Source organism: Bufo gargarizans, unplaced genomic scaffold, assembly GCF_014858855.1.
Source record: "Bufo gargarizans isolate SCDJY-AF-19 unplaced genomic scaffold, ASM1485885v1 original_scaffold_1345_pilon, whole genome shotgun sequence".
Taxonomy (NCBI): domain Eukaryota; kingdom Metazoa; phylum Chordata; class Amphibia; order Anura; family Bufonidae; genus Bufo; species Bufo gargarizans.
The window spans coordinates 66,070-175,204 of record NW_025334318.1 but is presented as its reverse complement, the minus strand read 5'-3'; the positions used below and the strand labels follow the sequence as shown (position 1 = coordinate 175,204).

The 109,135-nt window shown below is 44.5% G+C and overlaps 2 protein-coding genes across 6 annotated transcripts; one reads left to right on the top strand and one right to left on the bottom strand.

The window, feature by feature from the left end:
* Window positions 1–3,789: 3,789 nt before the first annotated feature.
* KCTD10 (potassium channel tetramerization domain containing 10) lies at window positions 3,790–16,490 on the bottom strand. Of its 3 annotated transcripts, XM_044273933.1 has the most exons (8): window positions 16,337–16,394; window positions 14,801–14,948; window positions 13,160–13,373; window positions 8,655–8,824; window positions 6,997–7,083; window positions 6,729–6,781; window positions 5,379–5,574; window positions 3,790–4,764 (listed from the first exon to the last, which is right to left on the bottom strand). In XM_044273933.1, exons 2-8 carry the CDS (start codon window positions 14,897–14,899, stop codon window positions 4,546–4,548), a joined length of 1,038 nt encoding a protein of 345 aa, XP_044129868.1. In that variant the 5' UTR covers window positions 14,900–14,948; window positions 16,337–16,394; the 3' UTR covers window positions 3,790–4,545. The 3 variants fall into 3 exon arrangements, with proteins under 3 accessions (XP_044129868.1, XP_044129870.1, XP_044129871.1); XM_044273935.1 differs by lacking the exon at window positions 14,801–14,948 and having other exon boundaries at window positions 16,337–16,490; XM_044273936.1 differs by lacking the exon at window positions 16,337–16,394 and having other exon boundaries at window positions 14,827–14,846.
* A 196-nt stretch (window positions 16,491–16,686) lies between these two features.
* UBE3B (ubiquitin protein ligase E3B) lies at window positions 16,687–70,649 on the top strand. Of its 3 annotated transcripts, none has more exons than XM_044273929.1 (28): window positions 16,687–16,778; window positions 19,679–19,753; window positions 31,313–31,481; window positions 33,900–34,020; window positions 36,076–36,135; window positions 37,400–37,504; window positions 37,592–37,688; window positions 39,924–40,009; window positions 42,440–42,522; window positions 43,807–43,912; window positions 44,714–44,834; window positions 45,385–45,562; window positions 45,842–46,011; window positions 46,117–46,284; window positions 46,606–46,777; window positions 46,990–47,108; window positions 47,400–47,514; window positions 48,169–48,268; window positions 50,041–50,160; window positions 51,889–52,065; window positions 52,140–52,250; window positions 52,325–52,462; window positions 52,967–53,032; window positions 54,284–54,342; window positions 60,913–61,095; window positions 67,135–67,246; window positions 69,135–69,227; window positions 69,488–70,649. In XM_044273929.1, exons 3-28 carry the CDS (start codon window positions 31,321–31,323, stop codon window positions 69,677–69,679), a joined length of 3,213 nt encoding a protein of 1,070 aa, XP_044129864.1. In that variant the 5' UTR covers window positions 16,687–16,778; window positions 19,679–19,753; window positions 31,313–31,320; the 3' UTR covers window positions 69,680–70,649. The 3 variants fall into 3 exon arrangements, with proteins under 3 accessions (XP_044129864.1, XP_044129865.1, XP_044129866.1); XM_044273930.1 differs by having other exon boundaries at window positions 31,291–31,481; XM_044273931.1 differs by lacking the exons at window positions 67,135–67,246; window positions 69,135–69,227; window positions 69,488–70,649 and adding an exon at window positions 61,283–61,424.
* The last annotated feature ends 38,486 nt before the right edge of the window (window positions 70,650–109,135 follow it).

Below are 109,135 nucleotides of genomic sequence, written 5' to 3'. Positions count from 1 at the left end.
AGGGACTACCAGAGGACCAGGTATATCAGAAGCTGTTAACATAACAGCGTCTAATATACCTTTCTGATGCGATTTTTTAAACATCTACAGCCTGCCAGCGAATGATCAGCGCTGGCAGGCTGTAGTTTAACTTCAGAGCTGCACGCCGCTGCGAAATCTCGGGTCTCACGAGATGACGCCAACAGCCGCCGCCGTCCTGACGCCTATCGGCGTTAGTGTGACGGGAAGTGGTTAAGGGTACTTTCACAGTAGTGTTTCTTTTCCGGCACAGAGTTCAGTCAAAAGGGCTCAAGGCTGGAAAAGAACTGATCAGGTATATCCCCATGCATTCTGAATGGAGAGTAATCCGTTCAGGATGCATAAGGATGCTATGGTTTTATCTCCGGTGAAAAAAAAAAAAAACCGAAGACTTGCCTGAATGCCGGCATTTTCCCCCCATAGGATTGTATTATGCCAGATCCCGCATTCAAAATACCGGAATGCCAGATCTGTCCTTCTGGTCTGCACATGCACAGACCGGTAAAAATGTGAAAAAGATACAAGACGGATCCGTCTGTCCGCATGACAAGCGGAGAGACGGATCTGTTTTTGCAATGCATTTGTGAGACAGATCCAGATCGGCGGATCCGGCAGGCAGTTCCGATGATGGAACTGCCTGCCGGATCACACTGCCGCAAGTGTGAAAGTAGCCCAAGGTCCTACTGAGAACGCTCTCTTTCTCTAGGAGGTATCTATTTGCATATTATTTTCCCATGGAGCATTGCCACTAAGTCTCTATACACTGCTGTTCTCCATAAAGAGAGCCAGTACCATAGGGAGCCCACTTCTAAAACGTGGCACTGGTGAGATTGGTTCTCTCCCTCTGGGGGACACTTCTTTGCATATTATTTTCCCATGGATCATTACCACTAAGCTCCATACACAGCCAGTGCCTCCCCTACTCCTTGCCTTTCATACAAGTTTTGGTCTTTTGGTTTTGCCACTTATCCATAATAACATTAGCTTTACTAGTAAAAGTGAACTAGACAGGTGTCTGTACCAAGAGGGTTTCATCCAACATGAAGCTAAATACTGGCATGTGCCACCACTGTGGAACTACAGCTGCCAGCAGTTCAACCACTGGTCTAGTCATAAACAGCATGTCACTCACTAGTTGATCAGAACAGAATTGTACCGTACCAGGGCTTTAAAGGGCATCTGTCAGCAGATTTGTACCTATGACACTGGCTGACCTGTTACATGTGCACTTAGCAGCTGAAAGCATCTGTGTTGGTCCCATGGTCATATGTGCCCGCATTACTGAGAAAAATGATGTTTTTAATATACGCAAATTAGCCTCTAGGGTCAACGGGGGCGTGACCATTACATCTAGAGTCTCATCACTCTCTCCCCAACTGCTGCGCCCTCTCCACTCTCACTAACCAGGCAGTGTATATGTGATCACACCTGGCCCTGTCAAAGTGCAGAGGACACACCAGTTGCAGAGAGAGCAGTGCCTCTAGGAGTAATGGCAACACCCCCGTTGCTCCTAGAGGCTCATTTGCATACATAAAAGCATTGTTTTTCTCAGCAATGCGGGCACATATGAACATGGGACCAACACAGATGCCTTCAGCTGCCAAGCGCACATGTAACAGGTCAGCCAGTGTCATAGGTAGAAATCTGCTGTCAGATGCACTTTAAGCTCACCATACACATATATAGATCAGCATCCTCTATTATGAAGGGAAACAGAGCTTAAAGGATAACTGTCACACTTAGAGCCCAATTTCAATTTTCATATACAGGTCCTTCTCAAAAAATTAGCATATTGTGATAAAGTTCATTATTTTCTGTAATGTACTGATAAACATTAGACTTTCATATATTTTAGATTCATTACACACCAACTGAAGTAGTTCAAGCCTTTTATTGTTTTAATATTGATGATTTTGGCATACAGCTCATGAAAACCCAAATTTCCTATCTAAAAAAATTAGCATATTTCATCCGTCCAATTTACCAGTGGTTTCGGCACTGTGAGCAGGTGCCAGGTCGTGCTGAAAAATGAAATCTTCATCTCCATAAAGCTTTTCAGCAGATGGAAGCATGAAGTGCTCCAAAATCTCCTGATAGCTAGCTGCATTGACCCTGCCCTTGATAAAACACAGTGGACCAACACCAGCAGCTGACATGGCACCCCAGACCATCACTGACTGTAGGTACTTGACACTGGACTTCAGGCATTTTGGCATTTCCCTCTCCCCAGTCTTCCTCCAGACTCTGGCACCTTGATTTCCGAATGACATGCAACAGTCCAGTGCTGCTTCTCTGTAGCCCAGGTCAGGCGCTTCTGCCGCTGTTTCTGGTTCAAAAGTGGCTTGACCTGGGGAATGCGGCACCTGTAGCCCATTTCCTGCACACGCCTGTACACGGTGGCTCTGGATGTTTCTACTCCAGACTCAGTCCACTGCTTCCGCAGGTCCCCCAAGGTCTGGAATCGGTCCTTCTCCACAATCTTCCTCAGGGTCCGGTCACCTCTTCTCGTTGTGCAGCGTTTTCTGCCACACTTTTTCCTTCCCACAGACTTCCCACTGAGGTGCCTTGATACAGCACTCTGGGAACAGCCTATTCGTTCAGAAATTTCTTTCTGTGTCTTACCCTCTTGCTTGAGAGTGTCAATGATGGCCTTCTGGACAGCAGTCAGGTCGGCAGTCTTACCCATGATTGCGGTTTTGAGTAATGAACCAGGCTGGGAGTTTTTAAAAGCCTCAGGAATCTTTTGCAGGTGTTTAGAGTTAATTAGTTGATTCAGATGATTAGGTTAATAGCTCGTTTAGAGAACCTTTTCATGATATGCTAGTTTTTTGAGATAGGAATTTTGGGTTTTCATGAGCTGTATGCCAAAATCATCAATATTAAAACAATAAAAGGCTTGAACTACTTCAGTTGGTGTGTAATGAATCTAAAATATATGAAAGTCTAATGTTTATCAGTACATTACAGAAAATAATGAACTTTATCACAATATGCTAATTTTTTGAGAAGGACCTGTATGTAGTTACTAATAACATGATATTCCAGAATCAGTTACTATTAGACTGACTTACCCCATATTTAATAAGATTCAGCCCTTAGCAACCAGTCTGCATAAAACTGCAATTTCACTATTCAGTTAAGATGGCCGCCACTGCCCTCACCCTGAGGCTAATCCCGCCTGCCCTCACTAGCCAGTAACAATAGCCCCCCAGAAGTGTCAGTAACCAGAGCCCTCCCCCTAAAGGGTTAATCTCCTGCAGCACAAAGGGGTCCTCTTACCACATGTTGCTTTCATTTATACACTGAGCAGACGGCAGATCTCCCTTCCCTGGTCTGCGCTGCTTCAACTCTGCATTGTCCCAGTCTGCTGAGTGAGGGAGCGTCTGCCAAGTGCAGGGACAGGGAGAAGTGCACACAGCCCAGGCACTGTTATCAGCTGCTGAGGAGGACCTGGCTTTAATCATTTAGTAATCTGACCTTGCACGTGTGCTTCTGCGTCCTCCGTCCTTCAGCACATAGACGGACCATGCCTAGCAACCCTATTTTAAGCACAGGTAAAAGCAGGCAGTACAGGGAACAAAACTGGAATTAAGGGGTATTGAATACACAGTGAAAAGTTGAAATGGGGCCACCCAGGAGATATTAATCACCACAATCCAATACTCCAAAAAATAATATGACAGTTATACTTTAAGGCAATTGTAAATGTACAAGGATTCTGTCATCATTCATGAAATGCCCATCCCAACAAATGAATAATGAAAACAAAAATTCAAAAGCGTCCATATTTGTGTTTATTGGGGATCAGGGACAATATAAATTATTTTATACATATAAGAGACTAATTCTATGTAAAACAAAGAAAAATATATAGAATATTAATCCGGACATAAAAAATACTTGAAGGTGCAATGCTTGTCTGGGTGGTAAGAATAATTCTCCATCTGGATCCTGTACAGCGGTAAAGGTTTATAAAGGAAATAAAGTTAAAATGTCCTACAGACAGTTATGCAGCAATAGTAGCTGAATGCAAACCAATGAATACAAGTTACCTCCAACATTTCCAATGGAACCAAGTACACTGAGTGGAAGTTCAGACTGTTTCTCTTGGTCTACATACAGTATACAGTCAATGTGTCCCACACAATATCAAGCAAAGCATTAAGGCAATATATTTTGTCCGTTTGGACACAAATTCACCTTCACTTCCCACATCTGTTACATCCTATGACGGCACTCCGCTGGCAAGTTTACATTTGTACAACCAGCAGCTGCTTTGGGGCTAGGGAAATCCATACACACAATAAAAAAAGAAATTCACTCAAGTTTAGGTCCCTGTCCCTTCAAAGTGATATAAATAAGTATCAGAAAGTGTAACACAAGAGGCTGGACCCAAACTCACAGAAATGTGTCACTTACAACCAGCTGAACCGTTAAAAACCATCCTTTTCCCATGTGGAATGGGATAAACCACAGGAGACAGGACTGTTTTGTGGACGGAGAAATCATAGGCAAGGTGGACAAGTCCTACTGGTGAAGATGAGCTCTGTCATCCGGCCGTTTGATGTGAATCCGTCTTACTCTTTCGATGCGATCCGGCTCATCATCCCCATCAAGGTGATGAGAGCGCCCGGCTGCCCCTCCCGTGGCCTCCAGGAGAGCATTGTCTGGTCCTCGTCCATCCTGGGCCTCGTACAGTAAAATGTTAAGAGTCTCTTCATAGATTCTTGCCTCTGGAAACTCAACCTAAATGAACAAATACAGCGAGCGTGGTCAGGCCAGTATATACAACGTATTGACATCTACACTGCAGGACAAGAGATCTCAGTATGGTATTTGAAAAGCAGTCTCATGCAAAGTTGTTTGCAAGTCCAAAACTGCAAGACGGGTCAGTAAAATGAAGCCTAATCCAACATAGTGGATACGTTCATTTAAAGAGGACCAGCCGCCTGTCCTGACAGGTGTAGTTTTAGTAAATAATCTTATTCCACCTAGAATAATTCTGTTGCCTTTTTTTTTTTTCTTCAGAATTGTGCCACTCCTATTATTGCGAGTGCCAGACTGTGTAGGGACATATCCCCTTGCCAAGAGCAAGAACACCCAACTGTGAATTTATTAACAATTTTCTAGAAGGAATAAAAGAGGGATGGCACAACAAGCATTATAGCAATATATGCTCCAGGATTACTATTGCATGGGGAATTCAAGCATTCACCAAAACAGACATGTCAGCAGTGGTCACTGGTCCTATAAAAGAAAAGCTGTAAATGTTCCTCAGATGGTGGTTGCACTACTTTTCTACACCACCCTGTGCATTTACTTATTGCCTACAGTCGCTGATGCTTAACAAATCCACCTACCTTAGTTTGCTTCTTCTCTGTGGCATACACAATGGATGTACAACACACCTCTGCAATTTTTCGGCCCTGACCATAGAATGACCAGCAGCAGATTTCATCCCCAATCACGTCTTTGATGAACAAGACCCTTCCATTAAACCTCAATGACAACTTGTCAAACAGCTCAATATTCTTCAGCATGTTGTCATCGGAGTTACTGCAAATAAATGAAGACAAAATTACCAATGCTGCCTCAGGTAAAGAACAGAACAGAGCAAGTCTGGCTCTCTTTAGGGTTCACTTGAATGGGTCCGCAATCTGGCGGTTCCGCCCAAAAAAATAGAACATATCCTATCTTTTTGCAGAACGGAAGTACGGGACGAAACCCCACGGAAGCACTCCGTAGTGCTTCCGTTGGTTCGTTACGCACCATTCTGCATCTCCGGATTCGGACCCATTGAAGTGAATGGGTCCGCATCCGTGATGCTGAATGCCCACAGAACAGCACCCGTGTATTGCGGATCCGCAAACGTGGTTCGCAATACGGCAACGGGGCTCATATGCCCGTGGGAAAGAGGCCTTACTGTGTAGAAGCTTGGGGGGAGGGGGGGTTTCAGCTTAGCCACATTACATTTGCCTAAAGGATCATTCACAAGACGTCCAGCTATTTTGCAGGTGCAAAAAAGATAGAGCGTGTCCAAATCTTGTCCGCAATTGTGGATAAAAATAGGCATTTCTAGCATAGTGCCAGCCATGAGTGGTCCTCAAATTGCAGAACGCAGACCGCAAAACACTACGGTAGTCTGAATGTAGCCTTAATCTGTGGCATTTAAACTGCAAAACCATGGCAAAAAGCAGAGAGTCAGCCTCCGATTTCTGCCACGTATTCCGTGGCAAAAATCAGATTTTTCTGACATTCCTTTACCTGGCTTTTCACAATCATGCAGAGTAAGAGGACTCCACTGAAGTGAATAAATGAGAATGCTCAAATATGGCCACCTCCACTGACCGCTAGAACCAAAGACAACTTGTACTAGAGCTGTTTTCCAGTTCTCTGAATGCAGCCAGCAGTGTAAAGCATGGAGAGTTTCAAAATATATAGGATATGTATATACTGTAATTACATGTATTCTTTTATTTAAAATAAATATATTTATGATTACTAAAATGTCAAAAAAGTTGTGTAGTGTATATTGTATATTAAAAGTTCTACTACAGACTAGAAGACAAAGCGTATCACGGCTAACAGTTTGAAAACATCCACTCTGTACACGGATGGCAGCATGCAGAGACCAAGCTGATGGAGCAACATTAGAAAATCGTGAAACTACTTCATTTGTCAAACTGTGCACATACATGGCGGTACCCTACCTGGTATAAGAATACTTGTTGTTGCTTCTGTTGTAAAGTAACTTGACTGCCGGCTGCAAGAAGGAAAATAATTGTCTCAGTGATATTACCAGCAAAATTCTGCTTAACAATGAAAAGTATCCACCGTGGCCGTATGCTGTAAAGGCCATACACTACTACACGCTAATGTCATTTCTGGCAGGGAACATAGGCTTCAACGTTATGCTGTACACTTTAGCAGACACTCTACATAAGCCAGTAATATAATAAATCCATGTGGGTTTCTGACCTTATTAGACGTAGCTATTAACTTCTGCTCCTCTTTGGACGACGTGATCACTGGGACTTTGCAGAAAGGTTCATATACATCTTTGTTCTGTTGAATGAAATCATATGAAGGGCGTTTATGCCTGTGGGATCACATAACTTTTCTTCCTTGATCAAGTAAGACTCAAATAGCGGTACAATAAGATACTGCCTGTGGAACAGGAAATAAAGCATACTGACATACCTGCCCAACGGTGGCCAAAAAAGAAACGCTTCTGTGCCCAGTCAGGTAAATGGGGCCTATGGATACATTTTATGCATGCAGCAAAAGTAGCCTTAGTCCCATTATGGCCCCAGCCCTTTCATATCACAGAGGGGTTCAGATGGCAGAGATATGGGGAGTTTCCTAAAAGTTACAGCTTCATTTTGCTAGAATAAAAAAATAAATAAATAAAAACTACCAGTGACTCACATTTGCTAATGTAAGTGCACCTAGATTGTGGTGTAAATTGAGCCAAAATGTGGTGCAACATGGCGCATCTAGCTTTAGAGAAATTATCTGTACCTACTCTGACAAGGGGGGGGGGGGGGGGGGAAACATTTTGCGCCACAATTTTGGCGTATAATTCTGTCTCAAACCAATAGCTGGTATAAAGTTAGACAAATATGTCTAGCCCTGCACAGGATTGATCATCCAGCCGCAGCCACTATGATAAATCACGTCAGGGCAGCTCTTGTATTCACTCCCTTAGCAGTGCAGGGGGAGGGGCAGCGATTGTTTTTATTGCATGTAAACAAAGGGCCAGAAAAGAACCAGGGAAATATATATGTTTTTTGCATAAAACTTGCTTAGCTCAGTTATATATCAGATTTTCAGTGCTATATTATTTTTTTTCATAACTCGGACAACCCCTTTAAAGGGAACCTGTCACCGGAATTTTGTGTATAGAGCTGAGGACATGGGTTGCTAGATGGCCGCTAGCACATCCGCAATACCCAGTCCCCATAGCTCTGTGTGCTTTTATTGTGTAAAAAAAAAAAACTATTTGATACATATACAAATTAACCTGAGATGTGTCCTGTACGTGAGAGGAGTCCAGTGTGAAGGAGCCCAGCACCGCATCCTTAGAATCTCCTCCTTGCTCCCTGTCGTCAGAAAGCCAGAGGGCCATAATCTCGTCATAGTGTTCCTTCCCTGTGCTGGCATCAGCCTCAGGGAAGGAACTGCGCATGCGCTAGCTCGCGCATCACGAGATTACGGCGCTATGGCTTTCTGACGTCAGAGAGCAAGGAGGAGATTCTGAGGATGTGGGGCGGTGCTGGGCTCCTTCATGCTGGACTCATCTCAGGAATAGGACATTTATCAGGTTAATTTGCATATGGATCGAATTGTTCCCCCACCCCACAATAAAAGCACATAGAGCTATGGGGACTGGGTATTGCGGATGTGCTAGCGGCCATCTAGCAACCCATGTACTCAGCTCTATACATCAAATCCCGGTGACAGGTTCCCTTAAAGCATCATTTGATAGCTTCTACCAAAGGGTTTGAAAATGCTTACTCATGCTTAGGAGACATTCCCCAAAAATCTCTTTAGGGTCTGAATCATTCATGTGCTTGAGCCCTATGTGCCAGCATTACTAGACAGCACACAACATGACACTTTCCACTAGATCTGACCTGAAGAGATGCTTGACATTCATCTGCCAGCCCTTGCACCAGGTAATACTTTGCTTCTGCCAACAGTTCTTCAATTTCCCTTCGTGTTTCTGGAAGTGGGACAGCTCCATCTCTCAGGTAATTTAATATGGTCCCAAAGTGCTTCCCGCATCGGTCTATTAGAATCCAACCTTAATAGAGCAAAAATGGTGATTAATTAGTAAGTACCGGGGATGTAAATCTCAGTGGAAATTACTAGGAGACAATCATGGCCATATACATGGACATCAAATGGCCCTCATAGTGCCCACCCCATTTAAATACTAGCCCTCTAGTAATAAATATATTTTATATATATATATATATATATATATATATTATATACACACACACACACACACACACACACACACACACACACTGATCCATAAAAAAGAAATATATACTCACCTCATCCGCTTGTGATGGAACACCCGCTCCACACTGGAGGCAGCAGGACCTGTGCTCTCAGCATGATGACATATCATGTAAGGTCAGGTTCTGATGCCTCCAGTGAGGAGCCAGTGTCCCCACCTGTGCAAGTGCATGAGTTTATATTTTTTTATTACACAGTTCCAGTCGGCCGTTAGACAGGTGCACTCCTGTCTAAACGGCTGTTAATAACGACGGCCACATTGATTACAATGGGGTCCATCTTGAATTGGCTCTAGAAATGGCTGTGTGACGCCGTTACTTAGGCTACTTTCACACTTGAGTTCGGCGTTCCGCTTGAAGGCTCTCAGAAGCGGCCCCGAACGCATCCGTACGGCCCCAATGCATTCTAAGTGGATGCGGATCCGCTCAGAATGCCTCAGCCTAGCCGTGCGGAGCCAAACGGATCCGTCCAGACTTACAATGTAAGTCAATGGGGACGGATCCGTTTGAAGATGACACAATATGGGTTCAATTTCAAACGGATCCGTCCCCCATTGACTTTCAATGTAAAGTCTGGACGGATCCGTCTGACTAACTTTCAGACTTAGAATTTTTTATGAAATATAATGCAGACGGATCCGTTCTGAATGGATCCCATCATCTGCATTATAGGAGCGGATCAGTCTGTGCAGACACCAGACGGATCCGCTCCGAACGCAAGTGTGAAAGTAGCCTTAAATGGCCATTTTTCAGCCTAAAGGTCTGTAACATACTAAATGCATACTACTTCCAAGACGTAGAGTAAAGATCTTCATCAGCGTCCAGTCCTTATAATGTAATAGACCTCCTGTCATGGTCCATATAAATGGCACACAACCCTCATGCAAAAATCCCAAGTGTGAACGTGTACATAATCTGCAATCTATTCTATTGTGAATGTGGCGTCCTGGAATAGCTACAGCAATTCTCTGCACAGATTCAAGGAGAGCGTGGACCACTGGGTAGCGTTGTTTCTTATGCGGTGTTGACTGGCTGCGCACTATGGATGGTCAGGGTTTACAAGCAGGAAAAATTCTGACAGTAAAGATTGCCAAACACATCAGAAGTGTATAGGCTGAACCTGCCAATATCGGACAACCCATCTACTGTGTATGGTTGCCTTACGATTCTCCCCTGGTGGCTGATGTAGGGGGAGATGAGGATAGAGCATGTTGGATGTTATCTGCCCGATCCTTTTGTCTGGCAGCGGCTTTCTCCCTTCTCCTAGGGATAATACGCAGGTACTAGGGTACAGCCATGCATTGTGTATATAATGCAAAATTTTTCATAGTAGAACTGGATATGTCAAATCTTCAGTGTTCACAGTAGCAGCAAGGTGGACAAGATTATAAACAAAAAAAGAAAAACCTCATCCACGTGCTGCAGAGATTTTTTCTGCAGTAGAATCTGGACATACCTTGAAATGCAGTGTGGATTTTACATCTGCAGCATGTTAATACCGCTGCAATGCAGAGGGTGAAATCCGTGCCATAGTCCACTGTAGAAACGTAACTAACTGGATCTGCTGTGGATCCACAGGACATTGTATGGCAGATTTTCAGCAAAAAATAAAAAATAAATAAGAAATGAATCACGTAGGGCCGTACTCCTAAACTTACTTTACATTTTATGTGGGTTTCTACCAAGCATTGGCTGATAAGCGTTTACTAGGCATTTCCGACCCATCAGCAGAGGACCTACAGCATGAAGGTTTCACACCTCAACTTATAAAGATACTCAATTATTTTAATACATGTTGCTGCCTTCCATGATATGGAATAAATGAGCTCTTAACGAAGCCCTAGACTCAGGATGATTTGTATTTTCTGGTAAGTCATATGGAAATAGTAAGATTTGCATATAATTACACGTGAGGAATTTAGAGGAGTCTTTAGGGAAAAGGAAGGCGCAAGAGGAAGAGAAATGTCAGAACAATGGTCACACCCAGGACCAAACCATAGTACAGCGACTCCATTAACACCACATGCTCTAGAATGAGGAGAGACTGTAAATGTCTAATTCCTCCAGAGATTACATCCACACTCAGCGGAGCCACTGGGGGTGTCAGGAGGAATAGCCATCAGCCAAACATTCTGCTCTAAAAGGCGTACGACCACCTCTGAACATCAAACAGCGGTCTGAGAAGCACAACTTAAGGGTCCATTCACACGTCCGCAAAATGGGTCCGCATCTGTTCCGCAATTTTGCGGAACGGGTGCAAACCCATTCATTTTCAATAGGGCCACAAAAGATGCGGACAGCACACCGCGTGCTGTCCGCATCCGCACTTCCGTTCCACTGCGCAAAAAAATAGCCATGGACAAGAAAAGGCATTTCTATTATAGTGCCGGCCATGTGCGGTACGCCATAGGCAGAACGCACATGGCCGGCGTCCGTGTTTTGTGAATCCGCAATTTGCAGCCCGCAAAACAGTTGTAGATGTGTAAATGGACCCTAAAGAGATTGTACCACAAAAAAATATTTTACATTTTTCAAACCAGCACCTGAAAATAAATACTTTTGCAATTGCTTATAATTAAAAATCTAGTACAGCCACCGAGTTATTCAATAAAATATATCTGTATAGCGCCACCTGCTGTTTGGTCTATCATATTTCTTGTCCACCTGAGATGGTTGCACGCGCTCAGAATAAATCTTCAACTGTTACAAGCCATACCTTAGTAGCGGAAAATGCAGATTCTAGACCTGTGAACATACTATGACAGTTTTTTTCACAAAAATGTGTTATTTTTTTCTGATTTTACACTGTACTCGACAATTTTGAACAGTACTTGGGAAAGTGACATGCTTACTTAGGCATGTACACCTATACCACATTTAGGAATTGTAAAAAATAAAATAAAAAAAGTGTTGTATTATTTAGGTTCATTTCTTCTAATTTTGAATAAAAATAAAAATAAAAAAGACAGTACTTTTTAAGAGGGTACAAAATGTAGTGTGAACAGGGCCTCAAAACTTGTTTAAAGAGGACCTTTCATGTTTTTTTTTTTTTATTCTAGATAATTACCCTTCCATTGCGGGGTACCCCCCCCCCCCCCCCCCAATAATGCTGCCATCCTGCCTGTCTTTTCAAATATCTCTCCTACGCCTCGCTGTGCCCCCCTGCAGTTTTCCCGCTCAGTATGTTAATACAGAGCATCGGTACAGGGAGGAGGATACCCCAGGGTTTCTCAATGGGCGCCTCCTTCTCCCTGGCTGTGCCGCGATCCAATCACAGCAGAGAGTGTCACAGCCAGGGAGAAAAAATAAAATAAAAAAAACTCACCTTCTCCCTGGCTGTGACATTCTTCGCTGTGATTGGATCGCAGCACAGCCAGGGAGAAGGAGGCGCCCATTGAGAAACCCTGGCGTCTCCCCCTCCCTGTAAGTGCCGCGGCCTTCTCACTGTTTACCGTAGGCCCAGTGAGGTCACGACTAGTATCAACTGGCCTGGGCGCGGCTAAGCTCCATTCAAGTGAACAGAGCTTGGCCCCGCCCACGCTAGTTGATTCTAGTCGTGACGTCAGTGGGCCGGCGGTAAACAGTGAGAAGGCCGCGGCGCTAATGGAGCACCGCTGCCGCCTTAAACAGCTGATCGGCGGGGGTCCCAGGTGTCGGACCCCCACCGATCAGATGCTGATGATCATCAGTTAAATGAAAGTGCAGAACCCCTTTAAATGGAATGGTGCATTCAGTGCCCTGGGACTGATGAAGACAGTACACCGCTCTTCAGTCAGTCCCATACAAATTGAATGGAGCAGTAATATGCCTATGCAGGACCACTGCCCCATTCATTCTTCTCTTTCTGTGATTGTGCTGTGAGGAGAAATCGGGGCTCAGGAACCCCAGTTCTAGTGATAGTTGGGTCTCCCCCAGCGATCATGCATTTATAATCTCTCCTGTGGATAAAGGTTTCTCATATGACAGTCCCTTCAAGAATAGTTCAAACAGGACAAACCATGCGAATAGAAGGGCTTCTAACCCCACCCCCAATAAAGATTCAGACCATGACAGGATAACCGATACATCAGTGTATACCATGACGGACTATATTAGATAAAAATGACTATTACCCTCACTATCTGTCAGCACTTCCATTCTCCCACTGAACATCGCTTTCAGCATGGTGTCCTGCTTGGTGAGGGTTTGCATGGTGGTGTAATACAGGGCACCCCCTACATTAAGCTTCACATATTTGGAACTGGTGCTGGCACACTTAAAAGAGGTGGTCCGGGTTGTAGCTGCAGGCACCACAGAGCTCACCACGCTCTCTCCTGACATTTCTTCCTGGAATAGAAACAAAAAGGAGAAGTGTGTGAATCAACAGCTACAAGACCATCTGTAATAACAGCTTCGTAACCAGAAGACAAAAAGTGACAGGTAAAGGTCTTCCTTCCTAGCACAGATATAATATACGGCCATTAATAAGAGTTCCTACATGGCAATTCTCAGTGGAGAAAAGGGGGCAAACTATGATGCTGGACTGCCACCAATGTATGGAAGGAAAGGCAGTGGACTAGGATCTGATGGACATTTCCAGATCCATAGAAGCCTGCAGACAGTTAGGCCTCTGCTACGTCAGGTGATCATCGGTTGATCGCTGTAGATCTTGACAATCAGCCGATTTTGCTGCCATGCAGACATTTCGCATGCGACGGCCTCCGCAGAAAACACGTAGTATGAGATGGAGGCCCATGGACAGCTCAAGTCCACCACAGCGGGAACTGCCCTCACAGAGCAGCCCTTACTCATCTATGACATCCATATCTAGTAGGACACATGGACAGAGGTTGTCTTCATGGGATAAGCCCTTTAATGGGCTTTTATGTAAAATATACAGGTGGTCCTAACTGGACAACCTCTGTAACAATGCCAGGACACATGAACTACGAGAACCTAGGAGGACCCTGACCACATACTGTATGGTCACCCATTATTGTATAATGAAGAATTCAGCCATTTTCTAACATATCCTCTGTAGGACAAATCTCTCCGCCCTCCTCTACATGTGTAGGTAAGCTGACAGACTGGATTACATGGTTTTCACTATAGACATTGAATGGTTCCATTAATTGGCAGCAGTGATCTTAAAAATGGTAAAAAAATTAAATAAATACCAACTTCACATCATACAATAATATGTATTCTCATAAACTGGAAAGATATGATGTCAGTAAAGCGGTTTTTCCATCACATACAAAAAGGGCATATCGCTAGGATATGCCCCCATTGTCTGATAGGTGCGGGTCCCACATCTGTGACCTGCACCTACAATGAGATCGGAGAGGGGAAATTAATGGAGGGGGCACTGCGCATCCACAGCAGCCCTCCATTCATTTCAATGGGGCTGTCGAAAATAGCAGAGCGCTGGCTTGGCTATTTCCATCTGTCCCATAGAAATGAATGGAAGCAGGGGCTGAACGTGTGCGCTGCGCTCCCATTCACTTGTATGGGAGCAGCGCTTGGTGGTGGACAGATCCCGGGAAACCCAGGCTCCGCCAGCCACAGGTTTCCCCGCTCCGTTCTCCTTGTAGGTGCGGGTCCCAGAAGTGGAACCCGCACCTATCAGACAATGGGGGCATATCCTATGCCCCCATTGTATGTAATGGGAATACCCCTTTAATGATAGGGGTATATATACACTACTGAAAAAAAAAGAAAAGAAAAAGGGCAGATCAGTCCTAGAACAAGGTAAAATAAAAAGCTTATTTTACAATATGGCAGTGCCGGAGGGGGTTACATGTAGAGATCCAAGATCCTTCCTTTTTGTCTGGCATCACTGTTGTCTTCTGTAGGACAGCACTGTTCTTCATCGTCTCTCTTACTGTTGATTGGGTGACGTTGAAGGGTTCACTATGCCTGCTAAACGAAGGCGTGCATCATTTGTACAGTTAAAGGACTTTGAAAAGGTCTCCAGAGTGGAACTTCCCCAAGCTGGATGGTTCATCTGTCAAATCTCAGAAAGAGATGGAGAAGTCTCCGCAGTGTATCGTTGGTGTCAGTGGTCAGAGGAGGCCACTTACACACATACAGTGGGTTCTGGACGGTCAAGACCAAGATCACCATATAAGAAGCGCTGCTGTATCTCACAGGATAGCCATGGCATCACTGCTTCTGTAGTGACCACCTGGACCAAAAGAAACCGTCTACTCGAAGCACAACTGTATTCACACACTCCACTACCTTATTTGGCACTGATGCTGGCAGACAGACCATTGGAGGTATGACTGGCAACCAATAGTGTTCAGTGATGAAAGCAGATTCAGCCTTGGCATTAATCTTGGCTGCATCATTGTTCGCAGGAGAGCACCTACTGTCATCTTACATAGTGTGCATACACACAGGACCAACAACAGGTGCCATGGTGTGGGCTGCCATTAGCTACCACGGCCTTTCCTATCTAGAGTTAGTGGAGGGAACATTGACCAGCCTTCGGTATCTTCGTGACATCATGAAACCAGTCCTCCTACAGCTTTTTTGACTCAGTTAAATGTAGTATTCTAACAAGATAACGCCCACACACACATGGCCCACGCTACACAAAGTGCTCTTCAGGGTATCCAGCTCCTTCACCAGATCTCTATCCCATGAAGAATGTCTGGGCCTGGATGGGGTGATGGATCCTCTCTGGCTGAACTACGGGTCCAAGATGAAAGAGCTTGTGGTGACATCCCACAGGAGGACATCCAGCATCTGTAGGACCATTGCCATGTCAGAGGGGCAGCCTGTATCACAGCAAGGGGCGATGCCACCCTGTTTTACTGTGACCTGCCTCATAAACCCTGCTGCAGAACCCAAAATAAAGGGAGCACCACCGTGGATGTGTGCTCACTGACCAAGCCCCACTGGCAGTTTATACAATGTCCCTCTCAGCTCAATCTCATTAGGTTTTCTACATGCTCCTTGCTCATTTTCCAGGCCTGTGTATTGCTTTACACTACGTATAAAGTAGCATAAAACGTACCTCACTACTAGCCACATAGACGACGAGCCAACACCCAGACTGTCTTATCGCCACTTACTGTGCAGCTGAACCCACACTATTGTTCTCTGGTATCGGAACATGCCCACCGTGATTTCTGACTAACCCTGGCACATCAGTATGGGCATAGACATGGCAATGCGCAGTCCTGTGCTCCCCCGATAGATGGTGTGCCAGTGTAAGAGGCGCTCGTGTATCGCCCACCACCGGGCACCTCGGGGGTCCGCCACCGCACTATATACAATAACAGACGAAATGCCATACTCACCATCAAACCCGATAGACTCCCCTAAGGCCACAAAACGGGAACCACCCAGCCCCAGCAGACACTTCCGCCTCTCACTGACGCATTTCCCTTCCCTGCGCCTCACAGCTTGAGCCATGTTCACCGTGGAAACCAAAACACGCCCCTCCCCCTCTTTTTATAGTTACACAAAATACCGGGGCAGCTCCGCCCGGTATCTGTGACCCGAGTCTCTTTATCAATATGGGGACCTGTGACAAGCTTCAGTCATGAGGTGGACTAGGAGCCCGGCTGCCCATATCAATGATGGCGGCACAATGCCCCACAAGGGCCTGCCAGCTTTGTACGCACTTCCGCCCTCAGTAAGTGCACAAGCAAAAACACTCCGACTGGAGCGGACTGGTTCCAGACTGCAGCCGGGAGTGGCTCTTATTTTGGGAGCCGAGAAGCTGGTTTGCCCATAAAGGTCAGACCCCCATCCCCCCTTACTTACCGTGTAGGGTACATAGCAGTCTGCAGGCTCCTATATAGCTGTATGTATCCCACTCTGTACATATGTATGCTGTCTATGTGGGGTAATAGAAATGGACTACTACTCCCGGGGGGTGACAGCTTACTGTAGATATCCAGAGGCAGTCTGACCATTCCATTAGCCCCCCCCCCCAAAACATTAGGCAGTAGCAGCCCATCTGGATTCAGCCCCAAGAAGATGGTCAGTAGGTACTAATGTTAGGGTGCCTTCACATGTGGCAGAAATCCTCAGTTTATCCCACAGTATAAACCGCAGTAATGCAGCAGATTATGTCGTGAGTTTTGATGGGGACCCACCATTTAATGGCTCTAACTAGCGAGTAGGCTCCTGCTGCAGCTCTGTGAGGGGTCCACGCGGTAACCGTGCTAAGCATGGACCTGTACATTCTTGTCACGGCCTTGAAAGCCACTTAACAAAAACCCTCGGACGCATGAACTGCGGCGCGGTCTCCTATTAAAAACAATGGGAGAATCTGTGCTAAACCGCACTCCCAAAATCCTCCATGGTAACCTACCCTTACTGTCTACATGCTTACACTGCTCAGTCTCCCTTCAGCAGACTTAAAGGTGTCCTGCCATATATATCCTATCCTGACTATAGGCTATCAATTTCTGATTGGCCGGGGTCCACCGCCTGCCGATCAGCTGTTTGAAGAGGAGGCGGCGCTCCATGCGAGCACTGCTTCTTGTTCATTACACGGGACGTCGTCTTGGAAGTGCAATGTAATACAAGTACCAGATCCACTCACTTAAATGGGGCCCTTACTTGTAATTAGTAGTGTTGGGGTGAACTTGTGTTTTAAGTTCATCGTCTAAAGTTCGGGTTATCGAAGAATCACGTTATGGATTCTAAATTCCGTTATGGTCCGTGGTAGCGGAATCCATAACGAGATTCTTCGATAACCCGAACTTTAGATGCCGAACTTAAAACTCAAGTTCGCTCAACACAAGTAATTCGATTACACCACCGCCGCCTCTCCACAGGAGACGAGGCGTAGCATAAAGACCAGGAAGCAGCGGTCGCATGGAGTATTTTTTATTTTCCCGTCTAAAAAAAAACCAGATCTCTGATGGAAATGGCTCAAATGGATGCTTATTGTGCATGACTGATGCACAGGATCTGTTTTTCTGTTCTGATGGATCAGAATGGAAAAACAACGGTGATGGGAACTCCCCCTGAGAGTGACATTTCTGTGGACCTCTGTACTGTTACATTGCGCTGATCTAATGGGCGCAGAAACTGTATGAGCTCCATCACCATCGAATGATCCATTGTCAGTAGTGATAGAACAAGGTACAGGAGGAGAGTGAGTCCTACCCATAAGAGCCTACAATCTACAGGGAAGTGGAAAGAGACAGAAGTAGTGTTGAGCGAACTTGTGGTTTCAAGTTCGGCGTACAAGGTTTGGGTTATTTAAGAATTCCGTTATAGATTCCACTTCCCGCGGACAATAACTTATGGTCCATGGTAGCGGAATCCATGATGGAATTCTTAGATAACCCGAACCTTGCACGCCGAACTTGAAACCACAAGTTCGCTCAACACTAGACAGAAATTGTAGCCAGTCACAGACCAGCATACACAAGAGACCGATATGAGCAGTTGTGAAATGAATGCATATCCAATGGAGAATGAAATGAGCAAAAAAAAATTGGACAAAATAAACGCATTAATTGCTGCAGCATTTCAGGGTAAGCCCGTTCTCTAATTTGAGGGACTGTGTCAGGAGTTCACGCTTCAGACAATGACAGGTTTTCTTTAATTAGCCCCTGCACATAAAAATATTAATATTGTAAAATGCTTGTATTTATTGAAAATTGGTGTGTCCCAAAATATTTGAACAGTATAGGCAGAGATTCAGTTGGTTTCAGTTGATCTGTGTTCCTGTGATTCTCCCCTGCTGCTGTAATGTAGCATTTATTTATTATATTATTTTCCTCACTTATATAGCGCTTACACATTTCGCTGCGCATTACAGATATTATCATTGCTTGCCATCCCCAACGGAGCTCATGTGTAGAGTTAGATAGAAGCAGGACAGCTATCCTCCTGCTGTTAATAGTCCTACAGATGCTGGTGTAGTCCTATGGGACTACTTCTGACTGATATGGGCTCATACACATTTTCTGCCCACTAACAACGAAGAAACAAGGCTCTGTAAGGGCTGTATTACATGAGTGTGTGCAGTCCGGAAATCATGCTCCGTGTGTGAGCGTGATCCTCTGTTCTGGGCTTGCAGGAGCACACTGCATTAGGCCTCATGCTTACGGCCGTTGTGTGCATTGTGGACCGCAATTTTCAGTCCCCAATCCACGGGTATAGTCCGTGCGGCGGCCGGGACGGATCAAGACCCATTCAACTTGAATGGGTCCATGATCCGTCCACACCGCAAGAACATGTGCCTCTGTCCCGCACCGCAGCTCCGGATTGCGGATCCGTTCAAGTGAATGGGTCCGCATCCGTGATGCGGGGAGCACAGGGCCGGTGCCCGCATATTGCACATATGCCGTGTGCATGAGGCCTTATACTGATTTATAATGCTGTGCGTCTCTGCATGACCTTACTTACTACAGGATCATACAGACATAAAGCTGTCAGTATGATTCCGTTACAGAAAGGTCCTGCAGAGGCACATAGCATTATCAATCATGATAAAGCCCTGCGATTCCTAAGTCCAGAATGCACGATCCCTCTTTTACACGGAGCGTGATTTCTGCGTGTGAAAGAGCCTTAAAAGTCAGATATGAACTTGTTATTTATATCTATGCAGGAGCTGTGCCAAGAAAACCCATCTAACATTCTGCCTTTTTATACCTGTCTGTTATCTGTCCTAGAGCTCGGATGGTGAGCAGTCACCAGCAGACATAATGTTGTACACAAGACAGGAATTCTCCTAGGAAGACAATAAGGTGAGCCTTGTTTTATACTTACTACGACATGGGGTTCACCTTTGCACTCAATAAGACAACCCTTTCATATGGCCGACTTGGGACCCTCTCTTTTAGGCCTCATGCACACGACTGTATGGTTCCTTTCAGACGAGCGAGTTCCATGCATTGGACTTGCAGCGTGAGTATGCAGCAGCTCCCGTCCTGACCTCCCAGCACTGACGGGGTTGCATGACATTATATTGATTTATGATGCTATGTAATCCTTAGGCCCCTTTCACACGTGAGGTTAACGCATTTCACCCGCACTGAATCCGGACCCATTTATTTATATGGGGCTGTGCACATGAGCAATGATTTTCACGCATCACTTGTGTGTTGTGTGAAAATCGCAGCATGCTCCTCTTTGTGCGTTTTCCACGCAACGCAGGCCCCATAGAAGTGAATGGGGCTGCGTGAAAATCGCAAGCATCCGCAAGCAAGTGAGGATGCAGTGCGATTTTCATGTACGGTTGCTAGGAGACGATTGGGTTGGGGACCCGATCATTATTATTTTCCCTTATAACATGGTTATAAGGGAAAATAATAGCATTCTTAATACAGAATGCATAGTACAATAGGGCTGGAGGGGTTAAAAAAAATAAAAAATAATTTAACTCACCTTAATTCACTTGCTGTGAATCTTTGCTGTGCACAGGAAAAGGACCTGTGGTGACGTCACTGCGGTCATCACATGTTCCGTCACATGATCCATCAAAGGTCATGGATCATGTGATGGGTCATGTGATGAGCGCAGTGACGTCATCAAAGGTCCTATTCCTCAAAGAAGAAGACAGAAGTGAAGCCGGGCTGCGCGAAGTGGATTAAGGTGAGTTAAATTATTATTCTAATATTTTTTTTTAACCCCTCCAGCACTATCGTACTATGCACTCTGTATTCAGAATGCTATTATTTTCCCTTATAACCATGTTATAAGGGAAAATAATACAATCTACAGAACACCGATCCCAAGCCCGAACTTCTGTGAAGAAGTTCGGGTTTGGGTACCAAACATGCACGATTTTTCTCACGCGAGTGCAAAACGCATTACAATGTACTGCACAGTACCCGCACATTTTCCCGCAACGCCCGTGTGAAACCAGCCTAACGCTGGGTTCACACCTAGGCGTTTCTCAAACGCGCGTTTCTATGCGCGTTTTTGTCGCGCGTTTCTAGTGAACGCGCGTTTGGGTGATTGACAGCAGTGTTGTCCAAAGAGTCTATGGCCCAAACGCGCGTCAAACGCGCCAAAAAAAGCTCCTGTACTTGTTTGAGCGTCGGGCGTTTTACAGCGCGATCGTACGCGCTGTAAAACGCCCAGGTGTGAACCCTTCCCATAGGGAATCATTGGTTCTTACCTGTTGTGCGTTTTACAGCGCGTAGGAACGCGCTGTAAAACGCTCATGTGTGAACCCAGCGTTAGAGTTCTGGAATGTGTTGGATAACACTGGCAGCATTATCTCAGTGTTATAAAATGCATTCCAGAACTCTAAGGCTACATGCACATAGAGTGGATAAAAATCGGATTTTTGTTATTTAAATCAGATTTTTTTATATACCGGTAAAATGTATTTTGAGGAAAATATATTACCATCCAAAGGTTATTCCATCATGAAATGCAGACTAGTTTTTTTAAATATGTAGAATAAGGCTGTATATGTTTAATAAATTCCATTAATCCATTCACAATGTCATGCTCTTCCAGAGGTTTTTGTAAGATTATTGGGCAGTTTCTCTGCCTACAAGATATTATCACAGATGCTTGGTTTACTTTTGCAGTTCTCAAAACTGAATTTGACTCAGCAGAGATCACATGCCTCTTCTTCACAGAAAAAAATGTCATAACATGAACAGAGTTGAGAAAAAGACCTCAATCCTAACTTCTACAAACCTACGAATGCAGAATCAAACTAATATGAAAAGTTGTTATTCTAAAAATCTAAAAATCTTCATCTACTTGCATCTCCCCCCCCCCCCCCCGATCATTGGTGGCAGCGGAGAGTTCCGATCGGACTCCCAGTTTAATCGCTGGGGCTCTCATCGGTAACCATGGCTGCAGTCCTGGTTGTCATGGTTACTTAGCATTATTAGAAGCATCATACTTACCTGCTGCGCTGTCTGTGACCGGCCGGGAGCTCCTCCTACTGGTAAGTGAAAGATCATTAAGCAATGCGCCGCACAGACCTGTCACTTACCAGTAGAAGTAGCTCCCGGCCGGTCACAGACAGCGCAGCAGGTAAGTATGATGCTTCTAATATTGCTAAGTAACCATGGCAACCAGGACTACAGTAGCATCCTGGTTGCCATGGTTACCGATCGGAGCCCCAGCGATTAAACTGGGACTCCGATCGGGACTCTCTGCTGCCACCAATGATCAGGGGGGGGGGAGGGGAGGCCGCACACTGGCCACCAATGAAATTAATACAGTGAAGGGAGGGGGGGCGGGGCGCACTGGCCACCAATGAAATTAATACAGTAGAGGGGGGCCGCACTGGCCACCAATGAAATTAAAACTGGGGAGGGAGGGGGGTCTGCCCCCTGCTGCCTGGCATTCCCTGTTCTTTTATATGGGGCTATTATACACACAATAAACCCCTCAAGTGCGGCATCTGAGGGGTTAATTGTGCGGATCACAGCCCCCTGTAAGAGATCGGGTGCTGCCAGGCAGCAGGGGGCAGTCATGTACACAGTTCGTAGTATGTTCTAACTTGAAGCGTCCCCATCACCATGGGAACGCCTCTGTGTTAGAATATACTGTCGGATATGAGTTTTCACGATGTAACTCAAATCCGATGGTATATTCTAACATAGAGGCGTTCCCATGGTGATGGGGACGCTTCAAGTTAAAATATACCATCGGATTGGAGAAAACTCCGATCCGATGGTATAATAGGGACTCCTGACTTTACATTGAAAGTTAATGTGGGACGAATCCGTTTGCAATTGCACCATATTGTGTCAACGTTAAATAGATCCGTCCCCATTGACTTGCATTGTAAGTCAGGACGGATCCGTTTGGCTCCGCACGGCCAGGCAGACACCAAAACTACTTTTTCCTTCATGTCCGTGGATCCTCCAAAAATCAAGGAAGACCCACGGAAGGAAAAACTGACACGGATCACGGAAATACGGAACCCGTTTTTGCGGACCGCAAAAAAAAAGGTCATGTGCATGAGGCCTAAGGGTTACATAGTATCATAAATCAATATAATGCTATGCAACCCAGTAAGAACTGGGAGGTCAGGACGGGAGCAGCTTCATGCTCACGCTGCGAGTCTGATGTGTGGAACTTGCTCGTCCGGGGTCCTTCATCGGGCTGTTCTTGGAACTGCCTGCTCCCGGTGACTGCATTTGATTTCAGACCGGCTTCCGGCACAGGCACAGGTAATGGCTTACCTGTGCATCGCCGGACGGGTGAGTCTACCTTACTAAAGATGGCAGCCCGCATGTGTTCGCTGGCGAACACTGCGAACTGACCATCACTGGTCTTCAATGATTGCTATTTAGCCATCACTGAATACTATGGGCAATCAAATGATTGGCAGTTATTGTCACTCAAGGTGACTTATAAAAAGTAAAAAAAAGGGACACTGACAGGCCCAATAAGCATATTTAGGTATATATATGACAGTACAGGTCTTCTTAAGTGTATTAAAATCATCTAAGTATCCCCCCTGTCCACCTTATAAATACAGTAAACTGAATTTTTATAACCTGGTTGAAGCGTCTTCAATCTGCCCAAGGGGCGGCATTTCATCTCCACTTGCGCCCAGCCAGCCTCCCCCAACTGCCATTTTGAAGCGCCGCCCAGCTCATCAATATTCACTTCGCTGGGCGGCTACTACTGTCCCCGACTTCACAAGATCCGGCACATGCCCGATACAATCCTATGGGCATCGGCCTCCGTCTTATCTTCAGCATCGCAGATTGAAGACGAGGTTCAACCAGGTTATAAAACTTCAGTTTACTGTATTTATAAGGTGGACAGGGGGGATACTTAGATGATTTTAATACACTTTAGAAGACCTGTACTGTCATATATATACCTAAATATGCTAATTGGGCCTGTCAGTGTCCCTTTAAAATAAAAAAATAAACATCATGGGCATCGCCGCGTGCGAAAATGCCCATACTATTAAAATGTAACAATATTAATGGCATACGGCAAATGGCGTAGCCGGAAAAAAATAAAAACAGTCAATTTGCCATTTTTTGTCACTTCAACTACCCAATAATTGAAGTGATCAAAAAGTCGTACACACTTAAAATTTGTATCACTGAAAAGAACAGATCTTCCCGCAAAAAAGAGCCCTCACACAGCCTCGTACACATAGCTACAAAAAAGTTATAGGGGTCAGAATATGGTTATGAAAAAACAATTTTCTTTTCCTCAAAGGCTTTATTTTTTTTTTCAGTATTAAAACACAAGAAAAATTATATAAGTGTGGTATCGTTGGAACTGTCATGACCTCCCTACTACATGGTATGCAACCGTAAATGATGCCATTAGAAAGTACAACTTGTCCTGCAAAACTAAGCCCTCATAAGGCTATGTGAATGGAAAAATAAAAAAGTTAGGACTATGGGAATGCGGGGAGTGAAAATTGAAAACGCAAAAATGGAAAATCCCAGGGTCCTTAAAGGGATTCTGTCACCTCCCCTCAGCCAAAAAACGATTTTAAAGCAGCCATGCAGCACAGCTTACCTGGATTAAGCTGTGCTCTTTTATCTTGAAATCCGTCCAGCAGTTACTGCAAAAAACGACTTTGATCGATAAGTAAATGTGTCCTGAAGGTGCCCAGAGGGGCGTTTTTTTCTTCTTAGAGAGCCCAGTACCGCCCCTCTTTCAGTGCCCAGCCCGCCTTCCTTGTACTTTCTAACCGCCGCCCCCAGCCTGCCACAGCCTCCCCTCCCTCTCCTCCCCCTCCCTCACGCCGAACGAAGTCTCGCACAGGCGCAGTACCCACTGAGGGCTGCGCCTGTGCGATCATCAGGAGACTGAGGGCGGCAGCTTCATCTTCGTCACTGGGCATGCGCCGAGCCCAGTGACGTCCGATGTTCGCTCTTCCCTCAGTCAGCAGGGAAGAGCGAGCATCGGACGTCACTGGGCTCGGCGCATGCCCAGTGACGAAGATGAAGCTGCCGCCCTCAGTCTCCTGATGATCGCACAGGCGCAGCCCTCAGTGGGTACTGCGCCTGTGCGAGACTTCGTTCGGCGTGAGGGAGGGGGAGGAGAGGGAGGGGAGGCTGTGGCAGGCTGGGGGCGGCGGTTAGAAAGTACAAGGAAGGCGGGCTGGGCACTGAAAGAGGGGCGGTACTGGGCTCTCCAAGAAGAAAAAAACGCCCCTCTGGGCACCTTCAGGACACATTTACTTATCGATCAAAGTCGTTTTTTTCAGTAACTGCTGGACGGATTTCAAGATAAAAGAGCACAGCTTAATCCAGGTAAGCTGTGCTGCATGGCTGCTTTTAAATCGTTTTTTGGCTGAGGGGAGGTGACAGAATCCCTTTAACCGCCTCCGGACCGCCTAACGCAGATGTGCGGTCCGGAGGCGGCAGCCCTGCGCACGACGACGCATATACGCGTCATCTCGCGAGGGCCGGGATTTCCTGTGAACGCGCGCACACAGGCGCGCGCGCTCAGAGGAACGGAAGGTAAACGAGTGGATCTCCAGCCTGCCAGCGGCGATCGCTCGCTGGCAGGCTGGAGATCCGAATTTTTTAACCCCTAACAGGTATATTAGACGCTGTTTTGATAACAGCGTCTAATATTCCTCCTACCTGGTCCTCTGGTGGTCCCTTTTGTTAGGATCGACCACCAGAGGACACAGGTAGGTCAGTAAAGTCGCACCAAACACTACACTACACTACACTACACCCCCCCCGTCACTTATTAACCCTTTATGAACCCCTGATCACCCATGATCACCCCATAATCACCCATATAAACTCCCTGATCACCCCCTGTCATTGATCACCCCCCTGTCATTGATCACCCCCCTGTAAGGCTCCATTCAGACGTCCGTATGATTTTTACGGATCCACGGATACATGGATCGGATCCGCAAAACACATGCGGACGTCTGAATGGAGCCTTACAGGGGGGTGATCAATGACAGGCGGGTGATCACCCATATACACTCCCTGATCACCCCCTGTCATTGATCACCCCCCTGTCATTGATCACCCCCCTGTCAGGCTCCGTTCAGACGTCCGTATGATTTTACGGATCCACGGATACATGGATCGGATCCGCAAAACACATGCGGACGTCTGAATGGAGCCTTACAGGGGGGTGATCAATGACAGGCGGGTGATCACCCATATACACTCCCTGATCACCCCCTGTCATTGATCACCCCCCTGTCATTGATCACCCCCCTGTAAGGCTCCATTCAGACGTCCGTACGATTTTTACGGATCCACGGATACATGGATCGGATCCGCAAAACACATGCGGACGTCTGAATGGAGCCTTACAGGGGGGTGATCAATGACAGGCGGGTGATCACCCATATACACTCCCTGATCACCCCCTGTCATTGATCACCCCCCTGTCATTGATCACCCCCCTGTAAGGCTCCATTCAGACGTCCGTATGATTTTTACGGATCCACGGATACATGGATCGGATCCGCAAAACACATGCGGACGTCTGAATGGAGCCTTACAGGGGGGTGATCAATGACAGGCGGGTGATCACCCATATACACTCCCTGATCACCCCCTGTCATTGATCACCCCCCTGTCATTGATCACCCCCCTGTAAGGCTCCATTCAGACGTCCGCATGATTTTTACGGATCCATGGATACATGGATCGGATCCGCAAAACACATGCGGACGTCTGAATGGAGCCTTACAGAGGGGTGATCAATGACAGGCGGGTGATCACCCATATACACTCCCTGATCACCCCCCTGTCATTGATCACCCCCCTGTAAGGCTCCATTCAGACGTCCGCATGTGTTTTGCGGATCCGATCCATGTATCCATGGATCCGTAAAAATCATACGGACGTCTGAATGGAGCCTTACAGGGGGGGGTGATCAGTGACAGGGGGGTGATCACCCTGATCACCCACTGTCATTGATAACCCCCCTGTAAGGCTCCATTCAGACGTCCGCATGTGTTTTGCGGATCCGATCCATGTATCCGTAAAAATCATACGGACGTCTGAATGGAGCCTTACAGGGGGGTGATCAATGACAGAGGGGTGATCCAGGAGTCTATATGGGTGATCACCCCCCTGTCATTGATCACCCCCCTGTCATTGATCACCCCCCTGTAAGGCTCCATTCAGACGTCCGCATGTGTTTTGCGGATCCGATCCATGGATCCGTAAAAATTATACGGACGTCTGAATGGAGCCTTACCAGGGGGGTGATCAATGACAGGGGGGTGATCCGGGAGTCTATATGGGTGATCACCCCCCTGTCATTGATCACCCCCCCCCCCCCCCCTTTGTAAGGCTCCATTCAGACATTTTTTTGGGCACGGCGAGTTCCTAGAATTTTTTATATTTTTTGTCACAAGTTAGCGGAAAATGATGATTTTTCTTTTTTTTTTTCTTTTTTCCTTACAAAGTCTCATATTCCACTAACTTGCGACAAAAAATAAAAAATTCTAGGAACTCGCCGTGCCCCTCACGGAATACCTTGGGGTGTCTTCTTTCCAAAATGGGGTCACTTGTGGCGTAGTTATACTGCCCTGGCAATTTAGGGGCCCAAATGTGTAAGAAGTACCTTGCAATCAAAATGTGTAAAAAATGGCCTGCGAAATCCGAAAGGTGCACTTTGGAATATGTGCCCCTTTGCCCACATTGGCTGCAAAAAAGTGTCACACATCTGGTATCGCCGTACTCAGGAGAAGTTGGGGAATGTGTTTTGGGGTGTCATTTTACATATACCCATGCTGGGTGAGAAAAATATCTTGGTCAAATGCCAACTTTGTATAAAAAAATTGGAAAAGTTGTCTTTTGCCAAGATATTTCTCTCACCCAGCATGGGTATATGTAAAATGACACCCCAAAACACATTCCCCAACTTCTCCTGAGTACGGCGATACCAGATGTGTGACACTTTTTTGCAGCCAAGGTGGGCAAAGGGGGCACATATTCCAAAGTGCACCTTTCGGATTTCACCGGTCATTTTTTACACATTTCGATTGCAAAGTTCTTCTCACACATTTGGGCCCCTAAATTGCCAGGGCAGTATAACTACGCCACAAGTGACCCCATTTTGGAAAGAAGACACCCCAAGGTATTCCGTGAGGGGCCTGGCGAGTTCCTAGAATTTTTTATTTTTTGTCGCAAGTTAGTGGAATATGAGACTTTGTAAGAAAAAAATAAAAATAAAAAATCATCATCATTTTCCGCTAACTTGTGACAAAAAATAAAAAGTTCTATGAACTCACTATGCCCATCAGCGAATACCTTAGGGTGTCTACTTTCCGAAATGGGGTCATTTGTGGGGTTTTTCTACTGTTTGGGCATTGTAGAACCTCAGGAATCATGACAGGTGCTCAGAAAGTCAGAGCTGCTTCAAAAAGCGGAAATTCACATTTTTGTACCATAGTTTGTAAACGCTATAACTTTTACCCAAACCATTTTTTTTTTATCAAAGACATGTAGAACTTTAAATTTATCGAAAAATTTATATATGGATGTCGTTTTTTTTTGCTAAATTTTACAGCTGAAAGTGAAAAATGTCATTTTTTTGCAAAAAAATCGTTACATTTCGATTAATAACAAAAAAAGTAAAAATGTCAGCAGCAATGAAATACCACCAAATGAAAGCTCCATTAGTGAGAAGAAAAGGAGGTAAAATTCATTTGGGTGGTAAGTTGCATGACCGAGCGATAAATGGTGAAAGGAGTGTAGTGCAGAAGTGTAAAAAGTGCTCTGGTCATGAAGGGGGTTTCAGCTAGCGGGGCTGAAGTGGTTAAGGGGTTAAACTTTTGCACCTACTTTCTGACCTATTCATGTAGATGCGCCTTAGGCTCCTTTCACACCTGCGTTCAGGTGTCCGCTCGTGAGCTCCGTTTGAAGGGGCTCACGAGCGGCCCTGAACGCAGCCGTCTGGCCCTAATGCATTCTCGGTGGAGGCGGATCCACTGAGAATGCATCCGCCTGCCAGCGCTCAGCCTCCGCTCCGCTCAGTGAGCGGACACCTGAACGCTGCAAGCAGTGTTCGGGTGTCCGCCTGGCCGTGCGGAGGCGAGCGGATCCGTTCCGACTTACAATGTAAGTCAATGGGGACGGATCCGCTTGAAGATGACACCATATGGCTCAATCTTCAAGCGGATCCGTCCCCCATTGACTTTCAATGTAAAGTCTGGACGGATCCGCTCAGGCTAATTTCACACTTAGCCATTTTTTGCCAATATAATGCAGACGGATCCGTTCTGAACGGAGCCACCGTCTGCATTAATATGAGCGGATCCGTTCAGAACGGATCCGATCGAACGCAGGTGTGAAAGTAGCCTTATTTTGTTCCTAATTTAGGTCATAAAAGCAGTCTAATTTCTACGCCACCCCAGGGCTGGTTTACTGTTCTGTCTCTGTTTTGAGTGGTGAGTTGAGCCACAACTTTCCTACTTTTATGGAGACGTGCGCCAAAATTCAGCACACTTGCGTCACATTTTCATGCGTGTACTAATTAGACCGTTCTTAGTGAATATGAATCTGTCTTACAAGAAAATGACCACTAGATCTCAGACTTAAACCAAAAAAGACAAACCAGATTTATGAAAGGATAATGAGGCGCATATTCAAGACAGAATTTTTTATTTTTTACTCCCAAAAAAAGACGAGGTTAGTAAATGTGCCCCATTGACTTCAGCAGGTCCATGGTCCTCATTTTGCGGTCAAGAATTGGACATGTTCTACATTTTTGCGGAATGGACATATGGATGCGGAACAGATGATCCATGTGTTTTCTACATCAGTATGTCCATTCCTCAAAATGTAGAACATTTTCTATTTTAATGGCTGCAAAATACGGACCCATTGAAGTCAATGGGTCTCCACAAAAAGCAGCTGCAACACGGACGTCATCTGTATTGCATGAGGCCTTTGCCAGAGCATTTAATTTGTGGCTTTCATTTGAAATGGAATCCACAAAGCTCTGCCAGATCCCTCATGATTGTGCATGGCAGACTTCATTGACGTATAATTGGGTCCTTCAGGTCCCACTGTGGTTTGTGATTGGAAAATATATTGGAGGATTAGACATCAGTGTGGACAGACCCTCATTCATACATTTCCTGGAGGAATAAAAGAGCAAGTGCACAATACAGAGTTCCGAGAAAAGATTATCCAAAGTTGATGTATTATGGTGAATTGAAGGAATTACTGAAACACTGCACACTTGGGGTCACCCTTGAGAATGGTGTGGGTCCCGGTAGTCTGACAGCCACCTATCCTGTGGATGTTGTTTGTGGGCCATCCAGCTGGAGTGATTTTCTAGCATCTGAGCTAGGGACTGAGAATAATACAGAGCAATTTCTATCTGTTCTAGAGCCAGCTTCCATAGTTTGGAACTGATCTTTGTAGGCCTAATGGCATTACAAGAAAGGTTATCGATCGTCCTTTCCAGTAAATATTTTTTTACTACTGTTGTTAAAGGTATTGTTGATTCTCAAAGGGTTATTATGTAGGTTTTAAAAATGTATGACTTTTTCATAGAATAGTCTCTGGAACTTCAGCTGTGCTGAAATTAGGACCCCAGCACGCACACTTGCATGGCTGTTCTTGAAGTGAATGGAGAATGCTGGGAGTTGTAGTTCCACAACAGCTGGCGTGCTGCAGTTTGCTGACGGCTGGAATAAGCCATCAATATCAGCTACCCAGGAGAGCAGCTGATTGAACGGGTGGTATTACTGCTCCTAGCGGCTAAGCCACATTTAAGTGAATAGGGCTGACCTATAATAACAGGCACATTCATTACCAAAAGTACAGAGCTGCGGCTGGTAAGCAACTAAGGGGATGAGATGTTTGCTGAAGAGCTACAGTGCCTTCGATTAACTGATCAGACTTCCACCAGTCTGATATTGATAGCACATGGGCTATCACCTTTTTAGACCTGTATAACCCCTTGAAAGGACCACTAAATGTATTAATAAATACTTTTGTAGGAAAAGATTAGTAAAACTTGCAATTTATACATTTATATCTCTGCTTTTTCTGAACTGAATTGTACACAGGGGATGAACACGATCAGTCACTGATAACCCCCCTTTCCCTGTGGAAGCTGGACGTCTGCACATTTTTCTTTGTTGATCCCCCTTTCCCTGTGTACAACTGAGTCCACAAAGAGCAGAAGTTTAAACGTGTGTGTGTATATATATATATATATATATATCTGCTGTATAAGATGCCGCTTGCAGATTGCACTCTTTTGTGATGATGTTCTCCTCAAAGAAGACCTTTTTATGATCGTGTGTCATGATGTTCATAGTATTTTGGTTGTATTTATTACTATCTTATGGTAAATATTTTGTGTGTTATTTATGTGTTAGTATTCGTATTTGCTTTTTATAGCTTAAAAGATGTTTGGGGCAACTCAGATTTCAAAGGCCCAGTTTCTGGATAAGGCCAGGCAGGCACGTGAGGAAAGGAAAGGCCTCAAAGAAAGAGAGAGAGCTGCAATTAAGATCCAAGCGCTTATCAGAAGATTCCTTTGTAGATGCCGACTGCAGCGTGAAATCAGGTACAGTAAGCAGTTCTGACATCCATGCCCATGTAACGTTTTCGAAAGCTTCCAGTGAATGTGAATTAAAGGGAGTCTATCAGCAGTTTTGACCATACTAAACTGCTGACAGCACTAGGTAGAGGTTGGGGAGAGCAGGACAAACATACCTTTTGTGGAATTTTTCTCATAAGGAGTAGTGTGGAGCTGTGCATTGATCTGCCTCATAGCCCCTGTAGAATCCAGTGTAATCAGAGACTAATGTAACATTCTGCAACCTACTAACCAACTTGTCTACCTCACCATTTTCAGGAACACTGCTGGCTTTACATTCAGATTGTGAAAACCTGATCTAATCACGTCTAACTGACTATACATACAACTGTGCCAGCTGGACATGATCAGGGGAGTTTTTTCAGCCTCTGGGTGTAAACACTGAGGGGGTAATTTATTAAGCTGAAATACGCCTATATTAGGCGTATATCAGGTGCAGATGGCGCAACTAACAGTCTAACTATCTGCGCCTTTGCCCCGCTCGCGCCAGTTCTAAAATTGTGGGCGGGGAAGGGGACTGCCCGTCTTGGAAGCCTGTCTTGCGCTGAAGTTATGGAGAGGCCTGTGCCTGTTCATAACTCTGGTGAATCCACCGCCAGCAAGGGGCCTTTATTAAGACCAGCGTCCGATCTTAATAAATGTGCCCCTGAATGTTTCCATTCACAGACAGTAAGCTGTTATGTAGATAATGGTATGTAATGAGAACACAAAGGGGAGAATTTATCAAGCCCTGCACGCCAGAATTCTGCCTTCAAATAGTTGCTTCCGACTTTTGGGAATCCCATGTGCAGCAACTTTTTGATCACTGCACCTTCCAGCGCCACCCGCAGATTTGGAGGGAAAATTTGGTCAGGATTTCATAGTGGATCACTTTTGTGTGACTTCAAAAAAAATATAAGAATCGCAAAAATGTCGCTCCAGGTGTACTTGTGCTGAAATAGGCACAACCATGGTTCACTTGCGCCAAATTTATCATTACTGAGCTTCATCTTCATACATTTGGTGCAGGTGCGCATAGCAGTTCCATTCTGAGATACAGCTACAACGATTCATTCCCCCAAACTATATTAGAACATGGTATAACCTGTAAAATTAAAGGGGTTTGCCAATTAAACAAAAATTTATGTTTGTGGGGTCAGAGTGGCTTAAAAACATAGAGAGGTGATACCTCGACCATCCGCTGTTGTACCTCTGTTACCCTGGTCCCTGCTGCTCTCTACTTCTGGTCTCAACAAGCAGGAAATGCCTTGAAAAGACTGCTTAGCTGAACACTGGCCGAGGTGGGTCACCCCTGCAGCCAGTGACTGCCTGAACAGGCATATTAAAGGGAACCTGTCACCGAGATTTGGGGTATAGAGCTGAGGACATGGGTTGCTAGATGGCCACTAGCACATCCGCAATACCCAGTCCCCATAGCTCTGTGTGCTTTTATTGTGTATAAAAAAAGATTTTATACATATGCAAATTAACCTGAGATGAGTCAGAGCTTGAAAATATGACTCTTCTCTGGTCACACAAGTAAGATATGACTCTTTTATGTTAATTTTCATATGTATCAAATTGTTTTTTTTTACACAATAAAAACACACAGAGCTATAGGGACTGGATATTGTGGATGTGCTAGTGGCCATCTAGCAACCCATGTCCTCAGCGCTATACCCAAAATCTAGATGACAGGTTCCCTTTAAGGCATTTTCTTGGCATGTTCATTGTTTTCTAATAGATCATAAGGCTACTTGCGATTTATGGTGCCCGCCAGGGGTGTAGCTATCATGGAAGCAGGGGAAGCAGCTGCCATTTGGCCCGAACTCAAGAAGGGGCCCAGGAGGAGGAAAAATGTATTTATTTTTTCAGGGCCCAGGGAGCAGTGAGTATGGTGCTTATAGTCCTAGGACTGGTATTACTCACCGCTCCCTGGTCTTCTTCTCTCGGTGCTTGCACTGCACTAAGTCCTGGCAGCGCACATCTTCAGGAAGGACATAGTGTGCGTAGTAGTGCACTATGAATTGACGCTGTGCAATTTCAGAACGGAGGCGCCCGCAGGAGTTAAAAAGAGGTACATTATTTGGTCCAGTCTGAGGACTGCGTTAACAGGACTGAGGGGGGCTCCATTCACAAATTTGCATTGGGGCTCAGTCAGTTCTAGTTCCGCCACTGGTGCTTTGCGTATTTCCATATGATCTAATTATTATTATTATTATTATTTACCATTAAAGCGCCATTGATTCCATAGCGCTGTACATATGAAAAGGGGTGCACATACATAATACAGACAGATCTAATGTCTGTATGTGAGATAACAGAAGCTGACAGATTGGATTAACCTTCTGAGTTGGGTGTAGCTTGGTTAACCCTGTGCTGTTTGTTACTTTTTGATGACGACAGGAGAGAAGCAGATGATTTTCTAGAAGGCACAGAGAATGGATCCATTAAGGTCAATGCTCTCTCTATCTTTAAGATGGCTCGCAAACTACTACTGATATTCAGAACACCGGAAGACAAATTGGTGAGTGATACTGCATGTTCATTCAAGGGCTCATGCATACAAACGTATTTTCTTTCCATTTCCGTTCGGGGTTTTTTGCGGACCGTATGCGGAACCTTTCATTTCGATGGGTCCGCCCAAAAAAAAAACGGAAGGTACTCCATGTGCATTCCGTTTCCGTATATCTGTATGTCCGTCCTGTAAAAAAATAGAACGTGTCCTATTATTGTCCGCATTACGAACAAGGATAAGACTGTTCTATTAGGGGCCAGCCTTTCCATTCCGCAAAATACGGAATGTACACGGACGTCATCCATATTTTTTGCGGACCACAAAATACATACGGCCGTGTGCATGTTGATTTAAAGATCACAAAATAATAATTGTATTACTTTTTGTATAGTCACACTCACAAGGTTTCTGAAGGCCAGTTGGGGCCTTGGCTGAATATCACAGCAGGGATAATGTGGGTAACTAGATAAATACATTCCATTACCTACCAACGTATCATAGGGTTAGCTACGTATATTCAAATCGGTGCTAGTTTCCTCCTGAGCTAGGCGATCCCCTATAATGTTGTGCTGAGCTCTAGTACAGTTCAAACACTACACATCTCATAATACGGCCAGCAAAAGCTCTGCAAAGACACGGAGCTACCAGACTTTGCTGGGAGATTTAAAGGGGACCTATGCCTCTCTATACACAGCTGTTTACATTCCCCGTTTAATACTAATCTGTGTTGTACTGCTCTTCTGTTATTCCTACTACAAGTTTATTATTGAATTGCCAACTGGGTATAGCTAGTGTGGGAGTGGGGTTCCTGCAGAGGATGCCAAGGGCAGCACTGATTGGACAGTGTCAAACTGTGCAGGGACACGCCTCCAACTGGGAACACCCAGATGGCAGTTCAGTCATACATTTCTAGTAGGAGTAATAGAGGAATGGCACAACATAACAGATATATGATAGCATCGGCTCCATAGACTGTGTTGCACTGACATGCATGTGTAAAAATACATGCTGTTCATATAGTGCAGGGATGGGCAAACTGCGACTCTCCAGCTGTTGCAAAACTACAACTCCCAGTATGCCCAGTCTGCCTACAGCTGGAGAGCCGCAGTTTGCCCATCCCTGATATAGTGGATGTCCCTGAACTGTCAGTGTTGTTACAGCTTATACATTACAAACATGTAGCAATGAGCACTAGTTGCAAGTATGGACCCCCTAAATCTGACATGAGTTGTGTAGAGATGCAACTGTGCAATGAAAGGTTGGGTCGCCAAGTCATCTGTCTGAGGCCCAGCAAGTATTTTGAGCCTTTTCACATCCAGTGTCAGAGAGGGGGGGAGGGGTATGTCTGGACAGCCAGTTTAATGGTGTTTCAACATTAAAGAGGTTGTGCCACTAATAATACTTATGCCCAGTCCACAGGATAGGAAATAAATGTTTGATCCCTGGGAGTCTGACCACTGGGGGCCCTCAGCGATCATGCGAACAGGGGTCCGGAAGTGCAGCCGAACTACCTTATGAGAATAAAGCGGTAGTGCACCTGCGTGTCCGGCGCTCCATTCACTTCTATGGGACTGCAGAGTACAGCACTTGCAGCACAAGCGCACTTCCAATCCACTCTCATGGGGCAGTTCTGCAGCACTTCCATTCGGTTTAGACCCCCAGCAATCAAACACTTATCTCCTACTATGTGAATAGGAGGATACGTGTTATTAGAGGCACAACCTCTACCTTTGTTTGGCTTTTACCTGTGCCATTTGGAGGCCGCTCTTTTTGAAACCCCTCAATTCTGTAAAATAAAGCAGATCCTAGTACTCTGTGGGCGAAAGTATCGTATATTCCGTAACTCAGTGCAGAGTGTAAGAGCTAAATGCTGATTGGCGGGTGTATATAAAATAGCATATGGCGTTCATAGCAGGTTCTTCGAGTAAACAGAAAAGGGGCCATCCAAATGGAAATGATAATGCTCAATGGACGGTCATTTCATGGCACCTTGCGTTGAATTATTATGTATTATATCCTTGTTCCCAATGCATAAAAGTCAATCCTAAATGTTTGTTTTTGTAGAGGTTTGAAAAACTTTGTCGCTGTATCCTTAACAGTATGGACTGTGAGAATGAACCCAAGGTACGCCCTGATTGATTATAACCTTATGGGGGACATTTACTAACGGTTTTACTCCAGTATTGTGGAATAAAAAAACTCGCAAATTATTGTGCAAATATTAATGCAATCATTTGTGACTTTAAGCTTCTCGGCACTTCTCCAAAGTGCCAAGAAAAGGCATAGGGCTTAGTGGGAGGGGTGGGATTTTGTGCTATATCCAATTCTGAAGTATAATCTGAGATATAAGGGATAGATGTACATCACCCGATTTTTGGGTTAGATATGAGGAACAATATTATGAATGTTCCTGGTAACTGACCCAGGTAATCATGCTGCATTTCAGTCAATGAGCAAACTCGTTTGCCGGCTGATTGCATCTTTCCAATGAAAGATTCCTGATTATCAAAAGCACATGAGCCTGTGTACTCAGGGATGTGCTGCCATTAATGTATGCAACTGAATATGCTTTGCATCAGCCTGAGTAATAGACGGATACAGACAAGCGTCAGTGCTCCTGCCCCAGTGTAATAGATCCGTTAGATTTAGGTCCATAAACAGCAGCTATACTGGCTCTTGAAAGGCAAATGGGCACCACTGTTATATACAGTAAGAGGAGACTTTGAGATTTTGATCCTCCACACCTTTTTATAATTGTGATTTTGATCAAGTGACGTTTCATCAAAAGGGGGTTGGCCATGACATTGGACATGGAGAGGCACGACTGCACACTGGGCAGGACAGTTACCGGGGCAATTATCCGACACCCTATGAGTATCATGTGCGGGTCCTTGCCTAATCAATGGCACCCATGCATTGTAGGCCCAGATTTACTAATGTGTCTGCGCCACAAATGTGTCAAAAAAAGTTGAGCAACTGCAGGAGGGGCTTAGTGCAAAGTGGGAAGGGGGCCTAATATGTGCCATTTTTGGCATGAAAGTATGTCTCAAAGTAAGTGAACCAATAGTTGGTAAAGAGTCAGAGAAAAGTGTCTATCCCTGCACTAGATTTATAATCCAGCCTCAGCCCCTGTGATAAATCCGGTGCAAATCTGGACAACCTGTCTAAGCTTATGCCATCTTTAGGAATAGTAAATCTGGGCCATTGTGCGCCAGGTGGTCGTGTCAGCTAATGTCCCACCCGTGATCTTTTCACATTCAGTGTCAGATCGCTTAGGAGTGCATACCTTTAAAAAGTTGTATGCTTATCAGTGTTACATGTTTCCATTATATGAAATGTATAATATCCTGAAGGATATGCATAGTATATAGAAGTATATCTCTTTCAGGTCTGGTTTGTTTCTCTTGCGTTGTCTAAAGACCTCACTCTCTTGTGGATAAAACAAATTAAAGACATTCTTTGGCTGTGCTGCGAGTACCTTAAGATGCTAAAAGTGAGTAAATATAAAAAGTGATTGTTGTGCATTACATCATCTTTGTGGTTTTACTTAAGATGGATATTTGTCCTGTTCTCCGTTCAGCCCGATATCCTTCAGGATTCCAAAATAATCACTCTCTACCTCACCATGCTGGTCAACTTCACAGACACCTCCACCTGGAAGATCTGCAGAGGGAAAGGTAAGACTTAAAGGGGTTATCCAATTTCAGAAACAGCCCCCCACCCCTCCCCCATGTGCTGGGCCCCTCACTGGTAATATACTTACCCCGCTCCCGGCGCCGCTCCTGGTCCCTGCACCGCCGCTGCTGCTTCTCCCTGTACATGAATGAAAACATCCAGTGTCGAGGGGGGAAGCAGCCAATCGCAGACGGGAATGGGGACAAGCCTCCCTAGCATCGCAGGTGACGCTAGGGAGGCTTGTCCCTGTCCCCGGCCTGCCATTGGCTGCTCCCCCCCGACACCGGATGTTTTCATCCGTGTACAGGGAGAAGCAGCAGCGGCGGTGCGGGGACCAGGTCCAGCCTGTGTTCATCTTGCGCTGCTGCTCCTTCCTCTCCCCAGGCTGCAGCTAGTGATGTATCTTTGTGGCTGCAGTGGTGATGTCCTGTACCCTTCTGAAGCCAGTCACTGGCCTCAGTGGTCTTGGCCATACACCGTTAAAGCCATTGATTGGCTTTAGCATTATATGGAATATTACCTTTGCAGACACCACAATATGTCATTGGCTCCATTGTGAAAAAGAGGTAGGAGGGCAGCGCTGGATCAGATAGGTCTGGAAAGGTAAGTGGAGGTGCTTTTATTATTTCATCTGGGCCCAGACAGTGTGCATTCATAAAAATAATGTTTATAACCCCTATAATCGAGTTGGCAGACTCCCTTGGAATGATGCCAATGAGTTGATATTACTGTCTGAGTTATAGACAATGGGGCACGTTTACTAATCCTTTCTAATATTTAGACAATCCAAAGAGGCATCAAATTTATCTCCGTATTCACGCTGGATGATCAATATAATGCATCTTTAGACAATTTTGTCTACGTTTACACCACCTATTTTTTTACTTACTTTGTGCCAAAATTTTGCACTAATTTACAGCAAAATTTTGGCTCTGTTTTGGCATCTCAAGCTACACCCCTTTTGCGCTTAGGCCCACATATTTCCCGCTAAGCCACTTCCCATCATTGAGCAAGACACAAAAAGTGTCTAAAATACATAATAAAATCTGATTCAAAGCATGTACGACCATTTTTTTTTTTTGCGCACGTAAAGCCAGAATTTTTTTGCATTTCCCCCTGTGTTTTTTAGAATTACAAATTAAAATTTTTGATAAGCCTTCTCTACTGGTTTGCGGTTTCATTGAAATTAAAAAGTAACTAAACTTTTATACTAACTTTTAATATGTTGTCCCTAACCCCCATAAAAATCTTTTTCTAATATACTTTATTTATTAGTTTTCTATTTTTATCATACTTTTTCACCCCTGGTGCGCTAAAACTCAGTTCTCCCTACACCGCTGAGGATTAGCTGGGTGGAGCGGGCTACTGTTTCTTTCTGCTCCGCTCAGCTAAGAGAGCTGACATGCAGTTCTCTTGGCTGAGCGGAGCAGGCAGAAGCAGGAGCCCACTCCGCTCAGCTAATCCTGGCATGGTACAGGGTACCCATGTGCTATGCCAGCAGTTAGTAATAGTCCAGGGAGCACGGGCAGGAGCAGCAATGAGCGTTCCTGCTTGTACTCCCTGCGCTGCTGCGGCCCCATTCATAAAATGAGTACTCCGTACACTGCTGACAGCACAGCGGTGTAGGGAGAACTGAGTTATAGCGCACCAGTAAATGGTGCACTTTATGGGTGAAAAAGTATGGTAAAAATAGAAAAGAAATAAAGTATATTAGAAAAAGATTTTTTAGGGGGTTAGGGACAACATATTAAAAGTTAATATAAAAGTTTAGTTACTCTTTAAGCTGATTCTGGCCATGACTGTAGGTATTAATTGAAAAAAGGTTTGGGCTCTTGGATTTCAACATGCCTGATATTATGTTCTCCAGAGGTGTCGGGCAGCCACATGTCTCCTCTCCCCACATGCGTACTTTGCAATGCACGGGGTGAAATCTGCGGCGGAAGTGCTTCTTCACATGCATAGCACATCTGGCTGTATTAATTCACTTGTCGTTTCGAATTACTGTAATAAAAATTAAGAGGAAATAACAGGGACAGTATTTATTCATTCGTACTTTCATTATTCTGGATGTCTGATCAAATGGGTCCTCCATGTAAGATTGTATTGTACTGAGATTATCATTTTTGGTTCTGGACTGTCTAGAGCACTAAAAGTTTGACTGTTTTGCCCTTTGGGATTGGTCTTGCTACTACAATTTAAATTTTTTGTTACATTTGCTGTCACTTTGTTTCTTGTAGGAGAAAATCTGAGACCTGCAATGAGCCATATATGTGCAAATATCATGGGCCATCTCAATCAGAAAGGCTACTATTCTGTATTACAGGTATGCTCTGGTGTTACAAGTCGGCTTTGTTCACCTCTGGAACCACTGGATTATGGGATTATTTGAGCATGATTGATATGAGTTATAGTGAGGGCAAGGGCTGAGAGGACAAATAGTTGCCCAAAATTCACCCTCAGCTTGTCTACATGTTATCGCCAATCTAACGATTTTCGTCTTCTTTGTGTGGTGCCAAATTAATTAGAAGTATAGGTATGAGCTCAGCTTTCACAATGAGACCTAGACACAAGCTGTTATCATGCAAAACTTCTGTGTTTTATTAAAGATACATTCTCTTATTTAGCAAGTATGAGGTAGACAAAAGGGGTGTTACTTTGGAAGAGGTAATTGGCTCCTTAAAGGGTAACTGTCATGTTTTCATAAAACAATCCATTTTAGCATATGTTACTGCTGCAGCAGCATTATGCTTAAAGCAATCTTTAGTTTCTTCACATACCACTGTTTTCCTTGAGTTGTTCCCTTAGTTACGGCTGTTTAAACATTTACAATATGAGGACCTTCTCAAGATGTTCTCTGAGGCCAAAACTGCTTCCCCTCACTTCCCATACACACTTGCTGTAGCCAGCAGCTCCCTGCCAGCCAATCAGATTGGATTACTGAGAGACACGCCTCCTCACTCTGCTGCCTAATGCAGGCATGCAGTGTCAAGGACCGCCCCTCCGTCTTCCTGTCTTCTTAGGCTACTTTCACACTGGCGTTTTGGTTTCCGTTTGTGAGATCCGTTCAGGGCTCTCACAAGCGGTCCAAAACGGATCAGTTTTGCCCTAATGCATTCTAAATGGAAAAGGATCAGTTCAGAATGCATCAGTTTGCCTCCATTCAGTCACCATTCCGCTCTGGAGGCGGACACCAAAACGCTGCCTGCAGCATTTTGCTGTCCGCTTGACGAAGCAGAGCCAAACGGATCCGTCCTGGCACACAATGTAAGTCAATGGAGACGGATCCGTTTTCTCTGGCACAACAGAAAACGGATCCGTCCCCTATTGACTTTTAATGGTGTTCAAGACGGATACGTCCTGACTATAGAAGCCATAATACAACCGTTCATGACGGATGCATGCGGTTGTATTATTGTAACAGAAGCATTTTTGCAGATCATGCCGGATCCGCAAAAAACGCTAGTGTGAAAGTAGCCTTAGCCAAAAACAGACAAGCCATAGCAACTGTCTTTGAAGGGAGCAGTGGAAAGGGACAGAGGACATTAATGAAAGCTGTTATTATAAGGTAATTGACAATCATTGACAGACTAACTCGGGTGTACATGGCTCTAATAAACTAGCAAATAAATAAAAAATATGACAGTTATACTTTAACTAGATCAGAGTGGTTCTGCAACTGCAATCCTGAGTTTTATTGGTACATTTAAATGTTGCAAACTAACTTTTCCATCCTTCCCCCACAATGAATTTGATACAAAGAACATGTGCCTTTACATAGCTTATTAGCTGCCCTCTAGTGGTCATTTATGTGTATATATATATACGTATATATATATATATATATATATATATATATATATAAAATATGATTTATACATTATATATAAAAACCTAGCTCTCACATACATCAACCTGCGTTCTTTGAATGATTGAGACTGATTGTTAAAACCATGTCTGTATTCTGCTTCTGGCAACTACAGGTTCGCAATCAACAGGGTATTTGAATTTGCAACTCCTAAAGCAAGTCATTTCTCTAATGGATAACTTGGCAATGGCTGATAGTAAAGTTCTTTAATATAATATTTAAATTGGCTCCAAGAGAATAAGCGGCAAGTCTTTCCTCATATATACGTTAAAGGGGTTGTCCGGCCAGTGTATTAATAAAAGGCTCAGAAGGCATTAAACAATGTATAAAGTAATATGTGCCTGGCATCTCCCACCAGTTTCTATGTCCTGGTGCCTCTCGACATGGACATATGATACTATAGCCTTTCACTGGCCGCAGCAGGTCAACTACTGTGGGTGTGATAGGCTGAGTGGTCACAATATAGAGTACCAAATGAAATAATGGTCTTCGTCTAAAACCACACAGAGCATTTTGGGTGTGGATTCCGGACAAAAAATCTGCAGCAAAAAAGTGTTTTGTCCTTTCCTGATGCAGATTTTTCGTCCAGAATTTCGATTGAAGATGGTCAGGAATGAAAATCCTTGCCGATACCGCATCAGGATATTGTCAAATACTCCATGTGAACCTAGCCAAAGAAAAAATCTTGGCAGAGTGACCTTTTGTAATGCGAGCCCCTTTATTTGATGTAATATTATACTACTTGTACCTTCCTGTATTATTAGCTATGGAATTTCCCATTATTAGTGTTTAGGTTGTATTTAGAGTGTGGTTAGCACTTCTTTCCATTTGGGGTAATGGACAATTATATGATTCTTGGTAGAAAACTTGAGAAATATATTTTTTCAGATCCTTCTCACCAATGGCCTGGCTCGATCACGCCCATCTCTGTCTAAAGCCACATTGACGGCATTGTTTTCCCTGGCCTTGCGGTATGATTCATTCTGATACTTGTGTGTGGTAGTGTATACAGTGACGGATTCCGTATATCTAATCTTGACATTTTATGGCTATAGCCTGAAATGATATGAAAGCTATATTTTTAAAGGCTATGGACACCTATAGATTTTTTACTATGGCATTCTACTCTTTGCAGTTGGTCTTTATTAAAAGTTTATTAACAGTACTTCCTCTACAGCTTTCACTTTCAGTGTATCTGCAGACTGTTGTTTTCTGCTCCACAGTGGATTTATCACCTGTTGAAAATGTTTATTAAAGACCAAAAATTATTTTTAGCCCAAAATGAGTAGAATGCAGTAATAAAAAAAAAAACTGCCCTTAAGGTTTGTATGTCCTTAAAGGGGTATTCCCATCTTAGACAATGGTGGCATATCGCTAGGATATGCCCCCATTGTCTGATAGGTGCAGGTCCCACCGCTGGGACCCGCACCTATATCGAGAACGGAACAGGAAGAACTGTGGCTTGAGGACCCCAGATTTCCCGGGGTCCGTCCACCACCAAGCGCTAATCCCCACCTCTCCCATAGAAGTGAATAGGAGCGTGCCGCGCATGTGCGGCCTATGCTCCCATTCATTTCTATGGGGCAGACGGCAAAAGCTGAGCCAGCGCTCTGCTATTTTCGGCGGCCCCGTAGAAATGAATGGAGGGCGGCTGCGCATGCGCCGTGCGCTCTCCCCCACTTTTGGGCCTCCATTCTCGATATAAGTGCGGGTCCCAGCAGTGGGACCTGCATCTATAAGACAATGGGGGCATATCCTAGCGATATGCCCCCATTGTCTGAGATGAGAAAACCCCTTTAAGGCCTCATGCACATGACTGTTGTTCTGGTCCGCATCCGAGCCGCAGTTTTTGTGGCTCGGGTGCGGACCCATTCACTTCAATGGGGCCGCAAAAGATGCAGACAGCACTCCGTGTGCTATCCGCATCCGTTGCTCCTTTACGTAGCCCCGCAAAAAAATATATAACATGTCCTATTCTTGTCCGTTTTGCAGACAAGAATAGGCATTTATATTGACGGCTGCCCGTTCCACAAATTGTGGAAGGCACACGGGTGGCTTCCGTGTTTTGCGGACCGCAAAAAACGGAACGGTCGTGTGCATGAAGCCTAAAGCACATTTATTTAAAAAAAATTCTAGCTCTGATATAATTTTAGTTGTATGCATCCTAATTTTGTTTAGCGTAGAATAGTGACTTTTGTATTGTTTGTTTGTTAATTTTTTGGGAATAGTAATCCGTTTTTGATTTATTTTCCCAGTCCGGTGCTGGCCGCACAATTTTCTGACAATCTTCTCCGCTCCTTCCTCATCCACATAATGTCTGTTCCTGCTTTGATTTCACATCTATCAGTCTTGACCCCAGATGTAAGTAAATGTCTCATTTCAGAACTTGAGAAAATAGATTTTACACCTTATGCATGCAGCTGTGTCCGATTTTCCATCTGCTAAAACAGATACTTGAAAAACAGCTTCTATTTTTTGCTGCCAGCAAAAAATGATTCGGTATGAGGACGAGTAATGGCTTTAGTGATTGCTTCTCCCCATACTGTGGGGGAGATCACTGTATGTAATATCGGCGTCTCCTCCGGTGACGAGCAGGCAATTGTCGGGAAATGCTGATCTGCAGGTCTAAAGCCTCATGCAGACGTCCGTGGAACACTGTCCGTGAGATACCGGACTGGCATTGCAGGAGCGCACGGCGTCATAGCAACCAATGACACCGTGCGCTCCTGCAATGCCAGTCTGGTATCTCACGGACCGTGTTCCACGGACGTCTGCATGAGGCTTAATACAGGCCTTACAGAGAGGAAGGTTTGGGCATGATAAAATAATTTTGTTTTCAAGGGAGATAAACCTCCATCTAGCAGAGGCTTATTCCCTTCTTCCCATTGAGAAAACGTGCATGGTGTATTGTGGAGGGTGTAAGAGATAGATGTTAGCCAAATGAGCATTCAGCCGACCGCTATCTATGGTGTTTGGCCACCTTTACTCTTGCCTATTCAGCACAGTAGAGGAATAGACATAGATCGCTGTAGAAAAAATTGAGGAGGATTGTTAACATTGAAAAATTCTGGTAACACAAATCTAATGTCACTGGGCAGGCTCACTGTAGTCCTTACATTAAGATATGATGCATAATATATTTTTCTGTTTCTCTCTTTTCAGAGATTATCTGTGATCGAGTCTAATGGACTCTTTCATAAATTCATTTTGTTCCTGAGTCGGGAAGAACAGTGCAGAGACGTTTGTGTTTGTCTGGAAGGAAGCCATACCCTCTGCTTGCTAGGTACTCTATTATTTGTGATGATCGGCTGATAATAAGGGTCCATTCACAAGTCCGCAATTTCGTTCCGCATTTTGCGGAACGGAATTGCGGACCCATTCATTTCTATGGGGCAGCACGATGTGCTGCCCGGATACGGAATTGCGGACCTGCACTTCTGGGTCCGCAATTCCGTTCCCTAAAAAAATAGAACATGTCCTATTCTTGTCCGCAATTGTGGACAAGAATAGGCATATTCTATTAGTGTCAGCAATGTGCGGTCCGCAAAATGCGGAACGCACATTGCCGCTGTCCGCGGATCCGCAAAACACAAACGGATGTGTGAATGGACCCTAAAACCACCATAATGATTGGATATTTTTCAGTGAACAGTCTGGATTTTCCTTTTCCAGTTGAATTCTTGTAACATCGATTCAGCAATTAATTCTACCGGTAAAATGAACATGCTTATTCATCCAAGATAGACAAGGGGTTGTTGTTGTGAGATTTTTTTTTGTTAGTGGTTTTTCATAAACTCTCCCACCTATTTGAATATTTTCCTTAATACTTTCAGGTAATCTTATTCACCTGGGCCACCTGACAGAGAAAGTCTTAGAGGAAGAGACAGGTCACTTTGTGAGCGTGCTCACGCAAATGCTATCATACTGCCAACAGTATGTGTCTCAGAAGAAATCCAACCTTACACACTGGCACCCCCTATTAGGCTGGTTCTCTCAGACTGTAGATTACGGGTATGTTTTCCCTCGGCATACACTGTATTTATAGAGATGTTTCAACCTTTCAGACTTTATCCGTATTTTCCATGCATTCTCTGAATTAAATCACTTGGAATTTTGTTGATTTATCTTATGTTTCAAATGTATGAACCCCATTTATATAACCTTCTGTGTCTTTATTTCTCCCTTCGTTCTGTAGCATTACTGTCTTATCTCTGCTCTATATCATCCCTTTCTCATCTGTCTTGTCACTTCTCTTATTGGATCAGCTTTTTCTCCTTTATTATGTTCCAGTCTCAACGAGTCAATGCCGTTGCTTACCAAGCAGCTTCAGCACTTGTGGGGTGTTCATATGATCCGCATCCTGTTCCGGGAAGTCCTCAGTAAGAAACTAGCAGAAAATCAAGATGTGTCTGTTGTGACCAACACAAGTTCGTCTCCACAGAACAATTTACCTATGAAAAGTGAGTTGTAAGGAGAACAGGTGCACATATAGTGAATAAAGGGTTTTGGATCTTGTCTTATACATTTTGTTACAATTTTCTCTTTTCCCAAACATTGCCTTCCAGACCTGTTTAAAAGGGCATTCCAGAAATCGGCCTCAGTTCGTCATATATTGAAACCAATTGGAGGCAAAAGAGTGGACTCTCAAGAGGTGCAAAAAGTATGCAATATCTGTGTGTTGTACCAAACTGCACTTACCACCCTCACTCAGATCCGGCTTCAGATTCTTACAGGTATGTGTCACGTTGGTCACTTTATGATCCACTGCATTGGTCCTGTATTAATAACCAGAGGACCTTTTATAAAGCTGGGTTTCCTTGAATACACTCAGTTGTGTTCAGATATATTAAAGAGGTTGTGCAAGAATGGAGGGGTTTGGCAACCCACCCCTTCCCACACTACCGGACCTGTAGGAACTCCTTCCTGGCGCTAGCTTCCCGCTCCTTCTCCTCCAGTCCTGCGATGGTCCGCTGGGCTCCCTCACTGTCAACTGTAAAATATGTGTGGCCAGTTTATATCAATGTGTAGAGTTCTGCCATATTTTTTTCCTGTAGGTCTAACTTACCTAGATGATCTTCTGCCTAAGTTGTGGGCTTTCATCTGTGAACTGGGACCTCAAGGAGGGTTGAAGCTTTTCCTGGAGTGCTTGAGCAATGATACCGAGGAGTCCCGCAGGCTTTTGGCCATGCTTGTCCTTTTCTGTGACTGCTCCAGGCACTTAATTACGTGAGTGTCCAACATTCACTTAATTGATGGATAATCCTTTATTTGCTGACTTTCTATATTGAAGCAATGAAAGTACACAATACTTAGATTACAACTGTATTGCTTTCCATAACATCACAATAAAAAAAAACATAGACGATCGCATATTTTTACGTGCTGTAATTGTACTGGAATGTTGCAATGTCCATAGCTTTAGTGTGTCTTTGTGTCAGGATTCTGGATGATATTGAGGTGTATGAGGAGCAGATATCCTTCAAACTGGAAGAACTTGTCACTATCTCTGCATTTCTCAACTGCTTTGTGTTCAAGATGATCTGGGATGGTATTCTGGGTAAGACAGATGGAATATTGCTGGTGTAAGCTAGCCATTATACTACCTTTTCCCTGCAAAATAAAATCCTCCTATTACTAAAAATTATTTTAAATATTACGTGCTAGGATTTTAGTCTTGATTGTCAAAGTGGCCACTCTTGTCCATGGGCTGTGTCTGGTATTGCATCCCAGTACCTTTCTCCATTCCACTCCTCTGCTTTACTTTTATTATCAGTTTTCTACTGTTTTTCTAGTTCTGTCTTATTTTACACTCATTGAAGCAAATTGTGAACATTTTTATTCTTTGTAGAGAATGCCAAAGGGGAAACCCTAGAGCTTTTCCATTCTGTGCACGGCTGGCTTATGGTCCTGTATGAGAGAGATTGCCGGAGGAGATTTGCCCCAGAGGATCACTGGTTGCGGAAGTGAGTTAGCTTATAATAACAGGGGTTTTATGACTAACGCTTAATCACTGATGATGGATAAGAAAATAGTCCAGCTCACCTGGATCTGATCATGATGCATGGAGGTGCAAAGACCATGCTTATGAAATGTACTAGTAATCCAGCATCCAGTATTGATTGAAAAATATTAGGCTTTTTTTTTTACATCCAGTTAAAATCCATAGGCAGGAGAAAAACGTACTACTAACACATTTCGGACCACATACGGTCCTTCCTGGCTAGATCTAGATAGAGCCTGATATGTTTTAATCAGTATTGAGTGCAAGCAATGAATGTAAAGTTTTACAACTTTCTTATATACGTTATATGCCAATTCCTCACCATTTTGAAAATATTAGCTTGCTGTCAGTGAATAGGAGCACTCTTGTTTTCAGTTAAAGACTGCAAACCAGTACATACCTAGTCCTGCCCTCTCTAACTGCTGTATATCTCTGGTCGTTTTCTACAATATATCTGTCGGGAATTCAGACTGTTTAACCTTTCTTCCTTTGTTTGTAAGCTGTGAATAATGAAGCTCACTAGTCCTGGCACTGTATATCTTTGTATCAGGATATGATTGTATTCATTAGAATTTAGCTACAACACATCTAAAATGATTGTTCTTTCTCCACACAGAGATCTTAAACCAGCTGTGCTTTTCCAAGAACTGGACAAAGAGAGAAAACGAGCCCAACTCTTACTTCAGTACCTCCCGCATGTCATCCCTCACAAAAATGTATGTGGCATTGCGTCCTTATACGCTACAATAAAGGGGTTTTCCAGGACTTTAACACTGATAACCTATCCTTAGGATAGGTTTTCAGATCAATGAGGCTCCAACACCTGACACCCCACAATCATCTGCTAGTACAAGCTGCAGGACCAGAACTGACAGTGAACAGAGCCAGAAGACTGCTCCATACACTGTGTAGTGGTCCTGCCGAATTACTGCAGCTTAGCTCCCATTCTAGTGAATGGGAGCTGAACTGTAGTAACATGCGAGAGCACAATACAGTGTACGGAGCTGTCTACTTCTGGCTCCATACTGTGTTAGTTTGTGTGGCTAACAGATTATTGAGTATCGGACGCCACCAATCTGATCTTGATGACCTCTCCTAAGGACAGTATCAAACAAAAGTTGAGGAGCAGCACCCACAGACCTCACCGACCACACCGGAATGCACCAGCCAAACCACGACCGCAGATCCTCAGCAGTCCACAGATCAGCAATTGACAGAAGGTAACGGCAGCATCTCCAGTTCTTTCTTTATTGATAAAGGCTACCATGTAGCCAAAACGTTGCTGTCTGGCTTTTTGTGTACACATTCTTTTAAGTATGATCAATAAAGATAGAACTGGAGATGCTGCCGTTACCTTCTGTTGATTGCTCTCCTAAGGACAGGTCATCAATATCAGAGTCCTGGCATAGCCCTTTAAATGTGACACATCTGTTTATTGCATTGATCTGGCCAGCAATGGCCAAACAGTGTTCAATGATGATAGCAGATTTTCCCTGGGTACTAATGATAACTGCCTCAGGAGGTATGGAGAGCACCTACTGCCGTCATGCATAGAGACACACGGGCCCAACACTAGGTATCATGGTGTGAGGTGCCATTAGCTACCATGGCTGTTCCTGTCTGGTATTCGTGGAGGGAACATAGGCCAGCCTTTCGTATGTCTGGGGCTTTGTGGAACTCAGGATACATTAAGTTCAGACAAGATAATGTCCACCCTCACATTGCCCACTCTATACAATGTGCTCAGGGCATCCAGCAGCTCCCCATCCAGCTTCATCACCAGATTTCTCCCCCATGAAGAATGTCTGGGACTGGATGGGGCCATGGATCTCCCATGCACAGCAGCCAACAATAACCTTGGCCTAACTACGGGTCCAAGATGAAAGAGCTTGTAGTGACATCCCACAGGAGGACATCCAGTATCTGTATGACCATTACCATGTCAGAGGGGCAGCCTGTATCACTTGCAAGGGGAGATGCCACCCAGTATTACGGTGACCTGTCTCATAAACCCTGCTGCAGAACCCAAAATAAAGGGGGCACCACCTTGTTTGTATGATCATTGACCAAACACCACTATCAGTTTATACTTTGTCACTCTGCTTTCAATCACGTTAGATTTTCCAGGTGCTCTTTTCTCATTTTCCAGCATTGTATGTCACCTGAACCCATTCTGGTCAGTGGGTGGTGTACACGAAAATATGCTTCAAGCTAAATACAAGAACCATTGAGATAATGGACATTTGAGATCATGCTGTAGTTGGGACATGAAGAGCATCAATATCAGTTCGGCGGTGCATATGCGAGTGCTGGGGTGCCGGGAGTCAGACCTCCTCCTGTCTGAAATTGATCTGATGTTGATGACCTTAGATTAGAAATAAATCTTGGCTGATTTCTGTTATCAATGCGTTTCACATGTCTAATGTATTTTAATGCTTAGTTTCTGAAATGTTATGAAATATTGCAATCTTATCTTTATGTCCTGCAGAGAGTCCTTTTGTTCAGAAATATAGTCACTAAGGAAAAGGAGAAACTGGGTTTGGTGGAGACAAACATTGCCTCACCTCATGTAACACACATCACTATACGAAGATCACGAATGCTCGAGGTACTTTACTGTAGACGCCTTTTCTTAAATGACATATGTAGTAATAAGGAGCTATGCTACTTAGAAAAAGTCTGTCCCATCCAGTCTTCACCCTTAGTGAAAGTCCCCAAAATGTCACGGCTGTTTGTAACTCAGGGGTGCTACCTGTCAAGTTGAACATTGTGTCTAGGCTGAAGGCAGCATGTTGTGGTGCAGGAGGAGCTGAGCAGATTCATATATATTTATATGGGAAAATGTTCAGTATATTGTATTCATTTAAATTCCTGCTCATTCTGGGCTTTGAAGTCAAGCAGATGGTCCTATCAGTGATTGAAAGTCTTCCCTCTATGACTGTGTATACAGAGATAGCTGTCAGTCCCTGATAGGACCAACTCCTTGACTTCAGAGCCCCGAATGAGCAGGAATTTAAATGAAATACATTTTATACGGAATCTTTTCCTATAAAGCTATATATCAACCTGCTCAGATCCCTCTTCTTATACTGCCAGCAGATTAATTCACACTTTCCTGGTGGCAGGTTCCCTAAGGCCCCATTTACACATGTTGGATTTGACACAGATTTCAGCACAAATTCTGTGGCACAATTTGTGTCATATCTGGTGACAGACTTGGTCCCATTATTGTACACAGAGTTTTGTAACCCCCATCACATGCGCTGAAGAAAAAAACTTATTGCAGAAATAGGTAGCATTCTTCTTATTTCAGACAAAAACGCTTGAGAAGGAAGAAATGCAGTTGCCTGGTATATATCCAGCAAGCGACAGTGCGAGCTACTCAAGCTATAGGAGCAATAAACTCTTGCCAAGTCCGTCAGCAAGCGATGGCTGAAGTCCTCCACCTGTTTGTCCGAAATGTACCACAAATCGGACCTGGGCAGCTGCGATACGTATGCTCCCAGTGCCGAAAAGGAATGCGGTTGTGTGTGTGTAGGGGGGTGAACAGAAAAAAGTTCCCTGGCCGGCCAGTTGGATTTGGGGGATAGAGAGGTATTGACTAGCAGGAGCTGTTTGAGCTCCACAGCGCTAGGCTCGAGCCTGTGGCTAAAGTATGTGTCTGCTCCAAGTCCGCTCGATCACAGGCCCGGCAGCCACTGGAAAGGCTGGCAGGGAAAGCAACTGGAAAGGCTGGCAGAGAATGCCCACCCCACCCACCCATCAAGAGACGAATGTTAAGGGAGAAAACCCCTTCAGAGGGGGGAGGAGCACATGGCTGGGGCAGAAAAATACTTATCTTCCGCCCCAGATCCAGCCAGGTCATCTCCTTCAGTGTGCTCTCCCTTGGGGAGGGAAGCTACGGTGGACCAGGGGCTTGCACACGAGTTGACACGATCGCTGGTGGGTAACAGGAGATTTATGATCTACCTTTCCTTCTAGAGGCAGAGAGCGAGCAGCAGGCTTGGTGATCCGCTGGTCTGTGTACTCGAGTGTGGGGTAACAGGAGCTTTGAAGCGCCTGTATTCATATACAAAAGATGAAGAAAAAATAATAATTAAAGAATAAAAAAAATATAATATATGAGCATGTATGCCTCTTACAGACACTAAGCTACAACTGATTAGCTCAGTGTCTGCAGGAGGGGTATAGCTGGCAGGAGGAGCTAACACTTTTTCTCACTTAGTGTCGCCTCCTAGTGGCAGCAGCTTTACCCATAGTCTTCTGCGTCCCCCAATGACATGAGTGAGAAAAATGATTTGTTAGACTGTTCATTCCTTTTGTGTTTCCTTTACAGGATGGTTACGATCAGCTGAGGCAGCTCTCCCAGAATGCCATGAAAGGAGTCATTAGAGTCAAGTTTGTCAATGACTTAGGAGTAGATGAGGCTGGAATAGACCAGGATGGCGTTTTTAAGGAATTCTTAGAGGAAATCATAAAGAAAGTATTTGATCCTGCTCTAAATCTTTTCAAGGTACTAGTAGGACCATAGTCCGTTTCCTTCGCCTCCGTGCTGCCTATATAACTTGCTTTTCTTGATTCCTGCAGACTACAAGCTCTGGAGATCGATTATACCCATCTCCTACATCTTACATCCACGAGAACTACCTCCAGTTGTTTGAGTTTGTAGGGAAAATGCTTGGAAAGGCAGTGTACGAGGTAAAATCTGGTCTTGACTTTCCACTTGGTGCACTGATGAGTTAGAATTTCAATGGCATGTCTTTCTCTTCTAGGGTATTGTGGTGGATGTTCCCTTTGCTTCCTTTTTCCTTAGCCAACTATTAGGGCACCATCACAGCATCTTCTACAGCTCTGTGGATGAGCTTCCTTCTTTGGATTCCGAGTTCTACAAGAATCTTACATCCATTAAGGTCAGAGTTGCATGACTACTTGTATCACAAACACACTATGGGAGACATTTGTCAAAACTGATGCAAAGGAAAACTGACTTAGTTGCCCATAGCAACCTATCAGATTTAATTTCTCAGAAGTCCTTTGGAAAATGGAAGGAGCAAGCTGATTGGTTGCTGTGGGCAACAAAGCCAGTTTTCCTTTTGAACCAGTTTTAATAAACTCTCCCCCCCCCCCCCTGCTGTAAAAGATCTTATGGCCGATAAATCCCAAACTGGGAAGTAAAAAATTGCAGAACAAGGTCCAGACAATTCTAAAAGCTGCCCCAGTGTCTGGTATTGAATCTGTGTGCAGTTGTACAATGGCTATAGTATTTTAGTCCAATATGGCTACAGACCTACATGAATCAAGCAAAGGCGGTGAATAATACTAGTTTTGAACTATAGATATGTAGGTCACATTATGCTATATTTCAGCTTCCTTTATTAATTCTAACCTTAAAATTGTATCTTTATATTCTACAGCGATATGATGGAGATATTAGTGATCTGGGCCTCACACTTTCTTATGATGAAGACGTGATGGGTCAGGTACATGATTTTGTCTTTGGTTTGCCAAACCAGTTGCCGAAGTTTGCTGTTTATCATTTATTGTGTGGTTTAGCAGTTTTATTTTTAGGGGTGTTACACAGGATAGCATTGGCACAACTATATCATACTTAGTCCCTAATATACAGAAGTATTTTAAGGCCCTAAAGTGAATGTCCATGCAGTCTAAATAATAGTGCAACCACCACTAGGGGGAGCGTACTGTATACTGTTTATACATTGAACTCACTAAAAGCATAGTATTCAGTAAGCTTCCTGTGGTGGTGACGTAAGTGCAAGGCATGCTGAGTTCAGCTTATCACTGAACAAAAAAACCCTAAAAATTAACTTTTATTTATATGCAGATAAAATAATAAAAAAAAAAAAAAAACTTATGTCTATTACAGGTAAGTATGATGACCGAAGATACAGCAGTATAAAATAATACGGTATCAGCAGAGAAAAGTAACCAGCCTATCATCTACATGTATGATAGACCCTAAAGAGATGCAATAAATAACCAGCAGTTGTCCATTAAAAACTCACGGTTACTCGCATAGAGATGGTCTCAGGATGTTGAGAGACTCACGGTTACACATCACCAGGTTGACTGTGGGCCTGCAGCCGAGAAAATGGGGTGGGGAAGATGTTCTCTCCCTGGGTTATCCCTGCCGACTATCCCTGCCTAAAAGCAGAGCACCCGCCCCAAAAGGGGCGACCCCACTTCTCAGTGGCTAAACCCTCAAATTCCCTAGGTGTCCCTGTTGAATAAACAATCTTCCCGACACGTTTTCCCAAAAGGAGATATCCAAATGGTTCATCAGGGGACAGCGTTTAGTTGATGCATAACCATTATCATTGAATGTGCTGTAATTTTGTTAAACTTCCAGTACAATAGCTGCAGCCCTCCTATAAGGCAGGTGTCCAATGTATTCATGAGCCTAACCCCCGTCCCTTCAGAGGCTGATTGACAGCATTCTCCCTATTACTATGCAGTGACAGGGGGCTTCATCTACTGCATACATGAGTGAGTACCTAGTTGTTTTATGTCAGATTCACATGTGGCTTCTAGCAGAGAATACCTCAAAAGGAGGAATCTTACATGTAGCACACAGTGTCTACAGCTTTACAATATGGAACCGATTCTACATACAGTATGGTATTCTTGCGCAACAATCTTCCGCGTGCATGAGCCATAAACATGTTTTATTCTGAATTTAATCACCACTTTTAATTTTGCATTTCTTTTATTAGCTGGTCTGTCATGAGCTGGTCCCCGGAGGGAAATCTATCACTGTTAATAATGAAAACAAGTAAGTCTAAGTACTTCTTGGGGGGGGGGGGCGACACTACATGAAAGACATGCCAGTTGTTCTCAAGCTATTTACAAATCTAAAACCTCTTAGAGGAATTTCTTGGTCCCCTGGAACCTAGAAACTGAGAAAGGGAGACTTTCTGTGGTTCTCACCTGTAAAATCTCTTTCTTGCTGAGTTCCTTGGGAGACACAGGACTGTAGGTATAGATGCTGCAAATAGGAGGTGGACACTAATGGCTGTATTACACTAGCCGATATTTCAGACAATAATCGCTAACGTGCGTTCACAATGCTCGTTAGCGATCATGTTGCAGTGTAATACTGCTACCGATGAATGAGCAAATGCTCATTCATTGGGCAACTCTTGCTTGCTGGCGGCAGATTATGTGATCTGCCGCTGGCAAGTATAGTATGGCGATGAACAATGGCATAGGGTTTCATCGGATTGAAATTTTGATACCCAATCGATATTTTTGTGCCAGTATCAATTCGGTACTGGCATTTGCGTTATTGCGATACCAGGCTGTGCTGCGGCTCAGCCTAGTATCTCCTCTTATAAGAGACCATGGCGTGCACTATGTTCTCTCCGGCCAGACAGTGAAGAAGGGTGGAGGGAGGAGGTCACTCCCTCTTATGACGCAGCTGCCGCTGAAACCAATGAAAAGAGCGGGCTCTGAAGCTGCCCGCACCACTGCCACCAATGAATGTGCGGCTAATTAACCCCTTAAGGACACATGACGTATCAGGTACGGCATGTTTCCCGAGTCCTTAAGGACACATGACGTACCGGTACGTCATGTGTTGTTCCGATCACTGCCGTGCGGCCGGCTGTGATCGGAACAAGGTGCCTGCTCAAATCATTGAGCAGGCACCTCGGCTAAATGCGCGGGGGGGTCCCGTGACCCCCCCATGTCCGCGATCGCAACAAACCGCAGGTCAATTCAGACCTGCGGTTTGTTGCGCTTTCTGCAGTTTCTGATCGCTGCGGTCCCTGACCGCGGCGATCAGAAACTTTAGTGTGGCGAAAATATATATTTATCACCCCCCCTGCACCTCTGAATGATTTTAGCCCGGTGGGAGGTGCAGGGGGGGTGTTGCGGGCGGTGGGGCGGTGCGGGAGGCGGGCGGTGCGGCAGGCGGGATCGCGATCCCCCGCCCGCCTCCCATTGCGTAATCGTTGGTGTACAGTGGATATACCAGGGTGCCAGCACATTGCTGGCACCCTGGTATAAACGGCTGACATCGGTGATGCGATGTCAGCCGTTTAACCCTTTCCATACAGCGGTCCGTACGGACCGCTGTATGGAAAAAGTTAACAGTAAGAGGGAGCTCCCTCCCTCTCCGATCGGGGGGCTGCAGTGCCTTTGCAGCCCCCCGATGGAGAGGGAGAGAGCCCCCAGACAGCCCCCCCAGAGCCCCGTCCTTACCCTTCCCCGTCTGCGCAGTTCTGACCATAACTGAGCAGACGGGGAAGGTTCCCATGGCAACAGGACGCCTCTCAGGCGTCCTGCTGTCCATGGTGCTGAACAGATCTGTGCTGAAAGCATAGATCTGTTCAGTGTAAGTAAAATATAGTACAGTGCAATATATATTGTACTGTACTGTATTATACAGACATCAGACCCACTGGATCTTCAAGAACCAAGTGGGTCTGGGTCAAAAGAAAAGTGAAAAAAAGGTAAAAATCAAAAAACACATTTATCACTGATTAAAAAAAAAAAAAAAAAAATTCCCTACACATGTTTGGTATCGCCGCGTCCGTAACGACCTGATCTATAAAACGGTCATGTTACTTTACCCGAACGGTGAACGCCATAAAAATAAAAAATAAAAAACTATGATGAAATTGAAATTTTGTCCACCTTACTTCCCAAAAAAAGGTAATAAAAGTGATCAAAAAAGTCGCATGTACGCCAAAATTGTAACAATCAAACCGTCATCTCATCCCGCAAAAAATGAGACCCTACTTAAGATAATCGCCCAAAAACTGAAAAAACTATGGCTCTTAGACTATGGAAACACTAAAACATCATTTTTTTTGTTTCAAAAATGAAATCATTGTGTAAAACTTACATAAATAAAAAAAAGTATACATATTAGGTATCGCCGCGTCCGTATCGACCGGCTCTATAAAAATATCACATGACCTAACCCCTCAGGTGACCACCGTAAAAAAATAAAAATAAAAACGGTGTAAAAAAAGCCATTTTTTGTCATCTTACGTCACAAAAAGTGTAATAGCAAGCGATAAAAAAGTCATATGCACCCCAAAATAGTGCCAATCAAACCGTCATCTCATCCCGCAAAAAATGAGACCCTACTTAAGATAATCACCCAAAAACTGAAAAAACAATGGCTCTTAGACTATGGAGACACTAAAACATTTTTTTTGTTTTAAAAATGAAATCATTGTGTAAAACGTACATAAATAAAAAAAATTGTATACATATTAGGTATCGCCGCGTCCGTGACAACCTGCTCTATAAAATTACCACATGATCTAACCTGTCAGATGAATGTTGTAAATAAAAAAATAAAAAACGCTGCCAAAAAAGCTATTTCTTGTTACCTTGCCGCACAAAAAGTGTAATATAGAGCAACCAAAAATCATATGTACCCTAAACTAGTACCAACAAAACTGCCACCCTATCCCGTAGTTTCTAAAATGGAGTCACTTTTTTGGAGTTTCTACTCTAGGGGTGCATCAGGGGGGCTTCAAATGGGACATGGTGTAAAAAAAAACAGTCCAGCAAAACCTGCCTTCCAAAAACCGTATGGCATTCCTTTCCTTCTGCGCCCTGCCGTGTGCCCGTACAGCGGTTTACGACCACATATGGGGTGTTTCTGTAAACTACAGAATCAGGGCCATAAATAATGAGTTTTGTTTGGCTGTTAAACCTTGCTTTGTAACTGGAAAAAAAAATTAAAATGGAAAATCTGCCAAAAAAGTGAAATTTTGAAATTGTATCTCTATTTTCCATTAAATCTTGTGCAACACCTAAAGGGTTAACAAAGTTTGTAAAATCCGTTTTGAATACCTTGAGGGGTGTAGTTTCTTAGATGGGGTCACTTTTATGGAGTTTATAATCTGGGGGGTGCATCAGGGGGGCTTCAAATGGGACTTGGTGTCAAAAAACCGGTCCATAAAAATCAGCCCTCCAAAAAACAAACGGCGCACCTTTCCCTCTACGCCCCGCTGTGTGGCCGTACAGTAGTTTACGGCCACATATGGGGTGTTTCTGTAAACAGCAGAGTCAGGGCAATAAAGATACAGTCTTGTTTGGCTGTTAACCCTTGCTTTGTTAGTGGAAAAAATGGGTTAAAATGGAAAATTAGGCAAAAAAATGAAATTCTCAAATTTCATCGCCATTTGCCAATAACTCTTGTGCAACACCTAAAGGGTTAACGACGTATGTAAAATCAGTTTTGAATACCTTGAGGGGTGTAGTTTCTTAGATGGGGTCACTTTTAGGGAGTTTCTCCTCTAGGGGTGCATCAGGGGGCTTCAAATGGGACATGGTGTAAATAAACCAGTCCATAAAAATCAGCCTTCCAAAAACCAAACGGCGCACCTTTCACTCTACGCCCTACTGTGTGGCCGTACAGTAGTTTACGGCCACATATTGGGTGTTTCTGTAAACGGCAGAGTCAGGGCAATAAAGATACAGTCTTGTTTGGCTGTTAACCCTTGCTTTGTTAGTGGAAAAAATGGGTTAAAATGAAAAATTAGACAAAAAAATTAAATTCTCAAATTTCCTCCCCATTTGCCAATAACTCTTGTGCAACACCTAAAGGGTTAACAACGTATTCAAAATCAGTTTTGAATACCTTGAGGGGTGTAGTTTCTTAGATGGGGTCATTTTTGGGTGGTTTCTATTATGTAAGCCTCGCAAAGTGACTTGAGACCTGAACTGGTCCCTAAAAATTGAGTTTTTGTAAATTTCTGAAAAATTTCAAGATTTGCTTCTAAACTTCTAAGCCTTATAACATCCCCAAAAAATAAAATATCATTCCCAAAATAATTCAAACATGAAGTAGACATATGGGGAATGTAAAGTCATCCAAATTTTTGGGGGTATTACTATGTATTACAGAAGTAGAGAAACTGGAACTTTGAAATTTGCAAATTTTTCCAAATTTTTGTTAAATTTGGTATTTTTTGGTGCAAAAAAAATAATTTTTTTGACTTTATTTTACCAGTGTCATGAAGTACAATATGTGACGAAAAAACAATCTCAGAATGGCCTGGATAAGTCAAAGCGTTTTAAAGTTATCAGCACTTAAAGTGACTCTGGTCAGATTTGCAAAAAATGGCCTGGTCCTTAAGGTGAAATAGGGCTGTGTCCTTAAGGGGTTAAAGCAGGAGGAGGGACGGGAGGAGGGAATAAACTGCTGCACCGTCTGAGCTAGCTAGCAGCAGCAGAAGCCTCCTCCTGAGTATCCTGTCCTCCTCAGCGTCAGCCCCAGCCCCAGAGTCAGTGTGCATTAGTGCACTCAACAGCCAACATAGCAGGTACCCCACCCCACACAGTGCAAGAGTGATTAGCCTGCCAGGCAGCCAGCAAGATTGGGGTTAATATGACTAATTAATCCCAATCTTGCCACTGCCATGTTTTAAACATTTTAATGTCAGGCAGGGCACTTGCTTTTGGACTGGACCCCATGTGCCTCACATTAATAGTTAGTGACCCCCAAAGTACCATCTCACATAATGGGCAACATGGGGTTAATGTGAGTTACAGAATGTAGGGCACATGGATTGGAAGTCAAAATTCATAAGACTGTGCCACTAGCAAGTGACTGTTCATGTAGCTCATGCATTAACCCCATGTTGCCCATTATGCAAGAATATGAATACTTAATAGAGTTATGATGAGGCACATGGGGGTTTTATCACTAGGAACGGTTGGACCTGTGCCTCACATTAACCCCATCATGTATCACTCTGGCAGCTTCTGATCGGAGCTATGGCATCCAGGACGGTTAGGCTACTTTCACACTCTCTTTTGGTGCGGATCCGTCATGGATCTGCACAAACGGATCCGTTCAGATAATACAAACGTCTGCATCCGTTCAGAATGGATCCGTTTGTATTATCTTTAACATAGCCAAGACTGATCCGTCTTGAACACCATTGAAAGTCAATGAAGGACGGAACCGTTTTCAGTTGTGCCAGATTGTGTCATAGACAAAGTTATATATATCCAGTGCCACCCAGATCATAGACCGCTGAAGAAGGCCTTGACAGGCCGAAACGTCCGGTTGCCATATTTAATGTACATGACTACCCTATATATCCTGTAATTGCACTGGATCTTGATTACCATATGATGGAATACCAATAAAATGTCATTTTACTGGAGATAAAGAAAGCTGTGTGCTGCAATTTTCTGTTATTGGATTACGACTCACAAGTCCTTGCTGGCACCAGCAACAACGGTGTGCGGTACTCCACTTTTACCAGATTGTCTAAAGTGTATGGGCATAGGTGATCAGATTGGGTAGGGTCCAACACCCGGCACCTCCACTAACCAGCTGTTTGCCGAAGGTGCCGTAAACTAAACAGTGGGCGGAGCTGGAAGCAGAAGACTCTGTCCACAATGTAATGGTCGTGCAGATGTATTGCAGCTCAGCTCCCATCCTCTGTTTAGTTTCTGGGGCTGGCTGCAAACAGCTATATCCGACATTGATGACCTTATCTGGAGGATAGATCATCAATATCTTAAAGGGAACCTGTTACCATGTTCTGACATATAAAACCAAATGTACCTTAATGCTTGATTACCCTGATAGTTCCCAGCGATCGATCCATAATCTTCCCAGGACTAACCGGTCCTTTTTTCTCGCCCTATAAAGCTTTCCCGCCTTTTATGCTAATTAACAGAAAAGAGTCATATCTTACATGTTTGACCGGAGAAGAGTCATATTTTCTCGGAGTCAAGCATCTCAGCTCCGCCGAAGAAACGCCCCTATAGATAAAATCTCGCGCATGTGCAATATTCATTTCGGGCAGATTATTCCAGCACCTAGTGGCGTGAGGGGGAGGGGACATACACTAAACTATCAGATTGGTCTAACAAAGAAAGGGCAAGTGCGTGATTTTGGACGAGATTACAAGCAGTGAGGGCAGAAATTGGCTGTCAATCAAGGTTCAGGGGGAGGGAAATAGGCTATGATGGTGTGAGGTGAAGGAATTATGTATGCAAATGAGCCTAACGGCAGGAAAGCTTTATAGGGCAATAAAATAGGACAGGTTAGTCCTGAGAAGATTATGGATCGATCGCTGGGAACTATCAGGGTAATCAAGCATTAGGTACATTCGGTTTTATATGTCAGAACATGGTGACAGGTTCCCTTTGAAGCTAGAATACCCATTTAAGTGTAGAAACAGCAATAACAGTGGATAATATGAGGCAATAATGGTTATCCTGCTGGTTTTATATGAAGTACGGTAGTAGTATTATTTTAGATTACATTTCCTATTTGTTTATTTTCTATATATATAGTTACCTCTTCATTTATGTGGTGTGTTCTCTTGCACAGACTGTTTTCCTTTCTGTTCTTTAGGATCAGTTACATCCACCTTATGGCTCACTTCCGCATGCACACACAGATTAAGAACCAGACAGCTGCTCTCATCAGCGGTTTCCGCTCTATCATCCGGCCTGAGTGGATACGTATGTTCTCAGCACCCGAGTTGCAGCGTCTTATATCAGGGGACAATGCGGAGATTGACTTGGATGACCTCAAGTGAGTTCAATAATGAAATGAGATACTCTGTATTTTCTGCCAAATGTTACACTTGGATTTATTTTAGAGAGGTTCCTCTTATGTTGCACTGTAGACTTGATGCTTGTCTTCAGCGTATCCATAATATGCTTGTCTCTTACTGCAGTGTGATACCAAATTAAGTATACAGATGTTTGTCTAAATGCAGGTGGGAAAACCAATGTAACATATCATGTACAGTCGGGATAACGCTTTACAAATGGACTTAAAGGCCTTGTTCAGCTTTGAAACAATTTTCAGCAGCCCTCTCCTCCACGCTAGACTTGTGGAGGTAAGCCTCCTTACCTGCTCCCCGATGATCGGTTCTGGTTCCCCAGGCACTGCTTCCCTGCTTGTCAACTTCCAGAGTGGATGGAGTCACATGTGATGTGTCCCCCCCCAAGCAGCAGGTGACCCTCCCAGGTAAGGAGGGGACTGTCAAGTATTGTTTTAAAGCTGGAGAAACCCTTTAAAGAGGACCCGTAACCTCCTCTGATATGTCTTTTAGTAACTGCTTGCATTCCCCCTTTAATAACAACTCTGGAGCATCTATTCCTATGACTCATTGTTGGGCCATTCCTTTAGTATTCCTGCTAGAAGTGTATGACTGAATTACTAACGGTCTGCAATAAAGGTCTAGCTGGGTGTTACCAGTTGGAGGTGTGTCCCAGTTTGACACTGATTGGGTAGTGTCAGTCTGTGCAGGGACACATCCCCAACACCGATCTGGACCCTCATTGCTTGTAATTCATTTATAACTTCCAGCAGGAATGATAAAGGAATGGAACAGTACAGAGTAGTAATAATAGATGCTCTACAATTGTTATTACAAAGGGAATGCAAGTTGTTACTTAAACAGACATGTCCTTAACCATAGCCATTACACAACTGTTAAGGGATCCTGATCTCAATGTGCTCAGTCCAATGGAAGACGAGAAATGAGCAGATTGAATTTTGACCTGTTTGATTCACGGTTTACCCAGGATAAACAGTACCACATTATTTCTGTGCGATAAAAAGAACGTGGCCTGAGAGGTGAAGAAGATGCGGTTTGCCAACTGCATCTTCAGTTAACTGCTTACTTATATATAAAGGAGCATTTGAGATAGATATATGAATATAGCAGTTCTATGTATGACCACACTTGGGTGTTATTGAACTTATGGTTATGGTATATTTGATGTTTGTATGGAGTTTTAATGTTTGAACTGTTGGATGGTTGGGTTCTAAGGTGGCCATACACATTAGATAAATATCATCTGAACTAGAGATGAGCGAATCAAAGTTGACGAAGTGGAATTCGTGGTAGCGAATCACATTTTTTCCTAAAATGGCTGCTGCACATGTTGGGACATGGAGCAAAGAATTCTGGGAACGAGGGATCACCCACAATGCTATACATGCAGCCAATCAGCAGCCAGCCCTGTGATGTCACAGCCCTATAAATAGCCTCAGCCATCTTGGATTCAGCCATTTTCCACTTCAAGACTTTAAAACTTTTATTTTGCTGAATAGAAGTTTGGGGAAAGAGCATTAGAGGTGTAGGGAAAGGATAAAAGGAGAATAGGGTCCAATAGAGGAGTGTACAGCCTGGGTAATAGGAGCAATCCTATTACACCTTGCTGCACTGACTCTGGATCAAAATTGCCATTCTACTGCTGCTTTCAGATTTGCAATGGATGATACCTCTGTAATTCCAGCAAACCGTTCTTTTTATTGGGGTGCAAATGCTGTGAGATACAGCCATTAACAGGTTGTATTACTAGAAAATATTTCTACATCTTATTAGCCTTTGTCCGGTGCAGTTATATGTTCTAAAGTCTTTTTTGGCATGTATAAGTGGCAAACAAGGGGCTTATTAGCTGTTGTGTGGTGAAGTGAAAAAATTACAGCCCTTTTTGGGGTGTATTAGTGGCAAAAAAAAAGTTATTTCCCGTTCAGAGGTTCAGTTATATGTTCTGAAGTCTTTTTTGGTGTGTATTAGTGGGGAAAAAAGCTGTAATTTTGTCACTTCACCACACAACGGCAAATAATGGTTTTTTTTTTTGCCACTAATACATAATAAAAAAGGCTTTAGAACATATAACTGCACAGCTGAACGGCAAATAATACTTTTTTTGCCACTAATACACGCCAAAAAGGGCTGTAATTGCCTCACTTCACCACACATAAGCCCTTTTTTGGGGGTGTATTAATTTGATTTTTATTTACTTATTTGATCTAACAGTATGTCAGACAGAGAAGTGACAGGCCCTGCACAGTGGAGGGGCAGAGGCCTAAATGTTTCTAGCGCAGACACAGGTCGCAGCAGAGTAAGGGGACGTGGCAGCAGGAGTCACTTTGAGAGGCCTGAGCGCCCAGTGTAAGCTAGCAGTCGTGTCTTGTTCAGCAACCCAGCGGTTCTTGAATGGTTGAGTTGGTCATCCACTTCGTCCCAAGTGACATCAGACACCCCCAGCCAAGAGTCGGTGGGTTCGTCAGACACGACCCTTAGTTGGCATGGCCCGGGAGCAGGCCCTGTGCTTTCACCTGTCCTCAACCTGCCTCTGTCCTTTTCTGTTCCCCCAGCCAGAGAAGTATTATATGCTGTGGGATCAGCTCCACTATACAGTGAGGATGAGCTACTAGAGGACAGTCAGCAGCTACTGCCCAGCCATGATCTGGAGGAGACATCGGTCGCTTCCTCCGGTAGGCGGGCAAGTAGTGATGAGGAGAGTGGCGTGGGAGCTGGTGTTGCGAGCGGTCAGGCTCCAGGCTCAGAGACAGTTGAGGAGGACATCAGTCATGTGCAGACAGTACTCGTTAATGATGTAGCCGATCACAATTGGGAGCCAGGTGACGAAGGGGCTTCATCATCATCGGGAGAAGAGGGTGGCAGCTTGCGCGTGAGGCAGCAGTGTGAGGTTGGGAACCAAATGTGCCCGGGGTAGACCACTTAGCAGGAGCCTACCTGCCCAGAAAGTAGTGGTGCAGGGGTTAACGGAGGGAGTGGCGGTAGCAGTCAGTCAGTGCGGAGTGTTGGGGGTAAAATCACCTACTCTGCGGTGTGGCAGTTTTTTGTTAAGCCGCCGGAGGAGGTGAACATGGCCATTTGCCGAATCTGTGGGCAGAAGGTGAAGCGTGGCCAGGGTGCCAATGTTGGCACCATGATCCTGCGTCAACATATGCAGCGTCACCATAAAGTGGCCTGGGAGAACCGTGGCTCCAATGTGCTGATCCAGCCTGCTGCATCACCCAGTGGCACGCACCCGATTTCAGGCAGTCAAGGCTTCACCACCTCAGCCGAAGTGAGCTGTCTGTGCTTCCCATCATCTACCAGTCCTGATGCGCCTGCTCTTCACCCTCCTACTCCTTGTCAGTCATTCTGTCAGCAATCGATCACCGAAGCGATTTCCAAGCGACAACAGTATGCGTGCACTCATCCAACGGCGAAGAAGCTGAACGTGCTCCTGGCCAAGTTTCTGGTGCTGCAGTCCTTCACTTTCCAAATGGTGGACTCTGCACCTTTCAGAGAACTGATGGCTTGTGCTGAGCCGAGGTGGAGAGTCCCAAGCCGTCATTTCTTTTCCAAAATGGCAGTACCAGCCCTGCACAACTATGTAGAACAGAAGGTGGGCCAGTCCTTGAGCCTGTCAGGGTCTGCCAAAGTGCATGGCAGCGCCGTCGTGTGGAGCTGTAACTACGGTCAAGGACAATATATGTCTTTTACAGCCCACTGGGTAAATGTGGTTCCTGCCCAGCCAAACCAGCAACTTGGCCAGGTGACGCCGCTTTCGCCTCAACGTTCTCACGCTGTCCGCCTATGCCTCCTCATCCTCCACCCTGTCCTCAGCCTCCACTGCAGGGACAATTCACAGTGCTCCTCCAGCTTACCACATGTTCTACACCTCGTTTGCCTGGGTGAATGGAGTCACACAGGGGAGGAACTGCTCCGTGTCCTTTATCAAGAAATCAAATCCTGGCTTTCTCTGCGACAACTCAAAATCTGAACCATGGTGACTGACAACAGAAACATGGCTGGGCAGGACATGGTGTCGGCGCTGCGTCAAGGAGGACTGAACCATGCGCCCTGCATGGCGCACGTGTTCAATCTGTTTGTCAAGTGGTTCCTGAAGTCTTCCACCTATCTGCATGACATCCTAAAAATGGCCAGGAAACTTTGCATGCACTTCAGCCACTTGTACACCGCCAAGCACACCCTCCTTGAGCTGCAGCGGCAGAACGGGGTCCCCCAACATATGCTGATATGCAACCTTTCCACCCTTTGGAATTCCACCCTCCATATGTTGGACCGACTATACGAACAGAGAAAGGCCATAAATTATTTCTTGATGATCCAAGCGGACAGGAGTACTCCCCTGTGTAACTTCAATGTCAGCCAGTGGCAGCTCATGCGTGACACCTGCTGTTTGCTCAGGCCCTTTGAGGAGGCCACGTTATTCGTCAGTCGCCAGGACTACGGGATGAACAACGTCATACCGCTTCATATCCTGGAACAGATGCTGGTAAATCTGGCTGGTCAGGGGACTGGAGACGGAGGACATTGGAGCACAAACAATGTGTGGCAAAATGGGTGGTTTTTCTACACAGGTGAGAGGAGGGGCAGGAGATGAGGAAAAGGAGGCAGATGACCCAGGCACATGGTGGCAGTATGCAGTGGAGATTGAGGCAGGGAGTCCCTCCGAGTAACTTGCGCAAATGGCCCAATGCAGGCTCACTTGCTTGCATAGTAAGAGCTAAATTTTCACCATTCTGCAAAGGGATGACTTCTGGCTCTCCACCTTGTTGGACCCTCGCCACCGGTCCAAAATGGGGGCCTATTTTACACCCGCTGAGAGGGAGGACAAACTGAACTACTATAGACATCCTATGTAGTAAAAAAAGAAAATGGCTGCACACCATTATACATACAAACAATAGAGCTAAGAAATGGGGGTCATTCTAAATAAAAGTGGTACAATACAGACTATAAATGAGTTAATGGAAGCTCTTAGCGCACATATTTGCTCAAACATGTGTCGGGCCCAGCTGGTCTCTACACTGCCCTGAATATTGTAGGCTTGAGTAAGTCCAAAGAGAGGCAGTATATTTAGTGTTAGGGACCCATCTGCGGAAGCCACTTTGACGCCTGGTAGATGGGCCCGACATGTCATTTTGTTTTTTGTAATTATGTTTGCTTCATGGATAGCAATTGACTGATTGCTAATAAGCGTTCATACGAACGCCCGTTAGTGATCATCTGCCGAAAATCAGCAGGTGTAATACAGGTTTTATCATCCAGCCTGAGCCACTGTGATAATTTTGCCGGATTTTAAGCCTGATGTCTACATTTTAGGCCTCGTGCACACGACCATTGTGCGGCTGTTCCGTGCATTGGTTACCGCAATTTGCGGTCAATAACACAAGGGCAACGTTCGTGCGGCGGCCGGGGTGGATCAAGACCCATTCAGCTTGAATGGGTCCGTGATCCGTACGCATCGCAAAAAATAGAACATGTCCTATTTTTTTGTGGTGTGGAGCCACGGACAGAAACACCATGGAAGCACTACGTAGTGCTTCCATGGGGTTCCGTGCCTCCGTTCCGCACTGCAGCTTCAGATTGCGGACCCATTCAAGTGTTTGCAGGCTGCAATACGGCCATTGCCGGGCAACGGCCGTGTGCATGAGGCCTTAAACAGGATTAGTAAACCTGCTTCAATGTCTCTAGTTTGGGTGTGTCAGTGATGTTTCAAGGTTCTCAAAAGAATTGGATGTTCACCTAGAAGGTATAGATGGCACTACAGAGTTATGTAGATGATGCTACAGATTTCTTCCTTGTGGAGCGGAGCCTTGCAGCATTTTTCCAAGTAAGCAGTGCCCTAAAACTTCTACTAGTTGGATCTCTTCAAAAACAGTATTTGTTGGGATCGATACATGATATAAATCAGTAGTATTGTGTATGGAGGAAGCTGAATTATTTATAATTTCAGCAAAAAAAGAAGAAAAAAAATTAACTTTTTTTTTTTTATTTTTTAATAACAGAAAGCACACTGTGTACTATGGAGGTTTCCATGGCAGTCATCGCGTTATTGTGTGGCTTTGGGATATTTTAGCGAATGATTTCAACTCAGAGGAAAAAGCCATGTTTCTAAAGGTAATGTAATTTTTCATAGTATTAACCTTGTCTGTACAATCTGTGCTGACATCCTTCTTAGATGTCTTGGTCTGACATGTTTACAGGGTGCTTATTGGGTTCCATGGCAGCTAGGGACCTGAAAAAGGTCCCCAGGTCTGCCAGTGGCATCTGCCTATTAGGTCATGCTTAATATTCTTGAACATTTTACCTGCAATCTAATGATTACAGATACTAAGCCCCTAGTGGGACAAAGAAAAAATGAAAAACAAGCTTAAATGGGTTGTCTCACTTTTGTAAGTGGTATTTATCATAGTAGAGAAAGTTAATACAAGGCACTTATTAATGTATTATTATCCATATTGCTTCCTTTGCTGGCTGGATTCATTTTTCCATCACATTATACACTGCTTGTTTCCATGGTTACAGCCACCCTGCAGTTCACCAATGGTGGCCGTGCTTGCACACTATAGGAAAAAGCACTAGCACTCCCACGGTCCCGGCCACCAGAGAGCAACCACTGCTGCTGGATTAAAGGGTGGTCATAACCATGGAAACGAGTAGTGTATAATCTGATGGAAAAATGAATCACGCTAGCAAAGGAGGCAATATGGACGATCACAATACATTAGTAAGTTGTATTAACTTTCTCTACATGATGGACGATCACAATACATTAGTAAGTTGTATTAACTTTCTCTACATGATAAATCCCCCCCCCCCCCTAAAAAAAAAAACTAAAAATATATGTTTGTTTTTAATTACCGTATATACTCGAGTATAAGACGAGTTTTTTGGCACATATTTTTGTGCTCAAAAAGCCCCCTCGTCTTATACTCGAGTCTAGGTCTTGATTGCGAAAATTCGCAAAAAAATCGCATTCCAATTTTCGCATGAACTGGTATTTTCCCAAAAATCGAATATTCGCTTTAGTTGGTTTTTGTACTGTTAAAGTTATTGTTGATACCATATTGTTTTTCTTTGAAATAAATATTCAAAAACCTTTAACCTACTGATGCCTCAATTAATGTAATTTTATTGGTACGGTATCTATTTTTATTTTTGAAATTTACCAGTAGTTTGCTGCATTTCCCACCCTAGTCTTATACTCAAGTCAATAATTTTTCCCATTTTTTTGGGGTAAAATTAGGGGCCTCGGCTTATATTCGGGTCGGCTTATACTCGACTATATACGGTAGTAAAAAACTAACAAAAATAAATTGTGTTGTGCCAATTTTTGTCGTTCTTTTTTCCTCAATTTACCCCGGTGAATCATTTCCAAAAATGAAACTTGAAATATAAATTATATATACCCTGAAATGGTATCAATAAAATCTACAATTCTCCCCACAGAAAAACAAGCAGTGGTACAGCTTTGTCAATGGAAATATAAAGTCATGGTTATTGGAATGTCTTGATGAAAGAATGTAAAATTCGCCTGGTTCTCAAGGCCCAAAATACACTGGTCATTAAATGGGTTGTGCCAATGCCAAGTTTTAAATTATTCCCTATCCACAAAATAGGGGATGACTAGTTGATCACTGGGGGTCCAGCCAATGGGACCCCAACCTATTGTAAGAACGAGGGTCCCATTTCCCTCTTCTGATGGAGAGGCAGGCTCTGCTTGCGCACAGTTGCTCTATTCATTCTCTATGGAAGCATTGTACTTGGCTATATCCGTCACTCCCATAGAGAATAACTGGAATAGCAGAGTGCATGCACGACCTGCCGCTTCATCAAAACAGGGGAATAGGTCCCCCTTTCTTATGATTGGTGGGGGCCCCAGCTGTCAAAACCACAGATATCAGCTAGTAATCCTCTATTAAAGGAATAGGGAATGAATTTGGCCTAACCCCTTTAAGGTTTGTACCATGTAAATATTCTGATATTATATTGTTTCCTCTTTCAGTTTGTCACTAGCTGCTCCCGACCTCCTCTTTTAGGCTTTGCCTACCTCAAGCCTCCATTCTCCATTCGCTGTGTGGAGGTGTCAGATGATCAGGTGAGACCCTTATTAACAGGTAGCCAGTTTTAGGGATGGATATTGCAATAATTAATGTAACAGTGTGTCTGCCCTCAACTGCCAGATGACCTCACATTTCATCTTTTTGTTTCACAGTACAGTTTATAAGTCCATTGTATATGTCAGGAGATTTTCCCACAGTATATGACCACAGTGTGAACAGAGCCTTATTATATACACCTTAACTTTGCCCTAAAAATGGTTTAACCTTTCAAAAAATGCTTTAATTTTCATTTTAGGATACCGGGGACACCTTGGGTAGTGTTCTACGTGGCTTCTTTACGATTAGGAAAAAAGAACCCGGAGGCCGCCTTCCCACCTCTTCTACTTGTTTTAACCTTCTAAAACTTCCCAACTACAGCAAGAAGGTTATCCTGCGAGAGAAACTCCGTTACGCCATCAGCATGAACACGGGCTTTGAACTGTCATAGCGCTTTTTGTTTGATTTTAACCATGAAGTCCCATATTTCCCCCACCCCTCGGGTCTGTACCATGTTCCAGAGCAATTTATGAAGGATTACATATATGAAGCTCTAAGATATCTACTCCCCCATGTCCAGCCCCATCAGGTTTGAAACATGCCGACTTAAGGAAGCACAACTGATACTTTAACTTGTAAACGTTTGACTTGTGTTTCTAGTATAATTAACTTAATGGGTTTACATTTTTCAGAGATTCATGTAAAATTTATAGCTAGAAATTAGATAAAAGTAGGTGGTTTTAAGAAATGGTATTATGCTTAGACCTCATAGATTTACAGATTGCAGAGTCTTATAAGGTCTGTAGACACTATGGGGTGGATTTACTAAGACTGGAGTGTCATAAAAAGACCACTGGAGTAAGATGCACCACATTTATTAAGTCGTACATGCCCCTTCCACTAACCCCCATCCCATTTTCTTGCCACATCTGAAAAGTGATGGGAAGCACAAAAAGACACAAATTATAGTGCAAATATAGCATGTACCAAAACTTGTCAAATTTTTTTACACCACAAAAGTGCTGCAAAGGCTTTAATAAGTCTCCAGTGTCTTTTTTGCAGTTGAGTCCAGTTTCTGCCATTTCACACAGGCCAGATCTTTGCACAGACCAGGATTTTTAAAGAGAACCAGTTACCACGAAATGCAGTGCAATCTGCAGGCAGCATGTATAGAGTAGGAGGAGCTAAGCAGATTGATATATAGTTTTATGGGAAAAGATTCAGTAAAATTTGTAGTTTTTACATCTCTGCTCTTTCCGTACTCTATAACCGACGTCATGTATCAGTGACGGACTGCTATCTCTATATACAAACTTACACAGAGAATACTATCAATCACTGATAACACCTCCCCTATGTACATCTATCAGTGACTGACAGCTAACTCTGTATACACACTTACGTACACAAAGAATACTATCAGTCACTGATAACACCTCCCCCATGTACAACTATCAGTGACTGACAGCTAACTCTGTATACACACTTACGTACACAAAGAATACTATCAGTCACTGATAACACCTCCCCATGTACAACTATCAGTGACTGACAGCTATCTATGTATACACACTTACACAGAGAATGCTATCAATCACTGATAACACCTCTCCCATGTACATCTATCAGTGACTGACAGCTATCTTTGTATACACACGCAGTACTATCAGTCACTGATAACCTTTCCTCCGTGTACAACAAAAGTTGCAAAAAGCTGAGAAATAAATGTATAAATGAAGTTTTACTGAATCTTTTGCCATAAAACTATATATCAATCTGCTCAGCTCCTCCTGCTCTATAACAAGCTGTCCGGCAGATTGTGCTGCATTTCGTGGATACAAGATCTCTTTAAAGCCATACATTAACATATAGTGTAACCACTTCTACACCACTGGAATAGGCCATTGTATATATACTTTATATTCAATATGATCATGTGTTTATACTTATAGATTGTACATATGTAATATATTTTGGTTTTTCTTCTCTTTTAGGGACACATAAGAGAAAGAAGTATTTTAGCAGTACCAGGAACAATTCAGTGTTTTAAAAGAACACTAAACTTAGAAATGTGTGCTAAAACTATACAAGAAATATAGTTGTCTTCACTTTGTTAGTCTGCAGTGATTTCTGCATGACCCAGACACATACAGTCTTGTAGAAATCCTGAGGTTACAGGGATTGTCCCATTACAACAACTTATCCCCTATCCACAGAATCTGATTGGTAGGATCCTACTCCTGGGGCCCCATTATTCACAAGAACAGGGTCCCTTGTTCACCTGTTTGAATAGACCGGCAAACACACATGTGCGCTGCTTCTCCATTCAACCCTGTGGGGCTGCCGGTGATAACCAAACACTTTTACCCAGCTATCACTGGCAGTCCCATGGAATTGAATGTGCTCCATTCAAATGGTGGAACACAGATCCCTGTTCTTGTGATATTCGGGGCCCAGGTGGTTGCACCCCACCGATCAGACACTTATTCCCTATTAAGTGGATAGGGGATACATTTTTGTAATGAGACAACCCCATTAAACTCCTGCTGATCTGTTCTATCTTTGACTTGTGACTGACTTATGGGGTAGGGCTTATCAAAGGGAATAGGGTCTAAGAATCTTAGGGAGGCGACCGGTTCATGAATTTTGCACTGGCATTTTTTTACCAGTTACATGTGCATGTGTTTTTATGGCACTTGCATTTTTTGCTTAGGTTTTTGTGTTGTTTTTTTGTGATGTTTATTTGTAAATGGTGTGAACTGCATTTTTTTATTGTCTTTTCCCCCCCTCTATTGAAAAAGATATAAAAACAGCTGCGGAAAGTGACCGACTTATGGCTCAGAAAAGGGCATGGGTTCTAAGAATCTCTTTATCCTGCTGCAAAGACAGATGAGGCGACTGTTCCAGCCAGTTGTCTTACAGCTTGTGACAGGGCTGTAAGGAGGTGGAGAACATGGTTGACCTTCTGACCGAGTAGATGAAGGAAGGAAGTGCAGGGATAGCTTTTTGTGTTTAGTGTACATTTAAGAGTCCAAAAACTAGAAATGACAGTGTATTGCTAAGGAGTTGTGTGCTTTCATATGTATAGAACATATTTATTACACAAAAAATCCTTGCTCGCTCACTAACTGTTCCCCTCATTCCATCTCTAATGGTTATCCTTCTGCTCCACATTGTATGCATACATATGTCTATAAAAATATGTACAGGGATGTACACCTATAGAGACATGGCACCGTACACGCATAATAACAGCTTAGTGCACCGGCCTTTTGCAATGAGTGTATGTGCACAAAGCAGCCTCGAATCCCTGTTGTCATGCCTGAAAATAGCACAGATTATATATAGCTAACACTACTGACATTCCTAACAATTCCCATAAAATCTACATCAAAATGTAACAAGTTCTTACAGTCTAAATGGTTTTACTACAGCATTATTGTATATATATCTCTAGTATGAGTTTATTTCATTTTAAATTGAATTTAAGCCACTGTAAAACTAGGAACTACATTGATTCTTCATTGCTTTGAGAATCTCCTACTCTGTCCCTCGACACTGGAATGAGGAAGATTGTTCTGTTCATTGATCTCTAGAAGTCCAGTAATCTGTGCTAGGACACCCTCTTACTGTGTAAAAGGGGAAGATCCTGCTGCAAGTAAATGCTTCAAAAGATGCAAAATAAATTATTTACTATTAACTGTGTCTTTTTTAATAGGCCACATGCACATTCTTTATGTTTTTTCTCATTTTTATTGATCTGTTATTGATTTATTATTCCGGTAAATTGTTCCTGATTTTGGGTAAAATATATAATGTCCGTGTTTAAAAGACTACTCATTCATGATAGTTCAGGAAGGCATGCTCAGGAGAGGATAGTAAGGGTCCATTCACTTGTCCGCAAAATGGGTCCACATCCGTTCCGCAATTTTGCGGAACAGGTGCAGACCTATTCATTTTCAATGGGGCCCCGGAACGTGCTATCCGCATTTGCGGATCCGCACTTCCGTTCCGCAAAAAAATAGAACATGTCCTATTCTAGTCTGCAAGAAAAGGCTTTTTCTATGAGAGTGCCGGCGATGTGCGGTAACGCACATTGCCAGTGTCACATTGCAAAACACATACAGACATGTGAATGGACCCTAAGACTGTATTGTCTTTTATCCTTTAGTTCATTGCTATACTCTCAGACCAGAGAACATATGCAGTGGATCTGACAAAGGATCACATTGTTTTCAGTGGGATCCTTTTTGTTTTTCTGTGTTCAAAAAGCCATCCTTTATAATCCATTTTGGAAAAAACATTCCCTTTTCCATCCGTTTGCTTTTACATTGAAGTCAAAAGATGTAAAACCATTGGTTTTGTTATCTGTTGTGTTTGTTTTTCCATCCATTGTCCCGCACGGTAGATGGGGAAATTGTCCCATGATGTCATAACTTGCTTGTTCATCTTTTTCTTACTTTACTTTTGTCTATTATTTCAGTTTTTACACTTTTTAAAAAGGACCTGTCAGCTGAAATTTCCTAAAGATAGATCATCGATATTGAAGTCCTGGAAAACACTATCCTCTGGATAGGTCATCAGTATCTGATCAGTGGGGGTCCAACACACAAGAACCCCGCCGATCAGCTGTTTTGAGAAGGCACCGCTCCTGTGAGCACTGTTGCCTTCTCTCAGCTTACCAAGCACAATGCCTAGCAAAAGCAGAGAGAAGGCCACAGTCCTCACAGAAGTGCTGTTGCCTTCTCAAAACAGCGGAAACGTTGAGGGTCCCGGGTGTCAGACCCTCACCGATCAGATACAGATGACCTATCCAGTTAGAAAACCCCTTTAAATAGGTTGAGCCATGGAGCTCCCACCTCCCGTGGGAAGGGGGTTTCAGAAACTAGCACTTGCCACAAAATTTGCGACTTTTCCATGCCAGAAAACTGGTGTAGATCTATAATAAATGACTCCCATGATTTCTTATTGCATCTGAAGCCTTCAGGCAAAATAGGGCTTCTCAAACATTTTCTTCTCAGACCCCACGAGCCAGAAGATGGTGACACATGGATTTTGTTATCCTATGGAGCTCTTTTTTTGTGCTGCCATATGAAAAAAATTGTTGCATGTGGCATTAAAACAGTTTTTATACAGTCACTGTCCAGAAATTACAGTGAATATACTACCGCATGGTTCTGTGCATGAGGTCGGATAAACCTGCGTTACATCATTTCCAGCTATTGAAAAAGGAAATATAACATGCTACAGTAAGATAAGTAATAAGATGAGATATGGATCCAGCCTTAGGCCAGTTTCAGCATCGATAGTATGGATGTAACAACCAAACTTAGCATAGGTTTCCAATCGTGGTACCATGGTATATCAATGCTACCGTACTGTATATTGCAATATGATGAAAGCGAATGGGGTTCTGTGACCTGACGGCCTCATGAAATCCAACAGGTTTTGGTTTCTTGTGACAGATCACCGTCGCTGCAACTTGCAAATCACAACACAATACCATTTGCCATGTACAGTGGCATCGCAATGTTGTATGATCTTTGGCGACAAGACATGTAGTCCCAGCTAAAAGGGGTTTTACTATATCTAAGGCTTCATTCACATCTCCATTAGGCATTCTGTTCTTCTATTCTCCAAAAGCAACAGAAAAACGGAATGAAAGCCAAAAACCGATGCCTCACAGGATGAACACAACGGTGCTTATGGACCCCATTGACTATAATAATTTTATTGGACAAAGCAAGCTTCACTATTTTGTCTGGCATTTTTAATGGAAACAGCAATTGTGGCCCCTAACATTTTATGGAATCTACGATGGTGGAGCCTAACATGCATGACATATCAAACTGTGTGAATAAGGCTTTACCTTGTTTCCAGCAAGGAAGGGCAAATGAGCCTGCTGTCCAAAGAAGATGATGGCTGTTGATGTAAATTTTCCTGGAGACCTGTCAGCCATTGTCCTGTGTTAGGAGGTGCCCAGTATGAGAGGGTGGATAGGCATAGTGGCAGCAATGTGCCCTTTTGAATAGGGGGAGCACTATTTCACTGTATGGAGCAGTGCAGTGGGCTATGCTATTCAAGTGTAGACCATGTGGTATATATTTGTTTTGTACAATGGGACTTGGTTTAGCAGAACTCCCTGGGCCAGCGTGCAGTGAGGGGTAGGGTTGCCACCCGGCCGGTAATTTAGTGGCCCTGCCAGTTCCGCTAATCTATTTCTACTGGCAATGTTACTGGTATTTTCTCATGCAGACTGCTACTAATGAGCGCTTCCATTGTGGAGCGCTCATTAGTACATCCTTCTTCCTGGGGGGCACTAATGGGGACATTATTCTTCCTGGGGGGCACTAATAGGGGCATTATTCTTCCTGGAGGCACAAATGACGGACATTATTCTTCCTGGAGGCACAAATGACGGGCATTATTCTTCATGGGTGGCACTAATGGGGGCATTATTCTTCCTGGGGGTCAATAATGGGGCATTACTCTTACTGGGGGGCATTAATTCTGGGGTGCACTAATGGGGGCATTTATTACTGGGGGCACTACTGTGGACAGTATTAATTCTGGGGGGCGATAATGGAGGCATTACCATTACTGGGGGCAATACGATAGCGACTTAACACCCTGTGTTAAGTCACGCCCCCCAAAACACCCCCCCTTTGGGGTGTGGCTTAACTTGGCTAGTATTTTTGTTGGGAAAGGTGGCAACCTTAGTGAGATAAAGGACAGCACCGGATTCCTTCGGGGCACACTCTGGTGTTGAGGGATCTCCTGCCAGATGTTGGTCGAGGTGCCCTTGGTGGGATAGATTTTAGGTGCAGGGAAGGCACAGTCCCTGGTGTTCGTGATGCCAGCACCCTTGGGTGCAAAGGAGGTGTACAAATGAAGAGGAGTCAGTTCTTATAAATAAGTGGAACTTTTACTTAATCAATTGCCTTGGGGTAGATGTACAGATCTTTGGCATGGCAGAGGTAGTTATAATCTGTAGAAAGCACAATGACTTCAGATCTTACTTGTGCTGCAATTCCTGGTAACAGGCTTAGTTTCTGGTTTGAACAGGCTTCCTGCTGGTATGAGAGTCCTCTATCTGTACCCACTGGGTCCACTTGCTAACAGCCAGGCATTGGATATAATACAATTCTTACTTGTTTTCTGCAACCTACAGGACAGTTCTCCCTAACAGCAGGCATCAATCTTCTGCTCCATTCTCTGCACTGGTTGCCTTCAGAAACAGATCCACACTGTCCATAGAGGAATGTGATAACACACAACTTTGCATTTAGGCTACTTTCACACTAGCGTTTTTGCGGATCCGGTTGTATTATCTATAACATAGCCATGACGGATCCATCATGAACTCTACTGAAAGTCAATGGAGGACGGATCCGCTTTCTATTGTGGCAGAGAAAACAAATCCATCCGCATTGACTTGCATTGGGGGGTCAAGCTGGATCCGTATTGCTTTGCATCCCAGGATGAAAAGCAAACTACAACATGTTGCGGTTTGCTCTCCAGTATGGGACGCAACTAAACGGAACAGAATGCATTTAGGAGCATTCTGTTCTGTTTAGTTCAGTTTTGTCCCCATTGACAATGAATGGGGACAAAACTGAAACGTTTTTTCTGGTATTGAGCCCCTATGACGGAACTCAATACCGGAAAACTAAAACGCTAATGTGAAAGTAGCATTAGTTGTCAGGTTGTGTCCAGGTTCTGGAAGCTTCTCCTGGTAACTTGGTGCTGTTGGGTCCATAAGCTAAGACTTCTGCTATATCCACAAGACTTTCTCTATATCCACAGTTTACTCTGGTCTGTGCTAGGTAGCTTTTGGTATCTTTCCCAAACTCCCTCAGCTTGACCAGAGCCAAACGGCTAAATTGGCAGCTGTATGGTGGACATTTCTGACTTTACTCATCACATATCACTAACTCTCTCCACTTCTGTTCTCCTCCTTCTAACTTCCTGTGAATAGCCTGTGCTATATATACAGTACAGACCAAAAGTTTGGACACACCTTCTCATTCAAAGAGTTTTCTTTATTTTCATGACTATGAAAATTGTAGATTCACACTGAAGGCATCAAAAATGTGTAATTATATACATAACAAAAGGTGTGAAACAACTGAAAATATGTCATATTCTAGGTTCTTCAAAGTAGCCACCTTTTGCTTTGATTACCTGCTTTGCACACTCTTGGCATTCTCTTGATGAGCTTCAAGAGGTAGTCACCTGAAATGGTTTTCACTTCACAGGTGTGCCCTGTCAGGTTTAATAAGTGGGATTTCTTGCCTTATAAATGGGGTTGGGACCATCAGTTGCCTTGTGGAGAAGTCAGGTGGATACACAGCTGATAGTCCTACTGAATAGACTGTTAGAATTTGTATTATGGCAAGAAAAAAGCAGCTAAGTAAAGAAAAACGAGTGGCCATCATTACTTTAAGAAATGAAGGTCCGTCAGTCCGAAAAATTGGTAAAACTTTGAAAGTGTCCCCAAGTGCAGTCACAAAAACCATCAAGCGTTACAAAGAAACTGGCTCACATGCGGACCGCCCCAGGAAAGGAAGACCAAGAGTCACCGCTGCTGCGGAGGATAAGTTCATCCGAGTCACCAGCCTCAGAAATCGCAGGTTAACAGCAGCTCAGATTAGAGACCAGGTCAATGCCACACAGAGTTCTAGCAGCAGACACATCTCTAGAACAACTGTTAAGAGGAGACTGTGTGAATCAGGCCTTCATGGTAGAATATCTGCTAGGAAACCACTGCTAAGGACAGGCAACAAGCAGAAGAGACTTGTTTGGGCTAAAGAACACAAGGAATGGACATTAGGCCAGTGGAAATCTGTGCTTTGGTCTGATGAGTCCAAAAAGTCCTCCAGGCTGTGTAAGGGCTAGTTGACCATGATAGAGAGTGATGGGGTGCTGCGCCAGATGACCTGGCCTCCACAGTCACCGGACCTGAACCCAATCAAGATGGTTTGGGGTGAGCTGGACCGCAGAGTGAAGGCAAAAGGGCCAACAAGTGCTAAGCATCTCTGGGAACTCCTTCAAGACTGTTGGAAGACCATTTCAGGTGACTACCTCTTGAAGCTCATAAAGAGAATGCCAAGAGTGTGCAAAGCAGTAATCAAAGCAAAAGGTGGCTACTTTAAAGAACCTTGAATATGACATATTTTCAGTTGTTTCACACCTTTTTGTTATGTATATAATTCCACATGTGTTAATTAATAGTTTAAAACTCTTTGAATGAGAAGGTGTGTCCAATCTTTTTGTCTGTACTGTGTATATATATATATATATATATATATATATATATATATATATATATACACACACATATACACACTAACCTAAAGAATTATTAGGAACACCTGTTCTATTTCTCATTAATGTGATTATCTAGTCAACCAATCACATGGCAGTTGCTTCAATGCATGTAGGGTTGTGGTCCTGGTCAAGGCAATCTCCTGAACTCCAAACTGAATGTCAGAATGGGAAAGAAAGGTGATTTAAGCTATTTTGAGCGTGGCATGGTTGTTGGTGCCAGACAGGGTGGTCTGAGTATTTCACAATCTGCTCAGTTACTGGGATTTTTACGCACAACCATTTCTAGGGTTTACAAAGAATGGTGTGAAAAGGGAAAAACATCCAGTATGCAGCAGTCCCGTGGGCGAAAATGCCTTGTTGATGCTAGAGGTCAGAGGAGAATGGGCCGACTGATTCAAGCTGATTGAAGAGCAATGTTGACTGAAATAACCACTCGTTACAACCGAGGTATGCAGCAAAGCATTTGTGAAGCCACAACACGCACAACCTTGAGGCGGATGGGCTACAACAGCAGAAGACCCCACCGTGTACCACTCATCTCCACTACAAATAGGAAAAAGAGGCTATAATTTGCACAGCTCACCAAAATTGGACCGTTGAAGACTGGAAAAATGTTGCCTGGTCTGATGAGTCTCGATTTCTGTTGAGACATTCAAATGGTAGAGTCCGAATTTGGTGTAAACAGAATGAGAACATGTATCCATCATGCCTTGTTACCACTGTGCAGGCTGGTGGTGGTGGTGTAATTGTGTGGGGGATGTTTTCTGGGCACACTTTAGGCCCCTTAGTGCCAATTGGCCATCGTTTAAATGCCACGGGCTACCTGAGCATTGTTTCTGACCATGTCTATCCCTTCATGACCACCATGTACCCATCCTCTGATGGCTACTTCCAGCAGGATAATGCACCATGTCATAAAGCTCGAATCATTTCAAATTGGTTTCTTGAACATGACAATGAGTTCACTGTACTAAAATGGCCCCCACAGTCACCAGATCTCAACCCAATAGAGCATCTTTGGGATGTGGTGGAACGGGAGCTTCGTGCCCTGGATGTGCATCCCTCAAATCTCCATCAACTGCAAGATGCTACCCTATCAATATGGGCCAACATTTCTAAAGAATGCTATCGGCACCTTGTTGAATCAATGCCACGTAGAATTAAGGCAGTTCTGAAGGCAAAAGGGGGTCCAACACCGTATTAGTATGGTGTTCCTAATAATTCTTTAGGTGAGTGTATGTATATATATATATATATATATATATATAGCCTTAGCCTTAGCACCACCTAGTGGTGACTAGGGTGTACTGTTTGTTTACCAGCCTGTTGGTAGGAATTTGCAGCTAACATACACATACAGCATTACATGACATGCTTAAAAATTTCCATTGATGCAGTTAATTGCTGCAGCTTTGCTGTGCATTTTTTGGTTGCATGACTTGTAGGTGAAGCATCTACCACTGGCTTCATCTGCACAAGCTGCATCACTAAAACCACAGGAGTTCAGGGTAGCACCATGAGCAGTTTTTGATCGCATGGTCAAATATATCTCATGTAAACACCCCTATAGGAAGAACATTTGTGAAAGCATTCCAGTCATCTAGGCCTCATACACACAACCATATTCCTTGTATATTTGATATCTGCATTTTTTGCACTTATGGGTCCATGGACACAGGGCGGGCTCCAGGTTCATGTGGGCCCTGGGCGATAAATCTCAGTAGGTCCCCTTGTGTCATTCTTTTTACATTTACATGTACCCCTGTGGCTCCCACACTGTATAAAGACCCTCAGTGGCCCAGATACAGTATAATGACCCCCCCCCCCCCCCCAGTGGCCCCACACACAGTATAATGACCCCACAGTGGCCCCACACACAGTATAATGACCCCACAGTGGCCAACCATTCAGAATAATGACACTCAGTCACCCCTATTCAGAATAATGACCCCCCAGTGGCCCCCACACTGGGGGTTATACTGTATGGAGGTGGCATTAAGAGTCATTATACTGTATGGGGTCTAAAAAAAGGTGGCGTGGGCAGGGAAGGGGATACAGTTATTGCCATACAGTTATTGGATAACACCACCATACAGTGACCGGATAAAACCGCCATACAGTAACTGGATATCAACACCTTACAGTGACTGGATAAAAGGGTATAAGAGGGCACACTACGGGGTGGGGGGGGGGCACAGTGATGTGACCCTGTGACATTAAAAGGTTCTTATGGTGCATAAGGTTTGCACACCACCATAATGAGAGGCAGAGGAGTGAGACAGGGGCCCCAGGCCCTGGATGGACAGGAGGGCTGGACACAGCAAGTAGGTGGAAGGGTCTCTGAGGGGGATTTATACAAGAAGTAAGGGCAGGAGGTCTGTGCAGGGCAGCAATAGGAGATAGGAGGGGTGCAACAGGAGCTCTGGATACATGAGGGAGAAAAGGAGACAGCAGAGGCTCCATAGGGATGAGATAGGACAGGACATGGGCAGGTGTCATGGAGGCAAACTGGTTAATGAGGCAGTAAAACAACTAAATAGCATAAAGCTGCTGGTCTACTACAGCATCCAGCAGCAGCTTGAAGTGTTCTCTGACATCCCCCCCTTCTCTCCCTCCTCCTGTCCCACAGACTGTCTGCATCTCTTCACACTTCTGCTCTGCTGGGGTCTCTCTCCTCCTCAGGCAGCACTTCCTGTGTAGAGGGGGCGTGTCTAAGGCAAGATGTCCTGCTCTGCTGAACAGAGTGAAGAGGGGGCGTGTCCAAAGCTTCTCAGGCAAGATGTCCTGCTCTGCTGAACAGAGTCAAGAGGGGGCGTGTCCAAAGCTTCTCAGGCAATATGTCCTGCTCTGCTGAACAGAGTCAAGAGGGGGCGTGTCTGAAGCTCCGCTGCACAGGAGCTTGTAAGGCTACTTTCACGCTAGCGGCAAGGAACTCCGACATGTAGTAGTTTTATTCCAGCCGCACGGATCCGACAGGCTGTTTACCCGCTGGAACAGCCTGCCGGAGTTCCTTGCCGCTAGTGTGAAACTAGCCTTAGGGAGACATCAGCAGCCGGCTTCTGCATGCTGTTGATGCTTCATTCTGACACTGTGGCCCTGCTACTGCTCCTGGGCCCCTTTTGCTCTCAGGGCCTAAAGCAGTGGCTTCCATAATAGCTACACCCCTGGAGCTGCAGTTAGTAAATAAAATGACCGCAGCTCCCTGTGCTCCAGCAATGAGCGCTTCCATCTGTATTGATGGAAGCGCTCATATCAGAGCAGTGGGACCCGAAACTTGCCCAGGTATGCCGGGTGCTGGCGCCGGCCCTGCATGGACACATCTGTATTTTTTTCAGATCCTTTTTTCCATTCCACAAATTATAGAACATGTCCTATTCTAGTCCATATTGGAATAGTCATTAATACTGACAGGAGTGAGAAAAATGTGGAGTGCACACAGAAGATATCCGTATTTAGCCTAAGGCCTCATGCACACGACCGTTGTGTGCATCCGTGGCCGTTGTGCCGTTTTCCGTTTTTTTTCGCGGACCCATTGACTTTCAATGGGTCCGTGGAAAAATCGGAAAATGCACCGTTTTGCAGCCGAGGCCGTGATCCGTGTATCCTGTCCGTCAAAAAAATATGATGGTTCACGGACCCATTCAAGTCAATGGGTCCGTGAAAGAACACAGATGCACACAAGATTGGCATCCGTGTCCGTGATCCGTGGCCGTAGGTTGCTTTCATCCAGACGGATCCGAAGATCCGTCTGCATAAAAGCTTTTTCTGATCTAAGTTTTCACTTCGTGAAAACTCATTTCCGACAGTATATTCTAACACAGAAGCGTTCCCATGGTGATGGGGACGCTTCTAGTTAGAATACACTGCAAACTTGGTACAAGACTGCCCCCTGCTGCCTGGCACCACCCGATCTCTTACAGGGGGATATGATAGCACAATTAACCCCTTCAGGTGCGGCACCTAAAGGGGTTAATTGTACTATCATATTCTCCTGTAAGAGATCAGGGCTGCCAGGCAGCAGGGGGCAGACCCCCCCTCCCCAGTTTGAATATCGTTGGTGGCACAGTGTGCGCCCACCATCGCCCCCCCCCTTCCTCCCTCTATAGTTAAAAATCGTTGGTGGCACAGTGTGTGCCCACCATCGCCCCCCCTTCCTCCCTCTATAGTTAAAAATCGTTGGTGGCACAGTGTGCGCCCACCATCGGCCCCCCCCTCTCTCTATAGTAGTAACAACCATTGGTGGCAGTGTGCGGCCTCCCATCTCCCCCCCCCCCCATCATTGGTGGCAGCGGAGTTCCGATCAGAGTCCCAGTTTAATCGCTGGGGCTCCGATCGGTAACCATGGCAACCAGGAAGGTACTGCAGCCCTGGTTGCCATGGTTACTTAGCAATAGTACAATAGTAGAAGATTCATACTTACCTGCTTGCTGCTGCGATGTCTGTGACCGGCCGGGAGCTCCTCCTACTGGTAAGTGACAGTTCTTTAGCAATGCACCGCACAGACCTTTCACTTACCAGTAGGTGGAGCTCCCGGCCGGTCACAGACATCGCAGCAGCAAGCAGGTAAGTATGAATCTTCTACAATTGTACTATTGCTAAGTAACCATGGCAACCAGGATATTCAAACTGGGGAGGGGGGGTCTGCCCCCTGCTGCCTGGCAGCCCTGATCTCTTACAGGAGAATATGATAGTACAATTAACCCCTTTAGGTGCCGCACCTGAAGGGGTTAATTGTGCTATCATATCCCCCTGTAAGAGATCGGGTGGTGCCAGGCAGCAGGGGGCAGTCTTGTACCAAGTTTGCAGTGTATTCTAACCTGAAGCGTCCCCATCACCATGGGAACGCCTCTGTGTTAGAATATACTGTCGGAAATGAGTTTCACGATGTAGCTCATATCCGACAGTATATTCTTACGTAGAGGCGTTCCCATGGTGATGGGGACGCTTCAAGTTATGTTCGGGTGTCCGCCTGGTCGTGCGGAGGCAAGCGGATCCGTCCAGACTTATAATGTAAGTCAATGGGGACGGATCCGTTTGAAGATGACACACTGTGGCTCAACTTTCAAACGGATCCGTCCCCATTGACTTGCATTGTAATTCAGGACGGATCCGTTTGGCTCCGCACGGCCAGGGGGACGCCAAAATGACTTTTTTTTCATGTCCGTGGATCCTCCAAAAATCAAGGAAGACCCACGGACGAAAAAACGGTCACGGATCACGGACCCACGGACCCAGTTTTTGCGGACCGTGAAAAAAAACTGTCATGTGCATGAGGCCTAAGGCTGCGACTATACAACATCATGTTCAGCGCAACATGAAGATCATTATATAGCACTGCAAGGTGGCATATACAATGCATTTGGAACATTTTCTGACTCTAGAATGGAGCAAAGTTCAGAGATATTTTTAATGAATACCTGATCCAGAGTCCAAGACAAGGGGATCATTTACTAATGCTAGTATGGTGTAAAAAAAAAGTAACAAGACCCTGTTTTGTGACTTTTTGAATGCCCCATGAGAAATATTTTTTTGCACCGATGTTTTTATACCATCCTCGCACGCTGGGAGTGGAGGAGGCCAGGCTATCAGGCCCGACAAATTCACTAACATTTATTCCTGTTTCCTGGCATAAATGATGTTGGAAATCTACTCCAGTCGCATTGACCAGCAAAGGATGGGCCTAATTTATGACGAGGCGCCAGAGAAATCAATGACCGGTGTAAAAACTTGTCCTTTGATAAATCACACCCAATGACCCTAAGCACACAGCTGAGACACACAGGAGTGGCTTAAAAACATTTAGGCCTCTTTCAGACGGGCGTTGCGGGAAAATGTGCGGGTGCGTCGCGATTTTTCCAGTGCTAGTGCAAAACATTGTAATGCGTTTTGCACACGCGTGAGAAAAATCGGCATGTTTGGTACCCAACCCCGAACTTCTTCACAGAAGTTCGGGCTTGGGATCGGTGTTCTGTAGATTGTATTATTTTCCCTTATAACATGGTTATAAGGGAAAATAATAGCATTCTGAATACAGAATGCTTAGTATAATAGTTCTGGAGGGTTTAAAAATAAATAAATAATAATAATTAAACTCACCTTAATCCACTCGATCGTGCAGCCCGGCTTCTCTTCTGTCATTTTTTTTGCTGTGTGCAGAAAAAGGACCTGTGGTGATGTCACTCCGGTCATCACATGGGCCATCACATGATCCATCACCATGGTAAAAGATCATGTGACGGACCATGTGATAACCATGTTATAAGGGAAAATAATAATGATCGGGTCTCCATCCTGATCGTCTCCTAGCAACCGTGCGTGAAAATCGCACCGCATCCGCACTTGCTTGCGGATGCTTGCGATTTTCACGCAACCCCATTCATTTCTATGGGGCCCGCGTTACGTGAAAAACGCACAAAGAGGAGCATGCTGCGATTTTCACGCAACGCACAAGTGATGCACAGCCCCATAGAAATTAATGGGTCAGGATTCAGTGCGGGTGCAATGCGTTCAGCTCACGCATCGCATCCGCGCGGAATACTCGCCCGTGTGAAAGGGGCCTTACAGAGTTGTTTCTGAGTGGCTCAGCCGAAGCCCAATTGAACAGCTCTGGAGAGACCTGAAAATAGCTGTCCACTGACGGTCCCCAACCTGACAGAGCTTGAGAGGATCTGCGGAGAATAATGGCCAGATCCAGATGTGCAAACCTTGTGGCATCATACCCAAAAAGACTTGAGGTAATCATTGCCAAAGGTGCTTCAAATAAGCACTGCGTAAAGGGTGTGAATACTTATGTCAATGCACGATTTAGGAACACAATTATTAAGATTGGTAGCAATGTCCTGTCTGTGCCCCCTTCACAGTGGTAATGCCCTTTTTGCATTCCCTCACAGTAGTATGCACTCTGTTCCCCCTTCACAGTAGTAATGCCCATTGTGCCCCCTTCATAGTAGTAATGCCCATTGTACCCCCTTCACAGTAGTAATGCCGATTGTGCCCCCTTCATAGTAGTAATGCCCTCTTCTCCAACTTTATAGTAGTAAAGCCCTCTGTGCCCCTTTATAGTAGTAAAGCCCTGTGTGCCCCCTTTATAGTAGTAAAGCCCTCTGTGCCCCTTTATAGTAGTAAAGCCCTCTGTGCCCCCTTTATAGTAGTAAACCCCTTTGTGCCCCCTTCGTAGTAATAATTCCCATTGTGCCTCCTTCACAGTAGTAAAGCCCTCTGTGCCTCCTTCATGGTAGTAAAACCCTCTGTGCCCATTTTATAGTCATGCCCTCTGTGCCCCCTTTATACTAGCAAAGCACTCTGTTCCCACTTTATAGTAGTAAAGCCCTCTGCTCCCCTTTAAAGTAGTAATGCCCTCTGTGCCCTCTTTAGTAGTAAATTAGTAATGCCTTCTGTGCCCCCTTTATAGTAGTAAAGCTCTTAGTGCCTCCTTTATCGAAGCAATGCCCTCTGCGCCCCCTTCATAGTAGTAATGCCCTCTGTGTTAATAAAACAAAAAAACACAGTAACTACTCACCTTGTCCCGTTCCTGAAGCTCACATCCAGCTCTCCCCCTGCAGACAACCAGGCACAGATCGCTCTGCAGCACGTGTGGGAGGAGCTTAGGCAGATTCCTAGACTGCAGGCTCCTCTCACACAGGCTGGCAGCGCGATCTGTGTCTGCAGGCTGAATGATGGAGCAGGGAGTCCTGACCACATCCGCACGTCTGTTCCCTGCTAAAAAAGGAACATGTCCTATTTTTGCGGACACGGATAGGACATTTTTACAGAAGTAAAAAAAAATGGTGGTTTGCACTTGGCTGGGATCCGTGTTTTGCAGATTCTCATGAGCAAAAACCATAGCGTAATACAGTACCAGCAAAAGAAACTAGATAAATCCCATGTACACTTTGCTTTTTTCTTAGGCATGGAAATTTGGGAACATGTAAATTGTTTGTGCAGATTTCATAGTTTTTAATGGCAGGGTGAGATCTGCACCAAAAACCGCAAGTAACACGTGGTTTTTGGTGCAGAAACGCACAGAAAAACACATGGATATGGAAGACATACGGATGCATTTCCGTATGTGTTCCGTTTTTTTTGCGGACCCATTGACTTAAATGGAGCCACGGAACCTGATTTGCGGGCAATAATAGGACATGTTCTATCTTTCAACTGAACGAAAAAACTGAAATAAAATTAATGGTTCCGTATACGGAACGCAAAAAACAGCCTGTAAACGGTTGTGTGGAAAAAAAAAGCCGTTGTATGAAAGAGGCCAAAGCCATACGGTCGTGTGAAAGAAGCTTTTTTTGTGTGGAAAAACAGAAGTGTAGTACAGTACCAGCAAAGTGTATGAGATTACATAAATCTCACGTACACTTTACAGATATTTTCCGTCTGCAAAATGACCTGCAGCATGGATTTCTGAATCCACAGCATTTCAATTAGATTTGAAGTTTTAGCTGCAGATTTCGCCCTTTTCAATTAGAAATTGCAGATTTTGGCGTGGATATGGTACAGAAACGTACAGAAATCCTCACAGAAATTTGTACGGATCTTATGTACGTTCACCCGCACTTGTGTGCAAATAGCCTTAGGGTACCTGCACACGATGCAGATTATGTGCATACTTGAAAATTTCCATGCGGAAAATCCACAGCCTAAGGCCTCATGCACACGACAGTTTTTTTTCACGGCCCGCAAAAACGGGGTCCGTGGGTCCGTGATCCGTGACCGTTTTTTCGTCCGTGGGTCTTCCTTGATTTTTGGAGGATCCACGGACATGAAAAAAAAGTCGTTTTGGCGTCCGCCTGGCCGTGCGGAGCCAAACGGATCCGTCCTGAATTACAATGCAAGTCAATGGGGACGGATCCGTTTGATGTTGACACAATATGGTGCCATTTCAAACGGATCCGTCCCCATTGACTTTCAATGTAAAGTCTGGAGTTCTTTTATACCATCGGATTGGAGTTTTCTCCAATCCGATGGTATATTTTAACTTGAAGCGTCCCCATCACCATGGGAACGCCTCTATGTTAGAATATACTGTCGGATATGAGCTACTTCGTGAACCTCAGATCCGACAGTATATTCTAACACAGAGGCGTTCCCATGGTGATGGGGACGCTTCAGGTTAGAATACACTACAAACTTTGTACAAGACTGCCCCCTGCTGCCTGGCAGCACCCGATCTCTTACTGGGGGATATGATAGCACAATTAACCCCTTTAGGTGCGGCACCTAAAGGGGTTAATTGTACTATCATATTCCCCTGTAAGAGATCAGGGCTGCCAGGCAGCAGGGGGCAGCCCCCCCCCTCCCCAGTTTGAATATCGTTGGTGGCACAGTGTGCCCCCACCATCGCCCCCCCCCTCCCTCCCTCTATTGTATTAAATCGTTGGTGGCACAGTGTGCCAACCACCATCGGCCCCCCTCCCTCCCTCTATTGTATTAAATCGTTGGTGGCACAGTGTGCCAACCACCATCGGCCCCCCTCCCTCCCTCTATTGTATTAAATCGTTGGTGGCACAGTGTGCCAACCACCATCGCCCCCCCCCCCTCCCTCTATAGCAGTAACATTGGTGGCAGTGTGCGGTCTCAACAGTAGAAGATTCATACTTACCTGCTTGCTGCTGCGATGTCTGTGTCCGGCCGGGAGCTCCTCCTACTGGTAAGTGAAAGGTCTGTGCGGCGCATTGCTAAAGAACTGTCACTTACCAGTAGGAGGAGCTCCCGGCCGTTCACAGACATCGCAGCAGCAAGCAGGTAAGTATGAATCTTCTACTGTTGAGACCGCACACTGCCACCAATGTTACTGCTATAGAGGGAGGGGGGGGGGGCGATGGTGGTTGGCACACTGTGCCACCAACGATTTAATACAATAGAGGGAGGGAGGGTGGCCGATGGTGGTTGGCACACTGTGCCACCAACGATTTAATACAATAGAGGGAGGGAGGGGGGCCGATGGTGGTTGGCACACTGTGCCACCAACGATTTAATACAATAGAGGGAGGGAGGGGGGCCGATGGTGGTTGGCACACTGTGCCACCAACGATTTAATACAATAGAGGGAGGGAGGGGGGGGCGATGGTGGAGGCACACTGTGCCACCAACGATATTCAAACTGGGGAGGGGGGGGGCTGCCCCCTGCTGCCTGGCAGCCCTGATCTCTTACAGAGGAATATGATAGTACAATTAACCCCTTTAGGTGCCGCACCTGAAGGGGTTAATTGTGCTATCATATCCCCCTGTAAGAGATCGGGTGCTGCCAGGCAGCAGGGGGCAGTCTTGTACAAAGTTTGCAGTGTATTCTAACTAGAAGCGTCCCCATCACCATGGGAACGCTTCTGTGTTAGAATATACTGTCAGAAATGAGTTTTCACGAAGTGAAAACTTAGATCAGAAAAAGCTTTTATGCAGACGGATCTTCGGATCCGTCTGTATGAAAGCAACCTACGGCCACGGATCACGGACACGGATGCCAATCTTGTGTGCATCCGTGTTCTTTCACGGACCCATTGACTTAAATGGGTCCGTGAACCGTTGTCCGTCAAAAAAATAGGACAGGTCATATTTTTTTGACGGACAGGATACACGGATCACGGCCTCGGCTGCAAAACGGTGCATTTTCCGATTTTTCCACGGACCCATTGAAAGTCAATGGGTCCGCGAAAAAAAACGGAAAACGGCACAACGGCCACGGATGCACACAACGGTCGTGTGCATGAGGCCTAAGGCCCCATGCACACGGCCGTGTTTTACAGCCGTGTGCGGGCCGTGGAACCGCGGCCTGGATCCCTCCTGAGAGCAGGAGCGCACGGCGTCACTGGTTGCTATGACGCCGTGCGCTCCCTGCTGCCGCCGCAATACAGTAATACACTGGTATAGATCTATACTAGTGTATTACTGTACTGTGCCGGCAGCAGGGAGCGCACAGCGTCATAGCAACCAGTGACGCCGTGCGCTCCTGCTCTCAGGAGGGATCCAGGCCGCGGTTCCACGGCCCGCACACGGCTGTGAAACACGGCTGTGTGCATGGGGCCTAAGGCCTCATGCACACAACCGTGGTTTCGGTCCGCATCCGAGCCGCATAATTTGCAGGTCGGATGCAGACCCATTCACTTCAATGGGGCCGCAAAACTGCTTGTGCTGTCCTCATGCGCACGTCCGTTCCGCAGCCCCGCAAAAAAATAAAAAAATAGAACATGTCTTATTCTTGTTTCTATCATGGACAAGCATAGGACTTCTCTATTGAGGGCTGGATGATCCATTTTGTTCCGCTATCCATGTTTTGCGGATCCCCAATTTGCGCAAATCCGCAATACGGTTGTGTGCATGCGGTCTAATACAGTACAAATCTTATGTACACTTTGCCTTTTTCTATCGTGCGGAAAATGACCTTTTTTGTGGATGTAAAGTGGTTTTTGCCATAGACTTCAAAGGGGTTGTTAACCCTTAGGATACCGGAGGTTTTTTTCATTTTTTCGTTTTAGTTTTTCTTCCCCATTTTCCGTGAGCCACAACTTTTGTATATTTCCAGTCACATAGCTGTATGAGGGATTATTTTTTTGCGGGACAAGTTTTGCTTTCTAATGCCACCATTAATTATAGCATTAAATGTAGTGGGAAGTGGGAAAAAATTCCAAATGGGGTGGAATTGAAAAAAAACAACGTAATCCCACCACTGTTTTACGGGTTTAGTTCCCACGGCGTTTTGTTTACAGCAAAACTGATCCATGCCCTTCATTCTCTGGGTCAGTACGATCACACAGATACCCCATATATATAGGTTTTTATGTGTAAATAGTGTAAAAATAAATTAAAACTTAAATTAAAAAATAAAAATAAATTAAAAAATGTTCTTTTTCTTTTTACATCACCATATTCTGACCCCCATAACTTTTTTATACTTATGTCTACTGAGCTGTTTAGGGGCTCATTTCTTGTGGGACAATTCATAGTTTTTATTGATACAATTTTGGAGTGTGCATGACTTTTGGATCACATTTTATAGAATTTTTTGGGGTAAGAGAAGCAATGAAAAAATTGCAAATCGTCCATTTTGACCCTTTTTTCCGCTACATCATTCGCTGTATTGGATTTTTTTTTTTGTTTAGATTCTAATATTATAGGCTTTTTAGGTTGCAGTGATACGCAGGATGTTTATATTTTTTGTTATTTAGTTGTTTTTTTTATTTTACGGAAAGGGGGGCGATTTAAATTTTCAATTTTATTTTTATATATCTAAAATTTTTTTAAAATCATTTTAAAGGTGATAAATGACCCTTTAAGGCCTCCTGCACACGGCCGTTTTTTTTTTCCTGTTTACTGGCCGTTTTTTTTGCGTTCCGTATACGGTCCGTATACGGAACCATTCATTTCAATGGTTCCTCAAAAAAAACGGAATGTACTCCGTATGCATTCCGTTTCCGTATTTCCGTTCCGTTTTAACATAGAGCATGTCCTATTATTGCCCGCAAATCACAGTCCGTGGCTCCATTCAAGTCAATGGATCCGCAAAAAAAAAGGAACACATACGGAAATGCATCCGTATGTCTTCCGTTTCCGTTCCGCTTTTCCGTTCCGTTTTTCCGTATGGCATATACAGTATACAGTAATTACATAGATAAAATTGGGCTGGCCATAAAATTTTCAATAGATGGTTCAGGAAAAAACGGAACAGAAACGGAAACACAACGGAAACAAAAAACGGAACAATGGATCCATGAAAAACGGACCGCAAAACACTGAAAAAGCCATACGGTCATTGCAATAGGCCTAAATTATATCTTTTAATTTTTCATTTTGATCTTTTAGCGATTTAAAAAATGACAATTTCTTTGCATTTTGCTAATTTTTTATGTTGGCCTGCCAGCATTAATGCTCTGAATTTCTTCGTAGAGAGTCGGAGCATTCAGCGCACATACTGAAGTCCAAATTGGCCGCAAGGGGCTTCAGTACTAAACCCGGAAGCGTGACCTTCCGGGTTTTTGCGCATCCAGGTGCCGTGATCTCACTTGATCGCTGCATCTAAAGCATTTAATTACGGCGATTGGCATTATTGCTGCTTGCGGCAATTAGCCGCAGATCTCTGCTGTTTGAAACAGTAGAGACTTGCCAGCCATGCTGCCTGCGCGAGCAGGCATCATGCTTGTACGGCGCTGGTAGCAAAAGGGTTAACATAAACAGAAAAATCTGCACACAAAAAAACTAAAACTGTGTGAATTTATGTGTAGTTTTGGTGCATATTTCATGCGGATTCTTTAAATACAAATCTGCACTGTGTGTGAGCCTAGCCTAACCTACAATTTTTTCTTTCATATTTATATGCTTTTACTTATAAAGACAACATTTTTTTTTTAGACACATTTGGGCTAAAATATAAAAAAATTTAATAATTCAGACATGCTTATGTAATTTTCTAAGTGCACAAATCTAGGGTAGAAGGATATGCTTAAAAATACTGGCAGACTGGCTTATATTACCCCTAGCAGAACCTCTGAGAACATTGCAGGGAGCCTTTTATCTATAGATTTTTATGGTATACCTTGCTTTCTAGGAACACTTGACCGCTATTTTGGGTATTAGGATACCACCATGATCAGGGAGATGAATGGGTTATTTAAACACCTCCATGCAAGCTTTTTGAGTGGCTCATCAGTGATTAGAGAGCACACATGGTCCTATTAGCTGGATAGATTGCTTCTGTCTGAAATGAGCAGCAAATGTTGCATTTAAATGATTATGTCACCAAAGAACTCTAGAGATAAACCTGCTCCTGTGCGATGACTGTGTAGGTTTTCTGTCCACTGTTGGTGTGAGTACTGCGGTAATTTATAACTGATACAGAAAATGTGATCAACCAGCACTAGTTGGGATGGGTTTAAACATTCAGGTTTCTTGATGCAGGTTTTGAAGCCAAGGCCAGGAATGGATCATATCCTGAGGACCTGTATAAAGGAAAGGCCACATCTTCTCCTCTTTTTAACTCCACTCCTGGCTTTGGTTTTGAAAACGGCATCAAGAAACCTGAACATGGACACCCAGCCTTGTGTTCACAGGCTTTAGATTGGAGACCCTGTAAGTTCTTCAGGCACAAACAATATGTTCTGAATAATATCATCAATGTGAGCTGGTGTTGGGAACATTGAAAGAATTCTAATCCAGCTAAATTTGTTCATCTTTGTACTATAGCGTTAATTTGTGAAAAAACATGGAAGAGGGAAGCTTGCATATAAACAATTTATGTTTATATGCAAACTTAGCTCAACCATGTCTTATTTTAAATACTTATGGTCCGTGGTTGCTGAATCCTAACGGAATTCTTAGATAACCCGAACCTTGTACGCCGAACTTGAAAACGCAAGTTCTCTCAACGCTAGATAGGACATGTCCCATATTTGATTGCATCTTGCTTATCACGGACCCATTGAAGTTAATGGGTCCGCACCGCAATGTGGGGCGCACACAGCCGGTACCTGTGTTTTGTGCAGCCACAGTTTGCGGTCTGCAAAATGGACACAGTCTTTAAAAAATGTGGGACTGGCTGAACATCTAAAATGTCTGTAGGTAGCCTGACAGCATTTGTACTCCCTGATCCTTTAGTTCTCAGGTAGGTAAGCTACTCCCAGAGGTTTATGTACAAAATGACTTCTCCAATAAATAAAAGAAATACAAAAAATGGCAGAAAAAAACTGTTATACATAGAAAAGGCTGGGGATTTTTAATGCATTTGAAAACTCCAGAAAGGTGGGTTAACATGTTGGTATTGTGCGTCTGGAAGCCTTATGTTGGAGAGATGTGGATGGTCTTCTGAGTTGTCATAGTTAGATTCTTGAAATGTTGAGGTAAATGTATTGTGAGGGTTTGCACTTGCCATATATCAAGGGAATTAAAAATGTATGTTCAAGTGCCATTTACTCTAGGAGGCTGGACATGAAGTAAATAAGTGAAGGGTTGGTGGGGGAAATGTGCGGGAAACGTCTGCTGGGATTATTTCGTATGCATCATATGGGGATTGCTCCTTTCCCGTGCAGACATTGAAAAGGTCGTGAGCTGTCTTATTTGGGAACTGTTGCAAATATGACTATAACCCACCTCCGCCATAGGAATGCACCCATGTACTACAGTATATGGGTGCATTCCTATGGATGAGGGGAGTTAGTCATATTTAATATAAACACTGTCCAGGGACTGTTCTGTAATTGGCATGTCTATATAAAATATGTTCATGGAGCCAAAAAAAGTCCTAACCCTTTTTTCAAAAATGATATAAGACCCTGTCTTATTTTAGGGGAAACACGGGGAGTAGTATAGTGGCAGCAGACTCATTGTATGATTTTCTTGAGAGGTGTGCCACTGAGTTAGGCCTAGTTCACACGAACGTATGGCTTTTATAGTTTTTTGTGGTCCGTTTTTCAAAGATCCGTTGTTCCGTATGGCGTATACAGTAATTCCGTATGTGTTCCGTTTTTTTTGCGGACCCATTGACTTGAATGGAGCCACGGAACGTGATTTGCGGGCACTAATAGGACATGTTCTATCTTTGAACGGAAATGCAGAAACGGAATGCATACAGAGTACATTCCTTTTTTTTTTTTTTTTTTGCGGAACCATTGAAATGAATGGTTCCGTATACAGAACACAAAAGAAAACGGCCCGTACACTCGCAAAAAAACGATCGTGTGAACTAGGCCTTATTCAGTAAAATGTATCTGCATAGTGCCACCTATTTTTGTTTTCTTATTTCTTTGACCTGCTCACTGAGAAGGCCGCACATGCTCAGTTTAATCACTCAACTGCCTCCTGCTCTGTGATAGGGAGAGCATGGACACTCCCCCTGAGCTGTGATAGGGAGAGCATGGACACTCCCCCTGAGCTTCAGAAGAAAAGACACTCCCCTTGAGCTTTCAGCCTGATATAAATCTAACAGGGAGATATCTGGATCCATAGGAGGTACAGGGCTGGTTCTAGCTTTGTAGGAAAGAGGTTGTCATGTACTATATGATATCCGATTTTTATTTTTTACATTAATCATGGGATAAATCCTTTAAGGACCCATGCCCACGACCGTATTTTCAGTCCGCATTCGATTATCCGATTATTTTGTGGATCGGATGCAGACCCACACATGCTGTCTGCATCCGTATGTCCGTTCTGTGGCCCCGCAAAAAAGATAGAACGTGTCCTACTTTTGACAGTTTTTCGGACAAGAATAAAACATTTATACAAGAGGTGGAAAAATTGGAGGCATGCGTATGGCTCATATCCTTGGTTTGCAGACCACAAAACGGGCTGTTACCTGGCTGTTCTGTGCATTGGGGACCGCAATGAGGCTGGTGCAAATTTGAATGGGTCCACTGCAAAAAATAGGCATGGAGAGAAACGTGAGGTTCTGCACTGCACCTTCCGGGCTGTGGACCCAATCAAGTAAATGGGGTCCACATCAGTGATGCGGTGCACAAATGGCTGGGGCCCTTATATTGCAGACCCGCTGTTTGCGGGCCACAATACGATAGATATTTGTGAGAGGATTAGACAAGAAGAAGCTCTGTAATTATCAGTTCGCTTGCTGTATTTGGAACCAGAGTAAATTTAAATTGAGATTAAATTCATTTTTTTTCTTTATCCAGACTGATCTAGTTGAGCAATTGGCTTCTGAGGGTAGTGACGAGAACAATGGATAACATGAATGCCTCACCATCACCTGGCCGCTGGTTTAGGGTTTTAAGAAGGTAAGAAAGTGTGAAGTTACATGGGATGAGATCATTACAGTATTTTCTCTTTTCGTAAATTCATCCAGTGCCAGTGATTATCATAAAGAAAAATCTGTTTGGGCTGGGTTCAAATAATGTAGTTTTGCTCTGCAGACTAAATTTGAATTGGTGCATCTTTTATGTCAGTAAGGGAACTGTTTTATAAGTTCCTTTGGTGGCACCAAGACTTGCATTTCCGAATCAAAAGTGGGTGGAGTTTAGGCCTGTTTCACACTGCCGTCAGGAGTTCCACCAGGCTGTTTTGGCAGAGAACAGCCCGTGGAGTTCTCTGGACTGGCAATGCCAGGAGTTACCGGAATGCCCGCCAGCCCCATTGACTCTGTAGGGGTATTTGTCCGACTGAATCCCGGCATATTTGTTGGCATTATTGTCAATGGGGCCGGTGGGCATTCCAGTAACATCCGGCAATGCTGGATCCAGAGTTCCTCCATGCTGTTCTCTGCCAAAACTCCTGCTGGCAGTGTGAAACAAGCCTTAGGGGCAGGGGTCTCCACAGTCTGGCAAATGATCAATAAATTATGCTAGAAAACTGGTGTAAATTCTAATTGAAATCTCCGCCAGTTGGAGTAGGTTTCAGTTTGTTGCTCATGGACAACAAAAAGATGTGACAAATTTTATGCGCTTCTTTTTTACGCAGAATGGACACTTTCACACATGCGTATTTATTTTAGGAAACGCGCTCCATGTGAGACAGCAGTATTACCCAGACTGAACACTGCTCCGGTGACATAAACTCGCAACATTAGAATGCCTGCACACGGTACGGATTATGTGCGTTTTTTTCTCTCGCAGATTTTGAGTGGAAAAACTGCAGTGTAATACAGTACCAGCAACGTGTATGATATTAGACAAACTTCATGTACACTCTGCTTTTTAATTAGGTGCGGATTTTGAAATCTGCGGCATGTCCATTGTTGTGTTTTTTTTTTTCTTGTGCAGATTTCACACTTGGAAAGGTGTGATCTGCAGCCAAACCGCATACAAATCTGCACCATGTGCAGGCCTTATAGTGCTCTGTGTTCCTGCCCGACCACGGATTTACTTATTTGTACTGACGGTATGTGAGTACAGTTCAGCCAAGGTTGGACAGGAGCTTGCAGTACTATAAATCATTATAATGTTGGGTGTCCATGCCACTGGAGCAGTGTTCAGTAAGGCTAATACTGCTGCCACCCGTAGGTTGAAATATAAAAATATTTTTTATTTTTTTTTGTAGCTTTTTCATAGTTCTGCTATTATTTATTTGAATGCGCCATTAATTCTGTGGAGCTGTACTAAGTATCTAAGAGCAGTTACACATAATATAACGTGCATGAAGTTAGTAACAGACTAGTACAGTGGGGGAGAAGACCGTGCCTCTTAAAGGGAACCTGTCACCAGGATTTTGTGTATAGAGCTGAGGACATGGGTTGCTAGATCGCCGCTAGCAGATCTGCAATACCCAGTCCCCATAGCTCTGTGTGCTTTTATTGTGTAAAAAAAACTATTTGATACATATGCAAATTAACCTGAGATGAGTCCTGTCCTTGACTCATCTCACATACAGGACTCATCTCAGGTTAATTTGCATATGTATCAAATAGTTTTTTTTTTTACACAATAAAAGCACACGGAGCTATGGGGACTGGGTATTGCGGATGTGCTAGCGGCGATCTAGCAACCCATGTCCTCAGCTCTATACCCAAAATCCAGGTGACAGGTTCCCTTTAATCCATGCACCTTTCCCACAAAGCCTTGCCTACTTTTTAGACTAGGCATAGAAACTTTCTCTAAACCTAGATGTGGCAAAAAGTGGCTCAATTTGGCGCAAGTTAAGGTGCATTTACACTGAACAATTGTTGGGCCGGTCATCGGGAATGAACTTTAGTATGTTCCTGATATTTGACCCATGTAAAAGGGGTTACAGATCAACCGATGAATAAGTGTTTGTTTTATTCATCATTTATGCAGCACATTAAATCACTGTTTCTGGACAGCAGATCCCTGTTTACACAGCACAATCTGGATGAGAACGAGCACTTGTCCTTATACAGTGGAGGTGTCTGCCGCAAGTAAACGCAGCTCTTTGCCTCCACTGATGAGCAGGCAGTTATCGGGAAGGAACAGTTCCTTCCCGATTTACAGTATTTCCTGCTCAGTCGACATCTGTAAATGCACCTTTACACCAAAATCTAGGTGCGCTCACATTAGTAAGTTGGACTAGTGACTGTGGAGTAGGGCACACATAATATGGCCGAAGACTACACAGAGGGGCACATTTATCAAGCTTGCTTGTTTTTAGGCCTAAAATTTGATGGTTTTTCATTTTGCTAGCTTTCTTTTTCTGCGTACGGTATTTATTAAAAGTCGCACTGCCGTTGATGAATTAGACTAGGCGTATTATTAGTCTGACCTCTGGTGGTAGTTTTTCAGTTGGGGTACTTTCACACTAGCGTTATTCTTTTCCGGCACTGAGTTCCGTCCTAGGGGCTCAATACCGGAAAAGAACTCATCAGTTTTATCCTAATGCTTTCTGAATGAAGAGCATTCCGTTCAGGATGCATCAGTTCAGTCTTTTTGCCTTTTCAGGATGGAGATAATACCGCAACAATGTTTCTCAGTTATGAAGTGTCAAAGCAATCCCAACCTAGCAGGTGGTCAGTGTTGGTCGGCACTAGGGGGCCATTTCCTCTAGTAGTGGTTTATCTAGGCCTCATACCGCCGGCTTGACATCCAAATTTCCCATGTTGAGTGGAACTTTGACATGTAGACTGTTGTGTAGCAATCATTTTTTTTCATACATACAGGTAGTTTACCAGATCTATCACTTCGGTTAGGGTGGGAGTTTGGGCAGGGGCGTTGCTAGGTTAAAACATTCGGGGCCCATGTCCGGCCTGCCAGATAGATCCAACTGTATTGCCGTCCTCAGGGGCAATACAATTGAATCTAATGCAGTGGAAGATCTGAAGGACCTGTGGTGACATCACAGGTCATGTGACCAGTAAAACAGGCAGTGATTGAGAAGGACCTGCGATGGTGTGACCAGTGCAGGAGAGGACAGCAGTGAAGAGAAGTCCTGGGGGATGAAGCTGTGGTGAGGCCTTTACATGAGGAGAGGTATGTGAAGGGAGAGGCCGAGAAATGCTGGGAGTCGTGGTTATTTAACTGGGACTGTATTTTAAGGCTGAAGCGAGGGATATTATTTACATGGGTTTGTATGTTGGAAGTGGCTGGGGGGGGGGGGTCATGTTATTTACATGGGACTGTATGTTGATGGTGGCTGTAGAAGGGACTGATGTAATTTAAATGTGACTGTATGTTGGAGGCGGCTCTGGGAGGGAGTGAAGTTGTTTACATGGGACTGCATGTCAGAAGGGGCTAGCAAGGTAGTGATAATTACATGGGACTGAATGTTGAAGGTGGCTAGTGAGGGGGAATGATATTTACATGCAACTGAATGTTGAGGGGTGATGTTTACATGGGATTGCATGTTGGAGACAGCTGGGGAGGGGGTGATATTATTTACTTGGGACTGTAGAAGGAAGCTGGGAAGGAGGTGGTTATTTACATGGGACTGTATACTGGAAGGGGCTGGATAGATGGTGTGATGTTATTTTACATGGGACTCTATGGCAGAAGAAAATAAAGTGTTATTTACATGGGACTGTATGGAGGAGGGAGGAATGTAACTGCAGGGGCATTCTAAACACTGGGGGCACTTCAGGGTGAGCAGTATAAATACTGGGGGCACTTCAGGGTGAGCAGTATAAATACTGGGGGCACTGTAGGCGACACTATAGCCGTTCTTATTACTACTGGGGGCTCTATAGGAGGGACATAGATCCGCATTATTTTTTACTAGGAGCACTATAGGGGGACCTTATTACCACTGAGGGGTCTGTAGATAGCTTTAATACCACTGGGGGAACATAGGGCGGCCTTATTTCTACTGGTGGCTCTGTGAGGGTATTATTAATACTGGAGGGCTCATCTACTAATGAAGACTCTTGTGGAGCATTATCACTGTTGGGTCCAGTAGGGGGCAGTATTACTAATGAGAGCATTCTAGAAGGGAATTATTATTGGTGAGACTGTGAGGAGCACTATTACTATAGGGGCACTAATTTTTCTTCAGGATAGTATTTGGGGGTCTTGGGCAGCACAGCGAGCAGGAGGATAACACTGTAGGGACTCAAGGTTGGGGGATGATGATAGAAATGTGAGGACGCTAAGATGAATGTGTGTCACACACTGCAGAGACGAGGCGCGTCTGAAAGTTGTACGGACCAAAAGGAGAAGATGATGAGAAGATCTACATCGGAGGAGACGTCACCTGGAGGCACTGGATGTGAGAGGTATGTACTGCTGTATAGCAAGTACAGCAAAATGTGGGGAAGAGGGTCGAGAACTGGGCCATAATTATTGGGGCTTGGGCCCCGGATCTTTTAAGACCCTAGCAACGCCCCTGAGTTTGGGAGCATTTCCAGTGTCGGGTGATGACCAATTTGGTCGCCATAAGTATGTGAGTTGTTATTGTTCTAGCCGTGCCAGTTATACCGTCAATACCAATGAAGAGAAGTGCCATTTCTGGTGTTGCTTCTAATCTGTGGTTGGCAAGCTCAGCAATTAGTACTGTAGCTGAGTTCCATAGTGGGAGAATCTTGGAGCAGGACCACAAGATGTGAAGGAGGTTTCCCTTTCTTCCACATCCCCTCCAGCAGTCAGGAGGTGAGGTAGGAAACATTATATGGAGTCTGGTGGGTGTGTAGTACCATCTCAGACTAGTTTTGAATATCGCTTTCTGCTGTGCCACGCAGCGAAAAGCTGTGGCAACCTGACAAAAGTCTGTTTCCCGTTTCACTAGGGGAGACTGTTTATCCCATCTCTTTCCCTGGACGAGGAGATCATAGAAAAGAGAAATGGCCCCCCTTCTGGGAAAACCCTTATGAAGGTATCGTAGGGCCACGTTAGGGATGTGTAGAGAGGCACTTTCATTTCTCCCTAGTAAGGATCTAATCTGCAAGAATAACCTATGGGTTATTTGGTAAGTGTCATATATGTGGGAGTCTGGGCCCATCAGGTCCTGAGCTGTGCAGATGCCCTGGTTTGTCCAGGTCTTGAGATCTAGTCCTGGGATATGGTCTGGCGGAGGCAGGAAGTGGCGTCTTATCAGAAGAAGTGGCTAAGTAGTGTCTCCATGCATTTATAGACATCTGAACTGCAGAGAGAGGGTGTAGACTGGCTTATTCCCCATGCCATCCCTATCAGCGGGGAACGGAGAGTGGAGAGATTGAGGTTTTCTCTATAAGGACTCAAGGTTTTTCTTCAGAGAGTCTTGCCACCAGTGAATTAGTTGATCTAGTAGACAAACAGTATAGTAATAGTTAAGGTTTAATACACCTAGTCCTCCTCTGGTTTTATGCAATTTGGCCACCCTGAGATGTTTAGAGTATCATATGAAGTCCATCATCTGGTTTCTAGCCTTTATATAAAAAAGGACTTTGGGATGTGGATAGGGAGTGTTCTAAAGAGATACAGAAGCTTGTACGCAGCCACTCTACCAAACCACGAGATCAAGCTGGACTTCATGTCTTTTATGTCTGTCTGTAGTTCCTCGAGTAGGGGAGGGAAATTGGTTTGTAACGTCTTGGACGCGGGGTAGGTCAGTTGAATTCCCAGATAACACAGATCTGCGGATCCACAAAACACAGACACGGCAATGTGCGTTTTGCGGACTGCACATCGCCGGCACTAATAGAATATTCCTATTCTTGTCCGCAATTGTGGGTCCGCATTTCCGGAGCCGGGCCGCATAAGGAGTGTGCAATTCCGTTCCGCAAAATGCGGAACGAAATTGCGGACGTGTGAATGGGGCCTAAGAGATACTTTCCATTTGCCAGTCTAAAGGAAATAGGCCTTTAATTTCCGTCAGCTGGTCAAGGGGGATGTTTATCGGTAGGCACTGGGATTTGACTAAGTTTAATTTGTGATGGGGAAACATGGCTTTAAGTATCTAGCAAGCTAAATACTTTTTGAAGAGAGGTCCTGGGTTTACTGCAGATGACTATAATGTCATCTGCAAAGAGCGAAGTTTGTGCTCGCTAGACGGATCCGCTCTGCCATGGGTTCAATAGATAACACAAAGAACAGGGGGGACAGTGGGCATCCTTGCCTAGTGCCATTTGTCAACTTAAAGGTAGTAGAGTGCTCCATTAGTGAAAACAGGCACAGGGATTGTAATATAGTGCAGAAATTGCAGAGTATATCGGTTAGAGAACCCAAATTTCTGTAGCACCGAGAAGGCATAAGGCCAATTAATTCGGTTGAACGCCTTTCTTGGCGTCCAGCGTCAGGAATGTAGTCGGGGCACCTGAGGTCTCGGCAAGTTGCAGGAGCGACGGGAGCCTCCTGGTGTCTGGGGCTTGTCTGCCTGATACAAAACCAGTTTGGTCTTTTGAAATCCGAATTGGGATGGTTGATGGGAGTCTGTTTGCTAGAATTTTTGCATATATCTTAACATCGCAGTTCAGCAATGAGATTGGTCTATAGCTAGTGGTCTTTAAGGGCGATTTTTACCTGGCTTTTACGATGAGGGCCTCCAGCATTTCTGGTGGGAAGGAGCCTTTTTCCATTGCTGTGGAGAACACAGGAAGATAGTTAATAAGTAGGTGACCGTATTTTTTGTAGTATAAGGAAGAAAATCCGCCAGGACCTGGGGCCTTATTAAGAGGAAGTGAGCGGATCACCTCACCCACTTAAGGAGTGCTATCACCACTTAAGGAGTGCTGTCTAAATATTTGTGACACTTTAAAGTTCTTGAGGTGGAGCTATAGAAAACAACCCGGACGTACACCCACCCTTGCCATTTTATGAAAAGAGTGCTGTGGCCTATTTACTTGAAAAAAAACTGCCGCTGGGGGATGGAGACTGGGCTCGCAATTCACACTGCCAATAGGGAGAGGGGGTAACAAGCTCCTCTCCCATACATACTTCCAGCCTCTGGGGAGGGAAACCGACTGTTTCCGCTCCCAATACAGTGTCCTGTTGCTGGGAAAAGGAGACTGGGCTCTCTATTCCCTGTAGGACACTCTGCCGCTGAGGAATGGAGACTGGGCTCCCAATTCCCTGTAAATCACACGGCCGCTGGGGAATGGAGACTGGGCTCCCAATTCCCTGCGGGACTGGTGGATAGACCTTGGTCCTATCTCCACCGGCCACCTGGGGTTCTTCCCAGTAACACTCCACAATATCTGCCCAGCTGAATGGGTCTGGATCCGGGTCTGTCATCTTGCTGTCCTACTGAGCCTTCCCAATGGAGTGGAAGAGATCTCTGTAGTCCTGCTCCAGTTCCCACTCCAGGGTTTCTAGGTGAGCCAGGTCTTTCTCTACCTCATGGGGGTCATCCCAATCCTGCTTAGTCTCCCTCTCGTAGAAAATGTCCTGAAGTCTGGACTGTGCAGGGCTCCTGAAGTCAGTCTCTGCAAAGGACTCCCATAACAAGCCAGGACCATCAAACTCCTCTCCCTCTGGATTCTCATGCTCAGCTGTCCAGGGTATATACTGTGCCATATACCACCAGAGTGCCTTGTAGGCATCCTCCAGCCATAGCTTCTACCATACCCGGTGCTCTAGTTCTCCCAGGAAGGGCATCCGCAGGGCCACTTGCTTTTACAATCATTGCTCTTCACTGGGGAGACTCTCGCCTCGCTGGTATTGTACATTATCCAGGGCCTGGTACCAGATGCCTTTCCTTGATGCATCCTGGCAATCCAGGTCTTCCTCATCGTATGCCACTGCTGGTTCCATCCTGCTTCTGTCAGGGTCGCTGTACTGGGACATGCGTTGCCCTCAAATTGTAATTCCAGGGAATGATGTTACTTTTGTAGCTGTCCTTCTGGGCTGTGAGAACCATCCTGTCGCTTGCCACCAATTGTTACAGCACCCCGGGCATAAAAGTGGTTAAAACCGTTTAGGTGATCTTCCCCTTCCAGAGCTACAGGCAAAGCTACTTACAGAACACCAAACTTCCAAACTGCATACAAGGGAATGATCCAAACTCCTTAACGGAATACAGCATAGCACTCCAAACTCCCGAGCGGAACCTCACGAATAGCTGCTAGCATACGAATAGAAAACGCACTCAATCGGCTTACACTCCTAGCAATCAGTTTCTAACAGCATACTGTAAATTCCTTCCCCAAGAACGAGACCAAGCAGTGGACAGCCAGAGCTGTGTGTTTTATTGTTCTTGTATACACATTCTTACACATTTACAAAACTCTGTGGGTGGTACTAAACTACCAGTAACCCCGTACAATACACTCGCACTCCCACACAAAATCCTCCCCTCTGCCTGTGATACAATTACCTTACACAATAGGTTAATGTAATTATCACAGGCAGGAGAATACACAGTTTTACACAATGTCTTCTGTCCTGAAGACAATTGGGAAGTAATCCAATTAATCTCCAAGGGCAGAGGCAAAACTTAATTAGCCACATGGTAGCAAAAGACAATAAAAAGACCTAAAAATATTTAACTGTGCAGCTATTGCATAAAACATAGACATTTAACATATCCCCAGATGGCTTGGATCTGAGCGCTCAATATATCCGAACAGCGCTAAGATGCCACAAACGCAGTCAAATGGCCATGGGGTTTAAGTTTAGCATGGGCTGATGAGAGGGCCCATAATCCTGGGGCAAGAGGCTGGCAACCAGGCTTCTCCAGCACCCAGTGGCGAGGTTGGTTTCGCCACAAACATACACTTGGACAAATTTCTACCTGAGGAACAGTCATAGTAAGATAAGAGAATAAACATGGAATAAGTCATAGTTATAGATGCCCATCAAACTGGGGGTGAGAACAAAAGGTGTACAAAAGTGGCTCGAGAGGGAATCCGCTTCCTCCCTCACCCATAAGGTACGGTAACAGACATATTAGGTCAGGCTATAGGGATTGTGTAATGTATCCTCATCCAGTCGCGTCGGGGAAGCGCTTTTAGTCAGTGGAGGGCCCTCTTCTTTTTTTTGTAAATTCTTTATTTAGGTTTTCATTTTCATTTTCATTTCCATTTCCAAGTACCATGTATCAGTGCAGTCATGCAACAGAGAATGACCGATATCACAGAATAAAATGAAATTGTATCAAATGACAACTTGTAAGCGAAGAGGCCAAGTACCCAATGGGATACTACAACATCAAATGTGGAACAATATGAGCAAGCTAGGTCACAGACAGACAAATGATGCAAATGAGAAAAAAGAAAAGAAAAAAGAACAAAGGGGGGGAAAAAGATGAAGTAATTAAAGAAAAGGAAAAAAGAAAAAAGGAAAAAAGGAAGGGGGGGGGGGGAGGGAAAGGGGGAGCGGAAAGGCAACAACAGACCTCACTCTCACGGCTGTGCTAGAAGCGACCTGCATTCCGCTGAATCATAGAACTCCATCCAATGGCTCCAAGTTTTAGTAAACCTCTTCTCAGTACGCCTTAATGTAGAGGTGAGATCTTCCATTCTCATGGTCTCCTGGATTTTGTTGATCCACATGGACACAGAGGGAACAGTTGGTTGCCTCCAGAGAGACGGAATACAAGCTCTTGCAGCGTTCACCAGATGTCTAACCACAGACCTTTTGTAGGAGGAGAGAGGAATCTCGCACTGATGGAGTAGGAAGAACCCCGGTGTTTTAGGGAGGGTATATGTGGTGAATTTAGATGTAATCGACCAGACCGAGTCCCAAAAACCGGAGAGACTAGGACAGCTCCAGAATGTGTGTAGGATAGTGCCTCTCTCCGAGCCACAACGCCAGCATAAAGGCGAGGTATGCGGGAAAATGGAGTGGAGTCTAGTAGGGACCCTATACCAACGGGACATCAGTTTGAAACCAGCCTCCTGAACATTGCTGGCAATAGAAGTTTTATGAACGCATGTGTACAGCCTGAGTCTCTGTTCCGATGTAAGTGTGGAATCTATATCCGCTTCCCATTGGGAGACAAAGTTAGGAGGGGGTTGATTGGCCGGATTGAGTAGTAGGTAGTACATTCGAGAGAGGGTGCGGCGAGACACACCTGATTGGTCACACAGAAACTCAAAGTCAGTTTTTTCACGGACATAGGACTCTGCCGGAAGGAGGGTAGCCATGAAGTGTTTAAGTTGACGAGACTGCCAGGGGTTAATGGCAGGGATACCCGACATCTCCGAGACTTGTTGGGGGGAAAGCCACGAATTCAAGGCGATCAAATGATGGGCCCTGAATTTGTTGCAGTTTACCAAAGTTCGAAAGGGACCATGTTCCAACCCCGGGGGGAATTGTGGATTACCCAAAAGAGGGAACATAGGAGAGGGGGAAGGAGAGATGTTGGGGTGGTTCTGAATGGAGGAGAAGACCTTCAGTGAGGGACCTATGGTTGGGTGTAAACGAGCATCAAGCGGAACATAGGTGCCTAACCATGGGGTAGCAGGCAAAGGAGTGGAAAGAAATGATTGTTCGACCGAGATCCATTGTTTATAGGCTTTGTGTCTACACCAGTCCACAATTCTGAGGAGGTGAGATGCTCTGTGGTATGAAATAAAGTCAGGGAGCCCTAGTCCACCTTCCAGTTTAGGCCGGAAAAGTATCGACCTAGCAATCCTGGACGGCTTGCCAGCCCAGATAAATTGAGACAATATCTTCAAGAGATTGTGAAAAAAGAGTCTAGGAATATGGACCGGGAGGGCTTGAAGGAGGGCCCTCTTCAACGGGAGCGGGCCTTTCCTTCTTCCACTGTGGCAGTAGCATGGAAAGTTCCTTTTCTGTTGCTGAGTATTTTGGTGGGGAATCCCCATCGGTATGGTGTGTTGTCTCAATATAGAAGTAAGTGGAGCTAGGCGTCTGTGGGCTTGCAGTGTAACTGCCGATAGATCTGTGAACAGCTTCAAGGAGGTGTGTGGTTCCGGTAATCTGCCCCTTAACACTGACCTCCATAGCGGACCGTCCACTGCACCTAGGGTGGCCAGAGGTCCGGTTTTAGGCTGGACAGTCTGGCTTTCAGACTCAGGAATGTCCTTTTTGAACAGCTCACTCAGACAGCAGGACTGTGCTGTCTGAGCGTGAGCTGCAGGGAGAAAGTCACCCTCCCTCCCACGCCTGCAGCTGACAGAAGATTATTTTTACCTTTTTTATTTTTTTCAATCCCTGTCGGCTGAAGAGTAGGAGGGGCGTGGCTTAGCAGGACCTGGGGGTGGAGTTTTTAAGTCCATCTTTTGAGGGTGGCCTAAATGGCCACCCTACCTGCCCCCTGAACTGTTACACCGCCACAGCACTCCGCTCCCTTAACAGTGTCATCCACAGCACCCTGCCCCTTTTAACCCATATGGACTCGGCTCATTTTCACCTTAAGGACCAGGCCATTTTTTGCAAATCTGACCAGTGTCCCTTTATGTGTGAATAACTCTAAAATGCTTTTACTTATCCAGGCCATTCTGAGGTTGTTGTTGTTGGTGTGTGTGTGTGTGTGTGTGTGTGTGTGTGTGTCTTTTTTTTTAAGGACCAGTTCAGGTCTGAAGTAATTTTGTGAGGCTTACATAATAGAAACCACCCAAATATGACCCCATTCTAGAAACTACACCCCTCAAGGTATTCAAAACAGATTTTACAAACGTTGTTAACCCTTTAGGTGTTCCACAACAGTTGATGGCAAATGGAGATAAAATGTCAGAATTTAGATTTTCTTTTCTTTCTTTTCTTTTTTTTTTATTTTTTTTTTTGGGCAAATTTTCCATTTTAATCCAGTGACAAAGCAAGAGTTAACAGCCAAACAAAACTCAATATTTATGGCTCTGAAACACCCCATGTGTGGTCGTAAACTGCTGTACGGGCACACGGCAGGGCGCAGAAGGAAAGGAATGACATACGGTTTTTGGAAGGCAGATTTTGCTGGACTGGTTTTTTGACACCTGTCCCATTTGAAGCCCCCCTGATGCGCCCCTAGAGTAGAAACTCCAAAAAGTGACCCCATTTTGGAAACTACAGGATAGGGTGGCAGTTTTGTTGGTACGATTTTATGGTACATATGAATTTTAGTTGCTCTATTGCACAAAAAGTGAGGCAAGGAAACAAGAAATGGCGGTTTTGGCACAGTTTATTTTTGTTATTTACAACATTCATCTGACAGGTTAGATTGTGGTATTTTTATAGAGCAGGTTATAACAGATGCGGCTATACCCAATATGTAAACTTTTTTTTTTTTTTTTTATGTACATTTTACACAATAAATCATGTTTTAGTGCCTCTATAGTCTGAGAGCCATATATTTTTCAGTTTTGGGCGATTATCTTGGGTAGGGTATAATTTCAGCGGGATGAGATGATGGTGTGATTGGCACTATTACACTTTGTGATGTAAGGTGACCAAAATTGAATTTTTTTTATTTATTTTTTTTATACGGTATTCACTTGAGGAGTTAGGTCATGTGATATTTTGATAGAGCAGGTTATTACGGACACGGTGATGCCTAATATGTGTAGTGCATTTTATTTGAAATCGGTAATGGCAGCCTGTGAAGACGTCCGGTTGCCATGGTAACAATCACTCGCTGCCACAACAGAGGACCCCCTTCGGCATTGTCCAAGGGTGCCTGCTGATTTCAGCAGGCACCCAGTTCCTCCAATCACCGTGCGGCGGTGATCATAAATACTCGTATACGCCCTGTGTACGTAAGAGGTTAAAGCTGACCTACAGCAGTGAAGAAAAGTGGCTGGGTTGTTGTGGAAACCTGATGTAAAACTGTGTATGTGGAGACTAAGGGCCTGCGAGCTTCTATTGGCTGATAAGGGTCATGTGACCAGGCTTCTATTGGCTAATGCATTTTTTCAGAATATCTCAGGAACTGTACGTGCTAGAGAGCCTGATAACATGTGTGCCAAATTTCGTGATTGTAAATGCAACAGTGCTGATTCCCTTAGTGGATATGCATACCGTACATACACTCAGCTTTATATATTAGATATCTATGAGCCTTGCGATGATGGAGTTGCTCTCTTACTGATAGGTCTCTAAAGAGGCTCAGAAGAAGCCCAAAAAGAGTATCAAGTGCATACAAGAGAAATTGCTAAATCAATATACTAAAAATTTCTGCAAAGAGTGTATCTCAAATATCAGAAACGAAGAGCAACCATCTGTAGTGTCCCACTAGGTAAATGTGGGCACTACACAAGGGTCAATTGGGCCACGTTGTTCTCCACCTCCTGTGGAACAGGGCCATTGTATTTTATGATGGTTGTTTTTTTTTTTTCCCCTGTTATCTGTGTATCAGTCCTGTTGGGGTGTAATTCCTCCTCCTAGACAGTAGAGGGAGCTAGGAAATCCCCCCCCCCCCCCCCCCAAAAAAAATAAATAAAAAATAATTATTTTTATTTTTTTTTATATTATCTATCTATCTATCTATCAGGTCCTGTGCAGGAAAAGTCGTTTAGAGTCAGAAGAGAGTGGGTACTTTAGCCAGAGAGTAGCTAAAGGCCTCCTCCTAACATGCAGCTAGACAGCCCAGGCTTCTAGCTTGTCACCAGGGTATGAGTTGCCTCCTGAGAAACCTGAAGTTCCTATAACAGTGCAGAGCAGAGCCAAGTTGTTTCCAGCCAACATGAGAGCTGAAGGGCAGAAGGATATATTTAAAGCAAGGAGACATATACCTGAGGAAGTTTTCCCTAACAAAGGATAAAGCCAGCAATAGGGCATACGGGCCTTGGGATAAAGACACAGGATTCTGAGGAAAAGTGCAGCCTGATCTGTAAGTGTTTAACCCTCTGAGTATCTTGCAAGAACATTGTGCCTGCCAATTCATGTGAAGCCTGCTTGTGACT

Bases quoted from the DNA above. Each gene is read 5' to 3' on its own strand.
- KCTD10 (XM_044273933.1), bottom strand. From the start codon at position 14,899: ATGAAGAACAGTGCTGTCCTACAGAAGACAACAGTGATGCCAGACAAA. The intron at 8,825-13,159 runs GTAATAGTCATT...TGCTCTATTAAG, and splicing joins AGTGCTGACAGATAGTGAGG to GTTGGATTCTAATAGACCGA. The intron at 6,782-6,996 runs GTCAGAAACCCA...TCCTTCTTGCAG, and splicing joins TAATAGCTACGTCTAATAAG to CCGGCAGTCAAGTTACTTTA.
- UBE3B (XM_044273929.1), top strand. From the start codon at position 31,321: ATGTTTGGGGCAACTCAGATTTCAAAGGCCCAGTTTCTGGATAAGGCC. The intron at 43,913-44,713 runs GTAAGTAAATGT...CTCTCTTTTCAG, and splicing joins TATCAGTCTTGACCCCAGAT to AGATTATCTGTGATCGAGTC. The intron at 53,033-54,283 runs GTACATGATTTT...TTCTTTTATTAG, and splicing joins ATGAAGACGTGATGGGTCAG to CTGGTCTGTCATGAGCTGGT.